The 126,746-nt window shown below is 42.2% G+C and overlaps 4 protein-coding genes and 1 pseudogene across 6 annotated transcripts; 1 reads left to right on the forward strand and 4 right to left on the reverse strand.

Annotated features, from left to right (window-relative positions):
- Nucleotides 1–13,184: 13,184 nt before the first annotated feature.
- LOC137089470 (cytochrome P450 2K6-like) lies at nucleotides 13,185–15,269 on the reverse strand (annotated as a pseudogene).
- A 13,122-nt stretch (nucleotides 15,270–28,391) lies between these two features.
- LOC137092263 (cytochrome P450 2K6-like) lies at nucleotides 28,392–37,071 on the reverse strand. Its single transcript, XM_067456535.1, has 9 exons — nucleotides 36,817–37,071; nucleotides 36,047–36,209; nucleotides 32,694–32,843; nucleotides 31,131–31,291; nucleotides 30,772–30,951; nucleotides 30,538–30,679; nucleotides 28,930–29,114; nucleotides 28,708–28,849; nucleotides 28,392–28,619 (listed from the first exon to the last, which is right to left on the reverse strand). The coding sequence occupies exons 1-9, from the start codon at nucleotides 37,012–37,014 to the stop codon at nucleotides 28,432–28,434; spliced, it is 1,509 nt and encodes a 502-aa protein (XP_067312636.1). The 5' UTR covers nucleotides 37,015–37,071; the 3' UTR covers nucleotides 28,392–28,431.
- Nucleotides 37,072–63,319: 26,248 nt separating this feature from the next.
- Nucleotides 63,320–83,474, reverse strand: cyp2k8 (cytochrome P450, family 2, subfamily K, polypeptide 8). 2 transcript variants are annotated; one of them, XM_067456451.1, is made up of 9 exons: nucleotides 83,195–83,474; nucleotides 81,877–82,039; nucleotides 81,475–81,624; nucleotides 76,765–76,925; nucleotides 71,663–71,758; nucleotides 70,676–70,808; nucleotides 68,600–68,784; nucleotides 67,149–67,290; nucleotides 63,320–66,994 (listed from the first exon to the last, which is right to left on the reverse strand). In XM_067456451.1, exons 1-9 carry the CDS (start codon nucleotides 83,390–83,392, stop codon nucleotides 66,774–66,776), a joined length of 1,449 nt encoding a protein of 482 aa, XP_067312552.1. In that variant the 5' UTR covers nucleotides 83,393–83,474; the 3' UTR covers nucleotides 63,320–66,773. The 2 variants fall into 2 exon arrangements, with proteins under 2 accessions (XP_067312552.1, XP_067312547.1); XM_067456446.1 differs by having other exon boundaries at nucleotides 63,321–66,994; nucleotides 71,579–71,758.
- Nucleotides 83,475–84,795: 1,321 nt separating this feature from the next.
- Nucleotides 84,796–86,477, reverse strand: LOC137048705 (cytochrome P450 2K1-like). Its single transcript, XM_067426927.1, has 4 exons — nucleotides 86,441–86,477; nucleotides 86,192–86,331; nucleotides 85,192–85,333; nucleotides 84,796–84,980 (listed from the first exon to the last, which is right to left on the reverse strand). Exons 1-4 carry the CDS (start codon nucleotides 86,475–86,477, stop codon nucleotides 84,796–84,798), a joined length of 504 nt encoding a protein of 167 aa, XP_067283028.1.
- Nucleotides 86,478–88,399: 1,922 nt separating this feature from the next.
- Nucleotides 88,400–113,146, forward strand: LOC137092250 (cytochrome P450 2K1-like). 2 transcript variants are annotated; one of them, XM_067456529.1, is made up of 10 exons: nucleotides 88,400–88,472; nucleotides 92,121–92,223; nucleotides 92,475–92,637; nucleotides 93,840–93,989; nucleotides 94,080–94,240; nucleotides 94,323–94,502; nucleotides 111,630–111,771; nucleotides 111,856–112,040; nucleotides 112,144–112,285; nucleotides 112,471–113,146. In XM_067456529.1, the coding sequence occupies exons 1-10, from the start codon at nucleotides 88,453–88,455 to the stop codon at nucleotides 112,656–112,658; spliced, it is 1,434 nt and encodes a 477-aa protein (XP_067312630.1). In that variant the 5' UTR covers nucleotides 88,400–88,452; the 3' UTR covers nucleotides 112,659–113,146. The 2 variants fall into 2 exon arrangements, with proteins under 2 accessions (XP_067312630.1, XP_067312622.1); XM_067456521.1 differs by lacking the exon at nucleotides 88,400–88,472 and having other exon boundaries at nucleotides 92,026–92,223.
- Nucleotides 113,147–126,746: the final 13,600 nt, after the last annotated feature.

The following is a 126,746-nucleotide window of genomic DNA, read 5'->3' on the forward strand; positions in this document are numbered from 1 at the left end:
GATTTTAGTCATAACATTACCTTAACTGTATGTATGTAGGGTTAAGCCACCCACTATAAAGCCTATAAACAAAGCATCCGGCTGTCTTTGAGTTCACATGAACAACGGTTAAAGTTACTTGTCAGGCTACTGACGAATTCCATAATTCCTCCATTCAACTAGGCTTAGGACATCGATAGTCAAGCAGACCTATATCAACCCAACCACGAAACATAATTGGGAATAACATGCCTTAACTTAACACTAATCGACAACAATGACCTGGGGTCAGCTTCCTTTGCTGTTCATCCAGAATTCCAAGATCAAGAAGTGAATATTCGTTTATGTTTTTTCTACAAATCTTTGCGTTGATCATAGACTGTAAAACGTTGACATGTACTAAACGAGTGGAATTTGCACAGCAGCGCCACCACACCTTGATTGTCATGACTAGAATAGCATATAGTTATCTTTATTGAAGTGAATTAGATTAAAATGGCCGTCATCTATGAATTAATTATATTTTTGAGTGTTCATCACCATGGTAACTTACACTACATGGCTAACCTGCTCTGGAGCAGGTCTTATTCTGGATTAGAGAACGCAAACACTTTCAGGTGCACGCGCTTCAGAGTTAATCGCTAACTCTGGATTAAACTCTGGATCTAAATCAGGTTGGATTTATCAACTCTAAACCTTTGAAAACTTTGAAACTCAGAGTTTGTTCAGCTAGCTTCATACAACAGGCCTCTGGCCAGTAGCATATTATTTAACAGAATTAATAACAAAACACAATTCAGTGATTACGCTTAAATTTCATCAGTCACTTTATGTTGATAATCGTCATTAACCGCCATCACCTAAACCTGCTATTCTGTTTCTGATTATTCTGCCACAGTACAAGAAGCTTTAGAAAACACAGTTAAAGCAGCCAGAGGAAAAAAAAAAAACATCATAAAATATTTTCACTAAACACTGATCCCCATGATGGTGACTTCAAATGTTTGTTCTCCAGCACTGCTTCTGTGTTATTTGAACAATCAGTAGTGTGGAAACATACGAACACTGAGCAGTGTTAATGATTTAACTGTTACCCCTTTTTCACCAGAATGATCCGGGTGCTAGTTCAGAGCTTGTGCTAGTATCAGTTCGGAGTTGGTTTTGACTGATGAGCCTTCTAAGAACCGGTTTGCCTTTCCACATGAGCCACCACAGAGCCAGGTCTTACATCACTTTATATGTCTCATCTTTCTCAGCAACGCTAGCGATGCAGCAGCAACACAAACACTGAAAAACAGGCTTGCTCGAGATTCATCAGCGCTGCACAGACCGATCCATGTATGATATCAAAATATCGCATAAGCGATTCAAAAGCACACGGAGTTGTATGTCTCGCTGTATTTGGATGTCATATGGTGATCGCTCTGCACAGCACCGATGCATCTCAAACAAGCCTTACATCAACGATGGCGAAAGTTGAGTTACCATTGATGCTCATGGGTTTATGATCCGTGATTTGTGTAGATGGAGATTAGAAATTAGGCAGCTATTAGCTCAATTAGCTGCTATTTAAAAAATGGTGGTCACAAAAAACAAAAAAAATTCTTCCAACATTGTGATAACATCCGATATGAATGACAATATGGGGTGATTTCATTTTCATTGGTGTTTTCATTTAAAAACAAAATGTAATGGTAATAATGGTACTTTAAATGCTTTTGTGTATTTTTCGTGCTGAGACAAGTGAGGTGTTGACCTAAATATAATAACCTTCAGCACTGACATGCGACAGCAGGTTTAGATTTAATGGATTTTAAGTTAATATTTACATAATTGAGCACTATTTTGGTTTTGTGTTTTAAAGTCTCCTGTTACTGTTCTACAGAGCAGTGATGAATTAAATGTGCCAAGGGTCACTTCATGCAGCGTAAGTTTCTGGTATGTGCACACTTGAAATTGCAGAAAAAGTGCCTATGTAACATTACCTTAGAAATTGATAACACCTGTTATGTTAGGAAAACAATGTTTCTCAATATCAGAATTCAGGTAATTTTCCACTTTGAGTTGTCACATGATACTTGGTATTTGTCTTAGCGGAGGTCAGACTGCTCCACTCTGCTAGAGCAAAAGGCAAGTTTATTTATATAGCACATTCCATACACAATAGTTATTCAAAGTGCTTTACATAGGTAGGGTATTAAAGTGATTCTAGAATATTTACAATATATGCATACGAAATAACATCTATAAGAAATACAAATAACAGTCATATATATAACTAAAGACTAAAATACTATTCCTGACTAAATTTGGGGCTCTATCCTCTGTCTGAGTTTTTCGGTTTGTGAGACACACTAGTAACCTCCCAGGTTCCTTGTGAACTCCTGCCCTTAAATAGGGAGGAGTTTCTCCAACCAGTTCTGGCTCTGATGGCTACCAGTGTCCCTCAGACCCTTCAGTGGACTGCAGTTCTCAACTACCGTCTTCCTCTAAAGGCTTTTGGCACTACAGCCTCGCGTCTGAGTATGTACATCCAAACTGTTCTGACCAGACAACCTTGACCAAAAATAAATAAAATTTTAACCAAAATAAAATAAAGGATAATTAATTAAAATATTAAAAATATGACATAAAGATAAGCAAATGCATAAGCAGATGGGCTGTCAATTTTGTTTTTGTTTTTAATAATTAATTTAATGTGTGTCTGAACATGTCTAAATGGAATTACCGTCTATTTCAGAACGTTACAATTATATTTTCAGAATTATGTGGTTATTTGTTGTGAGACTGAGCTGTATTTTCCATATATCATCATCTAAACGCATTACAGTTCCGCAGACCAGCACTAGTAGTAGAGCTAGCCTTCTGTTGAAGCTGCTATTTTCCATTGGATCATAATTTTGACAGGCGTGGGTCATCAACCAATCAAAATTTGATGTGTAGTAACCGAACGCCCCTGAGGCCCAGTGATATGTCGGCACTACTCCCTGCTGATGTCATCAAGGCAAGGCAAGTTTATTTATTTAGTACATTTCATACACAATGGCAATTCAAATTGCTTTACATAGAAATGATTTAGAATAGAGATAACAAATGCATAAGAAAAAGAATACAATGTGTAAAAATAAAAATGGAAAAAAAGGAAGGATCTACACCTAAGCTGGATGGGCTGGCCAAGGTCGGAAAAGGATTTGTGTAGCATTTCACTGAGGGCGAATATGACCACTATGACTGGATTACAGCTAGGCACTCATGGAAGAGGTCTAACTGGAAGCCATGTTAATCTTGGACTAAATCAGGCACCGTAGGAGTTAAAACGAAATGGGAATTGAGAGGAACAGAAACTAATATTCACTGGATGGTCATATACCTTTACACCGCTAGATGGGGGGAAATATCACACAGTGTAGCTTTAATAGCTTCAACAAGGCAGCTATCAAACACCAGGCATGCGAGCGTCACCTCACTGTGGTGGTACATTTGAAAACGTTTGGTGAATCCAGGGTGGATTTTTAAGATGGACGACCAACGTAGACGAGATAGAAGCCTGCATAATGAGAGACTGAAGGAAAATCGGGACATACCGAAGCACCTCATTGATTGTGTCATCTTTTGGGGATAGCAAGAATTGTCTTTTAGGGAACATGACAAGGGGAAGCAGTTCCTGATTCGAGGTACCGTATTTCCCGGAAAATATAAGTCGGATCAGTCAAAAAATGCATCATGAAGAGGAAAAAAACATATATAAGTCGCATTATACTGTAATGCGAGCATCACACCGCACTCACAGGCGTTGGCAAGGCAGAATCAGTGCGGAGACCGGGAGCCACGTGCCAGTGAGTGAGAAACTTGTGAGGGGCTGGCGGAAAGCAGAGATTACTTTAACTATAAGAAGAAAACAAAGACAGCTAATCGCGGACTGAAAGCAAGATGGCCAGAGCTGGAGGAACGAGTCCACAGATGGGTGCTTGAACGCTCTGCCCGGAGAACCTAAGCTGCGCGAGACAATCGCTGCCAGTGTGAATCGTTTTCAGTTGCATATTTTGATACCTGCAGTTCGTAATTTGCAGAATATAATTTTCTTTATTGGGGGCATATTGTTTGTGTTCAGTCTTTCTCAGTTGTTGTCTTTAAATTAATATTTCAGCTAACAGTTTTTTCTGTTTGCAGTTAACTTTTTCACGGGTAGGCTACATGAGCAGCGTAGAGCACCCTCTCACAGCTGTAGACGTAGCTAAATATTTATTCTTGTCAGTCAGTATGAATTAAGTTTGATTTATAAGTCACACCTGACTATAAGTCGCAGGACCAGCCAAACTATGAAAGAAGTGTGACTTATAGTCCGGAAAATACTGTAATTACTTGAAGTTACTATCTCTGCAATCAGAATACAATGCCGACTTGCGACACATCGAGCCACAGCCACCATTTTTATTCGAATGTCTGGGAAAATTCAAAACGATCTCATAAATGCTGTTGCTGAGGTGCTACATAATGCCATCTAAGAAGAGATCAACAACACCAAGTTTGTCACAGTTATGGTAGATCTGCAAAATAAGAGCTTGAACGTGGAGTTCAGTCTGGCCAGAATTGCAGATTTTTGCCAGATTCTTGAAAGCAAGCATGGAAAATTTGATGTCATCTATGAGAGGACAGCGGAAGCAGCGGGACAGCCGAGCATAGCCAGAGGCCAAACAGACGCGTGTGCACTACAGACAGCTGTATACAGCGCTAATCGACAGCATCATCACACAAATCAGGAATCGATTTGAGGATCGCGTCTACTGTGTGTTGCATTGCTGGACGCACAGCTGTTTGCAAAGTTCAAGCAGAACTTCATTTCCTGAAGCAGAGCTCAGGAGCCTAGATGAGAGCTACGGTGCACAGTTTGACCTTGGCAGACTTAAAGCTGAGCTCAAAGTGATAAACTTTCAGGGAAAGAGTCCAAGTGACCTACCAACGTTTTTGAGGAGCATGGGGTTGAGGAGCAGTTAGCATGTGACAGATTTATGCCCTCTCAAGCTTGATTGTGACGATCCCAGTGTCCATGAGCCCTGTGTTGATGTTCCTAGTTAATTTGTTATAATGTAAAGTGGTTTGCGTGTGTGTGGTGCTCCCTTTCAGTCGGTCACGTTCGATGTACATCAGACTTAGACCGAAAAATTGGGGATAACTTCTGGGAGCCCCTATCAGCTTCGAGATATAGAAAACGGGCCAATGAACATTGGCGTGCGTGCTTTGCATATTGCAGCCCGCCCCGCTGCGCGGGTATAAAGCGGAAGCGATCACCACGCACTGTTGTCATTCACTTCGGAGCCGAAAGGCGTTGATGAAGCATCTGACTGCCTTCCCAGCCCGTTGAGAGGGGGTCCGGGGACTCCCGCAGGGCGTTTCACGTTTCAAAATCACGTTTTTGTGAAAGACTGTATCCAGATCAGATTCTGAACGATGATCAAACACAGATGGAGGAGATCGAGACCATCAACACCCCTAATGCTTACAGTCCTGTAGCTCATCCTGGGTCCACATTTCATTCAGTAACATTAGATAGTTTTTATTTATATGATGTTTAATGTGGATGATCATGTTGCTTTACATATGCATATGATTACATGCAATCAATTGTTTTACTGAGTCTTCATTGCATGTGTTTTGATCAGGAGGTTCAGTACTCATCCATAAGATGTGTAAAAGCGCCCCCTAGCATCTGACAGGGAAAACACGGAAAATTCCTTTTTTGGCCAGGAAGCGTTTTCTCACAAATAACGGAAAATTCTGTGTTTGGCAGGGAAAGAGTTATTACTATTGTGGCAAGCAGCGAGGTGAGGGACTGGGTGAATGGACCAGTGATGAGTGCTAATGAGCGCCAGCTGCGCGCCACATCGGTCTCATAATTATGCTCGGGAGCATAAAAGAAGGAGTGATGACAGTAGAAGAAGAGAGAGGACCAGGCCTGGATTTATGTTATGTTTTTTATGTTTTGTTGGGCGTGTTGTCAATTGTCCGTGAGGGTCTGCTCGCATTTTGTTGAGTGTGTGTGCAGGCAGTCGTCCGTGAGAGGCTGCCCGCATTACTTTCATTTTGTTTATTATTTATTAAGTCTTTGAATGTTCGCCGGTTCCTGTCTCCTTCCTTCCCATCTATGGACCCCCTGTTACAATTATTATAATTATTATTATTATTATTATGAAGCTTGGTATGAGTCATACAAGCGTCAACGTAGTAGTGCATGTATCAGTGTATCTGGTGTTGTTATGGTAGTGTTGTGGGATTGTTAGTTGAGGCCCTGACTGAAACCCCACTGTATGCTACTGTGCATAGGAAATATAAATATCATGTATCAGCAATAAAAATCACTAAATATACGGCTTCCCTGTCTGAATAGAAGCGTCAGCAATTTATAGTTTCATGAGACCAAAGTTCCCCCATAGATACACAAGACAAATTATCTATGTTTACCCACTACAGACACATCAGAACCAATAGAAAATGTCATAAGGACTAGCCGAGGTAGGGCTGTTCCATGAAGGGTTAATGAGCACTGAGTACCCGGGATCTCACAACTATATTTAAAACCACATTTTGTGATACAATAACTGCTTTCTGGTCGGTGTGAGATACATTCTGGGATATCTGGCAAGACGAATGTGGATTTATCTGTGATGTATGTGAACTTTGAATCGTAACAGTACTTAGGCAGTGACTAATGTTTCACAAGTTCACAAGAACACATATTAAAAGAACACATATTGAGAAACAACAGGCCTGACCTCCACTAAGAAAAATAACAGGTATCATGTGACAACTCAAAGCGAAAAGTTACCTGAATTTTGATACTGAGAAACATTATTTTGATTAGATTATAGCCAATGAATTAAAAATTCCCAGGCAAATCATTTAGGCTGATGGCAAAGTGAAGTTTCATATCATTATACTGTATATTTATTCCACTTTACTGTTGTACTAGAAGGCTGACTTTGTATGTTTAACAGAATTGTTTGGATGTCTTTGGCTTGCTTTCACAGACAGGGCTTAGTTTAAGCCAGACTATTGACAGAAATGAGAGGAGGAGATGTGAGGAAGGATTTTTCAGCCAGGACTTTTTACTGCGCCGAGTTGAAGTACTCTCAGAAGTGCTATTCCGCCATACAGTATAGTTCTCCTTTTTATTCCGCTTAGAAAAGTGCCATGTTTTATTTTGTCACCATACTTGATCGTTCAACTATTCATGTAACTGTATTTAAATAGGGAAAACGTGGAGGTGTTTAGTCGCTTTTAACTTGATCTCTGTTTGGTACCAATGAACTGGGCTTAGTCGGCTAAGCTAAATGCTATCAGAATGTCACCGCGCATGATAGAGATTAAGTGCACGCACTGAGACGAGAGAGGTATGTGTCAACTCGTTTTAGTTAAGGGAATAACATGGTTTAATATGAAAAAGCGGTGACGTATCCCTTTAAGGGTAACAGAGAAGCCTCACAACACCTGGGTTGCTGTCAAAAGTGATGGAAATATCCTGGCAACCCATTGTGAGTGCATGGCAGGGTAAGACCGAACAAAATAAATGTAACCCTCCTTGTAAAACTTCCATTAATCTACTTGGTCAGTAAACTGTGATAAAGGTGTTTTTTTTTTTTTTTTTTTTCTGACTTGGGGAACATCGTTCACACATTGGGGCAGTACTGTTTAAGCTGGGAGCCTGTGTCTGCCTGGGTTACAACAAAGTCACATGCACCAGCGTCGCCAGTGCCTGGAATGGTGTTTCAACCCCCCAAAAATGTACCCAGCAATGATTAAATTCATTGAGTTCTATAGTAAGCACACCAAAAAAAAAAATAAGTGTCAGGAACCAGAGACTCATTCCAAAAGCTTAAGCCTCACAGCAAATTCAGCTACAACAAATGATCTCTAACACTAAGGAGCTTCCTATTGGGTTAAGCACTTTTAAGAGCATGCTAATGTTTTCACCCCCAAACGCCGATACAGCAACTTAGAAGACTTTACAGAAGAGCAGTGCTCCCAAGTGGAAAATAAAACAAAATGCCAAGCTTCCTGCAAGGTTTGGCATCAACAACAGGTAGAGCGGTTCACAGGCTCTACTTTACACAGAGTCATCCACACATTCCTGGAAACATCATCACAAACATTAATTAATGGGATCTGGAGTCACTCCTTGGTCCCACTGAGAGTGCTGTCTTTGCAGCGGGGCACGGACCACAAGGTGTAATCAACAGACACCTATAAATAAGTGACCTCAGCCTGCCTACAAACATTCCCACCGAGGAGGAACCTCACGTTTCTACGGGTGGGAATTCCCTTAGAACGAGTTTTCAGGCATGTTGTGGTAACCACGGATGCCTCTACCTCTGCCACGGGCTTGGGTACCATGTGCTGGGGTGCTGCCTGGAAAGAGACCCAGCATGTGTGTTACATCAATTGCCTTGAGTTGCTAGCTGTACGTCTTGCCCTGCACTGCTTCCAAGCCCTGCTCAAGGACAGGCACGTACTGGTCCGATCAGACAACATGGCGACAGTAGCGTACATCAACCATCAAGGTGGTCTATGCTCCCGTCGGATGTCAAAACTCGCCCACCACCTCTTGTTATGGAGTCAGAAGCATCTGAGGTCGCTTTGGGTCATTTATTTCCCCGGGGAACTGAAATGCGCAGCTGACGAGCTGTCGCGGTTTCAGCCTCTCTCGGGGGAATGGAGACTCCATCCCCAAGTGGTTCAACTGATATGGGACCAGTTCTCTGATAGATCTGTTTGCCTCCCACAACTCCTCCCATTGCCGCTGGTACTATTCCCTGACCGAAAGGACCATCGGCACGGATGTACTAGTGCATAGCTGGCCGTAGGGCCTACGCAAATATGCATTTCCCCGCAGTGAGTCTTCTCGCACATCTCCTGTGCAAAATCAGGGAGGACAGGGTGCAGGTCCTCATGGTCGCCCCGTATTGGCCCGGCCGGATCTGGTTCTCCGAACTCATACTCCTTGCGACAGCACCTCCCTGGCATATTCCTCTGAGGAAGGACCTCCTTTCTCAGAGAGGGGGCACCATATGGCACCCGCATCCCGACCTTTGGAACCTCCACGTGTGGCTCCTGGACGGGACGCGGCAAGTTTGAGTAGCTTACCACCACCGGTGGTCGCTACCATCACTTCAGCGAGAGCCTCGTCCATGAGACAGGCCTATGCTTTGAAGTGGAACCTCTTCGTCACCTGGTGTGCTTCTCGAGAAGAAGATCCCACCAAATGCCGATCAGGTCCGTGCTCTCCTTCCTCCAGGAAGGGTTGGAGAGAAGGCTGTCTCCCTCCACCCTCAATGTCTATGTGGCGGCAATAGCTTCTCACCTGCTGGACTGAAAAAAGCAGGTTCCTCAGGAGGGGCGAAAAGATTAAATTCACCTCGCCCCTTACAGGTAGCTTCTTGGGACCTCGCAATGGTCTTAACTGCTCTGCGTATGGCTCCCTTCGAGCCACTGCAGACAGTGAAGTTCCTGTCAATGAAGACAGCGCTCTTGTTGTTCTGACTTTGTTCAAGAGGGTAGGGGACCTGCATACATTTTCGGTTGATGAAGCGTGCCTGAAATTCGGGCCGGCCAACTCTCACATTATCCTGAGACTCCGGCCTGGATATGTGCCCAAGGTTCCTACCACTCCCTTCAGGGACCTGTCTACGTTGCGCTTACGTAGACAGGACACGGTGCTTTAGGACCTCAGACCAGCTCTTTGTCTGTTACGGAGGGGAGCAGAGAGGGAAGGCTCTCTCCAAGCAGAGGCTGTCTCACTGGATAGTGGACCCCATTGTCCTGGCTTACCAGGTTCAGGGCTTGCCATGCACACTCCACTAGGAGCATAGCTGCCTCTTGGGCTTTAGTGCGTGGCGCCTCGTTGACAGTATGTTTGACAGACATTTGTATAGCTGCAGGCTGGGAGACACCCAAACACATTTGCTAGTTTCTATAATCTGCGAGTGGAGCCTGTGTCCTCACGTATACTCGCCTCAGATGGCCAGTGAATGGACACACGCTGGTGTCTTTGCTTGCTGCACCATTCCCCTCCAAAAACGGACTGGATACGTGCACTTATATTTGCTTGGGTGAGCCTCCCTGAAGGCCCTGAGTTCCTCCAGCACTGTTGATGCCGGTACACCAGAGTGCATGCCCGAATGGTCCCAGCCCTCGTTCCAGGCTAGGTGCCCGTGAGCATGGTTCCCCCGCAGGCCAACCGTCACGTGTATTCTCCACGGTAAGTCTCCTTGAGCGCGTTTCTTCCCTTGCCAAGACCCTTGCTTCCCCTGGGGTTGAAAAACGTTTCCACCTGCGGCTGGATACTCCAGGTTCCTCCGTATGCAGCCCATACGTGGGTCATATGTGTATTCCTAAGTCCTCCCTATGGGTAGGCACTGTTATTGCATTTCTCCAAGTGGGATATGCTTCCCAGTGTAACTTGGTAGCTGAGCCGGACCCTCGTCATGGTAACTCAGAGACAGGGTGCACAGGTCAGCCCAAGATTCTGGAAGACAGCCGCTGTGGCGTGATTAGACTAGGACCCCCATTTCGTCAGTACTGATGTAACTCGTAGTGTACTGACTGAAAGGTAACATCTCGGTTATGTATGTAACCCTCGTTCCCTGAAGGAAGGGAATGGAGACGTTACGTCCCAAAGCCACAACCGCTGTACCACTGGTATGGCCGGGCGGTCAGCCTCAGCTCCTCAGTAGGTAACATAAATGCGTGACTGTTATGTAACGCCGTTTATACCCATGCAGTGGAGCAGGGTTGCATTAGGCAAATTCTGCAGACCCATGACATTTTCATGTTTTGATTGAGATTGAAGGCAGCTGGCTTTCTAAGTGAAACCCCCATTTCGTCAGTACTGACGCAATGTCTCCCTTTAGCGAACGAGGGTTACATACGTAACTGAGACGATTTCTAGGCTAGTGGTTTCCTGCTTGCAGAAAAGACTGCATGCATCTTGCACAGGCATATGGTAGGACTTGAATATGGTGCATACTGTTTTAAGTGTAAAGCATGTACATAAATTATGAGATGATGATGATTATTATAGTATAATATATTTGTATTTTGATTAATGTTATTTATTGTTGTTTGTTGTCATTGTTTGTAGTATGAACAGTAAAATGAAATATTGTATTTCTTATTATTTCAGGTTTATTACCTGGTTACCATTTGTGAAAAATGTGGAAAAAAAACAAACAAATGTTAAAGACCGAGTAATATCCTTTGTACGCTGGGTTGCACTTTCCGTGGGGAGAACACAGAACAATACAATATAATAATTATAGGAATGTACATGATGCTGATCCATCTCACAATATCGCACATGTCCTGGAGAGTAGAATGTCCTTTGTGCAGAATTTGGCTAAGGAGGGCAACAGATGGATTCAGCTTCAGTTTCAGTAGGGTCAGAAAGAGCTGGTCCTGCATGTGCAATTTAAACAGCCTCTCTGAAAAGAACTATTCATGCAAGCATGAAAACACTAGCCAGGTAAGCCCTGTCATGTTTTTGCACTTGAGGTCATCTTCTTTTACTGCTTTGACACTAAGGCGTTGTCTTGAAAAAATTTCCTGAGCAGTGTCTCTCTTGTCGTTCTCTCTCCTTAACAGATCAATCTCTGCCATCATCTGAGCCCTTTCACTCTCCTAAGGGTCTTTCAAATCCAACCGGCAAGGCATCAGGCTGACCTGCAGAGTTCTCTTCATCATCACTGCTAGACTGTTCACATAATGCCGTTGGCGCATCACACTCTGTTGAATGTAATGCTTGTTTTATTGTACTATGAAAGCGACTTGATTGTATTGCAACTGACACAGCCTGTCTTCGGTGGGGGAAACTCAGCTAACAGAAACCCTTCAAATCCCAACAGAACATTAAACATGTCAGCAAGGGTGCAGACATACAAAAAGAGGAACGAAGACGATGATGATTTAAAACAGAGTTTAACAAAAATCACAGTAATTTCCACAGAATGTTTAGAAATTAAGCAATTTACACATGCTTATCCCTCTGTTATGGTACTATTTGAAAGAGGTTGGAAAAAGTGACAGGTAAGAAGTTTGCACAATATACGTTGTGCACATGTAGGATTTACTCTGTATTAGACACACTAGTTTAGGAGCGAGTTCCACTCTTTGTATTTATGCGTTTGAGTAGTTACTAGGCGTCTGAGATGCAAATTTGTTTTATACTTCCTTTTGGTAGTTAGGTTTGAGACTGGGCCATATGTTAGTGTAGAGTTTTCTTTTGTTTATTTCTATCATTTTGAAGCTGGAAGCTACCCACATTCCTTCTCCTAATTACTCGTTGTATCTTTTTGTGATTTTTCTTGGTTGCCAATTGTTCCTTTGTTTTGTTTCCTCTTCTGTATATGTATATTATTATTCTCAGTATTATTATTGTTATTTGTATTATTATTATTATTATTATTATTATTATTATTATTATTATTATTATTATTGTAAGAATTATTACTTAACTTCATTTCTTTTGTAAATAAACACTTTTGGCAATTTCGCTTAGTGTTGTCTCCGTGCCTTTACACCTCATTTAGCTTCGTTATGCCTGCAGACATGGAACTCTCTTATGTTAATGTTACTCCCCTTTACCTTTTTATTTGACCACCTTAACAATAAACACTGGACAAACACTGAGTGAAGATGAGAAACTACTAGATTAACTAAAGTTCCGAAAAGTTCCCGAAAGTTCCTTAACTTTGAAAAAGTGCTACCTTGTGAGCAGGGCCGTTCTGAGGGGGAAATGTTTACCCAGAACTTCATTTAGACCTTGGTTTCTGCAGTCAAAACAACAGAGTACACCACCCCCAAGTTCCTAGTTCCTGGGGAAAGGAAACGTGGAAATGTGGCTTAATGGAAACCGATGAGTAGCAAGAAACTGAAACGAAGGACCACTTTCTGAAAACAATCTAAAAGTCCATGAAAATGAAACTAACAATTGCAACTGATTTAGTGTAACAACACTAACAGATTTCTTCTATATCCATGTGTGAAAAAATACACTTAATTTTTAGCATAAATAAAACTTAATTTCAGCATTTACTGTTGTTTTATTGAGTTCACATAACTTTGTTTGTACTAAGTGCAATATCAGAGTGAAATTAACTTATATCTGACTTTTTGGTTTCATGGTACATTGCTTTTTTTTACGGTAAAATGCTGGTTACAGTGTTTTTCTACAATTTGCTTGCTGTGAATTTTGCAGGTGTATATTTTTATCTTACACTTGTAAACCTTTCAACCCCACATGAAAACCTGTAGTGTCCATACTACAAATAGTAAAAAAATAAACATTGATTATGTTTCTATCTATGTGAATGTATGAATATCTTTACATACTACACATATTCTTATATATTCTTCTTACATAAGAAGAGCAAAGGTACTATGCTATCTAAAAGGAAGCATCTAATAAACATTGAATGTGACACACACACACACACACACACACACACACACACACACACACACACACACACACACACACACACACACAAAATGACAGTGTCAGTCCAATAAAAGTTAATATGTAACAGTGCATATTACTTCAAGACCACTTTACTGAACAAAGTTTGTGGGGGGTCGGGTTCAGGGTGAAGCCCACAACTGGTGTGAGATCCAGATCATCTTCAGACACTCCAGGAGGAGGAGTGAAGCGGAAATGCTGAAGGAGGGAAGTGAAGAACAGGAAGAGCTCCATCCTGGCCAAACTTTCTCCAGGACAAACCCTGCGGCCTGAAAAAATAAAATAATAATAATAATAATAATAATAAGCAAAGGATTAACAAACATCACCTCTTAGGGCATAATATAATTGGTGATTTAGAAGTCCACTGCACCTGCAGAGAAGGGCATGAAGGCGTCATTTTTGACAAACTCTCCCTGCTTATTTAGGAAGTGTCTTGGGTTGAAGCTGTCAGGAGTTTCCCACTCATTTTCATCCCTTAATACAGATACCAGTAGTGCGATCACACTGGTTCCCTGCACAAAACAACACAACTGATCAATAATAAATGGTGCAAACACATAATCAAGAACACAGCATGCTCGTATTGGAGCCAGACCTTCTTGATGAGGTATCCGTTCAGGTGAACGTCACAGGTGGTCTGATGGGGGGTACCAAGGGGTACTATGTTTGCAAATCTCTGTTTCGTGGATCACAGCATCTGTTTATGGTAAGTTCTTTCTGTCTTCTGCCACTGGCTGACGTCCACCGATCATGTGGTCAATCTAGTCTTGGACCTCGTTTTAAATTCACAAGAAAGACCACTGTATGAATGTTTGTAACAGCATTACTGAATACTTGACGATGGTTATAGTTTGCTTGTAATAATAAATAGTTTTATTTCAGCATTTTTTCAGCATGAAGATTGATCAATATCTTTAAATTCAAATACATATCTACGTGTAGTTTGAACTGCTGAGATTTATCTTTGAAAGCTGTGACATAAGATGAGTGATGTAAAATGAGTGATCTGTACGAACATAAATACTCTTATCTCGCTGAAATCTTGACAGATTTACAAATGGTTTGGTTTGTTTCGATAAACAACTTAATCGTGCAGCTTGTGTATCGCGGCTAACTTACATGCACGTTATCAAGGGGGCTGAGACCACAATCGAGCTGTTCAATTATATAGGTTTTATTGACACCCATTACGATTTTATGACAACCAATCTTTTGTCTAGTTAAAATAAACTTAGTTTGCATGTTTTTTTATTTTTTATTATAATTAATATTTTATTATAACAATAGTGATATTCTTATTATAACAGTGTGTATGTGTATATATATATATATATATATATATATATATATATATATATATATATATATATATATATATATATATATATATATATATATATAAACTATAGCTAGCTCTGGAAAAAAAAATCAGAGCTGTATATGTGTATAAATATATATAATTTCTCATGTTGCCATTCGGGACACAGTTTTACTGGCCTATATATTGATTTAACATAAATACCTTGTGTGTATGTATATTCATTGCACATATCTGTTCTGTTCAATGTTACTTTCATATTGAAGTCCATGCTTATAATTATTTAGAAGTATGTAGTGTCATAACTACACCGGTGGGTTACGGCCAATCCTGGACCTTCGCGTCCTGAACCGATCCCTTCACAGGCTTCCGTTCAGAATGTTGACTGTGAAACGCCTTTTCGAAAGCGTTCGTCCATGTGATTGGTTTGCAGCGATCGACCTGAAGGATGCGTACTTCCATGTGTCCATCCTTCCGCGACACAGACCGTTCCTGCAGTTTGCGTTCGAAGGAAGGGCATAATAGTATGCTGTACTCCCATTTGAGCTAGCTCTGTCCCCTCGCGTCTTCACGAAGATTGTCGAGGCAGCCCTTGCGCCACTCAGGCAGCAAGGGGTTCGCGTCCTGAACTCTCTCGGGAGTGGGTGTGCGAACACAGAGACCTGGTTCTCCACCACTTAGCTCGTCTGGGCCTTCGGGTCAACTGGAAGAAGAGCAAACTCTGCCCCGTGCAGAGGATCTCTTTTCTCGGTATGGAGATAGACTCAGTCGCCATGTGCGCGCAGCTTACCAGCGGGCGCGCGCAGTCACTGTTGACTTGCCTCCGTCAGTTAGAGTGCAAGAGTGCGGTTCCACTGAAACTGTTTCAGAGGCTCCTGGGGCATATGGCATCCACAGCCGTGCTGACGCCATTCGGATTGCTTCATATGAGACCGCTTCAGCACTGGCTTCGCGATCGAGTCCCGAGATGGGCATGGCAGTCTGGCACGCTCCGGGTCCCAGTGACTCGGGCCTGCAGACAGACACTCACCCAGTGATCGAACCTCAGCTTTCTATGGGCAGGTGTGCCCTTAGAATGAGTTTCCTGGCATGTTGTTGTGTCAACAGATGCTTCCACTATGGGTTGGGGTGCCATGTGCAATGGACATGCAGCCGCGGGCTCCTGGATGTCAATTGCCTCGAATTGCTGGCAGTACGGTTCGCCCTGCAACGCTTTCTAGCGTTGCTGAAGGGTCAACACGTACGAGTCAGGTCGGACAACACGGCCGTTGTAGCATACATCAATCACCAGGGTGATCTACGCTCCCGCTGCATGTCTCAACTCGCCAGCCATCTTGTGTTATGGAGTCAGAAGCGTCTGAGGTCCCTTCGTCCTGTCTATATCCCGGGGATCCTGAACCGTGCAGCCGACGAGCTCTCACGGATCAGGGGTGCGAGGAGACTACATTCTCCTCGTGCTCCTCTCGTACCCTCTTGGGACCTTTCAGTAGTTCTAAGTGAACTGCAGAGGGCCCCATTTGAGCCTTTGCGGTGAGTAGATGTTAAGTTTTTGTCGATGAATACAGCGCTCCTGACCGTACTGGCCTCCATCAGGAGGGTAGGGGACCTGCAGGCATTTTCTGTTGACGTGATCCTGAGACCCCGGCCTGGATATGTGCCCAAGGTTCCCACCACTCCATTCAGAGACTAGGTGGTGAACCTGCAAGCGCTGCCTTTGGAGGAGGCAGACCCAGCCTTGGCACTGCTCTGTCCAGTATGCGCCCTCCGCGCTTACGTAGACAGGATGCAGTGTTTCAGGACCTCAGACCAGCTCTTTGTCTGTTATGGTGGGAAGGTGAAAGGGAAGGCTCTCTCAAAGCAAAGGTTGTCTCACTGGATAGTGGACACCATTGTTTTGGCTTACCAGCAGCAGGGGCGCCCATGCCCCCTTGGGGTCAGGGCACACTCCACTCTGAGTATTTCCACCGTAAGCCTCCCTGAGCGGGTGTCTTCCCTTGTCATGCTTGCGACCCCCTGGGGTTAAAAATCCACCTGCGGCTTGTACCCCAGTGTTCTTCCGTATGCAGCCCCCTCGGGTCATACGTGTATTCTTAAATCCTCCCTACGGGTAGGCATTTTGGCGCATATCTCCACCTGGAAATGCCTCCCAGTGTACCTTGGTACTCCTGCGTTAAGTGGAGGCCTTTGACCGTCCTATCTTGCATCAGGGCACTCACGCTTGCGCAGGGCACTGGAAGACAGCCGAGTGGCATGATTACATTGGGACCCCCATTCGTCAGTCACTGACATTGCGTCGGAGTGACTGAACGAAAGGGAATGTCTCGGTTACGTATGTAACCCTCGTTCCCTGAGGAGGGAACGGAGACGTAACGTCCCGCTGCCACATCTGCTGTACCGCTGGAACGGAGTTCAACTTGGCTCCTCAGCTGGTAAAACATAATGTGATTATGACAGCTACTTCCTTATATACCCACGTGGGTAGGCGGAGTTACGCATGCAAACCATGCATGCCCATGGCATTGGCACTGCCACTGGGCGTTTCCTAGTCTCGGAGATGATAGGCCTCTAAGAGAAACCCCCATTCGTCAGTAACTGACGTTACGTCTCCGTTCCCTTTTCAGGGAACAAGGGTTACATACGTAACAGAGACGTTTTTTAACAGCATTTGCCAAGAAAAGAATTCTTCCACAATGCACTTTGGACACCAACCTACATTTCTGGGACAATGACAAGATAGTTTAGATATTAACAGCGCTACGTGCATCGAATTTGTTATGACAGTATATATGTTTCAATAGAACAAGTTGTCCATCATGTCCTACATTTTGAAACCGCTTTTGTATGACCTGCTTATCTTAGAATACATGTTAATTATGAAGTCCCTGCTGAAGAAAAAAATGCCTATTTGATTTGCTGTGTGCAGAAGTATCACCTTTGATCTGATCTGTTATTGTGGTTTAAACTTATGCAATACGATCAGTCCAACAGAAAAAAAAAAATCTCAGTCTGGACTGGTGAGTGTTTTGGATACTTTTCAGCTGGTCAGGGGTGCTTTTTCCATACAATGGCCTAACATACTGCTTAATGGGTATCATAGTACGATGCATTGTTGATGAAATCAACTATCACAACTGTATCAAGACCGTATTTTCGCAAATTTGTCGTTCAATCACGTTTGTTAATGATGTCACGCCGGTGGTGGATTAATAACTTATTTTAATGAATCCGTTTGACATTGAATTAATGCTAGATTTATTTTCCCCTATAAATATACAAGCGTAACAGCGGGTACAATTGATCACAATTGATCACAATAGGAAAGTTGGTTTCTTAAAAGTGTTTAACCGGACATTACACTAATGATATGCACAAACAGGAAAGTGGGCGGGACATGCATCATGGATCATGCGGGCCTTTCCCGCCTGCATGCAGCATCCTCCAAGCTACCCAGAGCTCTTTATTATTGCCGTTGTAATGGGTAATATCCCGAATCAAGATTGATAATGTACTCTAATTTTAACGTATCATTGGACGAATAGTTGATAAAGTGTTAAATATTAAATTTGAATAATTTAATATGTATTACGGTTCCTTTCACTTTAATTCAATACCCTTTTGTTATTTGATCCGAATCAATTCCTTACATCAGATATGAAGGCAAGGCAAGGCAAGGCAAGGCAAGGCAAGGCAAGTTTATTTGTATAGCACATTTCATACCCAATGGCAATTCAAAGTGCTTTACATAGAAATTAATTAAAACAGTGGTAACAAATGCATGAGAAAAAAAAAAAAAAATACCATATGGACGAATAAAAAATTAAAAACAAGCATAGTTAAAACAGTCGTAAAGATATAGTAATTAAAAAATAAAATAAAATAAAAATAAGAATGACAATATGTAGTGATTTCATTGACATTGTTTCGAAAGAAATTAATTCTAATGATTTCAAAACCTTTAAGAGAAAAGTTAGGAACAGTAACTATGGGACAAGCTACAACATTTTCCCACGTTCCAAGGATATTCTATATAACAGCGAACACAACCTTTTTTATTTAAAAATAGTTGTCATTCTAAATTTTTAAAGGATGTACCAATAATGTTGTTCTAAGAACATATTTGTGCTAACCTTTTGAGATCATTATTAAAGACCAGATAACATTGAACAAACACTATTAATATTACTGGAATAATGTTTTGTTCATAACTTTAAGAGAACTTTGGCAGAAAGTTACCTAAACTTATGAGAACATTCCCTGTTAGATGGTTAACCATTTTAGAAATAGTATGATTTGGTGTATCGCAATAGCATGATATATAAAACAAATACAGTATCGTATGTCAAAAACATTGCTTTTGTGTATTTCTCATGCTGAGACTGAAAAAGTGAGGTGTTGACCTAAATATAATAACCTTCAGCATTGTCAGGAGCCAGCAGGTTTTGTTGCACTATTTTTGTTTTTGTTATAAAGTCTCCTGTTACACCTTGCCTTGCCTTGCCTTGCCTTGCCTTGCCTTGCCACTTACCAACACTGGGTTACACATTCAATTAATATCAGACAAAGACTATGGTAACATGAGGGCTTAAATACACAAGTGCTAATGACAAGACAAGGAACACCTGTGAACAATGATCAATCCATAAACCATGTAGTGTGTTCGACATCGGCTGGATGCATGCGATCGGCGAGAGTAGCCGAGTGCAGGCGGGGAGGAGCTGCAAACGGAGACGGAAAGTCGGACACTTTCTGCTTCCCGCAGTGACGCTTGTGCTGTGTTTGCAAACATTATCACAGCTGAAGTTAAATAAATGCAATATTTCTAAAATGTACAGATGTTTGAGATGACATTTTCATTCAATATGTGATGTCCTGTTTAATAAAGCGTCTGTTTGGACAAGAATAAAGTTCAACAAATAAACCTATAACATCGAGTATGTACTCTTTTTGTGAAGAAAAAGTACATACTTTTGAGTGTGTAGCAGAAAAGTATGCAAGCTTTGGGACGTACTACTTCGACATCTTTAACCGTCTCTGTCGCTTAGTTTTGTGCATTGCCCTATACAATCATCATCAGATCTGTCGCAGTTCAAATTCTCCACATTCAGTTTAAATTCCTACCGTATCGGCCACACGTTGATTTGCCATGTGTGGGTCTTTAATGCAGAGACTCTCCTTGTGTGTTTGCAGTTTAATGATGCTTTTAAAAGTTAATGTCCAAACGTGTCATTACAAAAGTTGCACCCATGTTGTTTTGACAGCTGCAAGAGAGAAAAGATCAAGACAAGCCATAAATGGCTATTGCATCAATCAATCAATTAACCAACCAATTTGGAATCAGCTTATCTGTTGACTCTCTTTTTGTGCATTTGCCCTCTAGCATGATTTCCCGGGCAAACATTAGTGTGTGTGAGAACTAGGTGACCTACTTTTGTCAACTTTAAACATAATAAGCTTGCCAGTGAATAGTGATGGCCAAATGAGGCTTCCTGAACCACTGAGGCTTTCCAGCCCATTGCTTCACCAAAAGGTTCATTTACCTGAAGCCTCGTGAAACAGTGTGCTCCCTAGTGACACCTGCTGTGCAAAGCAATGCATCGCACACAAATCTATTCATCCTCAGCAACCAAATTGTCATAGTGTGGGCACACCCTTTTTCTATTGCCTGTGTATTAATAAAGTATTTTACTCTTCTTATAACCTATGCACACACAACTCACACAAACACACAACTTTGGGTTCAACTATTCAGTAGTTCTTTGGGTTAGTGATAAGTGAATGCCCAGAATGATTGTAAATAAATTATTGTGAGTGCAGTGCTTATGGGACTGGAATTGTGGAACAGCAAACTGCAACAGGGATGGGAAAAGCTTTCCCTAATACAGTCTAGTCTTATAATAATATTATTAATAATAATGATAATAATAATAGCAATAATATATATAATAATAACACTAGGCCTACTACTAATATATATGAGGGGCCGTACAAGCCATAATTCATCCTGGTACTCTCACACACATACATTCTCCTTTCACATACATAAATATACAGTCTGCTCTCACACACATACAATATATATATATATATATATATATATATATATATATATATATATATATATATATATATATATATATATATATATATATTATAATTACGTAGTATAGGTACTACAACTAGATATATGCTAATTTACTCTAATAATCTACTAAACTAAGTATAATGTAATATAATATATAATACAAGCTATGATATATAATGATATTGCTACTACATACAACCAACACCTCAACACCAATGCAAATGCCTACTGCAAACCTCCACAAGAGGCGCGAGGTTTCGAACCACTTTTATCCGAAAGCAATACTCCGAATGAAGCAACGACGTATTCAACAGAAAACGAGGCCTCGTTTGTCATTGTCACGTGATTTTCACGGAAACGATACAAGCCTCGAATCGGGGCTTCATCTGGAACGCCCCTTTTTGCTCGACACAAGCTCCAGAGCCTCGCTTTAGATGTACCATCACTACCAGTGAATGTCTTCTTGGCACATCTATCTATCTATGATGCCAACTTGATCACATAAATTATAGTTGATGAAAGTGTTTTTAAAACACCTGCTATAAAACAGAAATTTAAGAAAAAAGACAATTGTAGGGGAAAAAAATAACTAGGAAATTTACTGGAGATGAAATGCTAGGAAAAGGTGTTAAATCCTGGGATTCAGATCGAATCAGATATGAGCAATATTGACGAGACTTCCCCAGAAAGTGGAAGTGAATCGTACAGGTCCGTGAAATCAGTCACAAAAAAATAAATAGATCTGTTTAAGGTGCTTATACACTTGATAAAATCAGAAAATTCAAAGTGAATGAAAGGGGTGAAAGCGGAAGATTATTTCCCAGATTTAGAATTGTATATTGATTCAGATAGAATGTCGATGAATGAGGACGGTGGACATAGTTTTCAATGTTTCAATTTACAGATTTAAGAAAATTGTCTAAACCTGAAATTTAATATATTGAATTTGATATATTTGAAACAGAATGAAATCTTATTTTTTCTTGTGTGGTATTTGTGATTGGTTTGCCTATGCAAATTATACAGTGTATTTAAAAAATTGTTGTAAAGTATGTAAAATTCACTGAACTTTATGCTTAAACAAAAATAATAATAATGATTTGGTGTTGTGGCAGCATACAGCAGGAGTAAAAAAAAAAATATTCTCCAAAAACAGTTTATTTACAAGCATTATCCAAAGGTCTTAGTCCATACCAGGCAGAGGGTCAAGCACATATAATCAGTCCAAATACACGACATACACTCCATGGAGGGCCAACAGGAACAGGGATTCAAAGACTCAGGCAGAAATCAAACACAAGAAAAACAAGAACTGCTCGAAATGCCAACAGAGAATGTAAACCAAAACCAACCAACAAACAAGATTTCATCCAAAACACAGGGCAAAGACATCGATAAAAGTCCATCTCAATACAGTGGCTCTACAATAATTTTATGAAGTGACGAGAATATATATTTTTTTGTGCACAAAAACTAAATAACGACTTATATAATGATGGGCCGATTTCAAAACAGCTTTGAACCGTTGTGAATCGGTGTATCAAATCAGCGGCTCAGGTCACCAAAGTCACATGATTTCAGCAGTTTGGCGGTTTGACGCGCGATCCAAAACATGAAACGATAGACTGATAGCAGTGAATTGAGTTTGTGGTATACAGCTCTTTTTATGGTGTTATCGGGCATATCATACTTTTTATTTGGTCATTCATCCATCTTAAGTAATCAATTCGCCCTGGTCCTGGGCACTCAGTTGAGAGATTCATTTTCGCTTTTACAAAGACCACACACTGTGCATGCACCACAACTGTATCCTCATGAAAACAAAGCATGACAGCTTTTAATTAATCAATTTGAAAAGATTAATTTGTGGTGAAATGAAAAATTATGCAGGATCGCAGAAAATGCGACATTTTGCTGATTTTGCGTCTTAGGCCATGTCCACACTAATACGTTTTGAAAACGTATATTTTTCTCTCCGTTTTGGCCTTCCGTCCACACTGAGACAGCATTTTAAGTCAATGAAAACGTATCGTTTTGAAAAAGCTCTCCAAAGTGGATAAATTTGAAAACGCCGTCTTTGCGTCGTAGTGTGGACTGTAAAAAACGGAGGCTTTTTAATACGATGACGCATTTTTAGCCATGTGATGCAGTCATATGACCAATTCACGCCGTATTTATTTTGGCACATCTCCCACTCTACATTTTCACTTGCTTTTAGCACTCTATATTCATGTGTTACTCGAAGCAACAACTCAGGTTTTTACTCAATCTCACGATACGTGGCTCCATACATTCTTTCCTTTACTTGGCTTAGTCGTCCTGGACCCTTCGCAGAAAAACAGCCCCAAAGCATGATGTTTCCACCCCCATGCTTCACAGTAGGTATGGTGCAACTCGGCATTCTTTCTCCTCCAAACATGACAAGTTGAGTTTTTTACCAAAAAGATCTCTTTTGGTTTCATCTGACATTCTCCCAATCCTCTTCTGGATCATCCAAATGCTCTCTAGCAAACTTCAGACGGGCCCGGACATGCACTGGCTTAAGCAGGGAGACACATCTGGCACTGCAGGATTTGAGTCCCTGTCGGCGTTGTGTGTTACTGATGATAGCCTTTGTTACTTTGGTCCCAGCTCTCTACGGGTCATTCACTAGTTTCCCCTGTGTGGTTCTGCTCACTGTTCTTGTGATCATTTTGACCCCATGGTGTGAGATCTTGTATGGAGCCCTAGATCGAGGGAGATTATCAGTGGTCTTGCATGTCTTCCATGTTCTAATAATTGCTCCCACAGTTGATTTCTTACCTATTGCAGATTCAGTCTTCCCAGCCTGGTGCTGTCTACATATGTTTCTGGTGTCCTTTGACAGCTCTTTGGTCTTTTGGTTGAAAAGCAGAGAACAACATGGACTTTCTGTTCTTCAAAAACACCTTGAGGTGAGTATTTCTGTGTGCATGCTTTCATATTCACTGATGATGTGGTCGTGGAAGATAATGGAAAGTACACAAACATAGCGTGTCATGCAAGGTTGTGCAAGGTTGTAACGTCGTTTTTATATTTAAACCAGTTTAATTGCTGGATAGTCTATATGTGCTGTATTTGTTTTCATCATTTGTTTTGTATTTGTTTTCATCAGTAATAAATGGACTTAACTTATTCTACAGATGAATGATATGACAGGCTTCAGGGAGATGTTACGAGATTTGACTTCAACATTCATGTTTGTTGCCCCTTAAATGCCTTTGCTAATGTTTTAAAAATATGTGATAAACTCTTTTGGCCTTAACCAATGTATAAACAGGCCAACAAATAATCTAGGCCATACCTGGGATCTTATTATTTCCCTTGGTCTTTCAGTTTCAGTCACAGAAATATTAGAATCAGGTTTTTCAGATCACTTTCCCATTAAATTTGAGATCACTGTTCCACAACCTCCTAAACTTGCACTTTCAGTTTTTAAGCGTTGCTGTTTCACACCCTCTTCAGCAGGAGAGCTTGTTTCGATGTTCTTGGGCTCTCAGTTTTATGCCAAGAATGGTATGGTTCTTCCATCGTCCTCAGATAACAATCTCTCTGCTTTCTATTCAACAACTGTAGAAATTCTAGACACAGTTGCCCCTTACCGGCTTAAGTCTATTAAACCTAAACCGGACCCCTGGTTAAATGACAATACAAGAGCCAGTAGGCAACATTGCAAACAAGCTGAAAGGAAGTGGAAGAAGGACAAATTGAGAGTTTCTCTGGGAATGTTAAGGGATAGTCTTGTAGAGTATCAGAGGGCAGTAAAGGTGGCAAAGATGGATTATCTGTCATCTGTCATATCTAACAGCTGTCATGTACCTAAGGTCTTATTTAACACTATAAACTCTGTTTTAAATCCACGTACGTTAGCTTTGACAGAGGCTTCAAGCAGTATGTGTGAAAAGTGTTAATGTTACTTTGTTGATAGTTAGGCAAAATGCCAGTGTTGATCTTAGTGAGTTTGTGCCTGATGATCCTTTGCACTCAGCTGTCTTTGGGGAATTTCTTTGTCGTTGCTCTCTCGGGTTGTACAACATATGAAACCTACCAGTTGTAGTTTAGATATTGTTCCTGCCTGGTTGCTCAAGGAAGTTTTTAGCACTCTTGGGCCGAGTTTACTCACGTTTTTAAATTTTTGTCTCAGTCCTGGCTCAGTCCCGGATGCATTTAAAACATGCCGTGGTTAGACCCCTGCTTAAAAAAACAAATCTTGATCCTAATGTTTTGTCGAATTTTAGACCAGTCTCACATCTCTCTCTCTCTCATTTAGAAGGTGTTAGAAAAGCTTGTTTTTAATCAGCTACAAGCTTTTCTACAACATAATTCTGTGTTTGAGAAGTTTCAATCTGGTTTTAGATCACGTCATAGCACCGAATCGGCACTGCTAAGGGTTCAAAACGATATAGCACTATCTGTAGATTCAGGGGACCCTACTGTATTAGTGCTCCTGGATTTAACGACAGCATTTGATACAGTGGACCATTCAATTCTTCTTGCACGTCTTGAGCATTGTGTAGGCATTAAAGGCTCCGCACTTAAATGGTTGAGGTCATATTTAACAAATAGGAGTTTCGCTGTTACAATGGGAGGTTGCTCATCATCGTCCGCCCCCCTCAGTTGTGGTGTGCCCCAAGGTTCAATTCTGGGCCCCACCTTGTTTTCTTTATGTTGCCACTAGGGGCTATAATTAACAAGCATAATCTGTCATTTCATTGTTATGCAGTTGATCTGCAGATTTACCTGCCTTTAAAATCAAATGACAGTGTTGCATTAAACCGCTTGCAAAACTGCATTAATCAAATATTCTTCCAACTTCGTCTGCTTAGTAAAGTTAAGCCTTTTCTTACAAGGCACGATTTGGAAAGAGCTTTACATGCCTTTATTAGTTCAAGGCTTTATTATTGCAATGCTCTTTATGTCGGTTTGAGTCAAACATCTCTTTCCCGTCTGCAACTTGTACAAAATGCTGCTGCTCGCTTTTTAACCAGTACTCCTAGAAGAGCACACATTACTCCGGTTTTAGCTACTCTCCACTGGCTTCCAGTGCGTTTTAGGATTGATTTTAAGATTTTATTGTTTTAAAGCTCTAAATGGGCTAGCCCCTGAGTACCTGTCTGAGCTTTTAACTCTGGGTGGACAAAATCTGCGTTTGCGGTCTTCTGATCGATGCACTTTACAGGTCCCAAAGTCGAGGCATAAACAGTGGGGTGATAGGGCCTTCGCTGTTGCTGGCCCTAAGCTTTGGAACAAGCTCCCCCCTGATATGTGTACTGAAACAGATTTTGTACTTTTCAAAACCAAACTTAAAACTTATTTGTTCAAATTGGCATTTGATACGCAGTAGCGGTGTAACATTATAACATTGTATTTTCTCTAATTTTATTCGAATATTGTATTCAAATGATGTGTTATTTATATCTGATGTGAAGCACTTTGGACACCTTGTGGCTGCTGTAAAGGGCTATAGAAATAAGGTTTGATTTGATCTGATCAATGGAATACAATGAAATTACTGACTGTCAATAAATAAAAAAAACAATTGAACTGGTTTCTGGGTTCTCCTTTTCTTTCTTAGTTATTTGTTCCTTTTTAATTTCTTGTTTTAAAGCTAGATGTATAGTATTACTTCAAGTTTGACACCTAGTTTAATTTCTTTTTTCACCTATTTATCTTTTAGTTTTCTAATTATTTTAACAAATTTTAGGTATTCGGTTTCTTAATTAAAATCTACACTGGTTTAATAACTCTTTTATATTCAGTACTTTGAATAATGATCTTTAAATTCACAATTCAACTCACAGAAATTAAACAAAACAAAAATCACATTTCAATTATTCCACACAATAACCCCTTATCTTCAAAATAAACCAGTACAGGGCAATAACAATGAATAGATGATAAAGAAATAATTCAACAGTTCAATGATGAAAAGCTTTAGAAGTGTATTTTCAAATACCAATCTATGTTTCTGAAGTCAAGGGGGAAAACAATCGTCCATACCAGTGAGACATTAGATGGAATAGTTCAGGCCTACCGTTGGGTTGAACGGAAAAGAACAGAAAATTGTTGAGTGACGCCCGTTTCACACATACTCCGTCTGCAGTGCGTGTGCGATGCGTTTTTTTTTTTCCCGTACCCATGTTAACGGATAAATGCTTTCACACTGCACGCGGATGCTGTCCGTCAGTCCGTTCCAGGAGCGTTGCGTCTGCAGCAGTGCACGGATCGTTTTCGTACCGAGTCTATTTTTTGCTGCGCTGCGTTGCTCCATTAAAGTGATAGAACATTGTTTGCATTAAAATAAACATGTATTGACACGAAAATCTAGTAATTTCACCACAGATGCATATAATTTAAAATATACTCTTGTTTCAAAGTCAACACAGGGCTTTTTTTTCTCAAGTAAAGCAACAATACGACACCTTACCTGGCATTTAGGGGAAAAAAAAGTGCCATAATGGATAGCACTCGTATACTTGGAGGTGAAAAGCTAAGTTCTTTTTGACACGCACTGCAGACGGAGTATGTGTGAAACGGGCATGAGAAGGGAACAGAGTGTGATGTCAGTTCACTCTGCCATCCAGCACAGGCATTTTTTCTCCATCCTGGGAAAAATGAGCAGTGAATTTAGGGGAAATCCGTTTCATTTTAATCAAGGTTCGTTGGGAGGCTCGCCATTTTGATCAACACGGTGAAGAATTCAGTCTGCGTCATCGCCGTGTTCACAATGAAAACACTCAAAAATAACTCAAAATCACTTGTGTCAACAAAATATAGTTCAGTCTAAACAAAATAAAGATCTTTCCAGACGTGCTGTCTAATTAAACTCACAATCACTGTTGTTTTCACTCTAAAAATATCGCTGCCGATCTCTCTGTGCTTGCATCTCCGTCTCTCCTTCCCCGCGTGCTGGTGACGTCATCCTTTGTGTTCCCTTTGCCTGATAAGTCGACACTCTCTTAAAGGGAACACAACACTCAAATACAGTATACATGTTGCATTCACAATATAAGAAAAATAACAGCAAAAAGAAAAACACTTTTTATATAAAATAAAAGTTTTAACTCTGCATTTCCAAATGCAGTTATTTTACTTGTCTCTTCTTTTTAGTAACATCTCTGGCTTACTATATTTTTCCTTTCTTAATTCTTATTTGTAATCAATCTGGGTTACACTTCCACACGGCCATTAGAGTCCGTCTTTGGGCTAACAGATTGACCGTACACTCATATTTACCCATCTGCATACAACTATTTCCAAAGTGCTTCCATAGGAGCAATTTAAGTTTTAACTTTTTCCTTGGGTTTAAACTATAATAGCAACATTTGATTCTAATTATTTTAATGTGAAAAATACATTTACATATTTAAATTCTTATATATTTTTCTTACATAAGATTAGCAAAGGAACTAAGCTATTTACAATAGAAACCAAAGATAATACATGCAACACACACACACACACACACACATTAAATGGCCGTGTCAGTCCAATAAAAGGTAATATTTTACATTGTATATAACTTTAAGACCGCTTTACTGCACACAGTTTGTATGGTTTCGGGTTCAAGGTGAAGCCCACGACTGGAGTGAGATCCAGATCATCTTCAGACACTCCAGGAGGAGGAGTGAAGCGGAAATGCTGAAGGAGGGAAGTGAAGAACAGGAAGAGCTCCATCCTGGCCAAACTCTCTCCAGGACAAACCCTGCGGCCTGAAAAAAAAAAAAAACATAAGGAGAGTATTAACAAAAATCACATCTGATGGCATAATATAATTGGTGATTTAGAAGTCCACTGCACCTGCAGAGAAGGGCATGAAGGCGTCATTTTTAACAAACTGTCCCTGCTTATTTAGGAAGTGTCTTGGGTTGAAGCTGTCAGGAGTTTCCCACTCATTTTCATCCTTCAATACAGATACCAGTAGTGCAAACACACTGGTTCCCTGCACAAAACACAACTGATCAATGGTAAATGGTGAAAACACATAATCAAGAACACAGCATGCTCTTATTGGAGCCAGACCTTCTTGATGAGGTATCCGTTCAGGTGAACGTCACAGGTGGTCTGATGGGGGGCACCAAGGGGTATTATGTTTGCAAATCTCTGTGTTTCATGGATCACAGCGTCTGTGTATGGTAAGTTCTTTCTGTCTTCTGCCACTGGCTGACGTCCACCGATCACTCGCTCAATCTCGCCTTGGACCTCATCTTAGTTAAATTCACAAGAAAGTCCACAGTATGTAAGTATACAGCATTACTGAATACTTGACTGTGGTTGACACTTTTCATGGTTAATAATTATATTTTCAGACTTGTGCAATTCATATAATTGATTTATGACAATTAATGATTTAAAAAAAAATAGCACAATAATTCTAGTGGCTAGGGAGGTAGGAAATAAAAAATAAAAAAAGATTATGGGAGTATTCTTTATTTCTGTCTGTGGTGTGACAAGCAGCGGGGCGAGGGACCGCGAGAGCAGGCCGGTGATGAGTGTTAATGAGTACCAGCTGCATGACACACCGGTCTCGTCTCGCGGCCATGTGACGGGAGCATAAAAGGAGGAGCAAGGACAGCGGAAGACGAGAGAGGACCAGGCCTGGATTTTATGTTGAGTTTTGTTTAAAGTTTTATTATGTTTGTGTGGGCAGTCGTCTGTGAGGGGCTGCCCATGTTTTATTTTGTGGGTATTTGCGGGCAGCCTAAAAAAAAGTTTTGAAACATTCGCCGGTTCCTGCCTCCTTCCTTCCCATCTACGAACATCGTTACACTGGTGCCAAAACCCAGGAGGAAGGAGGGACATGCTGTCGAAGAGCCCTCGCTACTGAGGGGGATCGCGGTGCTGAGGAGGTCGGGCAGCGCGGATGAATGAGGAGCGCGAGGGCTGCCCGAGGCGATGGTGCTGGAGCGAGGAAGGTGGGACAGAGACCTCGCTGCCGTGCCCCTGGGTCGAGTTGGGGTGGCTGCCGTCCGAGAGGGAACGGAGGAGTCGCCGTTCTTGCCGTGCGCCGGAGCCTGCTGCCGTCTGCCTGATAGGGGAGGAGCAGAGAGCGCGAGGCTCGCTGCCGGGTCCCTCAGAAGGAGGAGTCACCACCGGCGGAGGAGGATCGAGCTGTCCACCAAGCGTCCAAAGCGCAGTCTCGGGAGTACCCCCCGGCCTGCGAGGGGCGATGGGGGTATGTGGTGTGACCAGCAGCGGGGCGAGGGACCGCGAGAGCAGGCCGGTGATGAGTGTTAATGAGTGCCAGCTGCATGACACAACGGTCTCGTCTCACAGCCATGTGACGGGAGCATAAAAGAAGGAGCAAGGGCAGCGGAAGATGAGAGAGGACCAGGCCTGGATTTTATGTTGAGTTTTGTTTAAGTTTTATTATGTTTGTGTGGGCAGTCGTCCGTGAGGGGCTGCCCGCGGTTTTACTTTTGTTTTGTTTATTTATTTTAAATTAAAGTTTTGAAGCGTTCGCCGGTTCCCGCCTCCTTCCTTCCCATCTACGAACATCGTTACACTTTCCTTGAACTTAAAAAAGTTATGTTCAATTACATGTTTTTTTTATAGCCATTTTTTTGTAATTATTTGTGAAATTAAAGTTGTTGCATTGATATGCTTTCAGATGGGCATTTGCAGCCATACCTTGTATTTCAGGATATCTGGCCATGAGCAGAAGACTCCAGCGAAGTGTTGTGGCCGTAGTGTCAGTGCCAGCAGCAAACAGGTTGTTGATTGTGTAATGTAAATTCATTGAATGGTACAAAGAATCTGTTTTGCCAGATTCCTGCAGAAACCATGACAATGAAAGCCAAAATATTTAAGATGTCAGAATATTAAAAAGGTTATTGCCATTTGATTTAAAACTATAAACAGTACCTCGTCCTTCTGCTGTCGTATCAGGAAACAGTCAGCGATTCCTCTGGGCTCCTGAGGGTTCAGAGTCTTCTTCAGACCATTTATTACTTCCTCACTTTGTTTGACTGTTTCTCTGAAGTTATTCACGATACGTTTATGATTTGGCACAAAAGGACGAAGCCAGGGAAACATGTTGTAGAGCTGCAAACAAGCAGAATTGTAAATAATCATAATGTAATAATTGAACACTGTACATACAGCATGACTAACACTCAAAATCATGCATTAAAAATAATACATATTTATTGTGTTTTGAATAATCAAAAAAATATCAATCCTTCTATGAATTATTGGTGGATTGTACAGCAATGTCTGAGTACCTGAATGGAAGCTGATCCAGTCATCTTCATATTTTCATAAGCTCGTTTGATCATGTGATGTAACTTAATGTTGGTGTACTCATATCTGGTGCCGAAGGCAATGGCTGAGATGACGTTTGAAACAGCCATGGCAACTGACAGAGTTGTATCAAATGGTTTTCCTGCACATGGGTGAACAAGATGTTAATACTTAAATCAGTTTCAGCAGAGCCGGCCCTAGACCTTTGGGGGCCCTAAGCAAAATTTGGTTGGAGGCCCCTTTGACCGTTTTAAGTAAGGCCTAAAAAAAGCAATGACTACCTTATAACTATACTGTAAATATTATATCTGTTTTTTGATTAAAAAAAAAAATAGTCTATTAAATTATGTTTTAATTATCTTTAAGAAGACATTGATGACCTGCTTTTCATTTATTTGCCAAAAAAAAGGAAAATGTTTATTGCTATCTCTACAGGAACTTGTGCCTTTTTAGCACACAGAGATTGAACTGAAAAATTAAGTTGTATTTATCAAACGGCCAACTTCAGTGTAACTTTATTAAGCCTTGCTTATACTCGATGCTTGCGTACGTACGAGCATCAGGGCGCGCGCGGCAAAAATGACGTCAACACGGAGTGCGCGAGACCCCATTTCGCTTGGCGGTTTGCACGTCAATTTTTTTACATTTGCATGCGGCTCTGCAACTGAAAAGCCATGAGCTCCATCTCATCTGATGTCTCATCACGCCTCAGTCTGAGCATCGAGTATAAACGAGGCATACGCGCAGTCAGCGAGAGAGACATGGACACCACACAAGCATGCAAATGGAAATGATTGCGGCCTGAAAAAATATCCAGCACATTTTCTTTTTATCGTGCGATTAATTGATTTATTGACTATCGCGACAGACCTAGCAATATATCGGTTTTAAATCAATAAACTCCTTTTTAAATCAGTATTTTGATTCAAATTATTTATTTATTTGGTAGTATCCATGTAATAAGCGGGATAATCTGTGTGGCGGTTGTTATTCGCTATAACATCCGCCTCGGTATATATTATCCTGACACTTACGTAAACAACTGTAGCATAATAAAAGGCAATACAAGCACGATTTAAGCTAATGTTAATATAAGACGTACCTTTATCTTCTTGCTTCTTTTCATCTTCCAGCCTCTTCTTTTGTCTTTTTTCATGGCCAGAAAGATATTTTTGTTTATTGTCAGACATCGTCGACGTCGGAGTCACTGACTGACTGACAGTCTGACAGACACTGCCCAGGTGACGAGTGACATCATCGGGTCAGTCAGGGTCAAGATTAGTGGGGAACTCGCCATAATAAAGAGCTAAATTAATAACAACTGTGCTTATCATGATGCCTGATAATGAGCGCTGTAGGCCCATTTCTTTTTATTTATTTTATGTTACTTTTGATGATTTTTTTTCACCCACTAGTTAGCAGTGACTCTAGGGGGCCCTCTGCTGGCCACGGGGCCCATTGCAATTGCAAAGGTCGCTTAGTGGCTTGGCCGGCTCTGAGTTTCAGTCACATTATTATCTTGTCCTTGTGGTTTACAATCTTACCTTCAAACTTCTCAAATTCCTCTTTTAAATGTTGTGTTTCTTCAATGATAATCTCTTCACTTCTTTTCTTGCCCATTCCAAAATCTCGCAGGTTCGAGAGAGCAAAGCGTCTCATTTCTCTCCAGTTTTCACCATTGGAAAACAGAATCCCTATAGAGGAATAATGTATCCATTACTCAAATGTGGACCTCACATTTCTAACTAGAATAATGATTTGCAACTATATACAAGACAATTCTCTTTACATCTACAAAAAATAAAAGTTCCTCTAGATTGGATTACTTTATCTTTCTGTACATTGGCCTAGCTCAATCTATGCTGTCTCAGTTACAGATGGTCCAAAATTCAGCAGCCAGGTTTTTAACAGTTATCGCCCTTGTCCTTGTCTCTTTTCGTTGGCTACCATTACAATCAAGAGTCGACTTTAAAATCCTTGATTTCACATAAATGGCACTGCACACTTCGGCCCTGGATTATATTTGTGTGTTCTTATTACACCATACATAGCCTCTAAATCCCTCATTCCCGTTGTAAAAAAAGATGCGATGGAGCTGTCTCTGTAGTCAAAGTTTACCTTTGAACATCAGGACCTCTCTATCAGTAGATGCTTTTAAGTCCAGTTTATACCCTCATTGGTAACACTTTACAATAAGGTTGCGTTAGTTAACATTAGTTAATGAATTAGTTAACATGAACTAACCATGGACAACATCTCTGTTCTAATGCTCTGTTCAGCATTAGTTAATATTTGTTAATGCATTAGTTAAAGGGTTAGTTCAACCAAAAATGAAAATTATTTCATTGATTACTCACCCTCATTTTGTTGGACACCCATAACACCTTCGTTCATCTTTGGAACACAAATAAAGATATTTTTGTTGAAAGCTGATGGCTGAGAAAGGCTTCAGAAAGGCCCCCATTGGCATTCAGTACATTTCCACTGACCCACTCACAAGACCCATAAAAGGCACTAAAGACGTCTTTACAAAGTCCATCTCACTACAGTGGCTTTACAATAATTTTACCAAGCGGCGAGAACAGTTTTTGTGCGCAAAAAAAAAATCAAAATAATGACTTTATCCACCAATTTATTGTCTTCCGTGTATGTCTTGGACGTGAACTCACGCGAAACCGGAGCTCCTCCTACTCTGGGTCATGTATTCGAATGGTGGAGCTGCGTCATATTCTCGCGTATGCGTCGAGTTCACTTCAATAACTTAGTGGATAAAGTCGTTATTTTGATTTTTGTGCACACAATAACTATTTTCGTCGCATTGTAACATTAATGTACAGCCACTGTAGTGAGATGGACTTTGTAAAGAAGTCTTTAGTGCCTTTTATGGGTCTTGTTAGTGGGAATGTCCTGAATGCCAATGGAGGCCTTTCTGAAGCCTTTCTCAGCCGTCAGCTTTCAACAAAAATATCTTCATTTGTGTTCTGAAGATGAACGAAGGTCTTACGGGTGTCCAACGACATGAGGGTGAGTAATTAATGAAATAATTTTCATTTTTGGGTGAACTAACCCTTTAACATGAACTAACCATGAACTTACCTCATTTCAGCATGAGTTAATCTTGTCACATATTTTCATATATTTTAATGCATCAATTCACATTAACAGTGGAATTAGTTAACATCAGTTAATGCATTAGTTAACATGAACTAACCATGAACAATGCCTGTAGCTTTATTTTACTGTACATATTTACATTAGCAAATTAGTAGTAGCAGTTAACACACACTAAGGATGAACATTTTTAACTCACCATTTGACTCTAAGGTCATTTGACCATTTGCTTTTGTGTAGCTTATTAACATTATTTAATAAGCCATTGATTTGGGACTGTCGGTAAACAATTATACAGTGGAAACCATCTGAACATAAACAGATAGGTTGTTAACTTCAACATTACCTGATGTGTAACTAACATTTGTAGACTCTTTATTATAATGACTTACCATTAACAAATGATTTATTAAATGTATTAGTGGTTTTTGAGAACCTTATTGAACCTTATTGTTAAGTTTACACTATTTCACAATTACCTGACCACATTAGTTATTGTTGAAATAGTGTACACTTGATAATAAGGTTTTCAAAAACCATTAATACATGCTTTGTATAATAATGCTGATAAGCTACACAAACACATTTTTACTTTTAGAGTCAGATGGTGAGTTAGAAATGTTCGTCATTCGTGTGTGTCAACTGCTACATAAACTAATGTAAAAAGTTAATATTTGTTAAAAATTAACAATTTGCATTTGTTAATGCAATTAGTTACATTAACTAATGTTAACTAATTGCACTGTTAATGTGAATAGATACAGTAACAAATGTGTGACTTAATGTTAAGAAATATTAACTAATGCTGAACAGAATGCTGAACAACCACGCAGTTGTTCATGGTTAGTTCATGTTAACCAATGCATTAACTGTAACTATAATGTCATTATAACCTAAATTCCGGAAACAATTCATTACAAAATGACTTTTTTTCTCAGATACTCATAATTATGCAACACGACAAAGCAGTAACACAAAAGGTTTGCTTCCTATTTGCAGAAATTATCAAATGTTGTGTACTGTTGTGTATCGTGTGTGTGTGTGTGTGTGTGTTTGCGTGTGTGTTTATGTTGTGCAGATATATATATATATATATATATATATATATATATATATATATATATATATATATATATATATATATATATATATATATATATATACTGCGATGAATTTGAGGAAACCCCAGAAAGAATAGCAACTGGTTTGTCAGGAGCTAATGGGGATCTTAATAAACAAACAAACAAACAAACAAACAAACTAGTGTCAACTAATACAACCTTATTGCAACCTTTGTTACCGACTTAGTTTACTCTCTCATGTCCGAGTGATGCTGTGTATGTACTTTTATTTTAGCTGGTGTTCTATGTTATGTATGTATGAATGCGTATACATTTTGATTGATTTTGATACTTGATCTCTTTATTTTGTTTGTATTTTTAATCTACTGTTGGTATTGTAAAGCAGGGGTTTTCAAATCATTACAAAAGTAGTGCAAGTAAACATATCTATTGAGATGCATTTCTTAGTGGGCTGCATATGTTGGACAAGTGTCTTATTTAACACAGCTGTATTAACTCATCAGCTGATTAGTTTAGTACTCCATGACCTGAACTGGGTGTGTCCAATAAGGGAGATATCCAAAATGTGCAGTGCGGGGGAGGCTCCAGGAATGATTTGAAAACCCCTGTTGTGAAGCACTGTGGATCAACTTTGGTTGTGGTAAATTTGTGCTCTATAAATAAAACTTGACTAAACTTGACGACAAAATATGTAAAACAATTACCATATCCCTGGTTGAAATCATGGAATATGGGGGTAATATCTCTGTCTCCAAACTCCTCTGAAAGGTTCACCAGTGCCTGTTTGACGGTCTTGTATCCTGATAATATTACCACTTTTTTGGGGCCCAAGTGCACCGTGTAAACTGAACCATATTTTTTTGACAGCTGCAAGAGAGAAAAGATCAAGAAAAGCTGTAAAAGTCTGTCAATGCTTTGCAGATGCATCAAACTCTTCATCAATGTTGTCCACATCAAAATATAATAAGTCCAATACCTGTTATCAAACATTCACATAATATTTTAAGCTGTTTACAACAAGCATGAATATCCATCTATCATTATTTTCATTTTAATTACATTTGTTTAAACTCGTTATTCATTATTCAGTGTAAATAACGTCTTGGTTACATATGTAACCCACGTTCCCTGAAGGAGGGAACAGAGAGGTACGTCGAACGTGTTTAATGCTTATGTTATACTACAAGTATAATCCACATAAATTATTCAACTCTTAAACATGCATATATTTGCATTATATTAAAACAAAACGTAATGCATAAATAAAAATAACTTGGCTATTATTTTACTCTTTTAATAGTTGTAGTTTTTGTTTAATAAAAAAAAATTGTATAGAATGTGCAAAATATGCAAAAAAACAAAAAAAAAACAAAGTATACAGGTCCTTCTCAAAAAATTAGAAATGAGAATGCCTTTTTACTTCTACTGTGAGGTCGCTAATCATCTGATTTTAATTGTTTGTTAAAGAGCTCACCTTCCAGAGGCTCATGTAGGTTTTCTTTAAGTCAAACATGAGCAGGTTCCCCAGCAGTGGCAGTGGTTTGGGTCCTGGAGGATCTCCTAGAGAGCTGGAGCTGATGGAGAATAGATAGACAACCAAAAACAACAGCAAAGCAGCAAGTAAAGCTCCTGTGGTGGACACATGCATGAGAATTGATTCCATTAAAGCCATAGTCAGAGTCAGAGATCTCTCCACAGCTATCAGAGATCAGTCATTAGGTTTGCTATGGGTCGTATAGTTTTGTTCTTAAGTACTTTGCAAGTAGCAGGAGGAGCCATCAGGTAAAGCAGAAAAGCCTTTATGCAAAAATAAGTTCCTCCAGGCTTAGTTACAAAATTAATACAATTTCAGCTTGCTTGTTACTAGTTAGACTTTTTAGTACTAGCCAGCTAACAATTGTTTTGGTTGTTCACTGTAATCCATTAACTCTGATGTCTGAAAAGATGCCAGCAACTTAACCTCACTTTTTTTTTTTTTTCAGTGCGAGACATAAAATACTTAGTATTTGTTTAAATATTTATGTACTTTAATGTAAATAAATAAATAAATATAGAAAAGCAAAAAAAAAAAAAAAAAAAGATATATACATTTATTTCCATATTTGTCACAGGGTGTTTTGGTGTTGGGTTCATGTTTCATGTTTTACGGTTTTCATGTTTTAAGGTTTTCATGGCACCCTAAACCCTCGTGGTCTTCCTCTGAGTCCAAACGTAATGCCGCTTTGACTGCCGGGAAGAAGTCCTCTGCGTAGCTCGCAAACTTGCAGGTTCAGCTGAAGTGTGCATTGAGGGCGCACGACCACAAGTCCGAAAGTGCACATGAAGTGTGCTATTTGGGACCGGGCCACTGCCATGTTTTGTCATGCACTACCTGGTTTCATCATGTGGTCTATTGTCATGTGATGCCATGCCCCCATGTGTTCCTGTCTCATGTTGTCATTAGCTGTGTCTCATTTCAGAAGGCTGCGTCCTCCGGAGGTCGCATTCGAAGGGTGCATACGTCATAAGGCCGTCTCATTATAAAAAAGTGAGTAGGACTCTCCAAATGCGACCTTCAAATGCGTCCTTCTTTTACAGTTATTCGGAGTGTGCATGAGGTGTAGCCTTCACGGCTGGAGATAACCCACAATTCTTTGCGTCTCCGTTAACAACCATCTTTTTTTTTTAAATATATGAAAAAACGGCACCACTGCCAGATATACATGCAAGCGTAGGTGTGGTGTTTAAATTAAGTAGTTCAAGCTTTTTTGTTGTTTTTTTAAGGTCTATTACCTCAAACAGATAGTTGTGGTAAACAGGATTACAACTGTTTAGTGCATTTTAAACGTTTAGAACAGTACATTGCTGTCAAGACAAGAAACATTTCATAGTCATTTTCAAGTTATAAATAATTTTCATTCATATAACTGCCGTGAGAGCGCAACGAGGCTGAACTTGTTGGCATAGCAACATGATAATTCCTGCCTGTGTGTCCTACGAAGGACGTCTCGTTTAATTCTGATTGAGGACACTCCGTATACTGCATCCTATCAATCAATCAATCAACTTTATTTATATAGCGCTTTTACAATCACGATTGTGTCAAAGCAGCTTCACAGTGTCAAACAGGATAATATTGCGACAAAATTAGATTTGGCTGTACAGTCGTACTGGAGAAAACAGTGATGTTATCAGCTTAGTTTAATTTAGGACGTGTCCTCCGGAGGACGCAGCCTTCGAAATTTAACGAAATGAGACACAGCTATTGGTTTATGGGTTGATCATTGTTAACAGGTGCCCCTTGCAGGTTCAGCTGAAGTGCGCATTGAGGGCGCATAGTAGCCGCAAAGGGGGCGCTCACAAGTACCCTTCTTTAAGCTATAATGACAAATGGGACACCCTACGGTCTTGTGGACTTAACGGTAATGCGCACGACCACAAGATCGAAAGTGCACATGAAGAGTGCCATTTGGGACAGGGCCACTGCCATGTTTTGTCATGCACTTCCTGGTTTCGTCATGTGGTCTATTGTCATGTGATTCCATGCCCCCATGTGTTCCTGTCTCATGTTGTCATTGGTTTATGGGTTGTTAACAGGTGCCCCTTGTCTTGCCATTAGGCCTTTTGTATAGATGGTATGCATCGACGTCACTTCCGACCCGCCGGAACACACCCCCTCAGCCAGGGCTGAGTGGCAGAAGAGCTGCTGCATGACTGGAGTTAATAGAGGAAACCGCGAGTATAGAGCACACGATCATCAGTTTAAACTATAGGTTGGGCTCGTTCCTTACAACTTACCAAAGATTCAGTGATCCATCAATAATGACATGCAGCCAGGAATTGTGATTTACTTACATTTTTATGAGCCTGATTTCAACTGATTTATAATCTATGTACATAGATATGTATCTTTATATACATATCTATGGCAACAGCGATGTCCATGGAGTCCGTGGACAAGCCTCCCCCAAGAGGAGCCTCACAGTACCACAGCAGCCCACGAGCCAGCTCCAGGCCTTGTCCATGCTCCAGGCCATGAGCCCGCTTCGGCTCCAGCCCACGTCCAGGCTTCAGCCCGCTCTGGCTTCAGCCCATGAGCTGGCTCCAGCTCCAGCTCCAGCTCCAGCCCCCATTCAGGCTCCAGCCCATGAGCCTGCTCCAGCTCCAGCCCATGTCCAGGCTCCAGCCCATGGGCCCATGAGTCCATTCCAGTCCTCCAAGAGCCCGCTCCAGCTTCGGCCCACAAGAGCCCACAGCTTGTAATAATTAAAGCTAATAAAAGCTTTTAAGCCCCCAATATTTTTTTGGGGGGGCAAGGGGCACATCAAGGCCACGAAGGCCACGCCGCCCTTGAACTGGCGTTACCGCCATGGCCCCTTGAACTGGCATTACTGCTATGGCCACCCATGCCTTCACCTGAGGGTCCAGGTCCCCCCACGCCACGAGGTCCAGGCCCGGCCACACTCCCAGGCCCGTCCCTGCCATGCCAGGGTCACGAGCCCACTCCGGCTCCAAATGTTTTGGTTATGTATGGGGCGGCCCCTGACACCTCCAGTGGACATTTGTTACATATTTATTTATGTATTTATTTCCATATATTTGTATTTATTTTTTTATTTATTTATACATTTATTTCTGCCAAAAGTCAAGATCCAAGATGAAACTGACCGAGTGATCGATGGAAGTCATCCAGTGCAGTGGTGGAAGACAGGAAAAACTTGCAATACACAGACACTGTGATTCATGAAATGGAGAGACTAGCCAACATATTTCCCAAAAATCTACCCCATAAGACCAGCTGTGACATTCACTGTAATTTAAAAACATCATCAAGAAGGTCGGTTTAAGATAAGAGAATGAAATAAAAACCATCGAAAACCAACCAAATGAAAAAAAGATCATCTCATCCCTCGCGGTCCTACACCGCGAACAATATCAGGCACTGCTGGACCTTAGGATGGATCAAGAACGGAGATTTGCGGCGATCGTCCAAAGCCAGCAGGAGGACCGCGAGAGGTTCCGGAGCTGGCTCGACCGGGAGCCTCGCGCCGAGGCCGCCGGGCAGACCGGCGCACCGGTTCACGTGCCGTTGCACAAGATGGGGCCACAGGACGATCCCGAGGCCTTCCTGGAATTGTTCCAATGGACTGCGGAGGCCTGCGGGTGGCCCCGTGCACAGTGGCCGGTGCGACTCATCCCCCTGCTAACCGGAGAAGCCCAGGCGGCTGCCCAACAACTGCCGGTGGCGAACCTCCTGGTCTACGAAGATCTGAAGAGGGCCATCATCCAGCGGGTCGGTCAGTCGCCAGAGCAGCACCGTCAACGCTTCCGCTCCCTGGACTGGGGCGAGACCGGCCGGCCCTTCGCGATGGCCCAGCAGCTCCGGGACTCCTGCCGCAAGTGGCTATTGGCCGGCGGAAGCGACGTGGACCACATTGTCGATCTGGTGGTGCTGGAGCAGTTCATCGTTCGGCTCCCTAAGCGAACAGCCGAGTGTGTCCAGTGCCACCGGCCCACGTCACTGGAGACGGCCATCAACCTGGCGGAGGACCACATGGTGGCGTGCCCTGGGGTCGGCGAACCCCCACTAACATCTGCCTCTCTCTCTCCCCCCTCTGCTTCTCTCTCTCTTCCCTCTGTCTGTCTCGCCCTGTCCCTCTCCCTAGGTCCTGCCCACCGGGCCCCCCTCGTATTCCCCACCGAGACCGGGGCGGGATGGGCCCGGGGCAGTTCGGGAATTCGAGGGCCCCGCCCAGGGGGGCGGGGCTGATGGGGGCGGGAGGGGACCATGCTTCCGGTCCCTCCCTCTCTCCACGTCCATTGTCCAACCCACTCCCCGCCACTGGGGCGGCGGGTAGGCCTGGGCTGGCCTGTTGGCGTTGTGGGGACCCGGATCATTTTGTGGACCGGTGTCTGATGATGGACATCGGGACAATGATCCGGGTTCCGGACGTCCCGCAGGCCACCCCCGATCAGGCAGGAGAGTACCAAATACCCGTGAGTATCAAGGGGGGTACATATTAGGCCTTGGTGGATTCAGGATGTAACCAAACCTCGATCCATCAAAGCCTGATGCAGCCGGGGGCATTGGATACAAGCCGCGTGGTTAAGGTGCGGTGTGTGCACGGGGATGTGGTGGAGTATCCGGTTGTCCCAATCACGATTCAGTTTAGGGGAGAAAAGCATAGCGTAGAGGTGGCGGTTAGTCCTCACCTCCGGCATCTGCTAATTTTGGGGACAAATTGGCCCGCATTTTCGGTTTTATTGGGGTCGTTATGTGCGGATGCCACTTGGGGAAAAAAGGCTCGGATAGGGACAGCGCGAGTGCAGGTTGGGGAGACTGAGACGGGACCACTGGGGACGGCTCCAGAGGAACTGAGCGGGGTCGAGAGACTGATTCTCTCGGACCGCGATGATTTTCCTCTGGAGCAGTCACAGGATGAGACCCTCAAACACGCCTTCCAACAGGTCTGATCCATCGACGGCCAGTCTCTCCAACCCGCCTTGCCCGTCACCTATCCCTATTTTGCCATACTAAAAGATCGGTTGTATCGAGTGACCCAAGACACTCAGACAAAAATGGATACAACCCAGTTGTTAGTTCCTAAGAGCCGCCGGGAAATGCTTTTCCGGGCGGCTCATGCCAATCCGATGGCGGGCCACTTGGGACAGGCGGCCACGCTGAATCACCTCATGACCCGATTTTTTTGGCCAGGTATTCATGACAACGTGCACAGGTGGTGCGCGTCTTGTCCGGAATGTCAGTTGGTAAATCCACTGGCCGCTCCAAAAGCGCCATTGTGCCCCCTCCCATTAATGCAGGCCCCCTTCGAAAGAATTGGGATGGACCTCATCGGGCCATTAGAGCGATCCGCACACGGGCATCGTTTTGCGTTAGTCATCGTGGACTACGCAACACGATACCCGGAAGCAGTGGCCCTCTGCAACATTTTGGCAAAGAGTGTTGCGGACGCACTGTTTCGTCTTATCTCCCGGGTGGGGGTTCCGAAAGAAATCCTCACCGACCAAGGCACGGCGTTTATGTCACGTACATTACGCGAACTGTACGGATTATTGGGCATTAAATCCATTCGAACAAGCGTCTATCACCCACAAACGGATGGCTTGGTCGAGCGGTTAAATCGCACCCTTAAATCCATGATCCGTAAGTTCGTACAGGAAGACGCCAAAAATTGGGACAAGTGGTTAGAACCCCTCTTATTCGCCGTGCGGGAGGTCCCGCAAGCCTCCAAGGGGTTTTCCCCCTTCGAGTTTCTCTACGGACGCCAGCCTCGGGGGGTGCTGGATGTCCTGCGAGAGACTTGGGAGGAGGGACCGTCCTTGGCGAAAAACGAAATTCAGTATGTACTGGACTTTGGAACAAAACTCCACACACTGGGGCGGCTATCCAGGGAGAATATGTTGCAAGCCCAGGACCGCCAGAGCCGGTCGTATAACAGGGGTACTAAACTACGCAAATTCACACTGGGAGAGAAAGTGCTTGTATTACTCCCTACGTCAAGCTCCAAATTAATGTCAAAGTGGCAGGGGCCGTTCGAGGTCGCACGAAAAATCGGGGATCTCGATTATGAGGTGATACGGTCCGATAGGAACGGGGCTCGTCAAATTTATCACCTCAATCTCCTTAAAAAATGGAATGAGGTTGAATCAGTGTTGTTGGCAACGGTGATCGGGGGAGAGGGTGATCTCGGGCCAGAGGCGAGCATCAAAGCACAATCAGTCGCGCTGGCCCCTGGTGGAGATCACCTCTCACCGTTCCAACTCGCTGATTTATCTAAGTTACAGGCGGAGTTTGCCGACGTGTTCTCGCCCCTACCGGGACGTACCGACCTGATTCAGCAGCATATCGAGACCGAGCCGGGCGTGGTAGTTCGTAGCCGGCCGTATAGATTACCTGAACACAAGAAAAACGTGGTTCAGGAAGAATTGGGTGCAATGCTTGATATGGGAGTAATAGAGGAGTCCAACAGTGACTGGGCGAGCCCGATAGTTTTGGTTCCTAAAACCGACGGCTCGGTCAGGTTCTGCGTGGACTATCGCAAGGTGAATGCTGTGTCGAAATTTGACGCCTATCCAATGCCGCGGGTTGACGAGTTGCTTGATCGGCTGGCCACGGTTCGATTTTATTCGACATTGGACTTAACAAAGGGCTATTGGCAGATCCCCTTGTCTCCATTGTCCAAAGAAAAGACAGCTTTCACCACGCTGTTTGGATTGCACCAATTTGTCACACTTCCATTCGGTTTGTTCGGTTTGTTTATCCCCAATTATTCGGACCTCACCAGCCCTCTGACTGACCTTACTAGAAAGGGGCTACCAGATACGGTCCAGTGGACGGAGCCGTGCCAGTAGGCCTTCACCCGAGTTAAGGCTGCTCTGTGTGGCGGGCCGCTTTTACACTCCCCTGACTTTTCTCTCCCCTTTGTGTTGCAGACTGACGCGTCGGACAGGGGTTTGGGCGCAGTCCTGACCCAGGAGGTGGAGGGGGGAGAGTGGCCGGTGCTGTACATTAGCTGCAAGCTCTCCAAGAGGGAGGCTAAGTACAGCACCATCGAAAAGGAATGCCTTGCCATCAGGTGGGCCGTTCTCACCCTCCGCTACTACCTCCGCTGCTACTACCTGGGGGGGGAGTTCACCCTCTGTTCGGACCACGCTCCTCTCCACCGCATGAAGGATACCAACGCGCGGATAACCCGTTGGTATCTAGCTCTCCAGCCTTTTAAGTTCAAGGTGGTCCACAGGCCGGGTGCTCAGATGGCTGTGGCCGACTTCCTCTCCAGAAATTGGGGGGTGGGGGGGGGGGTGTAGGCCAGACGGCTCCCCGTCCTGAGTCGGGCGGTGGGGGTATGTGGCAAGGGGGGCGTGGTTCAGCGAGGTCTGCAGCGGGAGGGAGAGCCGCGGGACGAGCGGTAAGTGAGTGGGTTGGACGCAGATTAATAACACGTGTATCTTGTTCCAGTAATGGGCGTGGGGAGAGGATAAAACGCCTGAGGAATCGGAAGCATGTGAGAGAGAGACGGACTGCTGACGCACCCCCTGAGACTCTGAGTTGCCCGGATACCGGAAGGACTGTAACCCGGAAGTGAAACTGTTATTGCGTGAATGAGGAAAAGATACACACTGAAGTGTGAACACTGTTGTTTTGAGTATAAAAAATAAAAGACGTCAGCAGTCCAAGCCGACCCCTTGTCCTCTTCCTTCCTTCCTTCTCGAATCGTTACATTCTTGGAACAGTAACATTTCAGCCCCAGGACCCACTTTATATTAGGTGGCCTTTATAAACTTTATAAAAAATATATACTACTATGTACTAACATTTTAATTAATCATTTGATACAATACTCTTATTGTGTAATTACATGTTTTTACATTGTACTTACATTTTAAAAATGCCTGCATGTAATTACGTCTGAAATCAATTTCTGTAGTTACATTTGTAATTACACAGCTGGAACTTCCCTTACACCTAACCCTACACTTAAACTTACTCACACCACCACACCACTCCACTCCCTAACTCTACCCGTATCCCACCTCAGTATCAGCAAAGGTATTTTGCAATACAGTTTGAACACAGTAAGTACATTGTACTTATATTTTGATGTAAGTACATAGTACTTAAGTACTACAGAAATTAATCACAGACGTAATTACATGCAGGCATTTTTTTCAAATGTAAGTACAATGCAACAACATGTATGTACACAATAAGTGCATTTTATCAAATGATTAATTACAATGTTAGTACATAGTAGTTAAGGCCACCTGATATAAAGTGGGTCCAACATTTCTAGCTAGTAGTTTGCCCTTTAGCAAAGTGCTCCAGTTTCCCAATATTCCCTTACTAAGGGTTTGTTTACATGACAATGATTTAGTAAATTAGAAAATGTTCCTTTGCATTTTCCATGTACAGACTTTAACAAAGATCAAGAATATACAGTGTGTGTGTGTGTGTGTGTATGTATATATATATATATATATATATATATATATATATATATATATATATATATATATATATACACACACAACGTTGTGTCATATAACCACTTTCACTGAATTTAGATGTGTGGTACATGCCAAAGTCACATAGCCTACATTTAATCAAAGGGAATGGTATAAAATGAGAAACACATTTCAAGAGATGTATTGTACGTACAGTATATGTTTGGTAATTTATTCTAAAGCTTCATAATTTCATTATTTTGGATTATGTTCATGGTGACTGAGTGATTCTGATGATGACACCAATAGCACTCTGTAAAAATTTCTGTTCAGGCTGATCGTAGTATTTTTTCCTCTCTCATTTAGTAAAGTGTGACATTACAAGGTAATCTTTTTTTTAATTATTATTATTATTTTTTTTAGTTAAAATAAATGCGTCAAATAAAAACCGGCAAGGCTGAGGCATGCACCAAAACAAAAGAAGTGTGCCCTTGAAATTCTGGTGGCTAAACATCAGAAGAAATAGGGTTTAACTTGGTGTACAAAGTATCCCATATTGATGCATGTGTAACCAGTGGGATCTTCAGTTTTCAGTTTTGAGTGTTAATAAAGAAGCTAAGATGATTTCCAACATATATAAGTGTCCTGACCTTGGAGAATGTTTTCTCTATCACGCAGTGTTCTCACCTTTTTTACCCCTCACCCGTTTGCATGCAAGAACATACAAGCCCTGAAATGTTAAAATTGTATATATATTTGATAATAATAATAATAATAATAATAATAATATATATATATATATATATATATATATATATATATATATATATATATATATATATAAAATATTAGGCCTTGTTATATTTTGTAAATAAAATCATGACTAAAGGGGCTGAATCAGCATTTAATTTTTAAAGTTAATCAACAATGCATTATACTCTTGCTGCTTGTTAATTTCAGCCAAAAGTCGAGATCCAAGACAAGCTTGACCAAGTGATCAATGGAAGTCAGCCAGTGTTGGAAAACAGGGAGAACTTAAACAGACACTGTATTCAATGAAATGCAGAGACTACCCCATAAGACCAGCTGTGACATTTTTTTTTTTTAATGAAAAACCTCATCAAGAAGATCTGTTTAAGATAAGAGAATGAAATACAAACCCGATTCCAAAGAAGTTGGGACACTGTACAAATTGTGCATAAAAACAGAATGCAATGATGTGAAAGTTTCAAATTTCAATATCATTTTTTCAGAATACAACATAGAAGATGGGAAAATGTATAATTTTAAGAAAAAAAAAAAGTTGATTTTAAATTTCATGACATCAACATATCTCAAAAGCAGACTCAAGCAGAACATTGCCCAAAGCATAGCACTGCCTCCACCAGCTTGCCTTCTTCCAATATTGCAAAAGGGCACTTTCACTTTTAAAGGGGCAACAAGGTCTGTATTTTTATTTATATATTTAGCATCAAAAACTATATTTATAAAATTATTAAAGAGAGATTTAAAAAAAAGATTACGAAGCCGCCTACTAGGTGGTGGTTGTCAGTCAGTTTCTAATCACTGGTGCGGTTCAAACTCAGTCAACAATTTGAACTCACAGTGATCTTACCACGTGGTCACACTGTGAACAATGGGAGTTCACAGTGATCTAAAAGTATAATCTCACAGCACATTCACTGTGTGCTCAAACTATGGCCAAATGTGAGGTCAACTCAGCCAGAAATGTTATTGTTCTAAGAAAGTTCTAGGAACATTGTTATTGTTTTCAGTATATAGTTTTATTTTGTTACCAAAATGTTCTACTAAAAGGTAGGATCACATTCTCTAAAACATTCTAAATCAGTTTAGTTGATAAGATTTATAAAACAATATCCCCAAACTTTCTTGTTAAGTTTAACATAAAGTTTCCCAGCAGACTTGGAACTCCAACGTCATTCAGATGTCAACTTTTGGTTGAAAGTGAGAATCAGGTCAAGCTCCATTCCCATTAATGGGTTAGTTCAACCAAAAATGAAAATTATCTCATGAATTACTCACCATCATGTCATTAGACACCTGTAAGACCTCCGTTCATCTTCGGAACACAAAATAAGATATTTCAGTTCAGAGCTGCAACTAACGATTATTTTTTCTGTCGACTAATCTAACGATTATTTTTTTCGATTAGTCGACTAATCTAACAATTTATTTTTTTACCCTTTGAAATTTTTCAAAATTCTGTGGCACCCCCTCGCATAAGTTACACTAGAGGTGTAACAGTACAGACTGCTCACGGTTCGCTTTGTATCACGGTTTTAGGTTCACGTTTCAGTACAGTTCGGTATTTGCTATGTTCAGGGAAAAAAGGACTACTGTCAAATGAAAATAAGAACAGATAACTTAAATAGAACCAGCAGCACAAAAATACTATTGAGCAAAGATGATAATAAAATAAACAATGCAGGGTCTAACAGGTGGGTCTAACATTAGTTTTTAGGTAGAGAAATGGAATAAAGTAATCAAATGTAAAATAACTGCACATTTAACTGTTTAAAATTAAAAAATAATCCTTATTAAACTTACAAAAGCTATTCAATCAGGAGCAGTGAGTGATGTCTATCTTTTGTTTGACATTAAACAGACAGCAGTGAAGGCTACTGCTCCTTTAAGACCCAAGGATAGTCGTCGTATTTTCTGTATAAAGTTCACTTAAGGCATATACAGAGTAAGCTATGACATTTTGACATACTTTTTGTGTGAGTTTGTCCGTTTAAGCACAGGATTTGAAAGATAACTTTTGAAAGAGACAAATCTTCTCATTCGAGTCTCCTTTCTACGGGGGTGATGACAGTGAAAATGACTGCTCATCTGACGTATGGCAGCACTCGCATGCGTTTTATAAAATTTACAAAGAGAGACCGCTTTGCCCACGTTTTTCTTTTATTATCGCTGTTGTTGTAGTGTATACCTGAGGAGTCAGCATGTGTATCCATCGACAGAAACATACATACAGCATTATTAAAGGGGGGGTGAAATGCTGTTTCATGCATACTGATCTTTTTACACTGTTAAAGACTTGGAATCCCATACTAAACATAGACAAAGTTTCAAAAGTTAAGGTGGACGTTTGATGGGAGTATTTCTTTGTCAAAAATACTACTTCCGGTTAGTCATAAGTTTCGGCAAGTTTTTTGAGATCATGTGTCCCCTTTGACGTTAATGGGGGCGGAATTTCCTTGTGTGGGCCTTACGGACAATTCTACCGGAAGAGAGAGAGAGAGAGGGAGAGAGCGAAAGTAACAGGCTACGCCCGTCAAAGCGCTGGCTTGTAGGATGCTGGACAGGTGATGTGCACATAACAATGTCACCAAAAAAGTGCGTTTTTGGTTGCCAGACCAAGACAGTCCTGCACAGATTCCCCAAAAACCCAGCGTTAAGGCAACAGTGGATGTAATTTGCTTTTCCGGATCAGCAACTGAGTTGCGCGAATGTTTATATCTGTTCACTGCATTTCGGTGCCGACTGTTTCATAAACAAGGCCCAGCTCGACGCCGGATTTTCCCGATCGCCTAATGCTGAATGATGGAGCAGTCCCAACGTTAGAACCGCAGGCGGTGAGTGAGACTGCTTCAAATGTCTGTGTCTTTGCCTATGCTCATCAAGTAGCCCAAACATGATCACGTATAGTTAATTGATCAATGGAGCATGCGATGTGTAGTGCGTGTACATTTGTTTAGCTGGCCACTATATGTGTAACTTTATGTTTGTGTATTGTAAAAGCACTCCAAACAACAATACACAAAGAGTGGGGAAATATGTTGAACTAAATAAGCACGCTTCTTCATTCAAATGCGCTACTATTCCGTGTCTTTCTATGTAAACACTAACTTAACCTGCCGTGCAAAACCAGTCCGCTTACTGTCTACACAAACCACGCGTAAACACACAAACACACGTGCACAACTGCACTTCCCACATGTACACCTTCAAAGACAAAAATACGACGATATAATTCAAGTATAAATATGTAAATAACACAAGTCGCTAAGCATATTATATAGTTAGTGTATAACTTGTACCACATACAGACGTCCTGCTCTAGTCGTTTTTGCTGCTGCTCCTGTTCAACTGCAGCCTCTGGGTCTGATTCCGGATCATAGATGTATGGCTGTATCTGATTAAAAGCCATATTTTTATTTTGAATAAAGTTTTTTTTCCCGCTGTTAGGGATGACACAGCTTTACGACGCACTCGACTCAACACAATAGCAGCGCGCTGCTGCACACGTCATTATTTAGCTCCGCTCACACGATACGCCCCCACCCGCTCTGCTTTTTTCGGAAAGACTCGGAACAGCGCATCTTTCTTATATAATTATAAAAAAAATAAAGACTTTTCGGAGATATGCAGGATGCAGTGCTACTCTATAGGTACTCAAGATTGACATGACACTGACTGAAACTGAGTGTTTCACCCCCCCTTTAAGTTACAACCCATATTAAAGATGCGTCATCAGGTGTGAGATGACCCGCGGTGTAAGTGCGTCCCGGCACCTTTTGCTCGGGATCCCGGTTGGGAAACACTGGTCTGTATTGATTGACACCGTGCTGGTTTGTTTAGAATTATAATGACCGCCGTGACCACGCCCTGCCGCGTGATGAAGGCGTGTCGCAATTCTGTTATTCAACTGCTCTGGTTTTAAAAGCTGTCACGCTAAATGCGCCAAAATGCAATAAAACTTGTTTTACGATCGAATGCAACGCACGGAGTGTGTGTGTGAGTGAGTAAGAGACGCGCAAAAGGGCGGAGAGAGAACTTAAGGAAATGCAGCTAAATGAATATGCGTGTGTCTTTTAAATAGCGTAAAAATGAATGAATGATGAATCAATATGTGGCGGCCGGTATTGATAATGTGGCGGTCCGCCACAAATTAGTCTATGTGTGGAAAACACTGTTTGGCCTCTGTTTAAAGTATTCCCATACTTTTGATATTCGTGGTCTAGGTTTTTGTGATAGAATGGAGAACTTTCTCCATTCCCACGAGCAGAAGTCAACATTACGCGAGATGAATGTGTGACACGACCCGCCGACGCATTTCACGAACGTCGACGTGTTTCCATAGTCGACGTCATCGATGACGTCGACGCGTCGTTGCAGCACTATTTCAGTTGAAAGCTGATGGCTGAGAAAGGCTTCAGATAGGCCTTCATTGACATTCAGTACATTCCCACTCACAAGACCCATAAAGGCACTAAAAACGTCGTTACAAAGTCCATCTCACTGCAGTGGCTGCACAGTTATGTTACTAAGCCACGAGAATAGTTTTTGTGCGCAAAAAAATCGAAATAACTACTTTATCCACTAAGTTATTGTCTTCCGCGTATGCCTCGGACGTGAACTCACAAAGCACCACGACGCATGCGCGAGAATTTGACGCAGTCTGCCGTTCGGACACCTGACCCAGAAGCGAAGAAGTTTGTTTAAAAGCAGAGGAAGGGAAGACGCGCCATATCTAATCTAGCAGTATCTGTGCAGTTCTTGTTCACTTTACATTAAGGTTCACTTTCACAGGTTATTCATGTTTGTAACTCATTAATAAATGGTTCATGTGTTCACTTTACATTAAGTTTTACTTTCAAAGGTTATTAATATTTGTAACTCATTAATAAATGTTTCACAGGTGTTCACTTTACAGTAAGGCTCACTTTCACAGGTTATTAATGTTTGTAACTCATTAATAAATGGTTCACAGGTGCTCATTTTGCATTGGTACACTTTCACAGGTTACTAATGTTTGTAACTCCTTAATAAATGGTTCATGTGTTCACTTTACATTAAGGTTCAATTTCACAGGTTATTAATATTTGTAACTTATTAATAAATGGTTAATGTGATCACTTTGCATTAAGGTTAACTTTCACAGGTTATTCATGTTTGTAACTCATTAATAAAGGGTTCCCAGGTGTTTATTTTACATTAAGGTTGACTTTCACAGGTTATTAATGTTTAATGTAAAGTGTTACCCACTTGTTAGCTACAAAAATATTTTTAAAGGGTTTCTTCACAGATTACCATATGGCTTTGTATCAGTAGAAACCCTGGAGTATATTCAATTGATTGTGCCCCCCCCCCCATATCCCCCTGAGACAAGAGATTTATGCAGTTTATTCCTGTAAAATTCTTCCGATGACATGAATATCTTCAATTTGCGTCATCGGAAGAATTTTTGGCCAAAGGCTAAAGACTACAGCCAGGTGAGGGAGCTATTTACACGTTTTCAACCCGTGCATAGGGGGTAGGTTCGCACTCACAGCTCAGTTCGCAGCTGCAAGCATTCATGTAAATTTAAAAAGGCACCATGGAGAAACTCAACAGCAGTTCAAATAATGAAAAGACAATGCAGAAAATCTGAAAGAAAGTGGCGGAAGACAAAACTTGTTGTCCATTATAAAAACTATAAAGACAGCCTTCATGCTTTCAATGTTGAACTAGGCAAAGCTAGACAGACCTTCTTCTCAAATATTATAAACAGATACATAAACAACAATTTCACATTTCAAGAGAAATGCTGTCAGACAGCATATGCAGCGAGTTTGCTTCCTTCTTCTCAGAGAAAATCAAAAATATCAGAAAGGCGATCAGCACATCCTTGAGTTGCTCTAGGGTCAGACAGATCAGACCAAAACCTCAGAAAATTACTATGTCTGATTTCGAAACAATTGACGGTAAAATTTTAGAAGACACCGGTACAGCTCCTTAAAACATCAACCTGCGCCCTTGACCCACTCCCCACTTCTTTTTTCAAAAGTGTGTTTAACTGTTTAGAAGCGGATCTCCTAGAAGTGGTGAACTCCTCACTTCTCTATGGGACTTTTCCAACCGCCCTTAAAACTGCAATAGTTACGCCTCTTCTGAAAAAGAGAAATCTGGATAACTCCATATTTAGCAACTACAGACCAATCTCAAATCTCCCCTTCATTGGCAAGATCATTAAAAAAGTTGTTTTCAATCAACTGAACAAATTCTTAAACTCAATCGGATTCTTTGACAATTTTCAATCTGGTTTCCGACCGCATCACAGCACAGAGACAGCGCTCATAAAGATTATAAATGATATTCGCTTAAATACTGATACAGGCAAAACATCAATTCTGGTTCTACTCGACCTCAGTGCTGCATTCGATACTGTTGACCACAACATACTTCTAGACAGGCTGGAAAACTGGGTTGGGCATTCTGGGATGGTCCTCAAATGGTTCAGGTCATACTTAGAAGGGAGAGGTTATTAGGAGACCATAAGTCTGAGTGGACATCCATGGCATACAGAGTCACAATTCTTGCACCACTCCTGTTTAACCTGTATATGCTGCCACTGAGCCAAATAATGAAAAATAACAATATTGCTTACCACAGCTATGCTGACGACACCCAGCTCTACTAAGCACTGTCACCTAATGACTACAGCCCCATTGACTCCCTGTGCAAATTCATTGATGAAGTTAACAAATGGATGTGCCAAAACTATCTTCAGTTAAACAAAGACAAAACTGTAATCACTACATTTGGAAACAAAGATGAAATTCTCAAGGTGAACGCATATCTTGAGGATAAAGGTCTGATAACAGAAAATCAAGTCAGGAATCTTGGAGTGATTTTTTGGAGTAAGACCTGAGTTTTAGTAGTCATATCAAAGCAATAACTTAATCAGCATACTATCATCTGAATAATATTGCAATAATTAGATGCTTTGTTTCCAGGCAAGACTTAGAGAAACTGGTTCATGCTTTCATCACCAGTAGGGTGGACTATTGTAATGGCCTTCTCACCGGCCTTCACAAAAAGACCATTAGACAGCTGCAGCTCATACAGAACGCTGCTGCCAGGATTCTGAGCAGAACCAGAAAATATGACCATATCACACCAGTCCTTGGGTCTTTACACTGGCTTCCAGTTACATCTAAGATCGATTTTAAAGTACTACTACTTGTTTATAAATCTCTCAATGAGCTAGGACAGGGCTATTCAAATCTTACCCTGGAGGGCCAATGCAGTGCAGACTTTAGCTCCAACCTTAATCAAGCACACCTGAACATGCTAATCAATGTCTCCAGGATCATTAGAAAATCACAAGTGGGTGTGTTTGATCAGGGTTGGAGCTAAACTCTGCAGTGCATTGGCCCTCCGAGGTAAGATTTGAATAGCCCTGAGCTAGGACCTCAATACATTGCAGATATGCTGATAAACATGTGCTGATAAACATGTGCTCCAACAGTAGCCACATTCAAATCCAGACTCAAAACACATCTGTTCAGCTGTGCATTTAATGAATGAACTGATTGCACCTTATCTATGCATCATTTTTTAAATTTTTTTGGTTAAAAATAATTCTGTTTTAGTTAACCTTTGTTCTTTTCTTTGGTTATCATCATTTTATTATTTTTAATTCTCTTTACATTGTATTCTTTTTCTTATGCATTTATTATCCCAATTTCAATTCCTTTCCAGGAATCCTCTTTTCCAATGGAGAGAGCTGGAGAGAAATGCGACGCTTTGCTCTCAGCAACCTGCGCGACTTCGGGGTGGGCAAGAGAGGAATGGAAGAGAAAATCATAGAGGAAATTCAGTATCTGAAAGGAGAGTTTGATGACTTTGAAGGTATAAGCTGCAGACACACATTTATGGAAATGTGCAATCATGCTCTTACTTTAAAGGATCTGTTGAGGGATGTTTGTTTGCTCTTCACAGGGAAACCCTTCGACACAACCCAGCCTGTGAACTACGCTGTGTCAAACATTATCTCAGCGATTGTGTACGGCAGCAGGTTTGAATACACAGACCCACAATTCACAAAAATGGTGGACAGGGCAAATGAAAATATTCGAGTTAGTGGATCAGCTTCTATGATGGTATGGAATTAAGTTATATTTTTGCTGACTTTTTTTTTTGCTGAAAAAAAACATTTTGTCTCCGTCTTGTAGCTTTATAATATATTTCCGTGGTTGGGTCCGTTCCTCAACAGCAAAAGGATTATTGTAAAAAATGTCTTGAAAACTAGAGCACAAATGACTAATTTGATCACTGGGCTGCTGGATAATCCACACGACCAGAGAGGGTTTGTCGACTCGTTACTCATGCGCAAACAGAGTGAAGAGGTATGGAAATCACCTTATTGCATATAAATACAGGAGAGCATATAAAGCATTTACAATAAAGTTCCATTTGTAAACATTAGTTAACATGAACTAAAAATGGAATTTTTTTTAAAGCATTTATTAATCTTAGTTGATGTAATGAGACCTTATTTTAAAGTGTTACCTTCACCTTTTGTCTGAGTTTCCATTGTATTCTTGTTGGTTTTGTACAGTTTCCTTTATTAGCTTTTGTTACCATGGTCGTTTATTGTTTGATTCATGCACTGCTCCTGTTTTGGTTAGTATATACTGATCCTGTTTTCTGTTTCCTGTTTTCTTTGTTGCTAAAATGCTGAATATGTACCTGTTTACTGGTGGATAAATATTTTTCAAATTATTTTAATTATATATGAATTATTTTTATTTATTTTTTTGCACAAAAACTATTCTCGTCACTTCGTAAAATTATTGTACAGCCACTGTAGTGAGATGGACTTTGTATTGATGTTTTTAGTGCCTTTTATGGGTCTTGTGAGTGGGAATGTACTGAATGTCAATGGAGGCCTTTCTGAAAGCCTTTCTCACCCATCAGCTTTCAACAAAAATATCTTCATTTGTGTTCCGAAGATGACCGAAGGTCTTACGGGTGTCCAACGACATTAGAGTGAGTAATTAATTAAATAATTTTCCTTTTTGGGTGAACTAAACCTTTAATTTAAATTATGTAAGTGGCACGAGCAAGCCATTTTGCCACGGCTAATTCTGAAACCCATATCAGACATACATTTTCACCACTAAGGCATGTGCAAAATTTCCTGAGTTTTTGACCATGTTTAGGCCCTCAAAAATGCGATTCATTTTGGAGAAGAATAATAGGCTGAGCAATTACAATATGGTCCTCACACATCGGGCCATAAATATCTGATTTACTGTTGGTCGGAGCTAATGACTGTGAATTAGAAATTTGTCCAGCTCAAAGCAACCAATATGTATTCCGAGTTTAGTGTCTGCAGATAAAACTAACCAACCCACTTTTGCCAATAGATTGTGCCTCCTCCTGTCTTTGCCCATATCTATTGGATGGATGTGTGTGTTGAGTTTCATGCAATTTGAAGCATTGTAAAAGTCAGTCTCAAAAGCATCGGAAAATAATATTATAGTTTGATGTGTTGCCATGGCAACAATATTTACAATATTAAGAAGTGCTTACCAGAATTACATCTGCTATGTTTTGACATCTTACTGATTAAGTTTGAAGCAAATATGGTAAAAGTAAGATGGTGATTTCAAAGCATTTTCAAAGTCATACACTACCTGCTGCCAGTTGGTGGTGCTATAACGTTGACTCACAATAGTCACGTCCATGTGATCGGCCTCTTACAACGAACACCAAGCTGAATTTTCATTAGTAGTTGTCTCATTTCAGAAGGCTGCATCCTCCGGTGGTCGCATTCGAAGGCTGCATACGACATAAGGCCGAAAAAATGGCACTACTGCCAGATATACATGCAAGCGTAGGTGTGTTTGTGTTTTGTAAGTAGTTTAAGCTTGTTTTTTTTTTTTGTTTTGTTTTTTAAGCTCTATTACCTCCAACAGATAGTTGTGGTAAACCGGATTACAACTGTTTAGTGTTTTTTTTTTTTTTTTTTTTATGTTTAGAACAGTACATTGTCAAGACAAGAAACATTTCATAGTCATTTTCAAGTTATATATAATTTTCATTCATATAAGTGAGAGCGCAACGAGGTTGAAGGTGTTGGCATAGCAACGTGATACTTCCTGTCTGTGTCCTACGAAGACGTCTCATTTAATTCTGATTGAGGAAACTCCGTATACTGCATCCTACACAGGATGTGTCCTCCGGAGGATGCAGCCTTCGAAATTTAATGAAATGAGACACAGCTAGTTATAACACACTTCCTACTTCTTTTTTCTAGCCATAAATCTGTTTCCTTGCTACAGCCAAATATATTAAAAATCCGCTCTCAATTTAGCATCCTCAATGTCTTGATTTCATTCTGACTGAGTCTGGCACTGATCGGGTGAATCACCTTTGAGGATTATATCAATTTCCAGAGCATGCTTTTTCCAAACAACCCATAATACCTGACTTCCTGTTGGGCTGACATATAACTTAGAGCATGAAGGTTGTTCAGCCCGATGAGGTCTATATGTGTAAGAATAAATAATAATAATAATAATAATAATAATAATAATAATAATAATAATAATAATACATTTTATTTATAATGCACTTTATATTAAACAAAATCTCAAAGTGCTACAGAATTTAAAAAAAACAATCAACAACAATAAATAAATAAGTAAATTAATGAAATAAAATAAATAAAACTGAAAAATAAAATAAAATAAAGAAGTAACAAGTCAATTAAAAGCTCTGCTAAAAAGGTGGGTTTTAAGACCACGCTTAAAAGCATCTATAGTCTGTGGAGTCCGCAGGTGGTCAGGGAGAGCATTCCACAGACTGGGGGCTGCAGAGCAGAAGGCTCGATCTCCCATAGTACGGAGATTGGCTGTGGGAGTTTTAAGGCGATACAGCGAAAAGTGTACAGTGTACCATTTTGTAGGTTAACAAGTTATACTAACTTATATGACTGAGTTTTTAGACTAAACTAGTAATATTTAGTCAAGTTTACTTGATTTGTTTAAGTAAAGACAACATTAGGGTTTACAGTGCAGGTATAATGCGAAAAGCAATTTGTTGGTTGACCCTGAATATGACACTGCTGGATGACAAGGCACAATTGCAACCAATCTGAATGAGATGTGAGTGGGATTTTTAAATAGTTAAATGTATTCATTGGAAATATATTTTTCTGTTTTGTTTGTTTGATTTCAAAACTATGACTTATGCAGATTAAACAATTCTATGAATGTTTTTTACTGTAATAAAGTGTTCCCTTTCGGGGAACTCGAGCTGCGTCGAAGCGCTGTGAGAACGCCTCTGCGTTAATGCGTCGTGAAGCGCCTGTAGAACCATTCCATCGGAAAAAAGATCGATCGTCGGCGTGATGACGTCATCGACCGGAAGCTATAAAACGTCCGTGAAAACAAACAGGAACTAGCTTCTGAGCCTTCAGCAAGCGATCTGTGTGAACCTGTCTGTCTATTTGGTGTTTTTGTCTGTCTATTATCAGAGATTTTCCACCCTTTTTGTTAAATATTCCATATATTAACAGAGAAAAGAGAAAATAAAATAGATAGAAATGGCGAGTGAGAGCAGCAATTTCAGAAAGTGTGTTCCTCCCTGCCCACGCTACATCACGGGCGGGGACACACATCTTCTCTGTGTTGCATGCTTGGGAGCGCAGCATGCCCAGGCAGCCCTCGAGGGGGCTGCTTGTGAGCACTGTGAGCGTTTACCATTAAGAACGCTGCGCTCCCGCCGGGCACTCTTCGAGGAGGGTGCCTCGGCTCGTGTTCCCCGCGGCTCTGGTCCCGCTTCCGCCGAGGCGGAGCGAAGGCTGCAGTCGTGGGGATCACAACTGGATGTTGCAGAGGGGTTAGAGACGGGCGCTGCCTTATCTCTGCCCTCACCTGCTCCATCCAGCGGCTCTTCTCGGGGCATGGAAGCACGCATGGCGGTTTCTTCCCCCCCGAGAGAGTCGCCGGTACTTCATCTGTCCAGCTCTGAGGAGGTGGACGTTGAAAGTATCGATACTGAAGATTCGCCACTTCAGTCCCCTGCTAGTGAAGAGCTAGTTGAGGTTTTGACGCGAGCAGTGGCCAGATTAAACATCGACTGGCCCACTGAAAGATCTGAGGCAGGAAGAAAACGTCATAGCAAGCTAGACGAACGCTTCCTGCCATCTCGCGCTTCAGAACCTCAGCGACGGGGCCTGCCGTTCTTCCACGACTTGCACACCGAGGTGGCAAGATCGTGGAGGAGACCGGCATCATATCGTGTCTTCAGCCCGCAGACTTCGGTCTATAGCAACATCAGCGGGCTGAGACAGTACGGTTATGGGGCGATGCCAAAGGTTGAAGAGACGCTTGCGAGCCATCTCTCACCTTCTTCGGCATCGTCCCTTAAGGCCCCGACTTTACCCACCAGACCATTGAAAACAACGTCGGCGTTGGTGGGTAAAGCGTACTCGGAAGCGGGTCAAGCGGCTGCATGCCTGCACACGATGGCTATCGTGCAGGCATACCAGGCTGACCTGCTGAGGGATCTGGACGGTAGTGATGCTGTGGGGGGAGATATTGTAGCTGAATTAAGATCTTCAGCCGATCTAGCTCTCCGGGCCACCAAGGAGACGGCCAGATGTGTTGGCCGCTCCATGGCAGCATTGGTGGCTACGGAGAGGCACCTATGGTTGAACCCCACAGATATCAAGGAGAGGGAGAAAGCCTTTCTGCTTGATGCGCCGCTTTCTCCTGTAGGCCTCTTCGGTGACGCAGTCCATACTGTCACCGAGAGGTTCCAGGAGTCGAAAAAGCAAGCTGCGGCGCTCAAGCAGTTCCTCCCTCTCCGAGTCCAGGTCCCTGGGGCTGCTGCTGATACCACCAAGCAGCCCAAACCGAGTACGAGCTCTTCACACAGGGCTCAACAGAAGCAGAGCGTCGCTGCCCGAGCTCCCCCTCAGCGTGGGGACGAGGGGCGGCGCTCTCAGACGAGGCCTTCGAGGGGCAGGGCTGATCTGCGGACAGTCCTGATCGCCAAGAAGGCCTCGTCGAAGCGTTCCTGACGCCAGAAGCGTCAGGACGCTGAGGGTGGTTCCCCCCGTAGGGAAACGGTGTTTACCCCTGCTAACGGTACCCGTTTCCCTACGGCACCCTCGGGGGGCCGCGCTGCCAACCCCGCCGCAATGCCGGGGCGCAGTCGGTCTCCGCGGGCCACCCGAGGGTGGTCCGCACCCCCTTCGGGGGGCCCTGAGCAGTCAAGTCAGTCGTTTCCTGCCGGTCCGCCGCTTCAGGGCACTGTGCTTGTTGCTCAAAATACACCAGAGGCCAGCCTCGAGAGGCTGGTTCCCTTAGTAGATTTTCTAGACGAGTGGAAACGTCTATCAAACATATCTCGTTGGGTCCTGCAGATAATAGAAAGGGGGTACGCTATTCAATTCAGAAGTCGGCCACCTCCTTTCTGCGGTGTCCTACCTACAGAGGTGGGCCCGGAGCAGGCTCTGGTAATGGCACAGGAAGTAGAGACACTCCTGCAAAAAGGGGCTATAGAGAGGGTTCCCCCTCCCAGCAGGGAGTCTGGCTTTTACAGCCGTTACTTCATCGTGCCCAAGAAGGATGGGGGCTTACGCCCGATATTAGATCTGCGGCTATTGAATCGCTCGGTGGCCAAGCTAAAATTCAAGATGCTTACACTCAGACAGATTGTAGCGCAGGTCAAATCGGAGGATTGGTTTGTCACCATAGACCTCAAAGATGCGTATTTTCATGTCTCCATCCTTCCACATCACAGGAAGTTCCTGAGGTTTGCCTTCGGGGGAGAGGCATACCAATATCGTGTACTTCCCTTCGGTCTAGCACTGTCACCCCGCACGTTCACCAAGTGTGTGGATGCAGCTCTGGCGCCGCTGCGTCTACAGGGCATCCGCATACTGAACTATATCGACGACTGGCTGATTCTAGCGAATACAGAGCAGATGGCGGTTCAGCATCGAGATGCTGTTCTCGCCCACATGTCGAAGCTGGGGTTGAGGCTGAACGCCAAGAAGAGTGTGCTTTCTCCGGCTCAGAGAACCACTTTTCTAGGTGTGAACTGGGACTCGGTAATTATGCGGGCGCAATTATCGCCAACACGCATAGCATCGATCCTGGCAGCCGCCAAAGAACAGAAGCTAGGCCGAGCCGTCACTGTGAAACAGTTCCAGAAACTGTTAGGTCTCATGGCAGCAGCGTCCAACGTGATACCTTTTGGCCTACTGTACATGAGGCCACTGCAGTGGTGGCTCAAAACAAAAGGGTTCTCCCCGAGGGGAAATCCGCTCCGCACGATCAAAGTCACGCGGCGATGCCTACGTGCTCTGGTCATGTGGAAAAACCCGGGGTTTCTATCTCAGGGTCCCGTGTTGGGGGCTCATGTTCGTCGCGTAACGCTAACGACAGACGCCTCTCTCACGGGCTGGGGGGCGACCATGAGTGGTCGCTCGTCCCAGGGTCTATGGCAGGAACATCAGCGGCACTGGCACATAAATCGGCTAGAGATGCTCGCAGTGTTTCTTGCATTGAAACAGTTCCTGCCCGACCTCAGGGGCCACCATGTACTAGTCAGAACAGACAACACGTCCGTGGTGGCCTATATAAACCACCAGGGGGGTCTGAAGTCTCGTCCGTTGGACAAATTGGCACATCGGATCCTCCTGTGGGCCCAAGGGAAATTGCTGTCAATCAGGGCAGTGTATATCCCGGGGGCCCTGAATCAGGAAGCAGACAGCCTGTCGAGACAGGGGCCGAGGCCCGGGGAATGGAGACTCCACCCAGAGGTGGTGGAGCTCCTCTGGAAGGTTTATGGGAAAGCAGAGATAGACCTGTTCGCTTCGGCGGAGAATTCTCACTGCCCGCAGTGGTTTTCTCTGACCCATCCGGCCCCTCTGGGGCTGGATGCCATGGTACAGGAGTGGCCGAGGCTGCCTCTGTACGCCTTCCCCCCGATTGTCCTGCTTCCAGGAGTTCTGGAGAGGGTACGCCGGGACGGGGCCCAGGTACTTCTAGTGGCTCCGAACTGGCCGACCCGAGTATGGTTTTCGGACCTGATATCTCTCCTGGAAGGCTCTCCGATGGAGATTCCGACCAGGAGGGATCTACTCTCTCAGGCGGGCGGGAGATTCCTGCACCCACGCCCAGAGATGTGGAAACTGTGGGCCTGGCCTCTGAGGGGGCTAGGCTCATAGAGGAAGGTCTCTCGGCCGAGGTCGTAGAGACCATCCTACACTCCAGAGCTCCGTCCACAAGGAAGCTGTACGCTTTGAAATGGAGACTTTTCTCAGCATGGTGCAGAGAACGCCAGTGGGACCCAGTTAACTGCCCGGTTGGTACAGTGCTGGAGTTCCTGCAGGAGAGGTTCTCGGCAGGGTTGACCCCCTCCACACTTAAGGTGTACGTGGCGGCCTTGGGTGCCTTCCACGTCCCTTGCAGTGGAGTGTCTTTGGGAAGACACCCTCTAATTACACGCTTCCTTCGTGGCACTTTAAGGTTGAGGCCAGTTATGCACTCGAGGGTCCCGGCATGGGACTTGGCCATTGTTCTGAGGGGCTTGTCCGGACCTCCGTTCGAACCTCTGGAGGAGGTTTCGGATAAGTTCCTCACCCTAAAAACCATCTTCCTTTTGGCCATTTCATCTCTTAAAAGGATAGGAGATATTCAGTCCCTGTCAGTAGGGCCCTCATGTCTAGAGTTTGCGCCAGGGATGGTGAAAGCATTTCTACATCCCAGGCCGGGTTATGTCCCCAAGGTTCCTACGAGCCCACGGGGCCCCATCACTCTACAAGCCTTCTGTCCTCCTCCATTTATGACGTCAGACCAGGAAAGGTTAAATCTGCTGTGTCCTGTGAGGGCACTGGATACTTATGTCCACAGAGCTGCCCTGTGGAGAAAATCCGAACAATTGTTTGTTTGCTTTGGACCCCCTAAGAAGGGGGCCCCAGTATCCAAGCAGAGGATGAGCAAGTGGGTGGTCGAGGCCATCTCACTTGCTTATGAAGCTACCGGGCAGCCATCTCCACTGGCTGTCCGGGCGCACTCAACCAGGGGTATGGCTGCTTCTAAAGCACTCTTGTCGGGGGCTTCCCTCCACGATATCTGCAACGCGGCCGGTTGGTCGTCTCCTTCTACCTTCGTCAGGTTCTATGAACTAGACCTGGCATCTACAGTAGGGGCACAGGTACTCTCGTAACCGTGTGCGCTTCGGCTTCACACATACGAGACACTTGGTCCTATGGCGATGTGGGTATAAGCGTTCTCACAGCGTTTCGACGCAGCTCGAGTTCCCCGAAAGGGAACGTCTCAGGTTACGTATGTAACCCTAGTTCCCTGAGGGAACGAGACGCTGCGTCGCTCTGCCATACTCCCGGCGTGTCCGTGATCACTTACTTCAGGCTTTATCAGAAGTTAGTTCCTGTTTGTTTTCACGGACGTTTTATAGCTTCCGGTCGATGACGTCATCACGCCGACGATCGATCTTTTTTCCGATGGAATGGTTCTACAGGCGCTTCACGACGCATTAACGCAGAGGCGTTCTCACAGCGTTTCGACGCAGCGTCTCGTTCCCTCAGGGAACTAGGGTTACATACGTAACCTGAGACGATTTCCTCTTGCATAACCTCTGGACCAGGTTGTTCCCGGTTTAGTTTGTTTCAGAGGTATTCAAAGCATGTTGAGGCTCAAGTGAGTATAACAGATTTCACATTAAAGCATTAAAACTTTAAGAGTCAAAATGCTCAACTAAAGCAAATACTGGCCACCATAATGGTGACATCAAACCAAACTATTATTTTCAGTGAATGATCAACATCTAAACCTCTGTTAATCTCAGTAAGAATTTATGTAGACATCTGACAGAAATCAAGTCAATCTGGTTTGTAACAAGTAAAGCTGGAAATGCTGTTTGTAGAGCTCTTTAATGACATTGGAGCCTGGCGTCAAACAAATGTTTCGATTTCGACCCAGTTTTTATTTTCAACCAAAATTGGACATCTAAATGACGTTGGGGTCCACGTCCAATAACATTTCTAGCTCAGGTGACCTCCAGTTTGGGGTCATAATATGAGTGCTGTTAGGTTACACTTTAACTCCCTGTGAGACATATTGTTGACTGGGAATCAAATATGAATGCAGCACGGACCAAAACATGTAAACAAACCAAATTGGGACATGATGTCACAAGATGCGTCCCTAAAAAGGTCAAAATATTCAAGCATACCTGTTTTTTTTCTCAGTCATGATGTTGCCCAACACAGTTTGGTGCAATTCAATTAAATTCCATTTATTTGTAGGCTATAGCGCTTTTCACAATACATTTTTATTTCAAGAAGCTTCATAGAAAACGCATGTGTCTACATTACAATTTAAAGTGATTTGTAGAAAAAACTATGTCCAAGGTCTGTATTTCACAAAGGTACATATACAAAGCACACAGTTAGCAAACACTGTATTATTAATCAATGTAACAATTTAAGGCACAAACAATCGGCTAAGTGAAGTAAGAATACATGATGTTAACAATGATTAGGATATATAGAAATTTGAGCATTGGTGCGTATTAATGCAGAGCTACGTCATCTGGATTCCTTGCAGGAGTTGGAGTCATCTCTTCGCAGGTGATGGTCACCTGAAGTACAGGCAGAAGTACTGGTACAGGCATCAGAACTGCATCTCCTTGCCGCAGATCTTGGTTTGTGTGTGACGGAGGGATTCCTGTTGCTGTTTTGATACCTTTACACATTTCACATGAGTTCTCAGCTGGTCAAAATACCATATGTAGGCCACACACATACAGCCAGCACATTTATCCCAGAACCCAGCATTGTTTCAAATGTTTGTTAAGTTCCATCATGAAATATATATGTAATTTCAGCTGAATAATCAGGTTGTGAACACATCCATGTGACTTGAGCTTCGGTATTTTAAGGTTTGATGTTGAAATGCCAATGTGGACACTAAGCAAACCGGGACTAAAAGGAATTTTTGGTCCGGGCCAAACTAACCAAGTGAACTGAACTACAAGTGGGAACCCTAAGAATATAAATCCACATTAAGCCAAATGGGTATGGTGTGCTTCCTCTTAGTGTCCACTTCCAAGGTGAATAATGGATTCAGCACTCGCTTAAGAATGTCTTTATGTGGACACAGGTAGTTTCATTCTCCGGGTCAACTGGAACCTGCATACCTTGAGTAGGCAACATTTTGTGTAATCATCCAAAAGTTCAGGGCATATGTTAACATTGCTTTCCAGAACACAGCCCTGCTCAGAGTTTATTTGAGTCCACAATCAAGAGTGTTAAAGTTAATTAGATAAATAAGTGATTAATTAAGTGATGATTGAGCATTGGTGATGGACACCTGCTGTTAACAATCACAATCACTAAAGGAGAGAGAGAGAGACACAAGAACTACAACTGACTTTAGCCATAGCTTTAGATTAAATCAACTGAAGGTAAATGAACACATTCAATCTCTGAAGTTTCTCTTCTCAGGAGTCTTAGTCCTGTGTCAAATGTGCTTTTTAGTTTGAATCATATTTAGTCAACCTTGTCCTGTTTTCGTTCAGTAAAGTTTGAGTCGACTAAATGTCTAAGCATTTTAGTCAATTTTTCTGTTAAGTTGTTAAAGGGTTACTTCAGCAATTAGCATATGGCTTTGTATCAGTAGAAAGACTGGAGCATATTCAAATGATTGTGCCCCTACACCACCCCCTCATATCCCCCTGAGACAAGAGATTTATGCATTTTATTTATGTAAAAATTCCCCAGATGACGCAAATTGATGATATTTCCGTCATCTGGTGAATTTTTGGCCAAAGGCTAAAGACTACAGCCAGCAGAGGGAGCCATTTCCGCATGTTTTCAACCCGCACATGGGGGATGGGAGATCACACTCACAGCTCAGTTCGCAGCTGCAGGCATTCATGTAAGCGGAAGGGTTTTAACTTCTCAAATTAATTTCTATGAAAGTTATGCTTCCAAAGGCATGAACTGAAACTATGCCAGACTGAACACTCGCTGTGAATGTATGCCGTGAGCACGGTCACGATTACCTCAGCTCTCATCACAAGAGCTCATTCAGCTCATTCATGACGGTAAATGTAATCTGACTCCTGCTGAGTTTGTGCTGTGACACTCACGCGGCAACTCACTCATTACATTGAACAGACACGTTCAGTATTTAATTCTAGTGTCTGTTCTCCAGCTCAGTCACAGAAGGCACCAAACTCAAAAAATAATTTCACATTTCTACCACATTAATGACCCAGTTTAAATACAGATTCATCTTCCTAGAGCTGAAGTACCCCTTTAAGCGGTTTATCTGAATATTTGGTTGATTGTCACTATTGTTGAGATTCATATGCTGATTAATGATGTCTGTAAATGATGAAACAGTTTACATTTATTTTTCTTCTTCTTCTGTGGAATAACAGCTGAACATCAGTTAACAGTTGCGTATATATTAGGGCTGTCGGCGTTAACACATTTAACGCAATTAGCGCAAATAAATTACAGAAGTACATGAAGCTGCGACATTAACGTAATTTCCATCACGCAGTCAATCATAGAAGTTGGGAGTTTATCACAATCACACTGAGCATCTGCACCTGTAACCCTAGTAGGAGTACATTTCCATTCTATTTATTTAACCCGATTCTGCGTTTCTGATTTTAAACTCACAAACAGAGAACCGCAGTTGAGATTGTAAGCCATTAAACTCTGGGAACGTGTTCAGTGATCCAGGAATCTAATTCATTCAAACAGTCCAAAACAGTGCTAATGTAAAGTAGGCAACATCAGAGTGAATAGAGACTCACAGCACACTTTTAGTGAATTGTTCATTCCAGTGTGTGCTTTGCTTTAAAACAAATCATATTCTGCGATTGTTTCTAAAGAGCGCAACTGGTGTCGTACAGTAAGCGCGGGAGAGTCTGTTATATTGATGCACAGAGAACGTGTGCGCACTCTCGTTCTCTGATCATCTTATGCAGCATTCATGTACATTTCAGTACATTCGTGTTGTTTCCACACACATTCAGGAAGGATAATATTGATTTGTCATGTGTGAATGTTAGTGAGGACCGGTTCGCAAACAAATCATCCATTTGAACTGGTTCACCAAATTGGACTTAATCATTCCAAATGGTTGTCTCTCTAGTAAGCACTAATCCACACATTTCTAAAGTTAATCACTTTTTGACGTGTCTGACTCTCTTTCTCTCTCTGACTCGAAATAAACCAACATCCCAAAGTTATTCAGTTAAAAGTACACTGACTTAACCTACTGTTAGAGAACTGATGATGATAATAAATGAGCACAAGCAGCCGATCCGATGATTAACTAAGCATTCGTGCAGCAGAGGGAGCGACGTGGTTGTGTGTAGTAATCGTAGGTTTTGTGTACAGTTTACTTTGGTTATAGCAACAATACAGGTGCGATTAAAACTTATAACTTAAAAATATATATCTTTTGACAGACCTAGTTTATATGTAATCTGGAATGTATTACTATATCCTTATCATTATTTTGGAGTAAATTAAAATGATTTTTTTTTAAACTAAGTATATTAATAAAAAAAAGTGCTTAACAGAATAATTGTTTGTCTTTTTTGATAGTGTAAGTATTATTTAACTTGGAAAATGTGTCAACATCAACATCAAACCAGATACATCTAACGACATTAAAGAAATTAACTTTATCCAGTTGAGTGATGGATCAGTCTAGTTGTCTTTTGTCTAATGATTGCACACAGCTTGTGGGGTGAAGGGTTCAAATTCAGACCCACGACTGGAGTGAGATCCAGATCATCTTCAGACACTCCGGGTGGAGGAGTGAAGTGGAAATGCTGAAGGAGGGAGGTGAAGAACAAGAAGAGCTCCATCCTGGCCAAACCCTCTCCAGCACAAACCCTACGGCCTGAGAGAAAAAGAGATAAAATTCAGCATGGCTACTTTTAAAAGACATAAGGAAAATTATGTCATTTAAAAAGTACTGAAACACTGTCTAAACATTTAAATCAAGTTTAGAGTAAAAGATTCAGTCTAAAGTCAATAATATCAAAACATGACACCTGCAGAGAAGGGCATGAAGGCATCTCGTTTGATCAGCTGACCCTTCTCGTCTAGAAAGTGGTTAGGATTGAAAGTGTTGGGCGTCTCCCACTCATTCTCATCCTTTAACACAGATGTCAACAGCGGCAGAACACATGTGCCCTAAATTTCAGAAGTGCAAAAGCATGATTAACCCTTAAATGCATACCTCGGGTCTTTAGCGACCTGGGACGTAATTCATTATCTCCTCATTCGTTTTTTTTTTTTTTTTTTTTTTTATGTAACTCATTCGAAATTACATATTAACTGTCATATATATCTATGAAATCCTTTTTTTTCTGGGGTAGAACCCCCAGACCCCCCACAAAACAATTTCCCACCTATCTTATTTGGCCTTAGCTGCTACTGACCCACCCACTTTTTATTTGCTTCCGATGCCCATGTGTATATCACATAACAGTCGCTTCAACCTGCGGAAGAAAAATGCGGACTTGGCAACACAGTGCGGTTAAGCTCTGTTGACGTCGCTTCATTGCTCTAATTAGTTGTAGGTCTATCCAATTGATGTCTTTCCTGGTTCGGTTGAAACAGGGTGGTGTGGGTAAGTTTAAGGGTAAAGTTAGGGACAGGTGTGGTGGTGTGGGTAAGTTTAAGGGTAAAGTTAGGGACAGGTGTGGTGGTGTGGGTAAGTTTAAGGGTAAAGTTAGGGACAGGTGTGGTGGTGTGGGTCAGTTTAAGGGTAAAGTCACGGACAGGTGTGGTGGTGTGGGTAAGTTTAAGGCTAAAGTTAGGGACAGGTGTGGTGGTGTGGGTCAGTTTAAGGGTAAAGTTAGGGACAGGTGTGGTGGTGTGGGTCAGTTTAAGGGTAAAGTCACGGACAGGTGTGGTGGTGTGGGTCAGTTTAAGGGTAAAGTTAGGGTCAGGTGTGTTGGTGTGGGTCAGTTTAAGGGTAAAGTTAGGGACAGGTGTGGTGGTGTGGGTCAGTTTAAGGGTAAAGTTAGGGACAGGTGTGGTGGTGTGGGTCAGTTTAAGGGTAAAGTCACGGACAGGTGTGGTGGTGTGGGTCAGTTTAAGGGTAAAGTCACGGACAGGTGTGTTGGTGTGGGTCAGTTTAAGGGTAAAGTTAGGGACAGGTGTGGTGGTGTGGGTCGGTTTAAGGGTAAATTTAGGGACAGGTGTGGTGATGTGGGTCAGTTTAAGGGTAAAGTTAGCAATACAATAATTATATATTACTTTTGTGATATGCTTAGTGGGTTGTATACAAGACTGAAGTAGATGAAAGTAGAAGTTTGGCTAACTAGGGGGTGCCAAAAGAAAGAACAAACCTAAGCAGATGATGCCTTATACAAATTATGTAGGCATTGTTTAAAAAACACAAAAAACAAAACAAAAACAAAATACCTTGACAGATCAGTTTATCTGAGCAATGTGTTGCAACTACCAAATAATTAATTAAATTAGCTGGACTAACCTTCTTGATGAAATATCCATTGAAGTGAACGTCACAGCTGGTCTTATGAGGGATATTCAAGGGAATAATATTAGCCATTCTCTGAATTTCATGGATCACAGCACACGTATACGGTAAGTTCTTCCTGTCCTCTGTTACCGGTTCATGGCCTGCAAGCACCTGGTCAATCTCCTCGTGAACCCGATCTATGACCAATGAGATCACATATAAAGCACATAAAATGCTATGATTTCCGTAAGATCTCTCATATGTGCCGTGATCACTGTGTGTAGTGACTGTTGTGTAGAAATTTTTTTCACCAACAGAGGTGGCTGCAAGCTATAGTGATTACGTGGTCGCTTACCTTTAGCCAAGAAGAACTTTACCTGGATGAGAGTTGAACACTTACATAAAAATTGTTTGTATGTGTTAACAGGATCTGCGTGCAGGATTGTTTTACACATTTTCAACATTACAAAAGTTCTGCCGGCCATCACAACAATAATAATCAACTAAACGATTACACTTACCGCAATTATAGTACATTTGGAAAAGGCAATGAGCCTAAAATGCTAAGGTCTCACATTATATTAGGTGTCCTTAACTATTATGTACTTATTGTGTTCATATTCTATTGCAAAACACTTTTTCTGATATTGAGTTGGGGTATGGGTAAATTTAAGGTTAAAGTTAGGGACAGGTGTGGTGGTGTGGGTAAGTTTTAAAATTAGGGACAGGTGTGGTGTAGTGGGTAATTTTAAGGGTAATGTTATGGACAGGTAGTATGGGTTAGATTATGGGTAAAGGTAGGGGCAGGCCTGGTTGTGTGGCTAAGTTTAAGGGTAAAGTTAGGGTCAGGTGTGGTGGTGTGGGTCAGTTTAAGGGTAAAGTTAGGGACAGGTGTGGTGGTGTGGGTAAGTTTAAGGGTAAAGTTAGGGACAGGTGTGGTGGTGTGGGCCAGTTTAAGGGTAAAGTTAGGGTCAGGTGTGGTGGTGTGGGTAAGTTTAAGGGTAAAGTTAGGGTCAGGTGTGGTGGTGTGGGTAAGTTTAAGGGTAAAGTTAGGGTCAGGTGTGGTGGGATGGGTAAGTTTAAGGGTAAAGTTAGGGACAGGTGTGGTGGGATGGGTAAGTTTAAGGGTAAAGTTAGGGACAGGTGTGGTGGTATGGGTAAGTTTAAGGGTAAAGTTAGGGACAGGTGTTGTGTAGTTTAGTTTAAGGGTAAAGTTAGGGTCAGGTGTGGTGGTGTGGGTAAGTTTAATGGTAAAGTTAGGGACAGGTGTGGTGGGATGGGTATGTTTAAGGGTAAAGTTAGGGACAGGCGTGGTGGGATGGGTAAGTTTAAGGGTAAAGTTAGGGACAGGTGTGGTGGTATGGGTAAGTTTAAGGGTAAAGTTAGGGACAGGTGTTGTGTAGTTTAGTTTAAGGGTAAATTTAAGTGTAAGGGAACAGTCATTATAAATGTAATTGCATAAATTAATTACAGATGTAATTACATACAGGTATTTTAAAAAAGGTAAGTACAATGTAAAAAAAACATGTATGTACACAAAAAGTTCATTGTATCAAATGATTAATTTAAATGTTAGTACACAGACATTATAAGGCCACCTAAAATAAAAAATAAAAACTATATAATATAATTTGGGATATATAAAGAAACATTTACAAAACCACAAATATGAAATAACAAGAAAAAAAAGTGAAAATTAAAATATTAAACACAAATTGACCATGTTTAAAATATTTGTTAAACACAGTTTTATATTAATTTTATTTTTGAAAAAATCCATAATTTTGTTATACCGTTTTAATTTGTTATTTTTGGTAAATCGTATTAAAACTAGTGTGGGACAGTTTTGATTACAAACATCAATCAAATAATTTTATAATAATTTGTCAAATGTATACTGTTATTGTTATTTAACAGAAACATACAACAATGTATTAAATTATAGCTAACAAAAAAAACAAAAAACACTTGAACTCTGAACTAAGGGAAATCTCCCCGGTTTCCATTTAAAAAATATGCACACCTTATTTTAAGATAAATATGAAGGTGTTGGTTTGAACAGCATAATTTTCAATTTGGACACCTAACCTTGTATATGAGGATATTTGGCCATGAGCATCAGACCCCAGCGCAGTGTCATACCAGATGTGTCAGTACCAGCAGTAAACAGATTTGACAAGGTGATGAGTAGATTGTGATCGTGGAAATGTAAATCAGATTCCTGCATGAAGCATAAAGCACATTCTTCATTCTTAAGGTGAGACTTTCAGATCCAATACAAAGAAACATTTACACTGATGAGCCAAAACATAATGAAGAGTCACAGGTGAAGGCAATATCGCTGATCATCTTGTAACAAGCTATGTCTTAATCTTTGCAATCAAGCAAATGTCTATAATCTTTAATGTTTTTTTTTATATATATATATATATATATATATATATATATATATATATATATATATATATATATATATAATGAGAAGGAACCTTTTAAATGTTCATTCTTGTGTTACACAGCACGTTTTAGCTTTTGCAAGAACCAGTGAGGTTTGTTCTTATATATTAAGCAGGTTTGTTAATATATATATTTTTAATGTTCGTTTGTTCAATGTTTATATGTGAATAAAGCCCAAATTAAATCTGTTTAAAGTGATCAACACTCTTCAGAAAATGTTGATTTTACCACTCAATTCATATGGATTAGTTTTACGTGAATCAAATTGGTAGTTGCAAAGCTGTCAACTGAGGGACAGAAAGCTCTCTGATTTCATCAAAAGGATCATTATTTGCGTTTAGAAGATGAATGAACGTCCCTTCCGGGTTTGGAATGAATGAGTAATTGATGACGGCTATTAGACGTTGTTAAACTCCAAATTGCTTGCTGGGTGCTGTGTATGGAGCTGCATAGAACTGGACCTTAGAACAGTTGAAGAATTTTAGCAGTATCTAAATGGGCAAAAACGAGGCATAAATTCATATAATAATTTACTTGTTTGCTTTGTTTGCGGATGAGGAAAGCGTCAATGAATCCTCTGCAGTTAAGAGGGTTCAAAGTTCCTCGTAACACGTTCACCTTCTTCTGCATTTCTCCCCTGGTGCTTTCCAGAATTTTCATCAGCAGCCGCCACGACCTAATCCAGGGTCCGAGAGCTGGAAATATGTTGTAGACCTGCAGGTGGAGAAACACCACAACTGTAAAATGCATCTGTATCTGTTTATCTGACATAAAGACATAGAGTTTAAGACCAGTGCTGAAACCAACATGTCCTCCAATCAATACGCCTATATAGGTCGTTTGTCACTTCCTTGAAATACGACCCATATGAGCGTTTACAAAAGTTGCACCCCTATCGACAATATTTTAATTAATTAAGTATGACGCACAGGAGCGCTTTCTAAAGTTTTCCTCCGATTGACAGCAGGACGCTTTCATTTAAAAGCATTTTTCCCTTTTATCTGCTTAACATTTCAGGTTTTGCATAGCTCAGTTGGTAAAGCATTGCACTATACAACAACAACGTGATCATATGATCGTGAGTTTGATCCCAGGGAACACATGTGCTCATAAAGTGTGTATGCACTATAAATCACTGGGTAGGTTTAGGGATGGGATGGGTCCATCCATCCATCATCTTCCGCTTATCCGGGGCCGGGTTGCGGGGGCAACAGTCTAAGCAGAGACGCCCAGACCCACAGCTCATGACCATAGGTGAGAGTAGGAACGTAGATTGACCGGTAAATCGAGAGCTTTGCCTTACGGCTCAGCTCCTTCTTCACCACGACAGACCGGTACATCGCCCGCATTACTGCAGATGCTGCACCGATCCGTCTGTCAATCTCCAGTTCCATCCTTCCCTCATTCGTGAACAAGACCCCAAGATACTTAAACTCCTCCACTTGAGGCAAGAACTCTCCACCAACATGAAGTGAGCAAGCTACCCTTTTCCGACTGAGAACCATGGCCTCGGACTTGGAGGTGCTGATTCTCATCCCAGCCGCTTCACACTCGGCTGCAAACCGTCTCAGTGCATGTTGAAGGTCCCGGTCTGAGGTTGCCAACACGACAACATCATCTGCAAAGAGCAGTGATGAAATCGCGTGGTCCCCAAACCGGACACTCTCCGGCTCTTGGCTGCGTCTAGAAATTCTGTCCATAAAAATTATGAACTGAACCGGTGACAAAGGACAGCCCTGCCGGAGACCAACATGCACCGGGAACAAATTTGACCTACTGCCGGCAATGCGAACCAAGCTCCTGCTCTGGTCGTAAAGGGACCGTACTGCCCTAAGCAAGGGGCCCCGGACCCCATACTCCCAGAGCACCCCCCACAGGGTGCCACGGGGAACACAGTCGAATGCCTTCTCCAAATCCACAAAGCACATGTGGACTGGTTGGGCACACTCCCACGAACCCTCCAACACCCTGTGAAGGATATAGAGCTGGTCCAGCGTTCCACGAGTGTAGTTGTAAATTAAAAACAATATTTTTGCTAAATGGAAATAGGACAAATGGTGGTAAAAAGTTAAAATGAACACGCATTTTGATTGGTAATGATAGTCATAGGTCATTTCATGATGTCAGACGTAACAAGACACGGTCATTATTTTTACGCCAGCTAGAGGGCGCATGACTTTAAAACGTAAATATAGGTCGTAATAAGGTGCTTGAAAAATGACCTATAGAGTCGTATTTTTTTGGAGGACAGGTTGGCCGAAACTGGTCGCTGTTCTCCATTCTTGGCTGCATTGATGCGCAGGGAGTTCTTGCCCAAAGCAGACCATTCCGCTAATCCAAACTGTATGCTAATAGTAAATCAATACTCTTGGACGACAGTGGTCCTGACAGAAATGTCTTTATTATCAACAAGTAGCCAATATAATTGATCACTTTTTTTACAGTTCACATCTTACAGTTCTTGCCAATAGTTTGGTCACCACTATTATGGTGATCGATATTTGCTTAAATTTGGCTCTTTAGCCTTGACTTTCTAATGTTAGTTAAGTAAGTCAGGGAAAAAACTAACAAAAAAAGTCAAGTCTAAAGAGCCAAATTAAAGCAAATAATAATCACCATAACAATAACAGTGACCAAACTATTAATTTCAAACTTCAACATCTAAAACTATTTTAATCTCAGTAAGAATGTATGAACAAATATGCCAGAAATAAAGTAAGCTAATGTTGTTTTGGGAGTTGTTTATTGTCTGGGTTTAATGATCTCTCTCTTATCACTAAACAGGTTTAGATGTTTTTTTAGAGATTATGATCTTACCTTTCAGGAGAACATTCTGGTAACAATAACACATCACAAGAACATAACATTATGTTCTAAGAACATTATTAGTACAATAACATTTCTATCTAGGTTGACATAATTTTTGGCCACAGTATGAGCACACAGTGAGTGTGCTGTGAGGTTATACTTTTAGATCACTTTAAACTCACATTGAGACCACGTGGTAGGATCACTGCGAGTTCAAAATGTTGACTGGGTAGTTTTCCCTTTAGCAAAGTGCTCCAGTTTCCCAACATATATGAATACAATGTCTATCATCATTCATTATTTACATGTTTTCTCTCGGACAGATTATTCGTCGCCATGGTTTTCAATACCACTGCTACACCGACGATATCCAGATATATACTGCTTGCCGACCGGATTCTATTTACTAGACCACATCACTATCATCATGTGTTAATGAATTAAAGACCTGGCTCAACTCCAATTTTCTCAGTCTGAATCTGACTAAAACAGAAATATTAATCGTTGGTCGTCCATCACTAACAAAGAATGTTCATAACATTCCCAGACTTGACCTTGAAGCTACTTCAATAATTCCGTCTCCCACTAAATTTGGGTACCATTCTTGATCCTGCACTGGCATTCGACGCTTACATTAGTCAACTTTGTAAAGCGTCCTTTTTTCATCTGCGCCGTATTGCCAAACTTTGTCGGCCCAAAAGACCCTGAAGCACTAATCCACGCGTTCATTACATCTCGCCTCGACTACTGTAATGTTCTTTTTTCCGGACAACCAGCTCACTCTATTTCACGTTTGCAATATATCCAAAACTCTGCCGCAAGACTACCAACTTAAACTAAAAAACTGCCCATATCCCTCCAATTCTGTTCAAACTGCACTGGCTACCCGGGTTATCCCATATCACTTACAAAATTCTTCTGCTTAGTTTTAAGTCACTTGGTTTTTTAAGTCAATGGTCTTGTTCCAGCCTATCTCTCTGACTTACTTTCTCCTTATATTCCCCTTCGAACTCTCCGATCTTCTGGCTGTGACCTCCTCTGTGAGCGGAGATTTCTTTCATAATCTATGGGTAGCAGGTCTTTCTTTGTTACAGCCCCTAAACTATGGAACTCTCTCCCCCTGCCTCTCAGGACAACAACCACGTTACATGAATTTAAATGTAAACTCAAAACACATTTGTTTAATCAGTATTATCAATCATGAAAATGTTAACTTGACATAACAAAAATCAAAATGTTAACTCACTACCAATAATCTGTTTCTAACTGCCCACCATGCTGTCTGTAAGTATGTTTGTTACCTATTTCTTTCATGTTTTATTGTAAATGTAGTGCGATTTGCAAATGCAATCACTCATTACTTGGACTGGGCAAATGTCCACTGCCCGTCTATGTATAAACTTGTTATTTACTGTTATTGTGAAGCGTCCTTGAGCTTGGGAAAGGCGCTATATAAATTAAACGTATTATTATCACTACATCCATATCCCTATCCCTATGGTACGGTGTTGCCTCCAGGCAACATAGTCTATTTTAGATTATTCTTAATTAAATGAAACACCAATGTATTGTTCAAACCTATCCCCGGGAAGAAGAACTCAAATACTAATCAATGAAAGTTTTAAAAAAATGGGTCACATGACCCACAGGGGTCCATTTTGTGTGCTGTATCAGTCATGTGCACAGGTCACATGGCTCCATATTTTCTCCAATGAAAACGGCATTTTTCACTAATTTCCTGTCCAGATAATCACCCACAAAAATATTAGTCACCTTTACTGGTTAGTAAAAAGTATTTTAAAGACCTTTACATTATATATCTTCAAGTGTTTTAGAGTAAACAACAAAAAAAAATTGTGTTGCCTCAAGGCAACATTGTACCACAATGGAATCGCGTAAGGCCATAGCAGACACACTAGGTTGGATACAAATACAGCATATTTGTAAGGAAAAGAGTTAGAATTATCTAAATATATCTGCATTTTTGCACAATATTGTAATGTATGTATAAAAATAGTAATACACATACTATAACTGCATATATTATGATCTGCACATTTTCTATAGCACTCAAAAAAGGTATAAAACACAACTGATGAGGGTGAGGATGAGGTATCGTGTGATGAGGAAGATGAGGCCATAGTGACAATCCGGCAGGGAGAGAGTTAGGGTGAGATCGAAGATAGAGATGAGGATGAAGATGGTTATGATAATATGTAATAATGATAACTTGATGTGATAACTTGATGTAATAACTTGATGTGATGGCTTGATGTAATGGTTTGGTAGTACTTGTGTTCCACAATGGTACAATGTTGCCTGAGAGCAACAGCTGAATTTGAAATGTTACTTTTTATTAAATATGAAATTTGTAATATATTATAAACTGGATAAATGTGTTTGTTCAGGTCTCTGGTTAAAGAAATTGATTTTTTCAATGAATATATTTATTTTTTTCTACATAAAAAAGGTAAAAAGTTTAAATGTTTCCGTTGTGGTACAATGTTGCCTTGAGGCAACAAACTTTAAAAAAAAAAATAATAATAATAATGATTTTTTTTTTTTTTTATTGCTATTGTTAAAGTGTCCTATTTTAAGCAGGAAAAAACACCACAAAATTGTTTTTCCTCATTGAAATCATATTGGGTACCATAGAGGGATTTTTTATTCTACTCACATGACTTTTTTTTAAGAAACTACGGGCCTACAGACTGAACATGTAACACACATGACGTCATCATTTTCATACACATGCGATTTTTGAAGTTTACAAAGAGACGATAACAGTACAAATTTTTTAATAACTTGCACTCAAAAGTCTGTTTTCAGGCCCCAAAAACAGGTACATGTACATGAAATGCATATTGTGAAAACTCAAAAATAGGAACGGCACCAAAAACACTGCTGAATACCTGTATCATAACTGAACCAGCCATGTGGATGATCTGGTTTGACCTTTTCACCATATCCTGAAACTGCGGGTCGTCATATTCAAACCGTTTTCCATAAACAATAGCTGAGATGATGTTGGAGACAGCGTAATTCATTGGGTCAGTCGTATCAAAGGGATTTCCTGCAAGACATATACGAACAGAGAGAAGATATAGTAACCCTGTGTTGGAACCGGCCGCTCTAAGCGGGACTCGAACCTGGATCATGAAAGTCGGACACTCTAACAAGGAGGCTAAAAGCTGCAACCTCTAGTGTCAGTCTCTAGTGCATGTCTTGAGATCAGAGGAGTGAGGTTTACTCACACAGTGACTAATATCTGGCCTCCGTTACACTCACCCCCCCTAAATCTCACTCCTATCCGGGTCACAGCACCAATGTAACTCCCCCTGTTCGGCCAGCTCACTTTAACTCTATCAACGTCAGCACGTTCTGCTGGATTTTTCCTCATAACAGCGTAAAACAACTTAAAATACTTTTCTGGCCTTACAGACATAAAGGATGTGTAGGCATAAAAGATGCCTTACAGACATAAAGGATCTCCATGAGGTCCACTCAGAAATGCGTCCGGAAATGAACGCAGTGAATACTTGCTAAACACACATGACAGTAATATGTAGTGATATGGGTCAGTTTAAGGGTAGGGTTAGGTGTCAGGGAAGTGCAAGCTGTGTAATTACAAATGTGACTACAGAAATGAATTACAGATGTAATTACATGTAGGCACTTTTTCAAATGTAAGTTCAGTGTAAATACATTTATGTACACTAAGTGCATTGTCCCAAATTATTAATTACAATGTTAGTACATAGTAGTTAAGGCCACCTAATATAAAGTGGGTCCAATATGTTTAAATGCTATTTCTAGGGCTGGGACGCGATTAAAAAAAAATCGAATTAATTAGAGGCTTTGTAATTAATTAATCGAAATTAATCGCATTTTAATTGCATATAAATATTTGACCTGAGAACAGTGAGAAGTAATTTTTCACATGGATTTTTACTATACCATTGAATAATAACTGAATACATAAGCTTAATCAACAAAATATTGTTTATTTGTTTCAGTCCAGCAGACCGGTGCAATGTTTGCCATTAAGTTTAGCAAAAGCATATTTGTGATATTTTAGGCTCGATGTGCTGCGGTGATACGCAAATTCCTTGTTGTATAGCTTGCACACAACCATGCTCTTGTCGACGCTTCCATCCATTCGTTTTTTAAAACAAAATTTCCCATCCACGGGGCCAAGCAAAGCGGTTTTATCAGCTTCTTCGTTCATGTTCACTATGGTTTGTTGTTGTCGTGACTCGTGAACGCTAGCTGGTGTTCCAGTATAATCGGTCCGTCGAAACTCATTCATTGTAAAACGTTCCGCGGTGCAAAAATAAGTGTGGTTAAAATTATGTTATTTATTTTTTTACGTAATTAATTAATGCATTAAAGTCCCGTAATTAATTCATCTTAATTAACGTGTTAAAGTCCCGGCCCTAGTTATTTCATCTATGCATCCTATATCAGTGGTTTTCAAACTTTTTCAAACTTTTCTTTTTTCTTTTTCTTTTTTTTTTTTAAATTTCGCAACCCATATACAGGCCTACAACCATTTACATTCAAATAAGTCAAGCCAATCATAACAATCCTTGTATACAATGGGCAATTTGACTGTATTCTCCATTCAGCCACTAGATGGCACACATATTCAGCACTTTTCCACACAACTGCTTTTGATCCTTATTGCGTTCGCAACGGAAAGTTGATTCTGCACTAATTTGATAGCTAGACATATCTATGGGACGCTAATTAACTGGTTAACCATGAACCGAGTTTTCAGAGAGAGAGAAAAACAGGTAAGTCACGTATAAGTTTTTATTCATACATAAGATTGCATTCAGAAATAATACCAGTAAATAAAGCGAAATAATGTACACTACAAACATTTAACACTACAAACATAGGTTATATTAGTTCCCCTCACTCCACAACAAATCCTTCAAATTTAATGTTATTCAGAACAGTAGGCTATAACTATATAAAGCTGAAATAATTTAACGAGTAACTGAAAGTAACCAGCGTTAGACTCACGTAGCCTAACTCCCTCATTGGAGTCCAAATGTTTTCATATTCGTGATGTATTTGGATGCTAAACCATTATTTATTATAGGCTTTGGCTACTTAACTCGCGTCCCAATATTGATGGGGAAAAAAATCATCCTCTTCACATGCGCAAAAATGTGCTTGACTTGAAAATAGAGACCTGCACTCAACCCAACGCATATAGAGTGCGGCGCGGGACTGGATTTGATGGCTGAGGTCGGGCAGTAAGGTACTCGTGTGTGTGCGGATTTCGGGAGAATAAAACCATTTGCATGACTACCGCAAAAGAAACAAATAAATTGTTATAAAATAAAAAAATAAAAAACAATTTACAGGTGGAGGCAGAGTATAACAAGTTTTTGCTGCGTTGTGCAATACAACCAATATATTGGTTAAACATAGTATGTTAATTTCTAGAACGCAATGGCCAAACCGATGCATTTAAGAGAGTTTTTCACGCAGTGCTGAATTATGTATGCTGACAAATCCTCTGATTATAACAAAGAAAGTTTAGACATTATGAAATATTCATTGTGCAGCCATTTTTATTGATAACAAGGCTTTGTGAGATCGCGTTGAACTGAGATGCTTTTTTGGAATCATGAAGGTAGCGTGCACTTTGCGCGTATTCTGCCACGCCAAACCATGCATGCACTAGCTTTTACGTTAAATTACTTGAAATAGTGTCATGGACGTAAAGAAAAAAAAGAAGAAAAAAAACTATGTATACTTGCGGACAGGAGCGGGACAAAACATGAATGTTGCGAGCGGGTGTCTACTTGGAAACACCTCAGTGGAGCAGTGCTCACGTAGCCTGACAAGCCAGACCCACATCAAGATGTTTGGTCCGGAAACTCACCATTGACAGGGCTCAATCCGAGGGGCGGATAAACGGTTGTCTTTCAAACTCCCTCTGCACGCAATAGGATAGCGCTACACTAACCAGAGCAACGAAGGTGAAACAGAGCTTGTTGATAGATTAAACATTCACCGTATCCGGTCGGCTAAACTCCGAACACAACTTCTCTTTTTAAGAATGACTTCAGTGCCGTTCTTTGCTCTTTTCTCAGAGAAAAGCTTAACTCCAAGTCTTCCAGAATCGCGGTCAAAGCTGATTCGAAAGACCGCCGCCGTTCGCCAGTTTCTGTGTTTACTAGAAGCACGCAAACGCAACTCGGCCGTCGTCATTATGGCCCCGCCCGCCGACTGAATACACGATGTGATTGGCCGGTCCAGATTGTGAGGAATACAGCTCAGAAGGGGATTAAGAGTTCCTAGACGACACTTGCGGGCAGATTAAATTTGCTGCCGCTAGGGTGCGTCTAGATTTCTAGGCTAGTGCTCATGCTGAATGGCACGAATTGTTGGCTACTACTGACTATTTAAACTGAGCTGTGCAACTTTTTATTTATTAGGTTGGCTATTTTATTTTGATAATGAACTGACTGTTCGCATGTTGTGTGCTCGTAAGGTACCCCTGCGCAGAGCCGACACAAATCAAATCTGTAATGGTCATCCAGATAATGAGAGAAGTACATTGTTCAAAATTGCAAAAGTGTTTACTTACATTGTGCTATTGTAAAATATCATAAAGAAAACAAGATTTGCTTTCTGTCGTCTAGGTTTCCATTCCGTGAACTTGTTTGGAGGAGCGTCGCACGATAATGAACCAGATGATGTTGTTCAGATGATGCAGTGTGTGTTTGTTGTATTAATTAGAGGATAAATGAGCCTAGACCTATTGATTCATGTTTGAAACAAGGACCCATACAATCTCCTGAGGAATTTCCAACCAGGAAATCCCAACAATCTCATTGGTCAAGTCTACCCCAGGAGATTGTGACTACTCCCAGAGCTTAAAAAAGAGACAGCTCAGATCCACTCCCTCTCTTCTTTTTATCCCTCATGGACATGACACGCGCCTGTGGGCTTCTGCCCTGCAGGCCACCAAACAGGCCACCAAACTCCTTAAGGAGTTTCTTTGTGGGACCATCAGGTCTCCTGTTCCACACACATATTTGACTCGATGTGTATGGAACAGGAGACCTGATGGTCCCACAAAGAAACTCCTTAAGTCCTACACACACAGCAAGGATGCCACCACATGGCCAGGAGGGTGCCCACAGGCCCCAACACTTCATGTGGACCTTCTTCTACCATCAGAGTCTTTGAAAGTTCACCGTCATTCCTTCACTCAACACAAAATAAATTGTGCCTTTCATAATAAAGGCGTCTAGAGGATGATGGACAGGTGCAGGGAATCTGGGGAGAGAGGGAGAGATAACGAGGAAGTGTGTTCAGGTGGGGGACAGGGAGAATCATGGGAACCGCAGTCCAGGACAGGTGTGTGGGATCAGGGTTCAGACGGTTGAGCAAGGACTGAACCTGGGTCCGCTGGCATGAGACTCAAACACTTTACCAAGAAGGCTAAAGGCTGCAACCTCTAGGATCAGTTGCTAGAGTGTCTCTTGAGATCAGAGAAGTGAGGTTAACTCGAACAGCGACTATAGCTGGCCTCCATTACATAGAGTAATCTAATATTTAGAAAAGCATGCCATTCACTCTATCAGTTGCTTTACCCTGAAACTTCTCAAGCACTTCCCGCAGATAACGTGTCTCATCAATAATTTTCTCTTCGCTCAGTTTCTTGCCCATTCCAAAATCTCGAAGAGTTGAGATAGCAAATCTTCTCATTTCCTTCCAACTGTCGCCATTGGCAAAGATTATTCCTGTGGAGAAACATTTTGTATTCATAAATCACCAAAGAGGACGATGGGTGCTGATCTACTCCACCAGAACCTATTTGATGATCAGGTAAATAAATCATTAACAACAATAAAACATTGTGGAAGAGTTCCCTTATGAGTTCCCCTCTGTTAAAAAAAGTAAACTAGTAAGGTTTTTTTTTTTTTTGCTCTATAATTAATCTCAAGCATCAGTGCACATCATGTTGTCTCATATTAGTCAGGCTGATGTTTTACCAAATCCTTGATTGACGTCGTGGAATATGGGGGTAATGTCTCTTTCCCCGAATTCTTCCGCCTGGTTCACAAGTGCTTGTTTGACTGTTTTGTGTCCGGCCAGAACCACAACCTTCTTGCGTCCAATATGCACTTTGAACACTGGGCCGTATTTTTTGGACAACTGTGAAAAAATGTTGCATAACTTACTCATGCATTGATTTTTTTTTTTTTTTATCTGTCAGCAACTGAAATTTTGAAAGTGGAACTTAAAATATGGGAAAGTTTCTTAGTCATTGATTTTTACTTCAAATGCAAGCTTATCTAGATATATACTCTTAAAATAAAGGTTTTCACAGTGACGCACTTATTAAAAAAAAAAACTTTTGTGGAATGGAAAGATCCCATGGATTTTAAAGCTTCTTAGTGGAACAATCAATACCAATAAAGAACCTTTATTTTTAAGAGTTAACAGAGATTGTAATCATATACATGACAGGAAAAGTATATAATGTCATATTATATGAAATCATTCATCCAACTTTCAAGTAAATGTGATCACTGGAATTTAGTACTTGTTGCACTTCCTTCAAAAATTAAATATTGTTGGAACTAATAAAATCACCTACACTGTAAAAAAAAAATATTTAGAAAAAAAGTTAACTGGTTGCCTTAAAATTTTGAGTGAATGAACATTTTTTGAGATTCGATAACCTTTATTAAAATATTATTGAAAGATTTTGTAAGCATATTGGGTAATTGTCTGTTTTATATTTCTGATGACGCAGTGAAACATGCCAAATAGTGCTATTTTCATGATTTATCAAATTTTTGATGTGGTTCAGATACAATAATATTTTGAGTTTCTATTTATTAAACAAAATTCCTTCATTGTATCAACTCAAATTTTTAATTTAAAAAAACTCAAAATTTTAAGGCAACCTGGTTACTTACTTTTTTAAGTTAAACCAACAAAAACAGTGTAATAAGACTTAAATATCAGATTGTTTTGCGACAAAAGTGATGATAAATCAATGTTTATATAACAAAACAAAATGCTAACATTTTCGTTTTTAGAAAAAAAATAAAAAATAATTATATATATATAATTATTATTTTTTTCAATAAACAAGTCACAAAAACAAGCACTGGAAAACATGGAAAGCAAAGACAAAGTAATAGAAAACTTTTGGATATCCTAAGAATGTGTACAGGATTTCTACTGGGATTCTATCATAATTTGTAATGACTTAAAAAATGGTCTTGTCTTTCTGGAATCTGAATATATCCTGTTAGGATCCACTATAACAAAAAATTACCACAAGATACAGAAACATACTTCCCAGAGGCTCATGTGAAGCTGTCTGAGGTCCAGTAGGAGCAGGTTCCCCAGCAGTGGCAGTGGTTTGGGTCCTGGAGGGTCTCCAGGAGAGCTGGAGCTGAAGGAGAATAGATAGACAACCAAAAACAACAGCACAACAGCAAGTAAAGCTCCTGTGGTGGATACATGCATGAGAAGCGTTTCCACTAAAGCCATAGTCCGAGAGATCTCCACAACTGTGTATTCACAAAAAAATAAAATAAAACATGTGTGAAGGTATTTTTAAGATCAAGGTGTCTTTACATGCTGAAAGTGTAAAGGGAGGAGCTGACCACAATTCACACGACATCAGCTGACCATGTGGACCAGAGTTCACATCTACCTCACACCTCCTCTAAACCAAAACAACCTGTGTGTGTGTGTGTGTGTGTGTGTGTGTGTGTGTGTGTGTGTGTGTGTGTGTGTGTGTGTGTGTGTGTGTGTACTTAAATATATTTTAAAAACAAATATTCTGCCAGAAGTGAACTAAACCTGATAAAACCAAAGTTTCTACACTCTTAGAATTAAAGGTTCGGCCCCACTTTATATTAGGTGGCCTTAAGTACTATGTACTTACATCAAAAAATAAGTACAATGTACTTGCTGTGTTCAAATTGTATTGCCAAACACTTCTGCTGATATTGAGGTGGGATACGGGTAGAGTTAGGGACCGGTGTGGTGGTGTGTGTCAGTTTAAGGGTAGGGTTAGGTTTAAGGGAAGTACCAACTGTGTAATTACAAATGTAACTACAGAAATTAATTACAGATGTAAATACATGCAAGTTTTTTTTTAAAATGTAAGTACAATGTAAAAACATGTATGTACACAATAAGTGAATTGTATCAAATGATTAATTACAAATGTTAGTACATAGTAGTTAAGGCCACCTAATATAAAGAGGGTCCAAAGGTTCTAAATGTTCTAAAGACTTTATATATTCTCACTCATATTGTATCCATTTAGTTATTAATTATAATTACATAATTCTATAATTACTTATTTTAATTACATTTTATAAATGAAACAACTTGTATACATACCCATAAACCGCTTTACAAGTAAAAAAGTAAATTTGCATTACTTAAAAAAATGACCCTATTTGCTTTGTTAGCACTGGCTTTAGAGTGAACAATTAATCTGTGCAAGTTAATACACATTAAAACAGTTTTCTGTGGTAATCTTTAATCAAATTCTGACAAGTAACTTCTGGTCTGGAATGGCATTCCTTCTTAAATTACGTCAGTTTGACCGCTTAGGTTTGAAAATCCTTTACCACTCCCCTCCAACCGTTAGTCTGCTATGAGCGAGAGATGGCAAGGAGGAGCGCTGAAGTGAAACTTAAAAAAGATAATTAAATGTCCTAATTTAACTCAGGCCTAATCCTGGCTTGATCTAGGCCCTGACTGTGAAATCAGGCATTTATATTCTTTCTTCTTTTATATTTATATTGTGTTCACCATTCTTTGTGAATGATGAAAATGAGTGATTCCTGAGATTTTTGAATATAAAGAAAAAACACAAATATAATTCAAGGGATGAATCTGATTTACAACTATCAACTTTATTGTAAAAAGAGATTTCACAACCGCTTTACTGCACACAGTTTGTATGGGTTCAGGTTCAGGGTGAAGCCCACAACTGGTGTGAGATCCAGATCATCTTCAGACACTCCAGGAGGAGGAGTGAAGCGGAAATGCTGAAGGAGGGAAGCGAAGAACAGGATCTTCATCCTTGCCAAACTCTCTCCAGCACAAACCCTGAAGCCTGAGAAAGAGAAAAAGTCACACATTTCTACATATCTTTTTTTGTGATGTGTAATGCCTGAGTACTTTTGAGAATATTATAGCTTTTTGTCTTTATCAGAAAGAAAAAGAGAAAATCAAGAAGAGATAATCAACTTTCATTTTAGACCATTTAAAAAGGTTATTTCATGAATAAAGAAAACAATCAAGCCCTACATTAAGGAAAGTAGTACCTGGAGAGAAGGACAGGAAGACGTCTCTTTTGATAAGTCGTCCACACTCATCCAGGAAGTGTTCGCAGTTAAAGGTGTGGGGTTTTTCCCATTCAACTTCATCCCACAGTACAGACATTAGAAGAGGAAATATGCATGTGCCCTGCTCAAGGAAAAAGATCACATCTTGATATTTTTATATGGTGTGGTATTGAAACAGGATCAATGAATCTACTGTCACTTAATATCCTAACTAAATTGATAATCAAAGCCTTATTCAATATTTATCTTCCTATATTATTATAATGATTCTTTCCAGTTATGACTTTGCTCTGAGGTCACTGTGATGTAATTCTAGTTATGGTGGCGACGACTAGTCTACCTAGTTTGGCGAAATGTGTGAAAAGTTGCTTACATTGCATTTTATCTGAGCCAATAAGAATGATGTTGATGGACCTTGAAAACAGTATAACCGTTGGGACAATTGTATATACGTTAGGGCGGGGCAACGAGGTGAGCGAGGGAGCGCAGCCTACGAAATCCTTGTGAGACTTAAAGCTGGCTTCTGCTGTTGAAACTGCAAACTATTCTTAAGTACATTTTTCTTTTAATTAATTACACTCTTGACTCTTGGTCTCATTTTTCACTACTGATCCCCCACTACTGGGAGATTGCATTTGGTGGGTAAAATGTATGTTATTTTGGCAATGTTGCCTGCTAAAATTCATATTCCTGGGTATAGGTCTATATATATCACATAGCTGAGGTTGCTTCAAACTGCGGACATGGAAAACAACCCTCGGGAAAAACGCAGACTTGGCAACACAGTGCATTTTAGTTCTGTTGACATTTACCAACTAACATTATGCAACACTCTGTTGCTCTGATTGGTTATAGGTCTATTCACTTGATGTCTATTCTAGTTTGGTTGAAACACGGCTCATAATTACAGCCCAAAGTAGCAGAATCACTCATATTCTGATTAGAATTGAGTATAATGATGTCATGCTAGTATGTTAACCTTCTTGATGAAGTATCCATTGAAGTGCATATCCCTTCTGGTCATATGAGGGATACTCATGGGTACAATATTAGCCAGTCTCTGGGTTTCATGGATAACAGCATCTGTATACGGTAAGTTGTTCACCTGATCAATCTCCTCTTAAACCCAGTCTGCAAACAGAACCTCTGAACTCAGCCCAATGGCACAAGATATGTTGAATGTCCATAGTATTTTTAATTCCAAATGGTATAGCACTTCTGAGAGTACTTTGACTAGGCGCAGTAAAACGTCCCGGGTGAAACATCCTCCCTCACATCTCCCCCTCCCCCCCTATTTACAGAAATGAGCGAGGGAGGGGGGGGTGAGGGAGGATTTTTCAGTCGTGAATTTTTACTCTGCCGAGTCGAAGTACTCTCAGAAGTGCTATTCCGCCATACATTATAATTCTCCTTTTTATTCCGCTTAGAAAAGCGCCACGTTTTATTTTGTCACCATACTTGATTGTTCAACTACTCGTGTAAATGTATTTAAATGGGGAAAACGTGGAGGTGTTTGGTCGCTTCTAACTTGATCTATGTTTGGTACCATAGTGAATGAACTGGGCTTAGTGTGCTGAGCTAAATGCTATCAGATCATCACCGCACGTCAGAGCAATTAAGTGCACGCACCGAGACGAGAGAAGTATGTATCAACTCGTTTTAGTTAAAAGAATAATAGTTTAATATGAAAAAGTGGTGAAGTATCCCTTTAAAGCACATCTGCATGCAACCGTGTTAAGTGTGTGTTTGTGAAACACATGTGAAAGCAACATGAACGTTAGTAATATAACTCGTTGAAGATGCTCTTAAGTGCAAAGATTCATCGTTATCTGGAAATGGAGCCCAGGTTAAGATCACAAAAATGTGCCTAAATAAAAATCCTCAGGCATTTTTTAATAACAAGTGGGCAAATAGACTAGCCTAGAAATCTAGACGCACCCTAGCGGCAGCAAATTTAATTTGCCCACAAGTGTGGTCTAGCAACTCTCAATTACTATCTGAGCTTTATTCCTCAGAATCTGGACGGCCCAATCACATCGTGTATAGAGTCGGCGGGCGGGGCCGTAATGATGACGGCCGAGTTGCGTTTGCGTGCTTCTAGTAAACACAGAAACTGGCGAACGGCGGCGGCCTTTCGAATCAGCTCTGCCCACGCCTCCGGAAGACTTGGAGTTAAGCTTTCCTCTGAGAAAAGAACAAAGAGCGGCACTGAAGTCATTATTAAAAAGGGAAGATGTGTTCGGAGTTAAGCCGACCGGATACAGTTAATGTTTAATCAGTCCGCAAGCTCCCCTTCACCGTCGTTGCTCCGGTTGGTGTAGCGCTATCCTATCGCGTGCAGAGGGAGTTTGAAAGACAACCGCTTATCCCGCCCCTCGGATTGAGCCCTGTCTATGGTGAGTTTCCAGACCAAACATCTTGATGTGGGTCTGGCTTGTCAGGCTAAACAAATAGACTATTCTAGGGCTATTATTTTATGCTGAAACAATTTTTGCTGTTTGCCAAGATGTATGTGAAACTCAGTAGAGTGTAAATTCCAAGATGATAAACATTTTTTATTGTGATATAGCATTTACTGAGTAAAGGAAACAAACTGAATAGTCAGAACTAGTCATTCTGTCTTATAATATTTCTGGTAAACACTGACCTGTTATTTTGTTTATTTGAGTAGGTCCATGTATGAACATCAACATCATGCTGGCGACAGCAAAAGGCCTGTTAAGTGTGTATTACTTTTCAACATTCACATGTCCATGTAAACAAAGTTTAGGGACTGAAATTTACCAATTTACCAACACATATCTCAATAATGAGCCACACACTAACATTAGCTTTGAACAGATAAAGGAAATAAACACAGTAAACTTGGCCTAAATATACCTTATGAATAATAACTAAAATATGAACTGCATGGCATTTAAAAGTTAATGTTATTTAAACAATGTTATTCAGTTCAGCAACTGCTACATTTTGCATTAATTGCCTTGCACTTGCATGCAGCAGAGCAACGCAGACAAGACTTTTTACATTTACATCGTGCACTCATACATCTTGATGCACAACTGCAGCTGATCATTTCCAAACAGTAGGCTGGGACTGGAGGAAGTAACATCAAGATGGGCAGCAGTGTAGAATCTTCCAGTCTACACCCCATTGTCTCTGGCAGAGGAAGGACATGATACAGCTTGTTTGCTTGGCGCAACAAAGAAGTTTGGTAATGTGCTCGACGGATGTGAAACGATGTGCATCACTGATTGCCGGTAGACTTTCTGGAGCTTGGGAATGTACAAACAGGAGCTACCTTGTCGTGTTCATGCTGGTTACAATGGGTGTGTGACATGCCTTGTACAAAAATAATTCAGCATCTTTGACAGTTCGCCTTGACCTATGCCTGTGAGCAGATGATGATGTTTTTTGAAAACTTTCCAGCATGTTTCCTTCCCATGTACTAGAAGGTATGATGTTGTATCACAACCAGTCAAGGCTTGAAATGCAATGATGTATTCCACTGCACTGTCATCAAGCAAAAGTTGTTCCACAATTGAGTGAATTGGGATATATTTCCTTTTTGTAGCTGTACCTGCCTTCATCCAAATCTTTGAACAGGGCATCTTAGGAAAATGGGCCAGAAGCAGAACAAGGACATCTGTATCTCTTGCAGCAACCTCAATACTTGAGGATTGATTTTCAATACAATGAAGAACACTTTTTGTATCTGCTTCTTCATTAAGAGCTCTAAGGTTTTCTGTAATCACTGTTGGGTCAGAGGACTCCACCCTCTCCTCATCTGTAAAACTACCAGAGACAACAATGGACTTGTCCTCAGGAGCTTTCAAAATTAGTTGCTGTGATAGGAAATTTGGCAAATCTGCTCTGCTCTCATGATGTGCCATGAAGTTTTCCCACTTGGGTGAAAGTGCAACATCGTGGTTTTCCAATTGAACAGACCAATACTTGGCCATCGATGATTAGTGTGTCACAGGTTTAGGTTTACACTGTCTCTTCATTTCTCTGCTGCTCGTGATTGGATTATCAGCTGATTATCTCCTGCACCTGTCACTCGTTCCCTCTACCCTTTATATGGCCGGCTGTGTCTATCTCTTGTTGTCAGTTGATCATATACTTTGTTGTGTGAATGTCTCATGTTCTGTGGGCCTGTCCATGGGTTTTTTCTGTGCTTACCTGCTGACGTTTGTGTTCAGGAAACTTAAGACGAAGGGTTGGTAGCAGGACTCACTTGCTAAGCCTGGGATTTGTCTTTCGGTGATACTACCTGTTGGTCTCTGCCTGTTGGTGGTCTCCTCTTCCTGCGCACTCTCTGAGATTTGTGCTGTGCGCATGGGAACTGCCGTCAGAAAATATACAGTTTTTCACTGTCACACTAAGACTGTTTATGTTCGGTTCTCCAGGGTTTCTAATAAACTTTTCTTATGATCATCATAACAATTGAGTCCTCCTAGTCTCTGAGTTCCTGACACGGTGTTGATGTTGGACCAAGGTCCTCAACTGCAACACTTGGAGCACTCTATGCCAAAGCTTGTGGAACAGTTAAAAGTGGCTAAGTATATCTGAAAGATTAACCTGTCAGCCACTTTCGTATGCAGTGATTAGTCTCTGCATAATTTTTTGGTCTGCTGTGATGGATTTTTCAGCACTTTTGTGCTTGGAATCCTTGTTTGTTACTTCATTAAGTGAAGCAAATGAACACAATTTTTGTTTTGGCAGAGGATCTCGAAATTGGACCTTTCTTGGCTCTGGACCAAGAAGCCTTTCTTCAATTAACTTATCCAGCTGTTTCTTGCCTTTTGTCTGAACACTTAAAAGGACTTGCTCAATTTCCTTGGTGGCAACATCTTTAGTTGCAATGTTCTGCAGGTCAACGTTCCCCAATGAGCATAGTTGGTGTGCCCGTGTGTCATGAAGAAAGGAATCATTCGCTTGAAGGAATGCAAGTGCAATTTCTGGAACACATGATATCATTCCTCTTCGCTTACTACAAAACCTTTCTATGCTGGTTGTGCAAGTATGTCCCTTCTCAGTTTTAATGCAATGTGGATCAATTTCATTAACCATTCAGGGGCAGTGTATTTTGATATAAGTGAAGGTGCTTTAGGTTCTTATAGCAGGGTTGTCAAAGGGACATGTCCAAATTCTACTGGAACAAGCAGTATTTCCTGCTCTAGGTTGATGAAGTCATATGTATTCCTAAGCTGTTGTTCAAGTTTCTCTATGAAGGTCGACCTTCTGCTTGGGTAACAGGGGCGGATAGTTAGTTTGCCAATTTCTGCCAAAGCACAGTATCTGTTTGTAACAAGGTTTGTAGATGGGAAGGAAGGAGGCGGGAACCGGTGAACGTTTCACAACTTTTTAATTCAAAATAAACAAAACGAAAGTAAAACCGCGGGCAGCTTACAGACGACTGCCCACAAATACCCACAAAATAAAACGTGGGCAGCCCCTCACGGATGACTGCCCACACAAACATAATAAAACTTAAACAAAACTTAAACTCATTCCTTCTGCTGCAATGAGGTCACTGACACTAGCAAGATGGACTGAAAGGAGGCTGACAATATTCGATTACTCATGTTCATTGTTTAGACCATGGAAAGTATATAAACTTTATTACAGGCTCTAGGCCCAACGACAAGACATACAAAAAAAAAAAAAAAAGGCATAGAAACATACACACACACATACAGACATACTTGATTCATGAGAGCCTTAACAGGCACCCATGCCATGAGCTGCACCTAGGGCTTGTAAGCATCATTATAATACTGTTTTGAGACTCATCAAGTCGGGACATGAACTTTAACATTAGGTTCCTCAAGAGAGCCTGTAAAGTGCTTAACCTTGAGTCACAAAAGAGCTTACTTGCACTGGTACAGTCTGGTAAAGTCTTACCTTTGAGTTAACTTCTTGGCAGAACATGCAGGCATTCCAGTTCATGGTCACAACAGAACTCCTTGTGAATGTTAGTGGATTGCTTGGACCAGCACCTTTATCCACATCTGCAGATTTTTCACTGGACTTTGGTTTCAGCCTGGAAATGTGTTTTTTACTAGTAAAAGAATGTGTAACTACACTGATAATTACCCGTTAATTAAAAAAATACTTTATACAGTATAAATATTTTGTTAATTTTCCTGATAGTACCCCTTTATTCCCCCAATATTACAAATTGTTCCCTTATACCTACACGTACTTACTTTATAGTTACACTATAATTACAGAAAGTTATGCTGTAAATTCACTTTAATTATGCAGTACTTTCCGGGCCGTAATCTAAAGCGTTACCCATTTTTTTTATGTGAAAATGAAAACAACGGTAGGGGTGATGTCGCAGTGGGCAAGTGATAACCAGTAGCCGAGTGGCCTCGTAGTGAAGCAAGTGCATTCTGGGAGTTATTTTTAACCACATTTTCTCAGTCTAGAAGGCACCAAATTCAAAAATAATTTTACATTTCTACTACATAAATGACTAAATTTAAATACACATTCATCTTCCCAGGACTGAATACCCCTTTAATGTTTAATGTCATACAGGTGTCAGTAGTTCTCTGTGTTTTTGTTGTTTTCTTCTCAGTGTTTTTTAGTTCCTGTTTAATATTTGTTATCAACATTAAATTAATCTGCAGTTGGATCATTTTTGCATCCTGTAATCTGCTGTGTACGTACAACAATTTTGGATTGTGCCATAGTTTTTGACAGTCTCCACCTCCAATACCAGACATAGCCACTCCCACTTTACCTGTTTATGTATTTAGACCAAACTAAAATGTGGAAGTTTGTGTTCATTGTTCTGTGAATATGGCTTTGATTGAAGCATTTCTCCAGGTTTCCAGCACAGGAACATTAATATATTGCTTGCTTCTGCTCTTGGTTGTTTATCTCCTATTCTTCAGGTCTCCGAGAGATGGAAATGAACCTCCAGGGCCAACACCGCTGCCACTCTTGGGAAATCTGCTAATATTGGATGCCAACAAAATACACTTGAGCCTATGTGAGGTAAGTATAAATTATATCAGTCCTAGTTTTTTTTCCTAGAGAACAATTCTGTTTTACTACAGGAAAAATAAATGATAGTTTACTCAGAAATTACAATTAATTTATGAAAAATTTATTTATGTTACAATACAATAATAACAATAAAATAACATATTTAGACTTCAAACAACACTCCTGTGTTCCACAGAAGTTTTGAACACTTAAAAAATCCTCCTTTAAATGACTGCAATGTCTCTTTCAAATGTTATCAGATGGCAAAGCAGTTTGGCCCTGTTTTCACTGTCTACTTGGGTCCAAAGAAAGTGGTTGTGCTAGCTGGCTACAAAACAGTGAAGCAAGCACTTGTTAATTATGCAGACGAATTTGGAGACCGAGAAATCACTCCACTGTTCCATGATCTCAGTGAAGGCTATGGTAAGAGCAGCCCAATCTTCTGAAACATAAATCTTGTGGGTCTGTACAGTTTGGGGCCCTTTAGAAGTTTTGATAGGCTCTGACATTTGCTCTTTTCCAGTTGCTTATAAACATATTAAAGGCAAAAGTCTCATTACATTGTATTAAAGGGGTACTTCAGCACTGGGAAGATGAATCTGTATTTAAACTGGGTCATCAATGTAGTAGAAATGTGAAATTATTTTTGAATTTGGTGCCTTCTAGACTGAGAAAAGACAGAAAATGTATTTTTGTCCCATGGGGATGAAAGACTACAATTCCCAGAATGCTTCGCTGCCCTGTGCCATTCCCAACGCCACCAACTTGATTACAGTGACTGAGTTAGAGAAGACACTACAATTAAAAACTGAACGTGTCTATTCAATATAAGGAGTGAGTCACCGCGCGAGTATCACAGCACTGAGCACTAACTGCACGAGTGATGAGAGCTGAGGTAATCGCGACTACACTCGTGGCATACATTCACAACGCGAGTTCAGTCTGGCACATTTCAGTTCATGCCTTTACAAGCTTAACTTTCATAGAAATTAATTTAAGAAGTTAAAAGACTTACATTGTACACCATAGCTACGTTTAAATGAGTGCCTGTAGCTGCCAGCTGAGCTCTACCTGCAAGCTGAGTGTGATCTCCATCCCCCATACGCGGATCCAAAACATGCGGAAATGGCTCCCTCTGCTGGCTGTAGTCTTTAGCCTTTGGGCAAACATTCAATTTCAAATTGTCAATTTGCATCATAGGAGGAATTTTTCCAGAAATAAAATGCATAAATCTCTTGTCTCAGGGAGATATGAGGGGGGAAAGCACAATAATTTGAATATACTCCAGGGTTTCTACTGATACAAAGCCATATGCTAATCGCTGAAGTAACCCTTTAATTACAAACTGGGCTACCATAATAGGTTATCAAAATGTATCTGCATGCTTGGATTTTTGAGAGAATAACGTTTATGCATGGTTTAAAAAAATAAAATAAGGCCACAAAAACAATCAATATATTATATGAATGTCTTTTTAAAAAAAATGAAAGCTGTGCAGAAATCTCATTGTGTTGGTTAGTTCTCTGCTTATTGTTGCTCTTCACCCATTGGAGTTCATAGCAGCCAAGTGCAAAGGAAAAGCAATTTTTGAAAGAGTTTCTAATTTCTAGACTTCTGTCAATCAGGAATCCTCTTTTCCAATGGAGAGAGCTGGAGAGAAATGCGACGCTTTGCTCTCAGCAACCTGCGGGACTTCGGGGTGGGCAAGAGAGGAATGGAAGAGAAAATCATAGAGGAAATTCATTACCTGAAAGGAGAGTTTGATAAGTTTGAAGGTAGAAGCTGAAGACACACATTTATGGAAATCTGCAATAATGCTCTTACTTTAAAGGATCCGTTGAGAGACTTCTGTTTGCTCTTCACAGGGAAACCCTTCGACACAACCCAGCCTGTGAACTATGCTGTGTCAAACATTATCTCAGCGATTGTGTACGGCAGCAGGTTTGAATACACAGACCCACAATTCACAAAAATGGTCGACAGGGCAAATGCAAATGTCCGGGATGGTGGATCGTTTTCTATTATGGTATGGAAGTATGGTTTACTGTATATTTTTGGTGAATTAATTATTGTTTAATCATTAATACTTGCATTTTTTTGTCTTGTAGCTTTATAATACATTTCCATGGTTGGGTCCGTTCCTTAAAAGCAAAAGGATTATTGTAAGAAATGTCTTGAAAAATAGAGTAGAAATGACTAATTTGATCACTGGGCTGCTGGAGACTCTGAATCCAGATGACCAGAGAGGATTTGTCGACTCCTTTCTCATGCGCAAACAGAGTGAAGAGGTATGGAAATCACCTTATTGCATGTGTTGGGCAGTAGCGTCGCTACAAGTAGTGACGCTACTAGCTTAACTACATTTTTCAGTAGCGTGGTGGTAGCGTCGCTGTTTTCTCAATGAAATAGCTTTTCAATAGCGAAACTCTTCTGTTGACCAAGTAGTGCGGTAGCGTCCACACAAGCTAACGTTACAATTTCCCAAGCATTTCTGAGAATCAAGCTCAAATTGGAAACACAACTGATAAGAACGTGGATATACTTCACTTTCTACGTTCCTTTCTGCCTCGCGCAGACGCGCACAGATGCGAGCCTCTCAAAGTACTCATTTGGCAGTGAGCACGTAAAGACGGGATTGGCGCGTACACATTCGCACTATCTTTTTTCTCCTAGCGCTCAATTCATCCGCGCGCTGACAAAAGAGAAACTGCAAAGTTTTAAAATCTATTGTGTCTCTTGAATAAACACCTCTTGTTAAAAGTATCTGGGGTCCAGCCTGGCCACCTCTTGATATGAATGAATGAATGAAACTTGTTTTATGTGTGTGGGCGTCGGGGGGATCTCTCTCTCTCTCTCTCTCTCTCTCTCTCTCTCTCTCTCTCTCTCTCTCTCTCTCTCTCTCACGTTTTGTTTTTTGGTACTGTTTGGAGCAGGTCTTAATTATTTTGCTACTGTACTTTCTGGACTGGACTTTTTTTGTACAAGTTGAGTTGTAAATTAACTTACAGTTTGTCCTGCAAAGGTGCCCAAGTTTAAATTGAGCATAAATGCAAACACACAGTGTGTACTAAATTTTGCATAAAAATGACAAGATCCCCAAGATATCCCGGCTTAATCCCTTATCCTAGTTTTGTGCAATAAGCCCCCGTTTTTGTTAATATTATGGATCCCATGTTTTTGTTGCCGACAGTTTTTGCATAACTAAAAAAAAATGTGTGTCTAAATGCTTGACTTTTATTGATCACTGAGATAGCATTGATATGAATGAAGTTGTTTCGATATAAACATAAATAAATAAAAAGTAGCTTAGATGTAGTAAACGACTTTTTTTCATGTTGCTGTAGCTTAGCTTGCTACATTTCCCGGGGAGTAGCTTCAGTGTAGTGAAGCTTAATTTAATGTAGAGTAACTGGTAGCTTAGCTCACTACATTTTCCAAGTAGCTTGCCCAACACTGGGAGAAAGTATAAAGTAATCATCAGCTTGTTTATTAAATGTAATTCGTTTTTATTATTATTGGACTTAGTTATTCAATTTGCACAAAATATTCTGCAATTAAATATATAGTATTTGGCGACTATAATAATAAAAAAAAGACTATCTGGCTGGTGCCTGTAATTAGTTAAAGGCACATTTAACTGCTGTCTTTTTTCCGTTAGTGGTCACTTATGCAAAACAAAGGTGTAGCTTGATTACGCCTTGATTTGGATTTTATGTCTTCTAGGGATGTCACGGTACCAAAATTCCAGTAGTCAGTAGCGATACCACAACAATTTTACGGTCCTTGGTACCAATTTCGGTACCACAGCTAAATGTTTTTTTTATTTTTTTTATTTAACTATTTAAAAAAAAAAATAATAATAATTCAATAAGTTTATTATTTATGATGATAATCATTATAAGTAAATAATATAAGCATTTAAAAGCTAAATGCTTATTAAAAGTAAACATTGTTTATAAAAAAGAGTTTAAAAAAAGCTAGGCATAATTATTTTTATTATCAGTAGTCTATTATTATTACTTAATGACAAAAATATATGTTTAAATCTAATGTACAACAGAATACTAATATATTTCTGTCAATTTTTTTAAATTAAACTCAACTTTAATTTTGACGGGTTGCCTGGAAGACCTTTTCTTAAATTAAATAGTAAAATTTCATGAAGTGATGATGGTTTATATCGTTCATATCCATCATAAAGTGACACAGCAGAGGCCAAAAAGACAAGTGTCACATGTTATGGCATATATCTATGTGTGTGTGGCTACAGTCTGGAGCCATGCACATAGATACACACGGAAGCGGCTGAATGCAGAAATGCTGGTATCGTCAGATTTTTTTAAATTTCAGTACTGACTTACATTTACATTTTACATTTAATCATTTAGCAGACGCTTTTATAGAGGCGGAGAGCAATAGAAGCAACTAAACAAACAAGGGGAATAACCTGCAAGTGCTGTAAAGAAGTCTCAGTTAATCGAACAGTACACAAACTATGTTTTGTTGTTGTTGTTTACATAAACAAACAAACTAAAATGTGTAATGATAGTTAAGTGCTAGTCTTTAATGGTCAGGTGCAGCTGGAAAAGATGTGTCTTGAGATGTTTTTTGAGTGAGAGTGATTTCATGCCTCTTTGGGATGGCACAACAAGGCGTGGTTCACTCGCAGAACGCAAGCTTCTGGAGGGTGTGTACGTCTGAACAAGCAAGTCTAGGTATATTGGTGCAGAGCCAGTGGTTGCTTGGTAGGCGAGCACCAGTGGTACAATCATTATAAGTAAATAATATAAGCATTTAAAAGCTACATGCTGTTTAAAAGTAAACATTGTTTATAAAAAAAGAGTGAAAAATAAGCTAGGCATAATTATTTTTAGTATCAGTAGTCTATTATTATTACTTAGAGACATAAATATATGTTTAAATCTAATGTACAACAGAGTACTAATATATTTCTGTCAAATTCTTTGAATTAAACTCAACTTTAATGTCAACTTTTATAGAGGCGGAGAGCAATAGAAGCAGCTAAACAAACAAGGGGAATAACCTGCAAGTGCTGTAAGGAAGTCTCAGTTAATCGAACAGTACACAAACTATGTTTTGTTGTTGTTGTTGTTGTTGTTGTTGTTTATATGAACAAACAAACTGAAAATGTAATGGCTAGTTAAGTGCTAGTCTTTAATGGTCAGGTGCAGCTGGAAAAGATGTGTCTTGAGATGTTTTTTGAGTGAGAGTGATTTCATGCCTCTTTGGGATGGCACAAGGCGTGGTTCACTTGCAGAACACAAGCTTCTGGAGGGTGTGTACGTCTGAACAAGCAAGTCTAGGTATATTGGTGCAGAGCCAGTGGTTGCTTTGTAGGCGAGCACCAGTGCCTTGAATTTGATGTGAGCAGCCATTGGGAGCCAGTGCAAACTGATGAAGAGAGGCGTGACGTGCGCTTACTTCGGCTCGTTAAAGACCACTCTCGCCGCTGCATTCTGGATCAGCTGCAAGGATTTGATAAAGCATGCTGAGTGCCCAGCTAGAAGAGCATTACAATAGTCCAGTCTGGAGAGAATAAGAACTTGGACCAGGAATTGTGTGGCCTGTTCTGGTAGGAAGGGTCTAATCTTTCTAATGGTGTATAAGGCAAATCTGCAGGACCAGGCTGTAATGTGGTCCGTGAAGTGCAACTGGTCATCAATCACAACCCCAAGGTTCCTGGCTGTCCTGGATGAAGTTATGGTTGATGAACCGAACTGAATGGAGACATTTTGATGAAGTGCTGCGTTGGTTGAGACCACAAGTAGTTCTGTCTTTGCCAGATTGAGTTGAAGGTGAATTCTCCTTCATCTTGGTACCGAAGTACGGGTAATTGTGGCATCCCTAGTGTCTTCACCTCTACAGCTGGTAGGCAAGAATCAAATGGGACTGGGGCAGAAATCATTGTCTCGGATGAGCTAATGTAATAAAGGTTTATTACCATTACTGTAGTATGAATGAAAGCCATTGAATGCTAATGAGAGACAAGCTCGAGAGCAGCAGAGCTATTATGTCATAGACAACGCTTCCACTTCTTTTGCTCATGTGTACGGGGGGTAACTCAGCGCTGTTTTATCATATTAGACACATTTGAGTGTATTGAACATTTTAATGCTACTCTGTGTGTTTGCTTGGTGATGTCACAATCACTCCTGTTCCCGGACTCCATTTCCCATGATCCTCCCTGTCTCGCACCTGATCGCACTTCCTCATCATCTCTCCCGCTCTCCCCGGATTCCCAGCACCTTGTCCTCGTCATTATCACTCCTTTATGTTTGGACTAACTTCCCTCACTCCTTGTCGGTTCTGAAAGTTTGTATAGTGTGTGTGTTGATCGTGTTTAGTTTGAAGTTTATCTCCAGCGTGTTCTATGTATCTGTTTGAGTTATCTATTATTTAGTGATGGGCAGACCGAGGCTTCGTGAAGCACTGAAACAGTTGAAGCAAATGTGCCGAAGCTTCGAAACAACACCCGACACCCGTCTCCATGACGCCATCTAGTGGACACTTGCATGTATTAATCTGAAATAACCTTGACAGTGATCGTCTCGGTTACGTATGTAACCCTCGTTCCCTGAGGAGGGAACGGAGACGTAACGTCAGTGACTGACGAATGGGGGTTTCGCCTAGAAGCCAATCATCTTCGAGATCTTAGAAAGCGCCCAATGGCAGTGCCAATGCCATGGGCATGCGAATTTGCATGCGTAACTCCGCCTACCCACCTGGGTATATAAGGAAGTAGCTGGCATGAATCGCATTATGTTACCTGCTGAGGAGCCAAGACTGAACTCTCGGCCGTTCCAGCGGTACAGCGGAAGTGGCAGCGGGACGTTACGTCTCCGTTCCCTCCTCAGGGAACGAGGGTTACATACGTAACCGAGACGTTCCCTTTCGTTCAGTCACTCCGACGTAACGTCAGTGACTGACGAATGGGGGTCCCAATACAATAACGCCACTCGGCTGTCTTCCAGTGCCCTGCGCAAGCGTGAGAACCCTGATGCAAGCAGAACGGTCAAAGGCCTCTACTTAACGCAGGAATACCAAGGTACACTGGGAGGCATATTCCAGGAGGAGATATGCGCCAAGATGCCTACCCGTAGGGAGGACTTAGGGATACACGTATGACCCCGGGGGGCTGCATACGGAAGATCACTGGGGTACCAGCCGAAGGTGGATTTTTAACCCCAGGAGGTGGCAATGTTGCCAAGGGAATACACCCGCTCAGGGAGGCTTACGGTGGAAATACACATGTGGGGGTCGCCGGAGGGGAACCATGCACATGGGGCACCTGGCCGGACACGAGTGTCTGGGCTAAGGGCAGACTTACTGGCGTCGGCGTCGTCAGTGCTGGAGGAGCTCAGGGCTCTCGGGGAACTCACCTGAGAAGAATATCGCACGTATCCAGTCCGTGGAGTGGAATGGCGAGCAAGCGAAGACACCTGAGCCAATCCATTACCGGCCACTTGTAGAGGCGAGTACATAGTCGGATACAGGCTCCACTCGGAGGTTATAAAACCTGGCGAATGTGTTTGGTGTCGCCCAGCCTGCAGCTCTGCAGATGTCTGTCAGCGGAGCGCCATGTGCTAAAGCCCAAGAGGAGGCCACACTCCGGGTGGAATGGGCCCTGACCCCAAGGGGACATGGGCGTCCCTGCTGCTGGTAAGCCAAAACAATGGTGTCCACTATCCAGTGAGACAGCCTTTGCTTTGAGAGAGCCTTCCCTTCAGCTTCCCACCATAACAGACAAAGAGCTGGTCTGAGGTCCTGAAACACTGCGTCCTGTCTACGTAAGCGCGAAGGGCGCGTACTGGACAGAGCAATGCCAAGGCTGGGTCTGCCTCCTCCAAAGGCAGCGCTTGCAGGTTCACCACCTGGTCTCTGAACAGAGTGGTGGGAACCTTGGGCACATATCCAGGCCGGGGTCTCAGGATCACGTGAGAGTCAGCCGGCCCGAATTCCAGGCACGTTTCGTCAACCGAAAATGCCTGCAGGTCCCCTACCCTCTTGATGGAGGCCAATGCAGTCAGGAGTGCTGTCTTCATAGACAAGAACTTAACATCTACTGACCGCAAAGGCTCAAATGGGGCCCTCTGCAGAGCACTTAGAACTACTGAGAGGTCCCAAGAGGGTATGAGAGGAGCACGAGGAGGAAGTAGTCTCCTCGCACCCCTCAGGAACCTGATGACCAGGTCGTGCTTACTTACCGTTTTCCCGTCCAAGAGGTCATGGTAGGCGGCGATAGCGGCCACATAAACCTTCAGGGTGGATGGAGACAGCCTTCGATCCAACCCTTCCTGGAGGAAAGAGAGCACGGACCCGATCGGGCATTTCCAGGGGTCTTCTTGGCGAGAAGAGCACCAATTGACGAAGAGGTTCCACTTCAACGCATAGGCCTGTCTCGTGGACTCGGCCCGAGCGGAAGTGATGGTAGCCAACACCGGAGGTGGTAGGGTACTCAAACCTGCCGCGTCCCGTCCAGGAGCCACACGTGGAGGTTCCAAAGATCGGGACGCGGGTGCCACAGGGTGCCCCGTCTCTGAGAGAGTAGGTCCTGTCTCAGAGGGATTGGCCAGGGAGGGGCTGTCGCAAGGAGCATTAGTTCTGGGAACCAGGTCCGGCCGTGCCAGTACGGGGCGACCAAGATGACCTGCTCCTTGTCCTCCCTGACCTTGCACAGAAAACGTGCAAGAAGGCTCACTGGGGGAAACACATACTTGCGTAGGCCCCGCGGCCAGCTGTGCGCCAGTGCATCCGTGCCGAGCGTGCCCTCGGTCAGGGAATAGTACAGGCTGCAGTGGGACGAGTCGTGAGAGGCAACAGAACTACCTGTGCGTCCCCGAACTGATCCCAATCAGCTGGACCGACTGGGGATGGAGTCTCCACTCCCCAGGGATTGGCTGAACCCGTGAGAGCTCGTAGGCTGCACGGTTCAGGATCCCCGGGATATGGACAGCACGAAGGGACCTCAGGCGCTTCTGACTCCATAAAACGAGATGGCGGGCGAGTTGAGACATGCGGCGGGAGCGTAGACCGCCCTGGCGGTTGAAGCACGCTACTACGGCCGTGTTGTCCGATCTGACTAGTACGTGTTGACCCTTCAGCAACGCTCGGAAGCGGTGCAGGGCGAACCGTACTGCCAGCAACTCGAGGCAATTGATATGCAGGCGGCTCTGGCTCTCTGACCAAGAACCGGCGGCTGCATGTCCATTGCACATGGCACCCCAACCCGTGGTGGACGCATCTGTTGACACAACAACATGCCGGGAAACTCGTTCTAAGGGCACTCCTGCCCGTAGAAAGCTGAGGTTCGACCACTGGGTGAGTGTCTGTCTGCAGGCCTGAGTCACTGGGACCCGGAGCGTGCCAGACTGCCATGCCCATCTCGGGACTCGATCGCGAAGCCAGTGCTGAAGCGGTCTCATATGAAGCAATCCGAGCGGCGTCACCGCGGCTGCAGATGCCATATGCCCCAGGAGCCTCTGAAATAGTTTCAGTGGAACCGCACTCTTGCTCTCTATCTGCCTGAGGCAAGTCAGCAGCGACTGCGCGCGCAACCCGGTAAGCTGCGCGCACATGGCGACCGAGTCGATCTCCATACCGAGAAAAGAGATCCTCTGCACGGGGCAGAGTTAGCTCTTCTCCCAGTTGACCCGAAGGCCCAAACGAGCTAAGTGGTGGAGAACCAGGTCTCTGTGTTCGCACACCCGGTCCCGAGAGTGGCCCAGTATGAGCCAGTCGTCGAGATAGTTCAGGATGCGAACCCCTTGTTGCCTGAGTGGCGCAAGGGCTGCCTCGACAATCTTCGTGAAGACGCGAGGGGACAGAGCTAGCCCGAATGGTAGTACGGCATACTGATATGCCCGCCCTTCGAACGCAAACCGCAGGAACGGTCTGTGTCGCGGAAGGATGGACACATGGAAGTACGCGTCCTTCAGGTCGATCGCTGCAAACCAATCGCATGGACGAACGCATTCGAAAAGGCGTTTCGCAGTCAACATCCTGAACGGAAGCCTGAACAGGGATCGGTTCAGGACGCGAAGGTCCAGGATCGGTCGTAACCCACCGGATTTCTTCGGTACAATGAAGTAAGGGCTGTAGAAGCCGGACTTCATCTCGGCTGGAGGGACGAGCTCGACCGCAACCTTCGCCAGTAGGGTCGCAATCTCCGCACGCATGACTGGGGCATAGGACCCCACCACGGTGTACCGGACACCCCGGAAGCGGGGAGGAGCTCGCGCGAACTGAATCGCGTAGCCGAGCCGGATGGTCCGTGCGACCCAGCGGGACAGACCCGGCAGCTGTAGCCACGCTCCCAGGGAGTGTACCAACGGGGTCACGCGGAGCACCGGCGTACCCTCGGTGGGGCAGCGAGGCAGCGTTACCGGCCCGGACTCGGGTGGCGTAGCGGCCCGGTGTCGGGGCGGCGGTAACGGCTGCGCCCTGACAGAGGAGACCAGGGAAGGACTCGCGTTCCACTGGGGTCTGCTCTGAGAGGGGGCTGGCGACAGAGAGGGACGAGAGCGGCGTGGCCCGGGGGCGGCGCACACTGCCGTCACCGGTCTCTGGGTGCTCAGGGATGGGTTAATCAGTTCTTTCTACAAAGGTAGCTGCTGACCCGTGGGCCAGCAGCTGGACAAAGGATTCTCCCCCGGCCCTCCACCGGGGGAAGGGGCGGACCTGCCACCGTCCCATGAAAGAACTGCCCATCCCAGAGCTGTCCGCGTCCGGAGCGCCGCTGGCCTTATTTTCAGCAGGCTGCGGGGCTGGCGCGGACTGGGACGGCTTCCTGCAGCGCGCCCTGTGGCGTGGCCAGGGTGAAGGCTGCTGCTGTGGCCACGCGGGAGGGGGTCGCAGGAAGTCGCCCAGGCGGCGAGGAGGCTGAGGCAACTGTGCCGGCGGCGCTTAGGTGCAGCAGCGGGCCGCCGGGGCAGATGGCCTCAGTCTGCCTCTGGGGACAGCCAAGAACTGTTGGGCGCAGTCCCTGACTGTGCCGCAAATAAGGCCGGCCTGGGATATGGGCGAGCTGAGGAGGCGGGCTCACTCAGCCGTCCCACATCGACCAAGTAAGGCCAGTTGTCTTTCCCGGACCACAGCAGTGGACATCTCCTGACCCAGGGGGCGTGTGGTCACCTACGCCGCGCTGGGCGGGATCGGTGGCGGCACGCCTTCCTCGAGGCAGTGTTACCGGCCCGGACTCGGGTGGCATAGCGGCCCGGTGTCGAGGCACTGGTAACGACTGCGCCCTGACAGAGGAGACCAGGGAAGGACTCGCGTTCCACTGGGGTCTGCTCTGCCAGGGGGCTCGTAAGCCCTGGATCAGCTCTGTCCTCGTGCATACGCATCGGGGCGGCAGCTTACCCCATAGCACTGCTGGACTACGCCACCGAAGTAGACGAGCCAGCAGGCTTGGGAGGGCGCTTAGGATAGCCTCACCGCGTCAAGTCAAAGCACTCAGTGGACACCGAAGTGCGCAACAGAGCACCTGACCGAGGGGGAGGGACCCCAGTGTACCCTTAGGCCGCGACCCCTCGAGGGCAGAGAAGGCGGAGGAGGCCACCAAACGGTCGCGGGAAGACCCGGAGATCTCCCGGACCGCGTGCACTCCTCATGCATCTCGGGAGCGAAATGGCATTGGGGGCGGGGCCCGCAGCTGTCGGGTGCCACCCCCAAAAACCAATCGCCCAACCGCGAGCACTCGTGACAGGGCGGAGATTCACACCAGCCCGAGGCTCGCGGCTGCCCGAGATAACATGGCTGTCAACTCTAGGTCAGATTCTACAGTGCTACCACACCCGGAGGCGGAGCATAGCCGAATCGTCATCCCCAAAGGACTCTAGCCCACCTTGAGATGCGGCAATCGACCTCTCGCCGCTATCTGGAGTATGAACGAAACGAACGGGGCGTCAGCAGACGGTCCCGCTGTTTCAGTCCAACACTCACTGGAAGCGATGTGCAAGAGGGCGGGAGTGGCCCGAGGAATGATCGTCGGGGTTCTTAATACCACAGCACCGCCCTCAGGTCACCCTGGCCACCAGCCAAAGTACCACCTCTCTCGGAGATGGTAGATCGGGGTGTGGCAGAGGGGACTCTCTCTCTTTACAGAGATCATTGAGTCTCGACCACAACATCGCGATGGTCATGTTCCCACAGAGGGAACACAGCACATCCACAAACACTGTCCGAACGTGCTGGGCCCAAACACGTCGAGCAGTGAATGCGTCCCAAAGACAGCAACAGATATCGACCGCACCCGGAAGTGCGCGGGCAACCCGTCTTGAAAAAGACGTGCCACACGCAAGCTCTTTTTGTGAGAGGAAGCTCTGCAGAGTGCCGAAGCGCCCAGGGAAAACACACACAGCTGTTGCAGATCACTGCACAGATCAGCAGGCAGGCAATGTGAGATCGCTGGAACGCGCCGTTACACCAACACCCTGGAGAACCGCTCGTCTCGAAGACTGAAGAGAGGACTTCAGAATTCAGGCTTGCCGGAGTGAAGAGATGCTCTTGGCTCCGAAGCAGAAACATAATGCGATTCATGCCAGCTACTTCCTTATATACCCAGGTGGGTAGGCGGAGTTACGCATGCAAATTCGCATGCCCATGGCATTGGCACTGCCATTGGGCGCTTTCTAAGATCTCGAAGATGATTGGCTTCTAGGCGAAACCCCCATTCGTCAGTCACTGACGTTACGTCGGAGTGACTGAACGAAAGGGAACTACTACTACTGTATGTTAAAAACAAAACAAAAACATCATTGTTTTTAACATCTGGCTCACAACTACTTGGTTTTGTAACCTGTAGCCTCCTCATTGTAAATAACTTTAGTTTTTAGTTTTTGTTTTTTTGTCATGAAAAATTAAGATTATTAAAAGAAATAAAGCCACAATGTGTCATTTGTTACATAACATTTTTATTCAAAAATTTGAATTGCTCTGCTGGTGAAGGACAACTTTTAGTTTGTCAATTTTATATTTATTATATATATATATATATATATATATATATATATATATATATATATATATATATATATATAATTTCTCCAGCCTTTGAAAAAAAATATCTTACAAGACGGGACACTTTTTGCTAGCATGCACAAATATTTTTTAGCTGAAAATTAAGTTAATAGATCATGCATTCTGGGCCAATACAATACACAATACACACATCTCACTTTATGTGGTGTTTCCAAATGGAAACGGTCCCACACCCTAACCTATGTTGTAGGCTACGACATCTCTTATGTGGAGCCTCCATATCACTTAAGAATATCTTCTATATCTATAATTCTATATATTATATATTATCTATAATTCTAATTTAGCCTATATCTATCCTAACTCTCTGTCGCTGTCTATACCTATCAGTCAATATATCATTTAAATCTAGCCTAAATATAACTAACCAAAGTGCACTATACATCTCACTTGTAAAATCTACACAAAATGTATCTTCTCTCACAAATCCCATTAAGTGAAGATGGATTAACTTCACTTTTAAACTGTGGGAATGAGGTTCATTCAGATGTGTGACTGTGTGGTTTGTTCCCGCCCCTTTTAATCAAAGCATTTTCGACAGGCACCTGATGAAACACTTCGGTGCTTCGTTTAGCGATAGTCACGTGACATGGGTTAGTCGAATCACAGCTCGGAGCAGTGTTTCGACACATCTGCGCTTCGGGATCTCGACACAGCGTCGAAACGTCAGGTTCGCGTCAGCCATCCCTACTATTATTAAAGAAACCCATTTAGTTTGGATGTCTTGGATATCATTGCCTGACTGCAACCACACGTAACAGGTGGCTACTATGAGACACTTGTTCACACTGCAGTGAGTAGATCAATATTAGTCAATGTAAAACATGGCGCTCACAGTAAATCATGAAAATAAGAATTAAAAAATTCTAACTTCTTCAAATTCTAACAAACAAGACTAACTGTGTTGAGCTATATAAAAAAGATTACTTTTCTGTCAATTAATGCATCCAAACAGTTGCTCACCTGTCTAATAAAACACATATGTTAATGCGTCTTTGGTGTTTCCATAGAAATCGAGGGTAATATGAGTTTGATGTCATTGATAGGCAATGCATGGACACAGTCAAAATGCTGATTTAAGTTTTTTTTCTGGATATATGCAGTGTTGGAAACGGTTGGGATAATGGAAGTACAAAAGTAATAAAAAAAATATTTAAAACATTTTTCTAGTGGTTTTGGGGTATTTTAATCCAAAAATCTTACATATTGTGCCTTTAACTACATTACTTAAAATGTGTAACATATCCACTGCAGGCAAGTTGCAGAACCCAAGTGCAGTTGTCTTAACATAAATACAAACTAAATGCAAAACAAATTAAATCTACAAGCAGGGATGAAAGGGCCCTCACACCCGGGGTCACCCCCACCCGGTGGACTTAGGAAAACAGCAAATCGTGAGGAAGTGCATATATTTACAGTGGGTAAATATAGGAGAAATACAGTAAAGTCATTTTGATGTGCCACACTTCCACATGAAACATCAGTCTTTGTCAGGGCGCCACGCCCTTCAGTGAAAACTGAAGATCTACACAATTTAACATCACCAAGGCCTTAAGATTAGACTGACCAAACATCATGTTCTGATTAAATCTCAATGAGAAGTTAATCACAATGTAAAACATGGCATTTCCTAATACCTACAGATGAGCTGTGCAGAATATGAAACAGGCAGTTGTTGTAACTCGGCATACAATGTCCAATCTGCCTTAAACTTCACATGTTTGATAAGAGTCCGGAACTGAACACATCTACATGCAAATGTGTTCAGTTCCAGTGCCCGGTTGCATAAAACTCCTTAAGTTTTTCCCTTAAGTATGATACTTAAGGCGTGATTTCCCCTTATCTAAGGGAATGATTTAAGGGTGTTGCATATAATCCCTTAAACGGTTCTCTTAGGTAAGGGACGCCGCTAAGTGTTTCACGACTGCGACCCAGGTTTTACCGTTATAAAATTCTATTGTTGCCATAGACACGCTACGCTGGCGGGTTAGAGAGTGAAGCTGAGATTCAACAAGAGGAATATTACACGGAGTGAGAGAACATTATTGTCTTAAATCAAATAAAAATGATCACTGCTGAGGATAAACGATTTGAAGATCACGACAAAATAAAATACTATGCTTGGTAACGTTATTGGAGGCTCGACGCGCAGCTCGCTGTGGAGACAGTGAAATCTCCGTTTGAGCTGTCCTATCGTCCTCTCAATTACTGACCGTGTGTGTGTCAACACATTGTTGTATCTTTCCTAGGATCAAACGATGACCATAATTATCAACAAGTCAAAATACATTTTAATACATTGAAAAAATATGATCAATAAGTTGACAATAGCCTATATGTTTTTACTTAATTTTCAACTTTTTAAAGTTAATAGGCTATAGCTCTCTGTCAAAGTCTAGAGTCATGTGTACTCCCTGGCCATGATGCAACAACATTTCTAATTCTGCACAGATGGTCACACTAGCTGCACATTAACAGAATGGTAATTTTTTCTGTTAACATACTGCAGATCTTCATGCGTGCGGGGAGCCTGAATTCTGACATGTGTGCCATCGATTACACCACTTATTCGAGGAAACCCCGCTTTCCGAAAAAAAGAGGTTTGAATGGCATCCAGTTCAACACGCGATGGAAATGTCACAGTTTGGCTTAAATGACGGCAGAGAGCCCCTGTAACCCGGTGAATAACTCTACTAACTGACGATTTATGAACATGGAAAACATCTCCCACAGACTGGAAACTCCCAGTTGCAAAGAACCGAAGTGCTATAAGCAACTGTAACACAGAGGGTAGTGAGTGGTTGCGCTGGGTAACATGATCAAGATCGCCTTCCAGTTTGTTAGCGATCTCATATATCCCGCGGCGATCAAATCTATATTCGCGAAGCAGTTTTTCATTGCTAAGATGGTCCAGAGGATTCTCCCTATCGCGAAAAATTCGCTTTGGCACATTTACATCTTCAACAGGATCAATAAACTCAGCTATTTTTTTCTCATTAATGTTCGTCAATTCTTAAGGTAAACTTTTCCTAACCTTAAACTATACTTAGGAAAATGACAGTTAAGGGGCTTTATGCAACACTTAACGGTTTTTAAGGGATTACTTAAGTGAAAAATAGACATTTGAGGATAATTCTAAGGGTTTATGACGTTTCAGTTTAAGAAACCCTTAAGTGACACTTAAGGGTTATTTTATGCAACACCCTTAAGTTTAAGGGAAACCTAAGGGCGATCTTAAGGGAAATTTTCACTTAAGGTGTTTTATGCAACCGGGCACAGACTCTTATCAAACATGTGAAGTTTGGGGCAGATCGGACATTGTATGCGAATTACAACAACTTCCTTTTTCCACGGGCATGCCCTCCAGCGAAAGTTCAAGATCTTCTCAATTTAACTTCACCAAGGCCTTTAGATTAGACTGTGCAAATAAGATTATGATCTGATTCAATCTCTAGGAGTTTGTTAAAGTATAACATCTGGACATGGCAAAATTTGCAGCAATTTTGCAGAGAAAATTTGAAAATCTCACTTCCTGTTGGTTTTTCAGATTTGGCATCCAGGGACTTTTTTGTAGGTATTGGGCTATTAAATTTTCTACAGAATTTTCATACTCATACATGAAATGTAGCTTGAATTAGGCTTAATTGTTTGGTGACTGTAGATACAAAGAAAAGCTATTGACACCAGGGCTAGCAAACGCTCGATCTCAGAATATGCCAGGCTGTCAAAGTCATTGTGTGGTGAAACTTTCTCAACAGAAGAAGAACGTCTGATTCTGTAGCCCCGCCAACTGACTTGTACCTGACATGACACAGGCCAACATTGAGCTAACATGATACAACTAAAAAAAAAAAAAAAAACATACCGCATAAGCTTAATTCGGATTCCAAAATTATGAATGCATGGATGCACATTATTTTTAATGAATATCCAGCTCACGTGGGGAAGACATTGCATGTTTGTTCCTTCTTTTCTGATCACTGATTTGCTTGTAAACAAGACTGGATTTGCAGACAGGATGAGATTACATTAATCAATGAATGAAGCAACGCACTTATGTGAGTATTTTTTTTTTTTTTTTTTTTTGACAATGACATAATTTTCATTTTTTCATCCAGGGGTTCGCCTTACCAGTTTTTTGGTAAAGCAACGATTCTGGTTGCCACGTATGGCTCGCAACATTTAAGGCTAAACAGGACATTTCTGAATGGTTGGTTAATGTAATTATGAATTATATTGAGAACGTCATACATAGAAATGCATGCTTACAATTCATGCATACATACTTAATACTGACCCTCGGTTATAAAGCAGTCTGGTGAGAATTGTTTTGTGGTTCGCACAAACATAAAAACATGGACGAAAACAAAACTCAGCCATTGTGTCTTCAGCGGTTCGGATTTAGGAACATCAGAATGACTGCTGTGTTCATTATTATACCCAAGGACAGAAAACTACAATCCCATTCTGCTCCAGTGTACAAAAATGGCAGACTATAGCCCCGTTTCCACCAAAATTACCCGGAACAATTTGTACCAGGAACTTTTTTACAGGAACTTTTCTCCCCCCCAGACCTGCAGCTGTCTGCGTTTCGACCGCGATAAAGTTCCGAGAAGATTAGGCAAATTAGTCCGGTGATGTAGGACTGCACGCGACTGCTCCTCCGAGCCAGTGAAGGACAAGGCTGTCACTTTTTATTCGATATTCGAATATGCATTCGAAGATGACGTGAAATATCCGTAATCGAACTATAAATAAACTATCCGGTTTTTAAAGTGCCATGTAGCGCAATTTTTTTTTTTACTGCCGGTGCGTTTACATGGAGCACTGTAATCAGTTTAAAAGTCCAATCTGAAGGAAAATGCTCCATATAAACACCTCAATCGTAATAAAAATGCCCAAACTGAATGAAATTGTAATCGTTTTGAGATGGGTGGATAAATCTTTTCATGAATCGATCAAACGAAACATTTCACCATGTAAATGACCTGACCGGATTACTTTTGAGTGTGCGTCCTTATGTGACAACAGCGCGCGCCCCACTGAAGAGCACACGTCGTGCTCATGCACCAAGCATGACAAGAGAGGAAAATACATTTTTCTGAGGGATAATCTTTTTATTTCATAAGAAGTTATGAAGATAATGTTGGCACAATGACACTGTCCCTAAGCCTATGTAAGCAAACAATCAACTTCTTCAACTGCGCCTGACATTAGAATTAATTTTTTCTGAGATGATTATTTCACTTTACAACAAATGAATAGCTTTTATAAAACCGTAAAGTCCTGGTGGCCGTTGAGAGTTGCTATGGCATCCGTAAACACATTCCAGCTGCTGGAGATGACGGCGTTGTAGATAATTGAATATATTCGAATATTTGATATCCGTTCGAATTAGATTTTTTTTCAAAAATGACAGCCCTAGCGGACAGTAATCATTTTTGTGTGTACCGATTGAAAGATTTAGTGGATTTAGTTATTATAAGCTATTTATTTGTTTAAATAATCATCTCAGAAAAAATAATAATAATTCTTCTGTCAGGCGCAGTTAAAGTAAAAAACTGCCTGGGGCAATATACGCTGTGTCATTACTCCAACATTATCTTCATTATCTTATAACTTACGAAATAAAAAGTTAACCCCTCAGAAAAATTAACTTTCCTCTCTTGTCAACATGAGCGCGGCGTGTAAGACTTTTAAAAATGCCGAGTTGAACCTAAATGCTGCGAGCTCAACCAATCAGCATGTTCAGCGCCCAAGTCCCGCCCTCGAAAGTTCCTGAACTTTGAAAAAGTACGACCCCGCGAGCAGGGCCGTTTGGAGGGTAGAAATATTTACCCGGAACTTCATTTATACCCTGGTTCCTGCGGTCTAAACACACGAAGTACCACCCAAAGTTCCTAGTTCCTGGGTAAAGTTCCTGCGGTGGAAACGGGGCTTATGATAATGATGACAGAGCTCGCTCAGGGCGGGTCTGAGGTGAAACGCTGCTTGTCAATCAACAATCGTGAGAGGGGTGTGTGTGACGTCACACCGTCGAACGGCTAGATTTGAGATCGGGGAAAACGTATAAGGAGATTTAAAAAAAAAAAAAAAAAAAAAAACACTGGATGGATTTTATCATTATAGGATAGTTGTGTAAAGGCACTTCCAACACACATTAACATGCAATCAGCTTGTAAAAGTGCATGTACCATTAGATGACCCCTTCAATATCCTTTTGGATTTTGGATCTTAAACTACATTAATTGTATTGTTTTTTTAAATATATTATAATCAGTACAACACTTTGTAATATTTTAGTAAATTGTAGTATTTTAGTGAAAAGGATAAATTTGTGCATTTGTACTTGCCAGCAATCCGGCAATAGGGACACATACTTTCACCAGGAGAATCTTCTCATGACGGTGGGAAATCTGTTTGTCGCTGGAACTGACACGACAGGAACGACTCTGCGCTGGGGTTTGATGCTCATGGCAAAATACCCTCATATACAGGGTAAAAACACAGTAATTCCAAGAGTTTCCTGTGCAGAGTCCAGTGGTGTCCATAAGAACAAATGTGCATTGCATTTGTGTGCAGATCGAGTTCATGAGGAGATTGAGCGAGTGATCGGTGGACGTCAGCCAGTGGTGGAAGATAGAAAGAAATTACCGTACACAGACGCTGTGATTCATGAAACTCAGAGACTGGGTGATATAGTACCCCTGAATCTCCCTCATAAGACCAGTTGTGATGTTCACTTCAATGGATACTTCATTCAGAAGGTCAGTCAGAAGAACAAATAATTACATGACCAATGGAAAATATAAAGAAATGAAAATTATAATTTTAGAGACAATTTAATTGGGTCTTTTCTCCATTCTCTAGGGTACCACTGTCGTTCCTCTGTTGACGTCTGTATTGAAGGACGGAAGTGAATGGGAGAAACCAAACAGCTTTTACCCAGAACACTTTCTTGATGAGAAGGGCCAGTTTGTCAAGAGAGATGCTTTCATGCCTTTTTCTGCAGGTACAGTCAAATCTAAGCACACAGTATTTTAAAGTATTTAAAGTAAATGTATTTTAAAGTCTCTCTCTCTCTCTCTCTCTCTCTCTCTCTCTCTCTCTCTCTCTCTCTCTCTCTCTCTCTCTCTCTCTCTCTCTCTCTCTCTCTCTCTCTCTCTCTCTCTCTCTCTCTCTCTCTCTCTCTCTCAGGTCGAAGGGTTTGTCCTGGAGAGAGTTTGGCCAGGATGGAAGTCTTCCTGTTCATTACTTCCCTCCTTCAGAGCTACCGCTTCACAACTCCACCTGGAGTGTCCGGAGAAGATTTGGATCTCAAAGGAATTGTCGGAATCACGTTGAATCCGTGTCCACACAAGCTGTGTGCGATCAGACGCTCCTGACAATCAAAACAGAAATAACATGTTTTACTTTAATTTTAAATAAGAAGAAGTAAATTCACAAAACAAAACAATGTGAAAAATTCCATGAATCTGAAAAATGTGCAAAATCACTTCTGACTTATTTTATTGCATGAAACTCATTGAGCAGCTGGAGCATGGATAGTGTTTGTTTACTTTTAATGTACTTTTTTTTTTTTTGTGTTTTTACACAAAAATTAACCTCCTTTAACAAAATTGCGTAAGAGGCACAACTGTGTAAGATAAGATTCAATCTGAAATAATTTAAAAAAATAATTTGATTTGAAATAAATAATATATATTTGTATGTTTATTTTCATATAATTTTGTTTATCACTTATATTCTCATCTATGCAGAAAATTGTAGTTGTGACATCAAATAACTGAGCCATGCTAATGAGCCTGCTGAAAATGTACCTATTTACTGGTGATGGATAAATATTTATCAAATTATTTGTTATCATTAAATGATATGCTGGAACAAAATACAATGTTTTGCAAGATACAATGATGTTAATCTTTGCTATTTGCCAGAGCTTAATCAATAATTTCATTTTTAATAGATAAATGTTCAAAAGATGTTTGACTAACGGATGTTGTTGCCTAGAGTTTTTGCTTCAAACTTATGTGAGAATAATTGTAGCTATTCATTAACATAAAACAATATATTGATTTCAATTTTGTAAGACACTTTTTGCTTACAAAGCCCATATGGGAAGAGGTGTGAACGATCATGAATAATGCTGTAATTGACACCTGAGAGAGCAAAAGAACCACATAATGAACTGCATAATGAATGTACCTTTGAGTTAGGCATTTGACTGAGAGGGAGCCTAAGATTTTTTACATTGTAAAAAATATATATTGTACAACAAATGGTAAATGACTGGTGGTGTAACGACCGCTCTAAAACAGAAGGTAGGATCCAAACGCAGTTCTTTATTGAGAGGGTAATCCACAATCGCATTCAACAAACAGGCAAGAAGTCATAACAGGTAGGCAGTCCAATCAGGCAAACAAAACAAGGGACAGAGGCAAAAGGGTAATCCAGGACATAGGTAAGAATTCCAACAAAACCAAGAAACCTGAAACCAGAGATAACGCTCAGAAATGCAGTGTGAGACAAAACAAGACTTCGCAATGAATGACTGAGTGAACAATTTTTTGATTTTTTGGACGTTTTGACTTCTCTCTCTCGTACCGCCCCGGTTCCAAAAACATCAAACCCGATTCATCTCACATTTTAGACCAATCCGAACTCCCGTCTACTCCTGAATGTATTTTACCCAAGACTCTTTTTGTCTCCACTCTCAGGTGGGAGGTCGAATCGAAGGTTATATCTGCCTTAGAAGGGGTAACGCCTCCGCCTGACTGCACACCGAATCATTTGTTTGTGCCAGAGGGAAATCGGCCTGACGTGATTCAGTGGGGACATTGTTCCAGCATAGCTTGTCATCCAGGGGTTCACCTTACCAGTTTTTTGGTAATGCAACGATTCTGGTGGCCACGTATGGCTCACAACATCCGTGATTTTGTCTTGGCTTGCTCGGTCTGTGCCACTGGTAAAACTTCCAATCGTCCTCCAGAGGGGTCTTTGAAACCGTTGCAGGCCCTCCAAGACCCTGGTCCCATATCGCTCTAGATTTTATTACCGCCCTCCCACCCTCCCAGGGCAAATGGCCGTTTTGACTGTTGTGGACCGGTTCTCAAAGGTGGCTCATTTTATTCCTTTACCCATATTACCCTTAGCTAAGGAGACAGCGGTTACTGTCATTGATCACGTCTTTCGATTACATGGCCTCCCGATGGACGTGGTGTCTGACAGGGTCCCCAGTTCTTGTCCAAATTTTGGCAAGAGTTTTGTAAACTTCTGGGGGCGAGTGTCAGTTTATCTTTTGGGTTTCATCCTCAGAGCAATGGTAAAATCGAGAGAGCCAACCAATATCTGGAGAGAGTGTTGCGATGTTTGGTTTCCAGGAATCCTTCTTCCTGGAGTCAGCAGCTCTCAATGGTGGAGTATGCTCACAATTTGTTACCAGTGTCAAGGTTACGGTCTGGAGGAGAGAAGTTGGGTTCCTGCTAGAGACATCCTGGATCACTCCCTGATCGATGATTACTGTTGTTTAGTTGTTCCACTCAGCACTGGGATCACGAGAAATGACCACACAGGATTGTAGCACTATCTCCAGCTGTCTACCGAGATCCCTGCGTCATCTACCATCTTGCTTGTGACCGTCTGACCCACCTGTGTTGTTGTTTGTGTAACCAGTTTCAACCGTGAGTTGTTGGAAATAAAGAGCGTCTTTGCACTCGCATCCTGAGCATGTCTTTGTTACAGTTTATCACAATAAATGTATTGGTTTGTGATTTAGATATCAGTGCACATGCTATTTTCTGAAATTGTGGTCTGTGGAAGTCTGTGGTCCAGTGACACTTTACTACATAAACATGCGTGTGGGAAGGAAGAATTTCAAAATTGAATTAAATTAAAAGCTGATTGTTTAATGACTTTATTATTGATGGTTGTTAATAAAACCATATTTTTTACTCAAAGGTCCAGTCTCTGTTCTTCAATTACTGGCTGTTGAACTTGTGTTGCTGAATGGGTTTCAAATGAGTTCCATGGGCAATAGTCCCTGGTGGCATAGTCAGGAATTAAGCATGACCTTTTGACATAGCTTGGTTACATGAGCAAAACTGAACACTCACAATGATTTGCCACACCTCAACTATTTATTTTCTTGGGCTGTCTTACAGGTTTTTGAGATTGTATGCAAGATTTCTTACAGCACTATCAAAATAGCTTAAGTTAACCAAAGTTCACTATCATCCTTGAATTTATGCATAGCCGAATTAATAATCACAGTTTTGAGTTGTTTTTCTGCACTTAGGAAATAAGTAATAGCTTATAAACACTTATCTAGGATTTGAGCCAGCTAAGTAACACAATGTACACTGATCTAATAGGACACTTCATACAAATCCATAACTTTTTACCTGAGTTTTATTTTGCCCTTTATCCCTCTTGCTTATTGCATGATTACCTGACAAATAAAAAGACAGCCGGGTATGGAATATGCAATTATTTTGAGTGTGAGCCTGTGTATAATCTTTACATTTCTGCTAAAATAAAATAAAAAACAAATAATAGTCCATGAGCAGAAAAAGTAAGTTGATTTGCTGTTGTTGTTTTTAATTTTATGAAAATTCCTTTGTGGTTAAACTCATCAAGTTTAAGTGATGTTTTATTAAACAAATTTCGGGAGAAGCATGTGCAGATAATTAAACTTAATTAACCATGAGTGGAGCACATCAAGCTAATCAATGATAAGAGGTGTGTATATACAGCAGATTTACCTTCTTTCCTTGACCATTTTCATTTTTAGCATGGATGGCTTTTCTGGCAGGTCGTCTCGACTGCTCACACTGTAAAGATCACTCAAACAACTCGAAGCAATTTTGCAATGCTAAAAAATGTTATAATAAATAAATAAATAAATAAATAAATAAAAAAATAAAAAAATAAATAAATGATGACAGGGTCACGTTTGGATAGTGTAAAAAGTTCACACCGCAGACTTGCAACAGGGGAAACTACAACAGAAATAGAAATCTTAAGTAATTTCTTACAGGCACACATCAATCTTTTTTTGTGATTGCCGCCTCTGAGTACTACAGACAGATATTTTTCACATGCAACAATTGCGTTCATCATGGACCCGCAGAGTGTTGTCGTGGTGATGAACTATAAATATAATGTTACTTGCTGTTAAAGCTTAATCACTAAAAAGATGCCAATACAACGTGTGTGTGTGTGTGTGTGTGTGTGTGTGTGTGTGTGTGTGTGTGTGTGTGTGTGTGTGTGTGTGTGTGTGCATTTGTGTGCGAGAGAGAGAGAGAGTGTGCATGTGCCTCTGTGCGTGCATGTGAAAATTTACCCAATTATAAATCCACCCAATTTATATATTTTTATCATACCATGCATGTGTGGATATTTTTGCTTCAACCCTATTGAAACACCTGAACAAGCTAATCAATGTCTAAAGGTTTACTCTTGAAGCTAGATGCAGTTGAGTTTTATCAGAGCTGAACTCTGCAGGACTCAGGCACTTCAGGCCCAGAGTTCAACACCCCCTGCAATAGTGTATGCCATTATAAACCAGTTAATTCTCACAGGATATATTCAAATTCTATGTGCACCTGGAAGGATGCTGTTCCACTCAGTCTGATGCTCTCATTGGCTCGATCCACCATACTCCGCAGCTGAAGGTCCAAGGTCCGTCCCTGGGGGCACCGTGTAAGCGTATCTGATGCGGATGACTCCCTGACGGGCTGGGGGGTGACCACGAGTGGATGCCTCATTTGGCTGATCCAAGCAGGAACTAATGAGGAATATATATATATATATATATATATATATATATATATATATATATATATATATATATATATATATATATATTGTGACGGGGTGAAGAAGTACACGACACAGGAGGGCAGGTGAATTTCCCCGAAGGGTGGATTTATTAATGAAAGTGGAAGTGAGAAGTGCGTCGAGTGGGGTGCTCCGTGCTCGGTGTGGTCTCTCTTGCGTCCTCGGTGCTCGCGGTGATCTGGATCCGTGCTCAGAGTGAGTGCTGGCCGTCACACGCTGCTCTCTGGAGGGAGAATGGAGACAACAGTTAGCCGAGTCTTCTGGAGATATCTCTCACCTCTTTGGGCGGCGGGCAGGCTTATAAAGCCGCCCGCTGATGAGCTGCAGCTGTGACGGCTCAGCCTGTGATGAGCGGGTGCAGGTGTTCCCGCCTTGTTTCCAGGGCGACGCTGATGAGCGCTCGGGACACTTGTCACACTCCCCCCCCCTAAGCGACGTCCTGGTCCTGCGGAGAAGCGGGGAAACTGGGGGGGGGGGGGGGGGGGAGTGGAGCCTGACAGACCTGCGAAAGCTGACCACATCCGGGAAAGACCATCGGCGTTGGCGTTGGCCGTTGGCCGTCCCGGCACGATGTTGGACGGTGAAGTTGAAGTCCTGGAGCGCCAGGAACCACCGCGTCACCCTGGCATTCGTCTCCTTGGCCCGGGCCATCCATTGAAGTGGTGCGTGGTCAGTGGTCAGGGTGAAGTGGCGGCCCAGGAGGTAATACTGGACCTCCAGGACTGCCCACTTGACGGCCAACGCCTCCCGTTCCACGGTTGCGTAGCGCTGTTCTGCTGGGGTCAGCTTTCGGCTAATGTAGATCACCGGGTGTTCCTCGCCGTCGGTGACCTGGGAAAGGACGGCTCCCAACCCGGTGTCGGAGGCGTCCGTCTGCAGCAGGAAGGGGCTATTGAAGTCGGGCGCTCGTAGGACCGGGGCCGAGGTGAGGGCCGACTTGATGCGGTGGAACGCCGCCTCCGCCTCGGTGCTCCACAGGATCTTCTCTGGCTGCCCCTTCCTGGTCAGGTCTGTCAGGGGAGAGGCTAAGGAGGAGAAGTCAGGGATAAAGCACCGATAGTAACCCGCCAACCCCAAAAAGGCTCGTACCTGCGTCTTCGTGGTGGGACGGGGAGCGGAGAGAATCGCAGATACCTTCTTCTCCTGGGGTCGGATCAGGCCCCGTCCCACCTGGTAGCCGAGGTACTTGGCTTCTGCGAGTCCTAGGTGGCATTTCCGGGGGTTGGCGGTCAGCCCAGCCCGACGTAACTCCGACAGCACCTTCCGCAGCTGGTCCAGGTGGTCCTCCCAGGTCTCGGAGTGTACCACCACGTCATCCAAGTAGGCCGCCGCGTAGGCTTGGTGGGGTCGGAGCAGGATGTCCATGAGCCGCTGGAAGGTGGCGGGTGCTCCGTGCAGGCCGAAAGGGAGGACGCGGTATTGCCAGTGGCCGCTCGGAGTGGAGAAGGCTGTCTTTGGCTTGGCCTGAGTGGAGAGGGGTACCTGCCAATACCCTTTCGTGAGGTCGAGGGTGGAAATGTACCGCGCCCTCCCCAGGCGGTCCAGCAGCTCATCTACGCAGGGCATGGGATAGCCGTCGAACTCCGAGACCTCGTTGAGCCGGCGGAAGTCGTTGCAGAAGCGGAAGGTGCCATCGGGCTTTGGGACCATCACAATCGGGCTGGACCACGGGCTGCGTGATGGTTCGATGACCCCTAACTTCAACATCTGACGACTCCTGGGGCCGTCCGGACGTCATGCTCCAGGACGTGAGTCCGCCCGGGGCGAGGGGAGAACACCGCAGAAAACTGACTGACCAGGTGTTGCAACTCCGACTTTTGGGCCGCCGACAGTTGGGGGTCCATGTCTACAATCACGGGTGGGGACTCCGTGAACGCGGAGAGCTGGGGCCCGGTCCCGACCCAGCGCTTCAGGAGGTTGATGTGGTACAGCTGGTCGGCTCTCCTCTTCCCAGGCTGCCAGACCCGGTAGGTGACGGGCCCGACCTTCTCGGCGACCGTGAAGGGACCCTGCCAGGTGGCCAAGAACTTACAGGTGGCGGTCGGGACCAGGACCAAGACATGGTCCCCGCGCTGGAACTCTCTGGGTTGGGCGGCCCGGTCGTAGTGCCTCCGTTGGGCCTGCTGGGCTTTGGCCAGGTGCTCCAGGACGATGGGCATCACGCGGTCGATCCTGTCGCGCATCTGCCGCACGTGCTCGATCGTGGAACGGTGTACCCCCGGTTGTTGCTCCCAGGCCTCCTTGGCCACGTCGAGCAGTCCGCGGGGTTGCCGGCCGAAGAGGAGCTCAAACGGGGTGAAGCCGGTGGATGCTTGGGGGACTTCCCGGATGCCAAAGAGGACGTAGGGCAGCATCTTGTCCCAGTCCCGTGGGTCTTCGGCGGCCACCCGCCGCAGCATCTGCTTGAGCGTCTGGTTGAATCGCTCGACGAGGCCGTCGGTCTGGGGGTGGTACACCGTTGTGCGGAGCTGTTGGACCTTCAGGAGCCTGCAGAGATCTGCCATCATCCGGGACATGAACGGGGTGCCCTGGTCAGTCAGAATCTGGGCGGGGATGCCCACCCGGCTACACAGAAGGAAGAGCTCCTGGGCGATGGCCTTGGTGGTGGCTTTCCGGAGGGGAATGGCCTCTGGGTAGCGGGTGGCATAGTCCACGATGACGAGGATGTGTTCGAACCCCCGGGTGGACTTCGGCAGCGGCCCCACCAGATCCATTCCGATTCGCTCGAAGGGCCCCTCTATGATGGGCAGCGGAATCAGCGGGCTGGGGGGAGGAACTCGTGGCGATGTCCGCTGGCAGGTGGGGCAGGCTTGGCAGAAGCGCTTCACCTCGGCCTCCAGGCCGGGCCAGTGGAAGCGATCTCGGATCCGTTGGATGGTATTCTGAGCCCCGAGGTGGCCTGCCATGGGGTGTGCGTGGGCGATCTCCATCACTGCCTCGGTCTTGCTTCGGGGCACGACGAGCAGGTTTTTTTCCTCCCCCCTTCGCTGAGCGACACAGTAGAGCAGGCCTTGTTCAATTTTGAAGTGGGGCGTAGGGTGCGGCGCGGGCTGTAGGTCCTTCCCCTCCGCGACCCGTACTTGCGCCCAGCAGTGTTTCAGACGGTCGTCCTCGTGCTGCTCGCGGGCGAATGCCCCGGCCCCCGAGACCTGCTGGAATAGATCATAGAACAGGTTAGCAGCTTGGGGGGTGGACTCACCGTCTCGGGGGCTGTCGGAAGCCAACAGCACAGGACGCCGTCTGGTCGAGAGGCCATATGAGAAACAACGATTAATTCCCACAAAGCTGCAATGCCTTTTGATTATTTGATCAAAACTTCTTTCATGGTACACTTACACACACACATACGAGAGAAGTGCCAATCATATGCATATTCCACATTTTATCATAAATGTGGGGGCATGCACTGGTCTTGGTCTTGACTCGGTCTCGGCCCTTCAAAGTCTTGGTCTTGTCTTGGTCTCGGCCCTTCAAAGTCTTGGTCTTGTCTTGGTCTCGGCCCTTCAAAGTCTTGGTCTTGTCTTGGTCTCGGTTTAGGTGGTCTTGACTACAACACTACCTGTAACATTGTAATAGTGAGTTTTTGTCGAGAGGTTAAAAGCTTTTCACAATACTTTGGTATGTCCTTTATAATGAATACAAATAATTATTGCATTTAAATATTTTTTATCATTAAAAAAAATGTTATTTCTGTTTTACAGCAAGCATTTTGTCATGTCCCTGAGGTTCTTTGCTGAATTTGTACTTGGAAAATAATTAATAAAATGTGCAAAGTGTCTATAATTTTTGGCAATAATGCAAGTATTTATTTGTATTCTTTGCTTCTGAAAATAAAAAAAATAAAAAAATGCAAGATATTTGATAAAAAAAACAACTTATAAAGTTACATCCCTTAGTGTGAACTCAACCCCGTCACGCCAACCATTTTCCGCCCATAATAATTTAGACTCCACCCATTTGTGAAAGGGGGTCCAAATGTGTGAACCTTCATTTGTCTATTGAACTCCCCCCTTCCTTGTGATTTAATCAAAATGGATGATGTATTTAAACCAAGCGGCAACCTCCTGCGATCTCTCTTGAAGCCAATACGGAAGTAATGCAAACTGCAATTCATAGACTGGCCACTAGAGACAGGCTCCAGAAGGGAGCAGAATCTTATTGAGTGAGGTGTCATCAACTTCAACGCTCACAATGCCTTCTCACAATTTCGTATGGTACCTTTTGTTTATGTTATGATCTGATTAGGGCATCCCAGGAGGGGTTCAAGCTCTGGCCATCATGGTCATTCGGTCACAGATGGCTAATTACCATCTGCCATTATCGCTACAATTTATATAACAAAGAACTGCACTTTTATATGGTGTAAATAGAATTTATATCTATTTTCACTTAGTAAATAAAATCTTCAGCTATTTACAGTTAATGTAAATATCATCTATCACTAAGAAAATATTATTAATATTAACACTTGGTGTAAATAGCATCTGTTGCTATTTGCACTTATTGTAAATAGAAATTATCATTAAGATAATATTCTATTTTCACTGAGTGTTAATAAAACTTTTGCAACTGAGCAGAGGTGGGTAGAGTAGCCAAAATCTTTACTCAAGTAAAAGTACAAGTACTTACGGAAATATTTACTCAAGTAAAGTAAAAGTAACAATCGTAATAGTTACTTGAGTAAGAGTAAAAAAAGTATTAGATGAAAAAACTACTCAAGTACTAAGTTACTAGTTACTTTCGATCTTATTGATACGAAGCAAAAACCCTGAATTTCAGACTACTTAGAGAGCTTTTACACACCTCCAAATATTTGTGTGTGTGTGTATGTGTGTGTGTGTGTGTGTGTGTGTGTGTGTGTGTGTGTGTGTGTGTGTGTGTGTGTGTGTGTGTGTGTGTGTGTGTTTAATGGTTAAACAGTGTAAATTAATGGTGTGCTGGGCTAACCACAGCTCTTTTTAAAACATACTTTGTTCTTATTTTAAAAGTATATGCATTCTTAAAAATACAGTCCCATTTTTAAATGTATGTATACACTGCAGACTGTTGTCTGTCCGGATTTGTGTATAAATGCAAGATGTTACATTGATTAGGCTATTCAATTTGTTTAGTTTTTAGCCTGATCTCATGAGTACCTTATGGCAACGTTTTTGCAAACCACAAAATATGTACCAATACGTACATATTGCGACAGTTTCAAAGTGAAATGTCCACTGGGTGGCGCTAAAAGCTTATTTTTTCCCAGAACAGATGTGCGTGAATCTGACATGTTTTGTTACGTTGTGTTTTTAACGTACACCCATGTTAACAAAAGCAAATGTGACAAAAATAAAATTGTGTCCATATATTTTTAGCTTGTGTTTTGAACTCGTCTTTGAGCTCTTTTATCAAGACTCGTTCTTCATGGGGTTTGTTCTCAAGCTTTTCGCATTGCAAATACAAATCTGTATCAGCTGAGCTATCGAGCAAATCTGGTGAATCAGAAAAGCAGAACATGGAGCTGTGACGCAAAATTCTAAATGTTTTAGTTTACAAACCATAGACTAAAAAAATTCAGTTATTCTGCCTATAGTGTTCATTTCTGTTGGCAACTGCAGTGTGTATTGGTACGTATTTTGTGGTTTACAAAAACACAAGGTACATTTTGCCAATAAGGTTGCTCATTTTGTGAGAGAAAAAAAAAATATGTAAATGTGCAGAAGTGAACGTTTGTTTGTGGACGTGTGTTCAGAGGATTCAAATGATTTGTCAATGCTTGCACAAGAGCGCATATAAGGAAAACACTCGGACAGTATGTGAAATAGTATTACAATAAAGGAAAAGTTCCCATAGTTACCAAATTACCATTAATAGTGTTCAAATATAGGCAGCATTGTTACACTTACCGCTGTTTTCTCAGGTTGGAGCTGGAATTATTGTATGCTGAGATGTCCGTTCATATTGGTGCACACAGAATGCATTAAATTATGAAACTGTTCTAAGTTCAGAAAACAGGCTGAACTTGAGGCCACGTACGGGTGATCTGCCGTAGCTCACACACATCTCCCTCTGCTTCGGCCATCATCTTCTGACTACTAAAGGCGCGCTAATTTTATGCGGGTGATGCGTATCCACCTCTCGCGAAGCAGCCTCTCCAACGTTTCGCGAGATATGCAAGTCATACTTATTTTAAAATATATAATTAATTATCACCATTGACAGTAGCGGAGAAACGCCACCGAATTTTAAGAAGTAAAAGTACAGTTTTTTCACAAGAAATGTACTTGAGTAAAAGTAAAAGTACCCATTTTTAAATATACTCTAAAAGTACAAGTTACCCAAAAAATGTACTCAAGTAAATGTAACGAAGTAAATGTAATTTGTTACTACCCACCTCTGCAACTGAGTGTCTAGTTGCTATTTAAATAGCATCTATCACTATTTGCACTTAGTATTGTTATATATCTGTGTTTCAGTTGTCGTGTTTTTTATGTATTTCCTGTTTTGAGTTTGGTCACATGTTTCCTTTGTTCTGTTTCACGCCACTTTTCCGTTCTCGTTAGTTTAGTTCATTCAGCTGTGTCTTGTCATCTGTGTCACCTATAGACCCTTGCTATGTCAGTCATCAGTGTGTGTATTTAGTTTCCTCATGATCATTCCTTACTTGTCCGGTCTGAAGTTAAGTTATTTGGTGTTAGATGTTCCGTTCTTTGTTAGTTTTGAATAAAAGCCCATTTTGTTTGGAAGTCTTGGATCTCCTCTTCTCTGCTGCATCCAACACCGTAGCAGTAGACCGGACTCAACTGCAAAGACTTCCAGACAAGGATGGGAATCTTCCTTGTCCCGCTGTCTCCTGAGTCCCCAGAGTATTCAGTTGCGGAGGATCGCCTGTGGGGCTTAGGCAGGGCGGACGCCCGCTGGAGAGGTATGTAGAGGATTTCTCAGAGCTTGCATATCTGGTGAACTGGCCAGATGCCCCGCTTAATGCAGTGTTTCTGATTGGTCTTGATGAGGACACCATTTGATTTCTGGAACCTGCCTGTTCCTATTCCCTGGTCGAGACAATCAATCTGATTTTGTTCCTAAATTTTTCTGAGTTCGAGATTGAAGAGAAACCAGAGAATGTGTGTCTTCCTCATCCAGTCCTGTCAGAAACACACGCGGCCTGGCCAGTTCACCAACAGCCGGTCTCCTCCACCTATCCCTCCAGTGGGCCATCCGGTGTAGCCCTGCCTGCCCCAGGGTCCAAAAGGTGGAGGAGGAGGTCCGGCAAGAAGCCATCGCCCCCAGCAGAGATGGCTACCACCGAGGCCTCATCTTGGGCAGAGAGTGCAGTATCCACGGGAGAGCCAGAGCAGAACAGCTGGCTAATCGACTTTTCCCTGTCCAGGCTTCCCACGAGGCCGCCCCAGGCTTCCCACGAGGCCACTCCAGGCTTCCCATGAGGCCTATCCAGGCTTCCCATGAGGCCTATCCAGGCTTCCCACGAGGCCTCTCCAGGCTTCCCACCAGGCCGCTCCAGGCTTCCCACGAGGCCGCTCCAGGCTTCCCACAAGGCCGCCCCAGGCTTCCCACGAGGGTGCTCCAAGCTTCCCACGAGGGCGCTCCAAGCTTCCCACGAGGGCACTCCAGGCTTCCCACGAGGACGCTTCAAGCTTCCCACGACGCCACTCCAGTATACCCACGAGGCCGCTCCAGCCTCCCACGAGGCCACCCCCGCCTACGCGAACCCTCTCAGCAACCCCCTAATTCAAAGAATAAAACCCCATTTTGTTTGGAAGTCTTGGATCTCCTCTTCTCTGCTGCATCCAGCACCGTAACAAGTATAAATAGCAACTAGATTATATTTACACTTAGTGTCTATATTTCATTGCAGCATATTTTGTGACTATTTAACAAAATAGCCTCACACTAACACGGTAGCATAATGAGGGTCCCTACATGCAAACCGAACGATTGAAAACTTTGTAAGTGTACAAACAGTTTAATAAGAAGATACTTTATAAACATAGTGCTTTACACGTTCACGGACAGGTGGCGTCTTAGAAAACAGTCTTGACGAATCGATTCACATAAATGAATAAATGAATTGCCATTTCTGAGTAAACTATAATTTATTCTTCCAGTAGTAAAAAAGATTTGTTCTCTGTAAAAACTCACCAGGCTGCTGAAGTGGTTACCCAGCAGGACTGATATTAAGTTATTCTTACCTCACACAGGCTCAAATGTGGATTGTTGACATCCAATATTAGCAGATTTCCCAAGAGTGGCAAGAGTGTTGGCCCTGGAGGTTCATTTCCATCTCTCGGAGACCTGAAGAATAGGAGATAAACAACCAAGAGCAGAAGCAAGCAATATATTAATGTTCCTGTGCTGGAAACCTGGAGAAATACTTCCATGAAAGCCATATTCACAGAAAAATACATGAAAGACTTGGAGGTTGGGGTTCAAATACACAGCTAAAGTGGGAGTGTCTGGTCTTGGAGGTGGAGTAAGAAAACTAAGGCACAATCCAATATTGTTGTTATAAATACACAGCAGTTTACAGTTATATATTACAGTTATATTTTTAAGAATACCGCTACAAAGATTTTCTTTATTAATCTAAAATGCATTTTTATTATTGAAACTAACAGGTCCAGAAAAAAAAAGTTTTTTTGTACATCAAATCTTGTCATTAAAGTAAAATGATTGCTTAAGATCTGGCAAACTGCAAAGATTACCAGCATTTTATCTTGCAAAACATTTTATTTAGCTCCAGCATATCATAAATAATCACAAATAATTTGATAAATATTTATCCACCAGTACATATTCAGCAGGTTAGCATGGCTCAGTTAGTTGAGGTCACAACTACAATTTTCTGCATAGATGAAAATATAGTCACAGGGCACACATGAAATCAAAGACGGCAGGCAGAGATGAGGATCCAAATGTAGGGGAATTTAATGTGGATAACAAATATAAAACAGGCACTAAACACTGAGAAGAAAACAAAGAAAACACAGAGAACTGCAGACACCTGTATGACGTCAAACATTAAAGGGCTAGTTCAGCGCTGGGAAGATGAATGTGTATTGAAATTGAGTCATTAATGTAGTATAAATGTGAATTGTGTGCCTTCTAGACTGAGAAAAGACAGAAAATGTATGTTTGGCTCATGCGGATGAAAGAAGAAAACTCCCAGAATGCACTTGCTTCGCTGCCCTACGAGGCCACCCGGCTACTGGTTATCACTTGACACTGCCCCTACCCTTTTCATTTTCATATTAATAAAATTATTTAGTTTAGCTTAAGAACAGACACTACAATTAAAAACTGAACGTTTCTGTTCAACATAGTGTGAGTGAACCAAAGGAATGTCACAGCACAAACGCAGCAGGAGTCAGATTACATTCATCACGAGAGCCGAGGTAAGCTTGGGCGCCGCATACTTTCACAGCTCGTGTTTCATCTTGCTCATTTTCAGTTCATGCCTTTGGAAGCTTAACTTTCATAGGAATTAAGAAAAGTTGACACTCACTTTGCCCCGCACAGTTTAATTTACATGAATGCCCGCCGCTGTCTGAGCAGAGCACTGTGAGTGCGATCCTACCCCTGTGGGTATGGGGCGGCGTTTGCAAAGCGACTCGCACTGAAAATAAGAGTAACATTTT

This window comes from Pseudorasbora parva, chromosome 2 (assembly GCF_024679245.1).
Source record: "Pseudorasbora parva isolate DD20220531a chromosome 2, ASM2467924v1, whole genome shotgun sequence".
In the NCBI taxonomy this organism is placed as follows: Eukaryota; Metazoa; Chordata; class Actinopteri; order Cypriniformes; family Gobionidae; genus Pseudorasbora; species Pseudorasbora parva.

Bases quoted from the DNA above. Each gene is read 5' to 3' on its own strand.
- LOC137092263 (XM_067456535.1), bottom strand. From the start codon at position 37,014: ATGGCTTTAATGGAATCAATTCTCATGCATGTGTCCACCACAGGAGCT. The intron at 36,210-36,816 runs GTGAGCTCTTTA...TCTCTCTTGCAG, and splicing joins CCTACATGAGCCTCTGGAAG to CTGTCAAAAAAATATGGTTC. The intron at 32,844-36,046 runs GTAATTGTTTTA...ATTCCTCTATAG, and splicing joins TGATTTCAACCAGGGATATG to GGATTCTGTTTTCCAATGGT.
- cyp2k8 (XM_067456446.1), bottom strand. From the start codon at position 83,392: ATGGCTTTAGTGGAAACGCTTCTCATGCATGTATCCACCACAGGAGCT. The intron at 76,926-81,474 runs GTAAAGCAACTG...TATGTCTTGCAG, and splicing joins AGTGCTTGAGAAGTTTCAGG to GAAATCCCTTTGATACGACT. The intron at 70,809-71,578 runs GTAAATTATTAT...TGCTTCATGCAG, and splicing joins TCCGCAAACAAAGCAAACAA to GAATCTGATTTACATTTCCA.
- LOC137048705 (XM_067426927.1), bottom strand. From the start codon at position 86,477: ATGTTTCACCCGGGACGTTTTACTGCGCCTAGTCAAA. The intron at 86,332-86,440 runs GTACTCTCAGAA...ACTGGGTTTAAG, and splicing joins TTTTACTGCGCCTAGTCAAA to AGGAGATTGATCAGGTGAAC. The intron at 84,981-85,191 runs GTACTACTTTCC...TCTCTTTCTCAG, and splicing joins CTTCCTGTCCTTCTCTCCAG to GCTTCAGGGTTTGTGCTGGA.
- LOC137092250 (XM_067456521.1), top strand. From the start codon at position 92,026: ATGGCTTTGATTGAAGCATTTCTCCAGGTTTCCAGCACAGGAACATTA. The intron at 93,990-94,079 runs GTAGAAGCTGAA...TGCTCTTCACAG, and splicing joins AGAGTTTGATAAGTTTGAAG to GGAAACCCTTCGACACAACC. The intron at 94,503-111,629 runs GTATGGAAATCA...TGTACTTGCCAG, and splicing joins TGCGCAAACAGAGTGAAGAG to CAATCCGGCAATAGGGACAC.